The sequence below is a fragment of the Mauremys reevesii genome, linkage group 22 (genome assembly GCF_016161935.1).
Source record: "Mauremys reevesii isolate NIE-2019 linkage group 22, ASM1616193v1, whole genome shotgun sequence".
In the NCBI taxonomy this organism is placed as follows: Eukaryota; Metazoa; Chordata; order Testudines; family Geoemydidae; genus Mauremys; species Mauremys reevesii.
Window position 1 is genome coordinate 8210994 of NC_052644.1, and position 144179 is coordinate 8355172.

Sequence of the window (144179 nt, forward strand, 5' to 3'; positions counted from 1 at the left end):
TTAGCCCCTGGAAATAGAACCCAGGAGTCCTGATTCCCCATTTTGCACAAGTCACATCTCTGCTCTGTACCTCAGTTTCCTCAGCTGAACAAATGGGGATGACATTTGCCTTTTTCCAGGGGCGGGACTGTGAAACAGGCTTTAAGGAGTTGGAGGCTATTTTATCCTCTGCCACCAGGAGGCGCCAGCTGTGGGGAGATCGGAATACCTTGCCTGCTTTGAGCAGCCCCCCAGCCAGGGTGCACCTTCAGGCCAGTCCCAATTAACCCTGCCCCCACCATACACCAACGCCCCTCCCCTGCGTGACCCCTGTTCCCTGCAGGGCCCAGCACCCTGCACAAACTGCAGGGCAGGCTGGGGAGTTGGCCAAGGGAGCTGCCTGTAAAACCAAGGTTTGCCTGCACAAGCATGTGCACACCTGTGTGAGTGCACACAAATATGACATGTACGCGCATGTGAGTGCACGCAGGTGCATGTGCTGAGTGTGCACAGGTGCATGAACACGCACACGCCTGTGCATGACTGTTTCTGTGTTCGTGCGTCTGGAGCCACCAAGGTGAGCCCCAGCGACTGGTAGCCCATTGTGCTGCAGCCAGACACCATCTGCCTTCGCTTGCTAACTTCCAGCCTGGCACGTGTCCCCCACTCTGCCCTGCATGACTGCATGCTGCTGAAGCCAGGCAAGGCCCGGGGGTGAGTGGGGGGGATGCTCCACCCGGTGCTGCCAGGGGAAGGTGGGGTGTGAGGAATAGTGAATAACTCACCAATATTTGGAGAGCTTCACACGCTGCTGGGGGACAGGGCCAGCTCAGACAGCCAGGGGGATCCCAGGGCCTGGGGTACGGAAGCACAGAGTTTATATTATTAGTGATTCTATTATACCAACCCCTCCCAGCCCCAGAGGGCTCAGGGCCCTGTTGTGCCAGGCATGGCTCAGAGCTAACTCAAATGAGAGGCCCTGAGCCAACAGGGCATCCTCCCTAGCTACACCCCTCCCCACGCCCTTGGCTGGTCCCTGTCACCCAAGGTCCTCAAAACTTTGCACAGGTACCATCACCTCCATTATAGAGACAGGGAAACTGAGGCACAGGGGCATACCTAGGGTCCTACAATGAGAGAGACAGGGATAGAACCCAGGAGTCCTGACTCCCAGCCCCCTTCTCTAACCACTTGATCCTCCAGGAGAAAGGCTCCATGTCCTATTCCCAACCGTCCAATTTATCTGGACTCTCCTGCCTTGCGTGGAAGTGACCACTGGGCAACTGCTCCAGGGGCTGCACCCCACTGCAGAGCTCACAGTGCAACACCTTGCAGCAGGTGTCAGCCAGAGCGTTTGGGAACAACTCACTCTCAGCACTTGTTATTCTGTTGTTGTTTGCATTGCACTAGCGCCTAGGAGCCCACTCATGGCCCAGACCCCTGCGCTAGGCACTGCACAGCACGTATTACGGGAGTGCCTAGGAGCGCCTATCATGGCCCAACTAAAAGTCAACTTCCAGTAAATGAAATAAGTAAGTTTGATAGAGCTTTATTGTCAATGATGGAGATTTCACATGTCCTGTTCTCTATGGCTGTGACTCTTCATCTGGGCAGCACCTAGCTTGACTAGGCCCTCCTGATCTCAGTGATGGTGTGTCTGGGTAGCGCCCGGCCTGATGGGGCCCCGATCTCAGTGACTCTGTGTCTGGGCAGAGCCCGACATGACGGGGCCCCAATCTTAGTGAGTCTGTGCTGGGCAGCACCCAGTGTAAAGGACCCCAGTGTGACGTTGCACTCCATAATGTTTTATGGAAATATGTTCATGAGTGTAAGTATGCTTTATGCAAAAGGTCTCTTGTAAGGTATCTTTATAAAGCTTATAATCTACTGAGAGTGTTCATCCTATTTGTGTTAATTCATCATTCTTGTATCTGAAACTAGGAATATGTAAAAAGAACGAGCAGTACTTGTGGCATCTTAGAGATTAACAAATTTATTTAAGCATAAGCTTTCGTGGGCTAAAGCCCACTTCATCAGATGCATGTATGTATGTATGCAGCATAACTCTGATGTCCTATTGTAATTATGCAAACTGTGAGCCATTTATGGTGGTTTAGTATCTTCATGGCTCCCATTGAGTAGGACAATTGACTGTAGATGTCTCTGTTTACCTGCAAGCCTCCACTGCATACGTGCGGGCCAGTCCTGGAAGAATGGTGGGGGGCTCACAGGACATGTGAACATGTCACATGATACTGGAATCCATCTTTAACCTGGTGATTTTCCGTTTAGAAGGAGGGGTGGGAACCCAGAGAGAGACAAAGGATTCCCACCTTGTGCTAAAGCTATAAAAGGGAGTGGAACAGAACAAAGGGGGCTGCCACTCATGGGAAATCCCCTAGTTACCACCTGAGCTGGAACTAACAAGGACAGTACCATGGGAAAGGATTGGGCCCAGACTAGGAAGGAGTCTAGTCTGTGAAAGAAGCTTATTGGAACATCTCTAATGGCGAGATTTCTCTGTATTCAGTTTTTTAATGTATTAGGCTTAGACTTGCATGTTTTGTTTTATTTTGCTTGGTAACTTACTTTGTTCTGCCTGTTATTACTTGGAACCACTTAAATCCTACTTTTTATACTTAATAAAAGCACTTTTCTTTATTAATTAACCCAGAAGAAGTGATAGCAAATGGGGCAGGGGACCAGCTTGGCTTAACAGTGAAATCGTCGGTGAGCTTAAACTCAAAAAGGAAGCTTACAAGATGTGGAAATTTGGACAGATGACTAGGGAGGGGTATAAAAATATTGCTAGAGCATGAAGGGGTGTAATCAGGAAGGCCAAGGCACAACTGGAATTGCAGCTAGCAAGGGATGTGAAGGGTAACAAGAAGAGTTTCTACAGGTATGATAGCAACAAGAAGAAAGTCAAGGAAAGTGTGGGCACCTTATTGAATGAGGTAGGCAACCCAGTGGCAGAGGATGTGGAAACAGTGAACGTACTCGATGCTTTTTTTGCCTCAGTCTTCACAGACAAGGTCAGCCCCCAAACTGCTGCACTGGGCAGCACAGTATGGGGAGGGGGTGAGCAGCCCTCAGTGGTGAAAGAACAGGTTAAGGACTATTTAGAAAAACTGGACATGCACAAGTCCATGGGTCCAGATCTAATTCATCCAAAGGTGCTGAGGGAGTTGGCTGATGTGATTGCAGAGCCATTAGCCATTATCTTTGAAAAATTGTGGTTACTGGGGGAGGTCCCAGACAATTGGAAAAAGGCAAATATAGCGCCCATCTTTAAAACAGGGAAGAAAGAGAACCCGGGGAACTACAGACCGGTCAGCCTCACTTCAGTCCCAGCAAAATCATGGAACCCTTGGAGGAGAGGAGGATGATCAGGAACAGTCAAAATGGATTCACCAACTGACCAACCTGATTGCCTTCTATGATGAGATAAATGGCTCTGTGGATATGGGGAAAGCGGTGGATGTGGTATAGCTTGACTTTAGCAAAGCCTTTGAAACTGTCTCCCACAGTATTCTTGCCAGCAACTTAAAGAAGTATGGATTGGATGAATGGACTATAAGGTAGATAGAAAGCTGGCTAGATTGTCAGGCTCAATGGGTAGTGATCAATGGCTCGATGTCTAGTTGGCAGCCGGTATCAAGCAGAGTGCCCCAAGGGTCAGTCCTGAGGCCGATTTTGTTCAACATCTTTATTAATGATCTGGATGATGGGATGAATTGCACCCTCAGCAAGTTCGCAGATGACACTAAGCTGGGGGGAAAGGTAGATACGCTGAAGGGTAGGAATAGGGTCCAGAGTGACTTAGACAAATTGGAGGATTGGGCCAAAAGAAATCCAATGAGGTTCAACAAGGACAAGTGCACTTAGGAAGGAAGAATCCTATGTACCGCTACAGGCTGGGGACCAAATGGCTAAACAGCAGTTCTGCAGAAAAGGACCTGGTGATTACAATGGATGAAAAGTTGGATATGAGTCAGCAGTGTGCCCTTGTTGCCAAGAAGGCCAATGGCATATTGGGCTGTATTAGTAGGTGCATTGCCAGCAGATTGAGAGACATGATTATTCCCCTCTATTCGGCACGGGTGAGGCCATACCTGGAGTAGTGTGTCCAGTTTTGGTCCCCCCACTACAAAAGGGATGTAGACAAATTGGAGAGAGTCCAACGGAGGGCAATGAAAATGATTAGGGGGCACATGACTTACGAGGAGAGGCTGAGGGAACTGGATTTATTTAGTCTGCAAAAGAGAAGAGTAAGGGGGGGATTTGATAGTAGCCTTCAACTACCTGAAGAGGGGTTCCAAAGAGGATGGAAATAGGCTGTTCTCAGTGATAGCAGATGACAGAACAAGGAGCAATGGTCTCAAGTTGCAGTGTGGGAGGTCTAGGTTGGATATTAGGAAAAACTATTTCACTAAGAAGGTGAAAGCTAAGAAGCACTAGAATGGGTTAACTAGGGAGGTGATGGAATCTCCATCCTTAGAGGTATTTAAGGCCTGGCTTGACAAAGCCCTGGCTTGGATGATTTAGTTGGGGGTTGGTCCTGCTTTGAGCAGGGGGTTGGACTAGATACCTCCTGAGGTCCCTTCCTACCCTGATATTCTATAATTCTATGATTAATAGCTGGGGGAGCAAACAGCTGTGCATATCTCTCTATCAGCGTTATAGAGGGCAGACAATTTATGGAGTTTACCCTGTATAAGTTTTATACAACATAAAATGGATTTATTTGGGGTTTGGATCCCATTGGGTGCTGGGTGTCTGGGTGCTGGAGACAGGAGTACATGCCGAGCTGTTTTTAATTAAGTCTGCAGCTTTGGGGATGTGGTTCAGACCCTAGGTCTGTGTTGCAGCAGGGTAGTGTGTCTGGGTCAACAAGGCAGGGTTCCGGAGTCCCAAGCTGGGGAAACTGGCTCAGAGGTAGTTTCAGCACATCAGGTGACAGCCCCAAGGGGGTCTCTGTGACCCACCCTGTCACACCCAGATCTCAGTGACTGCTCCTATCACGTGTTCACATTCACACTTTACAAAGCTTATATTAAAAGAGCTCCTTACAGCTAACGTCAATTTCCAAGTTTTGTTTGTCTGGTTTTTGGACTCTGGTCAAGTCGTTTGGGCAAAACTCTGAAAAGCAAACTAGCACGTTTTGAAGGAACTCCTTTAAACATGTCTTTTTATGTTTTATTTTATTTTTGTCAAATCCTTTCCTTGCCCATGCTGGTGTGTCTTAATTTTCACTAGGAAGCACCTCTGGTCACTGTTTTTTTCATGTAAGCAAAGAAAAAAATAAATTCCCAGGCTGGAGGTGGAAGTCTCTCTTAATTTACAGCATATCAGTTATGGCTTGTGGTCTGACTGAGGTTTTGTATTTTTAACCCTGCTGTGTCACCCTTTATCTTCATGTTAGAACAGGTGCCTCTCGCTGTAAAAGTTGTATAATTTCTTTACAGAATTTTTTCATGTTAGCAAACTGTGATGAATTGGGACTGGTTTTAATGTTCCCTCTGAATACTGTGTGGAGGCCTCAGCTCTGGCTGACCCTCTGTCGCCTAGCAACTAATGGCTGGGCCCTTTCCCCCTGCAAGGGGATGCTAAAGGTGTTGGAGACAGAGAGATCAGGTGACCTCCTGGCCCTGGGAAAGAGACAAAGCCCGGATTAGAGGGGCTGGAGAGGGTTGGTCGTTTTTTGGAAGCTGGCTGGGAAATGGAGGGGAGCCTCGAGGAGGCTCGGGCCTCCCCATGGGGCGGTGGCCTCCCCGGGGCCCCAGACAGACCTAACTAAGGGAGGTCTTGTTGTCTGTACTGGCAAGACCTGTTTTGGACTGTGTTCCTGTCATCTAAATAAACCTCTGTTTTGCTGGCTGAGAGTCACGTCTGACTGCAAGGTGGGGGTGCAGGACCCTCTGGCTTCCCCAGGACCCCGCCTGGGTGGACTCGCCGTGGGAAGCGCATGGAGGGGCATATGCTGAATGCTACGGGTGAGCTTCCGGCCCTGAAGACAGTCTGCTTCAAGGGAGAGGAGGCTCCCCAAAGTCCTGACTGGCTCTGTGGGGAGCTGTTCCAGAGCATCGCCCGGGGATTCCGTGACACAAACAAATTAAGAAAAGTCTCTGTTCCCTCAGGACCAGGGTTTATCTTACATCTTCACACTGTGTGAAAGGGGTGGGGCCTGGGGGTGGGGGGCTCTTGTTCTAAAATGTAAAATGCCAGAGCACAGCGATAGCCGATGAAGGTTGGCAAAGGACAGAGCCCCCCCCCCCTGCATCCTCCCAACCCCCGCACCCCAGCACTGCTCCGAGAACCCCCCAAATTCCCCCTCACTGCTCCAACCTCAACCCGTTGCCCAGCTCCGAGTCTGGGCTGGTTGCCACCAGCGGGGCCGTGGCCCAGTGAGTGGGTCAATGGGGCACAAGCTGGAGCAGGGCAGTTTATCAAAGGCATAAGCAGGCGCCAGCCTCAGGGTCGGGAGAAGAGGATTTGCCTGTCCCCGCACATCCGGGTACATGGAACACAAACAATGGGCAGCCGGGCAGCTGTGAAATCCCCTTGTTGACAGGCGGCTCTGCAAGGCGGCCCACCGGGCAGTTCCATAAGGGCAGAGCGACTCCAAGGGACGCCCAGCACAAGCCAGGGAGATGCCGTCCAGCGGGAGGCTCCTGGCTTGGGGCTCAGTCATCCTGGCCCTGTGCATAGCAGCTGCAGGTACTGATGGCAGTATTGATGGGCCACGGGAGAAAAATCTGGTACAAACCAGTCTAATTTAACTACAGCAATCATTCCCCCCACCTTTGCCCACGCGAGCCAAATAGGGCAAAAGCACCTGGGCACAACCAAGCGGTCATCTGGGAAGCACCAAAGGCGAGCAGGATATAAACTGTACCCAGCAACACTCCAAGAAAATTGTTTGGCTTTTTAGTTGGTATCAGCTTTTTCTATTTTTACCCCCTTGGGGTTGGCTGATTATTGCTTAAAGTGTGTGTGTGTGTGTGTGTGTGTGTGTGTGTGTGTGTGTGTGTGTGTATCACACACACACACAATTACAAATACCCTTGTTGATTGCAAGCAAAACTGAGGAATAACTTATAATAAATAAAATAAATAAAATAAAATAATATTTTCCTGTATTTGTTTTAAAGATAGAAGCCATTGAAACCTGACCTATCTTTATCATTTAGGTGATTTGCATTAAAACAGACATTTTCGGCTTGTTTTTGGATTGAAAGTTATCAGCCGCTTAGAGACTCTGTCTCAAAAGGACACAATTAACTTCTAACTCCTGCTTTCAAACACACATTGATTTGAAAAGGAAAACACAACCCATTTTGGCTCCCCTTTGGCAAAGTGACCTTTGATTACACAGAGCCACCTTAAGGCTTAGAAGCTGTAGTCAGTACCCCACACTATCTACTATTTATCAGAGGGGTAGCCGTGTTAGACTGGATCTGTAACAGCAGCAGAGAGTCCTGTGGCACCTTATAGACTAACAGACGTATTGGAGCGTGACTGCATCTGACGAAGTGGGTATTCACCCACGAAAGCTCATGCTCCAATACATCTGTTAGTCTATAAGGTGCCACAGTGTATAAGGTGCCACAGGACTCTTTGCTGCTATCTACTATTTGTTACCAAAACAGATTTAAAATCTTTTCCCATTCTCCTGGCTTTGACTGCCCTGCTGCAGCCACAACTTTGGTCTTTATTTAAAACAATTTAAATCTTGTAAAGCATTAAGTTACCTTAAGGGTTAAATGCTAAATACCAAAATTAAACAACACTAGTTTCTTTTGTTTGGCAAAAGTGTTTTAAGGTTCTAAAACCAAAAAACAACAATTCGTCTTAAACTTATAAAACAAAGATTATACACACCAGGAGTGTTCTTTAGCAAATTTGACTAATTTGTTCATAGTTAAATAATTCCACTTAAATAATCTCTTGCCTGGATTATTGATAGACATTCCTCCGGAGAAATGGGCCCTTTCCCCAAAGGAATGGCTGCAAAAACCCCAGGAATTTCTCTTTTCATAACAGCGTCTTTTAACATTTGTACAAAGTTTCACTGATTAATTCCCTCCAGTAACTACAGAGTTAACTTTCACTCTGTTTCTTTCAACTTCCTCAAACTGTGGTTGCCTGCTTGTCTGGGTCCGATCCTTTTTGTCTCACTGCATTATTCCTTTCCATGGGCACAGGCATTGTTTCACTACCAATTTAGCAAAGAGGGTGGGCTTTTTGACTAACCTCCACCCCTCCTGGTCCTTTTCCTTAAGGATATTACGCACAAGGTGTAATGATGCTGTTCTGGCGGGACCCAACTGAGAGTGCCAATTCAGTACAAATTGCTTAAAACAGGGCAGTTACAGCCCTAGGCTGGGGTTTTTCCACCTCTAAGGCAAACCAAACAGGCCAGCCAAAGAGGACTTTGGTCTCACCCCACTGGCTAACCACAAGTCACACAATCAATTCCCTCAGACACTCCAGTTTCTCAGTATCACCACCAGTGCCATTCGTCCTGGGGACAAATGGTTATGAAAACCAATATCCCAATAAAGAAAAAAAGGGTTCTCTCGATCCCAAAGAATCAAGCCCCAGACCCAGGTCAATATACAAATCAGATCTTACCCACAAATCACGCTGTCACCAATCCTTAAGAATCTAAAATCTAAAGGTTTATTCATAAAAAGGAAAAAGATATAGATGAGAGCTCAAATTGGTTAAATGGAATCAATTACATACAGTAATGGCAAAGTTCTTGGTTCAGGCTTGTAGCGGTGATAGAATAAACTGCAGGTTCAAATCAAGTCTCTGGAGTACATCCCCCACTGGGATGGGTCATTCACTCCTTCGTGTAGAGCTTCCATTTGTAGCAAAGTCCCTCCAGAGGTAAGAAGCAGGACTGAAGACAAGATGGAGATGAGGCATCAGCCTTTTATAGTCTTTTCCAGGTGTAAGAACACCTCTTTGTTCTTACTGTGGAAAATTAGAGCAAAATGGAGTCTGGAGTCACATGGGCAAGTTCTTGCCTACTTTGCTGAGTTATAAGGCATATCTGCCTTCTCTCAATGGGTCAATTGTATAGCTGATGGTCCTTAATGGGCCATCAAGCAGGCTAGGCAGAGCTAACACCAACTTGTCTGGGATGTCTCCCAGAAGCACAGCATAAGTTTGAAGTACAGACAGTACAGAGCCAATATTCATAACTTCAACTACAAAAATGATACATGCATACCGACAGCATAACCATAATCAGCAACCCATAACCCGGTTTTAGACACTTCATTTGACCCCCTTCATACAAGATTTGGTGCCACTACAGGCAGGGCCAGCTCCAGACCCCAGCGCGTCAAACGCACGCTTGGGGCGGCGTCCTGCGGGAGGGCAGCAGGCGGCTCCGGTGGACCTCCCGCAGGCATGCCTGCGGAGCGTCCGCTGGTCCCACGGCTCCAGTGGACCTCCTGCAGATGTGCCTGCGGAGGGTTCACCGGAGCTGCGGGACCAGGGGACCCTCCACAGGCACATCTGCAGGAGGTCCACCAGAGCCACGGGACCGGCGACCGCCATAGCACCCTCCGCGGAATGCCGCCCTGCTTGGGGCGGCGCAAATCCTAGAGCCGGTTTTAGAGCCTGACTACAGGACTTTTGTTTCAACCATGTTCTATATGGTCCCAGATTATGTCAATAACATCACACAAGGGTCACCCGAATCATCCCCCATGAGGCTTGCCACCTGGACAGAATGCACATGTAATACGCAGGGGTGCCCTCCTGTGGTGAGGGGGGGAACTCTCAGACTGTCTCCCACCCATCTTCCAGTCACACACACCGGGAGCGGGGCGCCCTGTCTGCTAGGGGCTCATAAGCTAAAGAAAGGTCTCACACTCTCCGGGGAGGGCTCAGCAGCATTAACAGCATGGTAAAATGGGGAAGTTACACTCACTGACCACAGGAATAATGACTCTCTGATGAATTAAGGAGGTGATTACTGGTTAAATGCCTTTCTTGGCCTGTTTCGATAGAGGGTATTGGTGCACCTTGGGAAGGGTCTTGCTGGGGTTCAGGCAAACCTTACCAGGTTGTGTGGACCCAATGTTCCCAACCTGGTTGGCATGATCAGCCCACACGGAGGAGGGGGACCTTAGCCAGCAATTCCTGTTACAACGAGGAAGGGCTGGGGTCAGTTTCCCTCTGGAGCGTCCGCTTGTAAGATTGCCAGGACCTTATTGGGACTGGGACCAGGCACACTCAAATACATGCCGCCTGGGGTACAATTTAATTTACACAGCAAGTCTCTTCCCAAAAGGTTAACCAGCAAATAAGGACTGAGGAGGAAAACATGATAGTTAGACAGAGGACCGACAGAAGTGGTCAGAGGTGAAGAGACCGGGTGGGGCACAAGAACGTTGCGCACCCCTACTGCAGTTTAAATACAAGTTTATAGGATCTTCAGATGGAGCTGAGGGGGTACCCCAAAGAGGCCTTAAAGTAGAGAGAGAGGTCTGCTGGCCAGCAGGGGCTTAGAAATTTCTCTTTTGTCTCCTTTAATTGTGTATTAAGTTTGTCCTGGGAGTCCTTGAGACTCCGCCTTTGAGATTCACGGCGCCGTTTTTCCGTTTCTTCACGCCAATAGAAATATGCCTCACACTGACATTGGCCAGAAGTGCACCTCTGAGGTACACAATCTTGTTAAGGTCGAAACTTTCCCTCTAAGGGAAACCATAATTTTAAATCCTCCCTATTCCTGGTATACCAATTCCATTTTTTCCAGTAACTTGCAAGTAGAAGGACCGTAACTCGAGTACATGTACGCAGCCAGTGTGCCCTTTGGTGGGATGACAATTCCTTTCGACTTACCACCCCCCATTTCCCAGACCAGATCACTTTCACTCGGGTCTTTCACACAGGGAAGGCTAATGTAGGGTGTCCACAGCTGTCTACACCCTCTTCCAGCAAAGAGCATCGGCCAGTTTCAGAGAGAATGGTGCCACTTACTCTGTTGCTTCCGGTAGGGCGTTTGGACCCCTTAGTGGCTCGTCAGAGGAGGAGGGGAACCAGAGGGAAAGAGGGTGAGGAAACCAGACCGTTCACAGATGGTAGGGGATGGGGTCATACAATCCTAGACCCAGACAGACCCCTTGCCAGTCATGCCTTGCAGAGGGAAACTGTCTTGGTTGGGGCTCTCGTCGTAGCCCACTAGTTGGAGCCACAGGGCTTGCTTTAGAGACACCTCTGGTCACGAGCCGGCGGCTTCACAGAGAGCTTTGGGTGTCTTCCTGTGACCCTTTCTCTCACTCAAACATTCACACTGGCACACAAAACAGAGGTCCATCCATAGACCTATCCAGCCACTCCCAGTGGCTCTTCCCAGGGAAACCAGAACAGAAGCAGAAGGGCATCAGGCATGTCTGGCAGCAAAAAGTCCGAATAGAGCATGCAACTTACCCGAACCCAGAGCCTACGGGCAGTCCTCCTCCAGAAACCCACAACAGAGATTTCAAAAGGTCTCTTAACTTTCAGATGGGCCCTGGGTCTGGTGGGGAACGGCTCACGGTCCTCCGGTCCTGGGGGTCAGCTGTCTATCCGAGTCTCTTCTCCTGCCCCTTGTACAGTTATTTTAATTAAAGTTATCTTGGTCAAAGTTTGGGCCTACTCAATTTTCCCTTACACCCTCAAGCCCCCTTCAGGGCTGGATTAACCGTTTGTGGGCCTGGCTCCAAATATATTTATGGACCCCCATGGAGGCAATGGTGCATGGCACGGGCGGACCCCAGAGTGAGGGGCCAGCCAGGGGCAAAAGGGCACGGCCTGGCAGGGGTGGTCCCTCTCTGCTGAGCCCAGTGCGAGGGCACTATTTACAAACCAGCAGTTGCTCGATCAGGGGTCGGCAACCTTTCAGAAGTGCTGTGCCGAGTCTTCATTTATTCACTCTAATTTAAGGTTTCATGTGCCAGTAATACATTTTAACGTTTTTAGAAGGTCTCTTTCTATAAGTCTATAATATATAACTAACCTATTGTTGTATGTAAAGTAAAGAAGGTTTTTAAAATGTTTAAGAAGCTTAATTTAAAATTAAATTAAAATGCAGAGGCCCCTCTGGACCCAGGCAAGGACCTGGGCAGTGTGAGTGCCAGTGAAAATCAGCTCGTGTGCCGCCTTCGGCACACGTGCCATAGGTTGCCTACCCCTGTGCTAGATGCACACTGGCCCACCCGACCCTGTGCTGCCAGTGTGCCCCTTCCCCTCGGGGATGGGCCCATGCTGAGACATGCAGCCCCACCACCCAGCACAAACACCCTCCAACTCTGTATGGCCAGAAGCCCGCCAGACCCGCTACACCCAACAGCCCCCCAGACCCTGCCACAAATGTACAGCCCCATGCACACCATCCCTGCCGAGCATCCCCCTGCCCACAGCCCCACCACAACTGCCCAGCACCCCAAACAGAACCTCCACTCCCTAGTGCCCCAACACACATCTACCCCACCCCTCACAGCCCAGCACCCCCCCAGACACCCCAGAGATTCCCTCTCCCATGCCCTGCATCCCGGCCACAGTCACTGGCCCTCCTGGGAGGCAACTGTGTCTGGTGGGCTGAGCCAGGGCTGGTCCCAGGGCCAGGAATTGCTCCGTTCCCTCGGGAGTGGCGTCATCAGCCAGGCCAGGGTCTGCCCCAGCTGGGCTCCCTCAGGACCCACTTGCCTGGAAGGGCCCAGCCGAGCCCAGCCCCCCAATCCCTCCACACTTGGCTGAAGCTGGCCAGGCTTCTGCACCAGTCCCAGGCAGGTCAGCTCCGGGGAGACAGGCGGGGCCCCACAGGTGGTGGGAAGCAGAGACTGCCCAGAGCCGGAGGTGCACTGGGGTCCGGCCAGGGGGCAGAGAGGAGCCGGTGGGTGGGGCCAGGGGGTGGAGAGGAGCCCTTGGCCAGCTGGCGGGCAGGCATAGAGGAGCAAGTGGGGGAAGCCAGGAGGCTGGCAGGGCCTCAGGGCACAGTGCAAGTGGAACAGGCCAGGGCCCCTTCTGAACATGGGCCCTGCTCCATGGCGCCACTGGCACCATTGTAGACCCGAGACTGGCCCCCTTAACCTCTCAAGCACTTACCCTTCTCCTCTCAGTACAGACTCTTCCTCACTGTGTGTAATCAGGGCTGGATTAACCCTTTGTGGGCCTGGCGCCAAACATATCTGTGGGCCCCCATGGAGCCAATGGAGCATGGCACGGGGGGTGGGGGGCCAGTCCCCAGAGCAAGAGGCCAGCCAGGGGCAATGGGGCATAGAACAGCTGGGCCAGCCCTGCTCCACTCAGCCCTGTGCAAGGGCACTATTTACAAACTGGCAGGTGCCAGACACAAGTGCCATGCCCGGCCCTGTGGTGCGAGGCCCATGCCACACCACACAGCCCCCCTACCAAACATGAACACCCCCCTGACTCTCTATGGACAGAGCCCCCACAGACCTGCTATGCCCAGCATTCCCCACCAGACCCCCCTCCACAAATGCACAACACTCCTAGTACCCCCCTGCCCACAGCCCCACCACAACTGCCCAGCACCCCACACAGAACCCCCACTCCCTAGTGCCCCAACACACACAGTGTGAAGATTGTGACAAAGCTCTGTCCTTGTCTTCGTGGGTCCCATGTTTCCTGGCAGATTTCGCTAGCCTCAGAGGCTCACTGTGGCCCTCCACAGAGCCCTTCTCTCTCTGGAGGCAATGGTCACAGCCTACTGAGCCATTTTCATCATAAGCCAGTGAGGGAGCTGAGGAGAAACTATCCTTCCTTGTACCGTCTCAGTTGGCTCCCAGTCTCAGTGATTAATCGGGGGGCAAAAGGGGGAGCCTGGGCCCACCCTCTATTCTGGGCTCCAGCCCAGGGACCTTAATAGTATCAGCTATAGCAGCTGACTTTTTAGAAATAGGATGTGTGTAGAATTCCCTGGGCTACTTCCCCACAGCAGCCCCCACTTCCTCAAGATCCACTTCACCCTCACCACAGGGCTTCCTTCCTTGTGCCTGATATGGTGTGTACTGCTCAGTCTCCCCAACAGCACAACTTCCTCCTACAGCTCCTGACATCCATCCCCACCCGACTAACTTTTAACTACTTTCAGCCAGCCTCTGATTGGCTTCAGGTGTCCCAATCAACCTAGCTGTCCTCCCTGCCTTCTGGAAAGATCTTATTGGCTCCAGGTAGCTTAATTGACCTGGAGCAGCTGCCATTTGCTTATTCTGGTCATAGGGATTTGTTTAGCCTGTGACTAATATATCTGTCTCCCATTACTTGACTATAGCCATCTGGCCTTGCCCTGTCACATGATATTAAGAAATCAGGCTATTTAATACTAGCAGACAGGGCAGAACCACAAGTAAATACCTGCCCTCAGTATCTTGGGCAGTGTCCTTTGCCTCAGTGTCCCACCTTGCAGTGTGAAACTCTAGTAGATGAATATTCCTTTAACACACCACTCCCCTTTTCCCTCTGCTGCACCACACTCAGAGCTGCTTGTGTGAAGCCAGCAAGGTCCCTGAATTCAGGGGTGCATGCCTAATCATAGGCTCATAGATTATTAGGGTTGGAAGAGACCTTAGGAAGTCATCTAGTCCACCCCCCTGCTCAAAGCAGGACCAATCTCCCAACTAAATCCCCAAATGGCCCCCTCAAGGGCAGAACTCACAACCCTGGGTTTAGCAGGCCAATGCTCAAACCATTGAGCTATCCTTCCCCCTCCCCTTCATGTGGGTTCTTGCCCCACCCCTAAAAGGGAGGGTTGTGCAATGCCACCGGTGCTGCTGTAATTGCTGCTGCCACTTGCCACTCACTGGGGCCTTTGCTGCTGATCTCTGCCACCTTTCCCCCTGCTCACCACTGTCATCGCTGCCGCTGCTGGCTGCCATCTCTAAAATAGCACCTCCTGAGGGTTCCCCCCTTAGCCCAGCTGTGAGTGATTTCATGAGGCCGTGATTTCACCTCACTGCTGCTGTAGCCTCCTCCTTATCTGTCACTGCACCCTATCCCTGCAGGGGGCCTAAGTCTCAGCCCAGAAACCTGCTTTTAAAGGCCACTCATCATAGGCAAGGGGGTTCGGACCTGCTGCCTTCCTCTGCCTCCCAGTACCTCCATGGGCCTTGGACCAGGCCCTGCAGCCTGGGGAGTTGCCAGCCTGGAGCTCCCCTGCTCCTCTGGCTCTCCCCAGCCCTGCTTCACTCCCAGTACCCAGCCTGGACAGCGACTCCTCTTGGGCCTCTGGCTCACAGCCGTCTTAGAAGGGCCAGCTGGGCCCACATTAAGCCATTCACAGCTGTGGCTGTTTTCCAATCAGCCCAGCCTTTCCCCTGCCACAGCCCTCTCTCAGGGCAGTTTTAAGCCCTTTAGGGCGGGTGCAGGGTAACCACCCTGCTATTCTGCTCACCAGCCATTGCAGCTCTAGGGATCACTGAGCAGAAACAAAGACCCTCCTCCAAGTCTGATGGACTGCGACTCTAAATGAGCCAGTAGAACAGAACATGCTTAAAACAGAGCCAAAAATATCAACCCCCCACAGCTCTGGCTCTCACATGGACTTGGCAATACTACTCCCTGCTTAGCTAGCGATGCTATACTTAGGCCTGGTCTACACTACGAGTTTATCTCAAATTTAGCAGCGTTAAACCAAATTAACCCTGCACCCGTGCACACAACGAAGCCCTTTATTTCAATATAAAGGGCTCTTAATACCGATATCTGTACTCCTCCCTGACAAGGGGAGTAGCGCTGAAATCGGTATTGCCATTTCAAGTTAGAGTTAGTGTGGCCACAATTCGACGTTATTGACCTCCGGGACCTATCCCACAGTGCAGCATTGTGACTGCTCTGGACAGCAATCTGAACTTGGATGCACTGGCCAGGTAGACAGGAAAAGCCCCGTGAACTTTTGAATTTCATTTCCTGTTTGCCCAGTGTGGAGAGCTGATCAGCACAGGTGACCATGCAGTCCCAGAATCAAAAAAGAGCTCCAGCATGGACCATCCGGGAGATGCTGAATCTGTTCTATCAGATCTCCGTTCCAATAGACAAAATGCCAAAACATTTGAAAAAAATCTCCAAGGCTATGATGGACAGAGGCCACAACAGGGACTCAACACAGTGCTGCGTGAAACTTAAGGAGCTGAGACAAGCGTATCAGAAAGCCAAAGAATCAAATGGACACTCACGGAGGGAGGGGCGACTGATGATCTTGAGGTCCCTTCCAACCCTAATAATCTGTGATTCTGTGATGACTGTAGCTATCCCACAGTTCCCGCACTCTCTGAAAACCATTTGAATTCTTGGCTGAGCTCCCAAAGCTGGAAGGGTCAAAAACATTGTTGCTGGTGGTTCAGGGTATATGTTGTCAGCCCCTCCCTCCCTCCCTGTTAAAACAAAGGGGAAAAAATCATTTCTCGCCTTTTTTCAATGTCACCATATGTCTACTGGATGCTGCTGGTAGATGCGGTGCTGCAGTGCTACACAGCAGCATCCCCTTCCCTTCCCTTCCCTGATGGCAGATGGTACAGTAGGACTGGTATCCATCATCATTGTCCTATGAGTGCTCCTGGCTGGCCTCAGTGAGGTCGGCTGGGGGCACATGGGCAAAAATGGGAATGACTCCAGGTCATTCTCTTCTTTAAGTTTTGTCTAATGGAGATTCAGTCCTGCCTGGAATATCATGCCAGCTGGAGGCTTCTGCCTCAGGCTGCTCTCCCCAGTCAGCAGCACCACACGGTCATGCCTACCCCTTGCTACCAGGGATCACAATCAGATATTTATCCCTCTACATTTTGCTGCAAATAAAAAAAATTAAGCTGCCCTTTAGAACTGTCCCCCAACATACATATCTTGGGACATTTTGTATTTTACCAGTGTCAGCCAAAGGCCCACACACAAATGGAGATTCAGTCCTGCCTGTGCTTCTATCCTAGTGCTTGTCACAGATTCCCATTTTCAGCTATAGGCTGAGTAAGTGCAGCATGCTGGTTCACTCTACTTTGCTGTAAGCCAACCGCCCTTCCCTCCCCCCTTTTATCTCTGCTTGCAGAGGCAATAAAGTCAGTGTTGTTTCTTATTCATGCATTCTTTATTACTTCATCACACATATGGGGGGATAACTGCCATGGTAGCCCAGGAGGGGTGGGGGAGGAGGGAAGCAATGGGTGGCGTTGTTTCATGGGCATCCCATAGAATGGCATGCAGCTCATCATTTGTGCAGGGTGTCTGGAGCGCAGACCCAGAGTGGCTGTTTGCCTCTCTGGTTCTTTAGTAGGCTTGCCTGATATTCTAGGCAGGGCTGACTCTCCATTAGACAAAACTTAAAGAAGAGAATGATCTGGGGAGTCATTCCCATTTTTGTCCAGGTGCCCCTGACCGACCTCACCGAGGCCGGCCAGGAGCACCCATGACAGCAACAGATGTTATAGTAGAGCTGAAAACCATCTTTGTCAACTTGCAAAAGGCAAGGGAATGCTGCTGCGTAGCACTGCAGTACCACGTCTGTTAGCAACATGGGGCAGGGGTCGCTTGCTGGTGGATTATCTGCTACTTGAAGTCTTTAAATCATGATTTGGAGCATTCAACAGCAGAGTCAAGGGAGAGAATTAGTTCAGGAGTGGGTGGATCGGCTTATGTGGCCTGCATCTTGCAGGAGGTCAGACTAGATGATCATAATGGTCCCTTCTGATCTTGAATTCTATGATTCTATGATTAACATCCAGTAGAGATACGCTGACAGTGAAAAAAAGTCTGAATGGGCTCCATGGTTGCTGTGCTATGGCGTCTGCCCGGGCAATCCGGGAAAAGGGCGTGAAATGATTGTCTGCTGTTGCTTTCATGGAGGGAGGATTGACTGACGACATTTACCCATAACCACCCATGACAAATTTTTGGCTCCATCAAGCATTGGGATCTCAACCCAGAATTCCAATGGGCGGGGAGACTGCGGGAACTATGGGATAGCTATGGGATAGCTACCCACAGTGCAGTGCTCCAGAAGTTGACACTAGCCTTGGTACATGGACGCACCCTGCCAAATTAACGTGCTTAGTGTGGCCGCGTGCATTCGATTTTATACAATCTGTTTCCAAAAATCGGTTTCTGTAAAATCAGAATACTCCCATAGTGTAGACATACCCTTAGGGTGACTCCCGCAGTCAGCAGCTGTTTCTGTGATCACCGAGGCTGAGTGGACGTGTCTATGCAAATACGGTCTGCTCCGGAGGTCTTTTCCCCTGCTTCATCACTAGATGTTAGGGGAGAGCTCATTCAGACCCTGCTTATTGCTATTTTTGAAGAAGAGCAATTAGCCAGTGAAAGAACTTGCCACATGATGGAGAATCCAACACAGTCCTAGGTGTCTATATAGGCCCAGTCATGGCCTAGGACCCATGGCATGAGGCTCTGCACAGCACGTATTACGGGAGTGCCTAGGAGCGCCTATCATGGCCCAACTAAGAGTCAATTTCCAGTAAATGAAATAAGAAAGTTTGACAGAACTTTTATTGTCAATGGTGGGGATTCCACATGTCCTGTTCTCTATGGCTGTGAATCTGCGTCTGGGCAGCACCCGAAGTGACTAGGCCCTCCTGATCCTGGTGACTCTTTGCCTAGGCAGCGCCCTACATGATGGGGCACCAATCTCAGTGACGTTGTGTCTGGGCAGCACCCTGCGTGATGGGGCCCCAGTCTTCATGATTCTGGGCAGTGCCTGGCACCATGTGGCCCCGATCTCAGTGACTCTGTGTCTGGGCAGTGTCTGACGTGACGGGGCACCAATCTTAGTGAGTCTGTGTCTGGGCAGTGGCCAATATGAAGGAGCCCAGATCTCAGTGACTGCTCCTATCATGTGTTCACATTCACACTTTACAAAGCTTAAAGAACTCCTTACAGCTAAGGTCAATTTCCAAGTTTTGTTTGTCTGGTTTTTGGACTCTGGTCAAGACATTTGGGCAAAACTCTGAAAAGCAAACTAGCACGTTTTGAAGGAATTCCTTTAAATGTGTCTTTTTATGTTTTATTTTATTATCGTAAAACCCTTTCCTCGCCCATGCTGGTGTGGCTTAATTTTCACTAGGAAGCACCTCTGGTCACTGTTGTTTTTCCATGTTAGCAAAAAAAAAAAAAAAAAAATCCCGGACTGGAGGCAGAAGACTTTCTCTTAATTTACAGCATATCCCTTAGGGCTTGTGGTCTGACTGAGGGTTTGTGTTTTTAACCCTGCTGTGTCAGCGTTTATCTTTATGTTAGAACAGGTGCCTCTCGCTTGTAAAAGTTGTATAATTTCTTTACAGAATTTTTTCCTGTTAGCAAACGAATTAAGAAAAGTCTCTGTTCCTTCAGGGCCAGTGTTTCTCTTACATCTGTGTGAAGGGGGTTCCTTGTTCTCATGCTGTTTCACTTTCAGGCTGAATTACTTCCCCTTTATTTACAAGGGAAGATCACAGTGATCATGCACCGGGGAAGGACGCACCGACTGGGGGGAGCTCTGGTTCATGGCCACCAGCAAAGGGAAGTGGTGTGATCTGAAGCAGGTGTCCCGGCAGTCTCCACCTCTCACTCCGGTCTTGTGGACTGCACAGTGGTCACCCAGCTCGGCCCCAGTCGCTGCAAGGAAATGGCCCCTGCTCCGAATCATAGACTCGTAGGACTGGAAGGTGCATTGAGAGGTCAGCTAGTCCATTCCCCTGCACTCGTGGCAGCACGAAATATTATCTAGACCATCTCTGACATTCTCTAACCTGCTCTTAAAAATCTCCAGTGACAGAAATTCCACAACCCTTGTCCCTCGTCCAAACTTCTCTGGGACCCTAGTTCATTGTTGCCGAGGAATGTTTGATTTAGCGATTGCTCTTTCTCTCGCTTCCCGCTCCCAAGAACAGCTCTCGCTCCTTCTCCAGCAAAAAGCACCGCCCTGGTCACAATGGAACAACGGTGTGCCCACGATCCCACGCATGCACAGAAGGAAAGCGAGCGAGCGAGGGAATGCGTGAGAGCGCTGTGTGGCATAAGACAGTATTAAGATATTAAGAAATCAGGCTATTTAATACTAGCAGACAGAGCAGAACTAGATCCAGTGGCTGGAAGTTGAAGGGACACAAATTCAGACTGGAAAAATGAGGCCTGGTAACTGTGTAATCCTTATGCAGCAACAAGGGCCGGGGTCAATATTTAGGGGTTCCTCTGAACATGACAAAACAGAACCGGCTCAAACCCCCACCCAGTAATCTGGGGAAACTAAACCCCACCCCGGGGCACCTGGAAGAGGCAATAATTCCCCACTTGCAGCCCAGAGTCTGTGTGTAACAAAAAAATTTGTATAGAAAGCGTGCGGGACCTCAGGATTAGTTTGGGAAAACACTGCAATCAGGGGCGGCTCTAGGTATTTTACCGCCCCAAGCACGGCAGGCAGGCTGCCTTTGGCGGCATGCCTGTGGGAGGTCCCTGGTCCCGCGGATTCAGCAGCACGCCTGCAGGAGGTCCGCCGAAGCCGCGGGACCAGCGGACCCTCCACAGGCATGCCGCCGAAGGCAACCTGCCTGCTGCCCTCGCGGCGACCGGCAGAGCACCCCCCGTGGCTTGCTGCTCCAGGCACGCACTTGGTGTGCTGGTGCCTGGAGCGGCCCCTGACTGCAGTCACAATTCAAAAGCCTGCAAACCACAAGTAAATACCTGGCCATAGGGGTGCATTCATGTGGGTTCTTGCCCCACCCCTAAAAGGGAGGGTTGTGCAATGCCACCGGTGCCACTTGCCACTCACTGGGGCCTTTGCTGCTGATCTCTGCCACCTTTCTCCCTGCTCACCACTGTCATCTCTGCTGCTGTTGGGTGCCATCTGTAGAATGCCACCTCCTGAGGGTTCCCCCCTTAGCCCAGCTGTGAGTGATTTCACCAGGCCGTGATTTCACCTCGCTGCTGCTGAAGCCTCCGTGTTATCTGCCATTGCACCCCATCCCTGCAGGGGGCCTAAATCTCAGCCCATAAACCAGCTCACCAGCCATTTCAGCTCTAGGAATCACTGAGCAGAAACAAAGACCCGCCACCAAGTCTGATGGACTCCAACTCTAAACACTAAAGAGGCAAGTAGGACAGAAAATGCTTAAAACAGAGCCAAAAACATCAACCTCCTACAGCTCTGACTGTCTCATGGATTTGGCATCACTATTCCCTGCTTAGCTAGCGATGTTACACTTAGGGTGACTCCCGCAGTCAGCAGCTGTTTCTGGGATCACCTAGGCCGAGTGGACGTGTCAATGCAAATACAGTCTGCTCCGGAGGTCTTTTTCCCTGATTCATCACTAGATGTTAGGGAAGAGCTCATTCAGATCCTGGTTACTGCTGTTTTCCAGGAAGCGCAATTACCAGTGGAACAACTTTCCACATGATGGAGAATCCAACACAGTCCTGGGTGTCTGTAAAGGCCCAGTCATGGCCAAGGACCCATGGGGCAAGGCGCTGGAGAGCACGTATTACAAGAGTGTCTAGGAGCCCAGGCCCCATGGTGCTTGGCGCTGAACAGCACGTATTACGAGAGTGTCTAGGAGCCCAGTGATGGCCAAGGACCCATTGCACCAGGCGCTGCACAAGACACATTAGGGACATGCCTAGGAGCCCAGTGATGGCCAAGGACCCATGGCTCTAGGCACTGCTGAGGGGCAATGGGAACCTACTTACCTGGGAGTGTAGCAAATCAACAGTCTCATTCTTGTGAGTTACTTGGGGGTTTCCAGATTCTTTCTGTGCCTCAGAGGTTGTGGCTGTTGCTGTTTTTATTGGAAGGCAGAGCCCAGCCCTGGTGTTTAATCAGCTCTAGGCCTATCTCTCCAAATCACAAGAGAAAGGGAGGAACCTGGGCCAGCATTTATGGGAAATAAGCGGGTGGGAGAGGTGCAGGATACATTGATGTTATCCTGGTGTGACCTTGGCTGTGCTGACCAGCCTCATGAAGGTTCCACAGCTGAATGGGAAAGGGGCAGCAACCTTTAAACTGGGCCACTCGAGGAGAATGCCAGATTGTTAATTGAGGAGAGGTCGTCGTCTAACAGGGTAAATACAGCAGTGATGATAATGATGATGATGAACAAAGGCTGAAGAGTTCAATAGGGCTTTTCAGGTGAAAGGATGCCAGCGCATTTATAAATGTAACAAACGGAAATAGAAAATATCCTCAGCTATAATGTTGTCCAGTAGGGAGTGCAGCCACCTCTGGGGTGACACATGGACACAGGGCCATGGAGACTCATGAGTCTAGAACCAGGAGACTTTCTAGAGTCTGCCATGTCTTTTGAGAACTTTCTAGATTATGTCAGGCTGATAGGGAGCTTTATAAAGCCCATGAGAACTTCAGGAAGAGTCACCAGAGCTGGTGTGTGTGCAAAAGGGAAGCTTGAGTTTCTCCATTAGTCATTGTAAGGGTTATAATGAATATAAATATAAACATTGAAAATACAAGCATTTTCTTTACTGATCTGATATTAGAAAATTGATGCAAGGGTTATTTCAGGGCCGACACCAACCACCTTCCCATAGCCACAGTGCTAGGAACATATCCTGAGGTGTCTGAAGTTAGAGACAGGCATCTGCTTAGAACCGTCATGGTGGCACCCCCAAAAATGCAATTTATCGCTTTGACTGCAAAAACACATACTGTCTCCAAAACCGGAACAAAAGACTGAAGAGAAATGGACGTGCTACCTGTATCGGATGAATAACTGACCCACCTGAGAAAACATGGGCCACGTGGGATGAACTGATATTTAAAAATCCATCAACAGAACTTTTAGAAACTCAGTACGAATCCCTCCTGGGATGCATAACCTACAATGTGTTGGCTTTGCTGGGCTCCCTATCTTCTGTGTTTGATCCCTCTTATCTAACCCTTACATAAGGATATCAACAATTCTGTTACTCTTTTATTAACAACTCTAATACTTGCGTTCGAACAACAAACATGCAAAAAAAAACTTATAGAAATCCCTGCCTGCAGCAGCGGGCAGCCCAGAGCCCTCTGATTCCCGGCCGCGGCTGGGATTTAAAGGGCTCTGGGCTCCCCACGGTTGCAGGCAGCTCAGAGCCCTCTGATTCCCAAGTCATCAGGATCACCACCAGGGCTGGGATTTAAAAGGGCTGCTGAGAGTTGCTCAGATACATGATGCAGACAGCTTACCAGAGCCCTCTGATTCCCAGCCGTGGCTGTGATTTAAAGGTCTCTGGGGTGCAACATTGCAGGCAGCCCAGAGCCCTCTGATTCCCAGCCGCGGCTGAGATTCTAAGAAGCATCTGGTCAGCTTCCGAGAAAGGATTTTGCAGGCAACCCAGAGCCCTCTGATTCCCAGCCGCGGCTGGGATTGGAAGAACTCTGGGCTCATGCATGGACATGCAGCCCAGAGCCCTCTGATTCCCAGCCGCGGCTGGGATTTAAAGGCTCTGGGCTCCCGGCGGCAGGCAGCCCAGAGCCCTCTGATTCCCGCGGGGATTTAAAGGCAAAAAAACCTAGCTATTTGGTGAGGGAGCAGAGCCCCTGATTTTGAATATTCCTGGGGCTTTAGCTCCACGAGCCCATATAAGTTGTAGCCCATGTTCAGGGGTGAAAGTAACTTACAGGACTTACTGGTACTGACTGGTATTGACTGGGAACATGTCACTTCAGGATGAAATGCAGAGATAAAATTTCTTGATACTTTAAATGACTGCTTCATGGAGCAGCTGGTACGGGAGCCCACAAGGCAGGGCCGCCCAGGGGGAGGGCAAGAGGGGCAATTTGCCCCAGGCCCCGGGCCCCACAGGGGCCCCCACGAGAGTTTTTTGGGGCCCTTGGAGCGGGGTCCTTCACTCACTCCGGGCGGCCCGGAAAACTCTTGCGGGGCCGGGCCCAGGAGCTTCTTCTGCTCCTGGTCTTCGCCGGCGGGGGGTCCTTCTGCTCCGGGGCGGAAGGGCCCCCCACTGGCGAATTACTGCCGAAGCGGGACCCACCGCCGAAGTTCAGCTCAGTCTTCGGCGGTAATTCGGTGGCGGGGGGCCCTTCCGTTCCGGGACCTGCCGCCAACGGGCCCTGACGACCCGCGGTGGGGGCCCCCCGCCGCTGAATTACCGCCGAAGACCGGGCTGCACTTCGGCAGCGGGTCCCGCTTCGGCGGTAATTCGGCGGTAATTCGTCGGCGGGGGGGCCCCGCCGCGGGTCTTCGGGTACTTTGGCGGCGGGTCCCGGAACGGAAGGGCCCCCCACCGCCGAAGACCCCAGACCCCCGGAATCCTCTGGGTGGCCCTGCCACAAGGGGAGAGGCAACTCTAGATTTAATCCTGAGTGGAGCGCAGGAGCTGGTCCAAGAGGTAACTATAACAGGACCGCTTGGAAATAGTGACCATAATATAATAACATTTAACATTCCTGTGGTGGGAAGAACATCTCAACAGCCCAACACTGTGGCATTTAATTTCAAAAGGGGGAACTATGCAAAACTGAGGGGGTTAGTTAAACAAAACATAAAAGGTACAGTGACTAAAGTGAAATCCCTGCAAGCTGCATGGGCGCTTTTTAAAGACACCATAATAGAGGCCCAACTTCAATGTATACCCCAAATTAAGAAATAGAGTAAAAGAACTAAAAAAGAGCCACCGTGGCTTAACAACCATGTAAAAGAAGCAGTGAGAGATAAAAAGACTTCTTTTAAAAAGTGGAAGTCAAATCCTAGTGAGGCAAATAGAAAGGAGCATAAACACTGCCAAAGTAAGTGCAAGAATATAATAAGAAAAGCCAAAGAGGAGTTTGAAGAACAGCTAGCCAAAAACTCCAAAGGTAATAACAACATGGTTTTTAAGTAAATCAGAAGCAGGAAGCCTGCTAAACAACCAGTGAGGCCCCTTGATGATCGAGATACAAAAGGAGCACTTAAAGACGATAAAGTCATTGCGGAGAAACTAAATGGATTCTTTGCTTCAGACTTCACGGCTGAGGATGTTAGGGGGATTCCCAAACCTGAGCTGGCTTTTGTAGGTGACAAATCTGAGGAACTGTCACAGATTGAGGTGTCACTAGAGGAGGTTTTGGAATTAATTGATAAACTCAACATTAACAAGTCACCGGGACCAGATGGCATTCACCCAAGAGTTCTGAAAGAGCTCAAATGTGAAGTTGCGGAACTATTAACTAAGGTTTGTAACCTGTCCTTTAAATTGGCTTCTGTACCCAATGACTGGAAATTAGCTAATGTAACGCCAGTATTTAAAAAGGGCTCTAGAGGTGATCCTGGCAATTACAGCCCGGTAAGTCTAACCTTGGTACTGGGCAAATTAGTCGAAACAATAGTTAAGAATAAAATTATAAGATGGTTCTCTGGGCTGCCCGCAGCGACGGGAAGCTCTGAGCCCTTTAAATCCCCGCCGTGGAAGCCGGTGCGGTCCGGCACGGCATACTGGCTCTTGCCAGTGCGCCGTACTGGATCGGACCGGCTTACTTTCACCTCTGGATGTACTGGAGCATAAGCTTTTGTGGGTGACGAAGTGGGTATTCACCCACGAAAGCTTATGCTCCAATATATCTGTTAGTCTTTAAGGTGCCACAGCACTCATTGATGCATGGATATGTGACTTGCCCATGTGACTCCAAACTCCATTTTCCTGTAATTTTCCACAATAAGAACACAGAGGTGTCCTTACACCTGGAAGAGACTATAAAAGGCAGTAACATAGGGAAAAGTAGGAGAGAAGTCCTAGAGGCCAAATTTAGGCTGCTAAGTGAGTCCTGTAGCAGGGTTTTTTTCCTTCCTGCACCTGCTTTTTATGCATTATGATTTTTAACACTGTGACTTGCTAGTACAGCAGACTATTTACACTTAAAGGATAGTTTCTGTCACCATCCTCCCTCTTTTGCACATTCGGTTTTGCAAAAGAATTGACATTTATTTTTTAGATCAAAGGAAGGGGTAGAGAAAAAGAAACATTTAGATATAGATTGTTATGAGTAAGACACATTTATACTTGAAATATAGCTAGCCAAATTAACAGTTATTTTAGTCTTTGAAGTGACAATCACATTATTGAACATAGTATAATGTTACATAAAAAAGGCCCTTTTTCATTTCAGGTGGTGATTTTCACTCAGAGGGACAATTCAACTACAGGAACTAAGTGTGTAACACGCACAGAGTAGATTTAACATAATTGTTATTTGAAGTAGCATGTAAATTTAAATAACAGAACAAGGTTTACCATTACATAATAAATTTTCACAGAGCTTTAACAGTGCACAATACAATTCCACATTTTGAAAAATACACTACAAGATCATTATAACCCTAAGGCTAGTTCCTTTTAGAAAACAGCAGAATAGTTTTAGTAGCTGGTAATTGCTAAATTAGTCTTAATACACAAAAATCCAAAATTACAGTGGTCTCTAAGTAAAAATAAATGACTGAATTTAGACACAGATACATAATAATGAGGTGTTAGACTGAAATCCTATTACTTAGTCCAATTATAAATTTTAGGAAAAAAAGTTTGTGCTTATGTCTGCTTTGCACATGCAGAATTAAAGAAAAGAAAGAAAAGAAGCAAGTACCCAGTAAGGAACTGTCAAAAATGAAGGAATTCATAAAAATAGAAAGAGAAAAAGCAATACATTTTAATATACTACATACAGCAGCATGATATTTCAGTTGTTTTCATAAGCGGTTACCTGTCCACATTTTGCATAATTTGTGGAAGGTTCCTGCTTTACCACAGCTGTTTATTTCATAACTGTCCCAACCTCTCTTTGACCTTGTAACGTCCTACTGGGTTTTCTGAGAATGTTGTAGCTGAAATTTTTACTGATCTTATCTCTTGCGTTTTATAAACTGCAAGAGAGGAAGCTTTTTCTGTTTCTAGAACCATCAAGCAGCTGCTTGAATGCTTTTCTTTTCCTGTTTACTTTTGCCCTCTGCCTCTGAGTTATACAAAGAACAAGCAGAATCCCAGAAGCATTTCTCAGACTTTGTGTCCCATGCAAATAAAATGCTCCTATGGTCAAAGGAGCAAATACTTACTTACTGCAAAGGATCCATCATCCCATTCTCACTGGCCAAGTTTATTTCTATTTCTCTATAATCAGGTGTTCTGGTACTTCCCATTTCTTAGCATTCCACTATCAGTACAGTTTTGAATCTCATCTATTTCTTATGTAGATATATTTCCCCCAAAAGCGCCTGCTGACACATGTGCTGGGTGTGTTGCAAGATCCACTTATGTCTGTAAGCAGCTAGAATAAGCCTCTGCTTTGCCACTGCTTTACTTGTGTTTTGTGATTTCACATTATCAGCCCAACCTGCTCTGCTTTTTTTATTGTTTTCCCCCTTTTTGCAATGTTTTTATAATGTCATGGTACATACTAGGTACCAGTAACATAGGGAAAAGTAGGAGAGAGGTCCTGGAGGCCAAATTTAGGCTGCTAGGTGAGAGATTAAAATTCAGGACTTCCATGGTTGCATTCTCTGAAATGCTTCCAATTCCACATGCAGGGCCAGTTAGATGGGCAGATCTGCAGGGTATCAAAGCATGGATGAGACAATGGCATAGGGAGGAGGGATTGAGGTTTATTAGGAACTAGGGAACCTTTTTGGAAAAGGAGGAGCCTGTACAGGAAGGATGGGCTACACTTAAACCAAAGTGGAACAAGACTCTTGGTATGTAACATTAAAAAGGTCATAGAAGAGCTTTTACATTAAGGGCTGGGGGAAAGCAGACAAGTGCAGAGAAGCACATGGTTTGGACAGAGACATCCCTTAGGGGAGGATTTATTAAAGGGACTTTTTATATCCTAGTAAAGCGGAGAGGATAGAAATTGACAAAGTACTGGCAGTAACTGAAGAAAAACAAGTCAAATGAAGAATACCTCAATACGTCAGTAAGGATGAGTAATCTGTCCTGTAACTGTATAAAAGTAGGTCCCAGAGTGCCCATCTTTGTCTGGCCTAGGGGGCAGTGGAAAGTCCCACCACTGACTGAGCCAGTCCACTGCCAGGTGGCACAAATTCTTAGTATGTCTTGTAGAGTCTACGGGAAACTATTACTGTGCTTCATTTGACAGTAAACCTGACTTGGGTTCCTTTGTATCTTACTAGAGTCTGTGGTCATTGGGGGTTCTCTCGGGGTTTGCTGTGTCAGCGATATGCGCAGAGCCGGGGCAGCACCCAGAGGGAACATGCACGCAGCCGACTGTTATCATCATCGAACAAGAGCAGAGCACCACACTGGTAGCTACTGACAACAGGTTCCTCCAAGGGACGGTTCCAAAGCTGGGGACGAAGCCCTGATCCTGGGACTCTGTGACAGCTGTTTCCATTCCCTTTGCTCCCCCCGCCTACCTGGCCAAGTTTCCAGATCACCGGCAGAAACATGGGGCATTGCCCAGGAACAAGGAGAAGGCCGGCCCTGTGTGGGAAAGTGAGAAGGGGGCCTCAGGCTCCCCCATATGGGCAGGCAGAAGAGGGGCTCAGGCCGGCCCTGTGCAGGGTGAGAGGGGAACCTCAGGTGGCCTCACGTGGGTGGGTGGCAGGGGGGCTCAGGCCGGCCCTGCACAGGGTGGGCAGAGGGGAACCTCAGGCTGGCACAGGAGGGAGGCAGGGAGGGCTCCGGCAGGCCCTGTGGGGTGTCCCATTTTCCCTTAGGGAAACTATGGTCATGCTAGTAGCAGGGCACAACCCAGAAGTAGTGAGACTAGCCAACAAGTGAGGAAAAGAGACATAGTCACTGATAGTGACCCCCATGGGGGGGAAGTGGGGGCGGAAGTCAGGACTCCTGTGTTCTAGCCCCACTCTGGGAGGGGAGTGGTGTCTAGTGGTTAGAGCAGCGAGGAGGGGAGGAGGGTCTACTCCCTGCTCTGCAGAAGGCTCACTGTGTGACCTGGGGTAAGTCGCGTCCTGTTGTTGTGCCTCAGTTTCTCCTCTGTAAAGCAGGTGCACTGATGCTGCGCCATTTCTTGGGGCTCAGTGACCTGTCTGTGCAGCATGTGGCGGGAGGGAGGTGTGGGAGAAGGGCCCAGGGTTAGTGTGGCAGGAAAGCCCATTCTACCCTGTTCTGCACTCGCTGGCAATGCCTTGCGCTGAGCTGGGCCTACAGTCCCTGCAGGCCCTGGGGTCTCCCTGCGCAGCCCCAGAGCAGGCGTCTCAGCAGCTGCGTTTCCTTTACCAGAGGTGAGGCCGGTAGGCGACCCCACTGCTGCGCCGGGCGGGTGGAGGTGCGTCTGGACTGGCTCTGGGGCACTGTGTATGATGATGGCTGGGACCTGGGTGATGTGGCCATGGTATGCAGACAACTGGGCTGTGGGAAGGCTATGGACGCGTTGAGTGGCAGGGTGTTCGGCCCGGGCCCCAAGTCAGACCCTGTTCTGATGATGGACGTGCAATGCCAAGGGAGAGAGGTGGAGCTGGGGAGCTGCCAGCCCAGGAGAGGGGGACAAGCAGGGCCTGGGCTCTGCTCCCTGTCACACACCAAGGGGCAGGGTTGTGAAGGGAAAATGTCCTCACACAGCAGGGTCAGTGTCCACACACACATTGTCCGTTACTGATAGCCCACGGGTGGCTCCTGCTCCCTGAGAGCGCAAAGGCTGATGGGGCTCGGGCAGGGAGGCAGGGGCAGGTCTGCCTGTGGGGGAGCTGTTACTGCCTCCGGCTCCTATGGGGTGCAGGTCTGCAGGGTTCACAGGCCTAGGCATTGGCTGCCCCCTGTTCCATCCTCCCTCGAGCTAGAAGGGATGGGCAGGGGGTAAGGTCTATATGGCTGTGCTGGAAATGGGGAGGGGGCTCCCAGACACTGATACTGTGTTTGTGTTGGGTGGTGGGGCTGTGTGGCACAGCATAGGCCCACCCCTGAGGGTGTCCATGTCCCAGCAGGCTCCCCGCTCCTGGCCACAGAGGGCACCCTTCCTTCTGTGTATTTCCCCCTTTTCCTCTTGTGACGTTGCACTCCATATGCTTTATAAAACATGCTTATGAATGTGAATATGGTGTAACTGGAATATGCTTTATGGAAAAGGTCTCTTGTAAGGTATCATTACAGAGCTTATGATCTACTCTACTCAATGTGTTCATCCTATTTGCATGTATTATTTCTATGTCTGGAGTTAGGAGAATAAGATATAAACTTGTATCACTGATGTAAACATATTAAGTGGAAAGTATCAGAGAGGTAGCCGTGTTAGTCTGGTTCTATGCAAACAAAGTGGAAGACATTAAGGGTGCTTCAGAATCAATGACCTGTAAATGGCTCTGTTTACTTGCAAACCTTCCTGGGTACTTTGGGCCAGCCCTGGAAGAATGGAGGCTGGGGTCTCACAGGACATGTGACCATGTCACCTGATACTGGAATCCATCTGAAACCCGGTGCTTTTCCATTTAGAAGGAGGGGTGGGGACCCGGAGAGACAAAGGATTCCTGCCTTTGCCAAAGCTGTAAAAGGGGGTGGAGCAGGACAAGGGAGGTCCCAGTTATGAGAAAGCTCCTGTTTATGACCCAAGATGGCTGCTGGAACTAACAAGGACTGTACCAGGGGAAAGGATTGGGCCCAGACTAGGAAGGGTCTAGTCTGTGAAAGAAGCTTATTGGAACATCTCTGAGGGTGAGATTTACCTGTAATCAGTCTCTTCATGTATTAGGCTTAGACTTGCATGTTTTTGCTTTATTTAGCTTGGTGACTCACTTTGTTCTGTCTGTTGAAACCACTTGAAACCACTTAAATCCTATTTTTTATACTTAATAAAATCACTTTTGTTTATTAATATACCCAGAGTAAGTGATTAATACCTGGGGGAGCAAACAGCTGTGCATCTCTCTCTATCAGTGTTATAGAGGGCAGACAATTTATGAGTTTACCCTGTATAAGATTTATATAGAGTAAAACAGATTTATTTGGGGTTTGGATCCCATTGGGAGCTGGGTGTCCGGGTGCTGGAGATAGGTAATCTGCTGAACAGTTTATACTTAAAGCTTGCAGCTTTGAGGACATGGTTCAGACCCTGAGTCTGTGTTGCAACAGGTTTGCGTGTCTGGCTCAGCAAGGCAGAACATAAGAACATAAGAACGGCCGTACCGGGTCAGACCAAAGGTCCATCTAGCCCAGTATCTGTCTACCAACAGTGGCCAATGCCAGGTGCCCCAGAGGGAGTCAACCTAACAGGCAATGATCAAGTGATCTCTCTCCTGCCATCCATCTCCATCCTCTGACGAACAGAGGCTAGGGACACCATTCTTTACCCATCCTGGCTAACAGCCATTTATGGACTTAGCCACCATGAATTTATTCAGTTCCCTTTTAAACATTGTTATAGTCCTAGCCTTCACAACTTCCTCAGTAAGGCGTTCCACAAGTTGACTGTGCGCTGCGTGAAGAAGAACTTCCTTTTATTTGTTTTAAACCTGCTGCCTGCAGGGTTCTGGAGTCCCAAGCTGGCAGGGAAAAGTGGCTTAGAGGTAATTTCAGCACATCAGGTGGCAATCTCAAGGGGGTCTCAGTGACCGAACCCATCACACCTCTGTTTTAGCATTTTATAAACCTAAGCAATCCAGTGCCTTTGGCAGGTTACCGATTTTCTGCGATGCCTGAAGCTGTCACCAGGTACTAGCATTAATTGGTGGTAGGGCATAGGAATATACAGAATTCTCGTAAGTTAAAAACATAGTGTTGGGCCTGTTTGAACAGATGAGGAAGTGGGCATCTGACATTCTGTTGTACACAACAGAAGGGGTCCCTTCTGGGGGTCAGGTCTGATTTCAACCTGCCAAGGAACAAACATGACAATGGCAACTTCTGAACAAATGGACGTCTCAGGGTCCAACAGGCTATAGATTCTGACAGATCTGGCCTTTCTTAGGGTCCAGTTTCTGTTTTCAGTGAGCTCAGCAGTGATCTACTTGTGGCCACGTCGAAGGAATCGCTAGAATACGTCACTGTGCAATACGTAACACTGGCCCTAGCTGAGTACAAGGGCAAATTGGTGTCCAACGTGCCATCGAATACAATGGAAGCAGCCCTAAACCAAGAGCTGACTGTAACCTGAGACACAATCCTAACCCGAACCCAAGCCCTGTAGTAATAATTGAGTGGCACAGTCCAGGACAACTGCACCTGTATTCCCCTCTATGATGCCTCAAGGGCATCCCCTGTAGGCCCCTGGCTCCTCACATGTCTCCACTATTGGGTCGAGACCCACGTCTTGCTCCCTCCTGCCATTGGGTTTTCCAGGCTGCAGCTACCTGCCTACACTGTGATATCCCGAACAAGCCAAACTGCCTGAGCCGGCCAGCATCTGTGCTTTGCTTTCTCTTTAGAGACAATAAACAGTGTAACTGCTGCAGTAATAAGGTACCACCCAGCACGTGTCAAGCTAACAAGCTCACCAGAAATCAGCCCCTGCTGCAGCAGGAGTGTGGGAGGAGTCAGTCCTTCTAACCGCACAAAGGGGTTTTCCTGTGGTTATAAGTTCATAACAGCCTCAGTTCAGAACAAAGATCTCCATGAATGGGTCACTCTGTCCTTGGGCTTGGGCTTCTGACCTCCAGACTCCAGGGACAGGTGATCAGCAGACAATGGGGCCCTGGCTGGGTTTTAGCATAAGTTGGGGTAAAGGAATTTGCTTTTGCCTCCCTGTAGATATTTCCCAGGAAATCCACTTCACATGTATTGTCCCAACTGACCATTCTTGTCTGTCACATAATTCAATTTGTCCTTTAATCATCCAGGCCCACAACACTTTGTAACCTTTGCATTTCATACAATGGACTCCAAAGATACTTAATGAAGTAATTGCTACGCTAGGCTGAGAGCTTCCTAAGGAGGCTCTCACCTGCATGGCCAGATCCCAAGTGACAGAGGCACTAGTGAACAGTCGCAGCAAACAGGGGAGTTTTGTGAGGGAGTTCTCCGGGGCAAGGAGAGACTGTGTGATCCTTGGGGAGAGTTTGGTGTGTGTGTGTGTGTGTGTGTGTTTGCTTGCCCTGTGCTTGCTTGTAGTTTCTAGTGTGGGCTGTTTTGGAGGCTGGGTGCTGAGCAGCGAATAGGAGTTTAGAGAGGGCGTGTGAGAGGCAGATACACCCAATAAACATATTCTACACTTGGGCCAATAACCCCCCACCCCCAAAAACCTAACAAACAAACCCTTCAAGACTAAAAATAATGCAGGGAGAAGTCCAGCAGCAGAATGGAAGCTCCCCAGTTTATTGCCAGAACGCATCATGTATAGTTACCTGCCTCGTGGGGCAGATGGCATCTGCATGTATTTGGTGCAAGCCAGTCATGGCCCTCAGAGACTAAGTACGGGATCTTGAGACCAGACTGGCTGAACTGGTGGAGATAAGGGAGACAGAGAGGCACACAGAGGAGACTTTGAGGGACACAGTAGAATGGTCCCACGCCCAGTGTGACACTCTGCTGTTGAGGAGGATGAAAGTCTCAGGGAAGGAGAGCATCAAACTGGACCAGAGGGAAACAATCCCATAGTTGGGACCCTGCTTCTAGATGATGTTTCAGTGTCCTCCTGCACAAAGGTTACTGCTCTGGGAGTGGGGACCCCAATTATTAGGAAGAAACAGGTAGTAGTGATGGGGGTTTCACTTATCAGAGATTATTAGAAATACAGATGCAGATGTGTTGGGTTTGAGATGATTGAGGGATCCAGATGGTGAATTGTCTGCTGGATATGAAGTTAGCAGATCTCTCAAGACGTGCACATAGACTGGGGAGTAGCTGGTTGTTGTAGTACGTGTAACAGCAATTTTTTTAAAGTACATCAGAAGCAGGAAGCCTGCCAAACAAACACTGCAACTACTGGACGATGTTAGGAACCATTAGGAAAGGGATTAATAATAAGACAGAAAATATCATAATGCCACTATAAAAATCCATGGTACGCCCACACCTTGAATACTGTGTGCAGTTCTAGTTGCCCCATCTCAAAAAAGATATATTAGAATTGGAAAAGGTGCAGAGAAGGGCAACAAAAATGATGAGGGGCATGGAACAGCTTCCATAGGAAGAGAGATTAAAAAGGCTGGGACTGTTCATCTTAGAAAAAAGACAGCCAAGGGGGGATATGATAAAGGTCTATAAAATCATGATTGGTCTGGAGAAAGTGAGTAAGGAATTGTTATTTACCCCTTTGCATAACACGAGAATCAAGGGGGTTACCCAATTAAATTGATAGGCAGCAGGTTTAAAACGAACAAAAGAAAATACTTCTTCACACAATGTACAGTCAACCTGTGGGACTCATTGCCAGGGGATGCTGTGAAGGCCAAAAGTATAAGTGGGTTAAAAAAGAATTAGAGCAGTTCATGGAGGATAGGTCCATGAATGGCTATTGGCCAAGATGGTCCAGGATGCAGCTCCATGCTCTGGGTTCCCTAAACCGCTGTCTGCCAGAAGCTGGGCCGGGACAACAGGGGATGGATCACTCAATAAATTGCCGTGTTCTGTTCATTCCCTCTGAAGCACCTGGTACGAGCCACTGTCAGAAGACAGGATACTGGGCTAGACGGACCATTGGTCTGACCCAGTATGGCCGTTCTTATGGTCTTAAATATATTGCAGGGATTTACCTTATCTATCACATTGGGAACTACAGATTTACCCTGCTTGTGAGCTTAACTGTGGGAAGTAGGTGAATGTTCCTAAACTGTTACAATAACCTGTAACAATGAAAGTTGATAGAAGGGGTATGAAAAGGAGACAAAGACGGGATTAGTTCAAACAAAAGGGCTACAGATGCCATGGAAGAACTGCGTTAGCACCGTCACTGATGAATAAGGGAAAGGTAGGGACTGGAAATCAATGGACCAAAGTTGGTGTATGAGAAACTAGGCCTAATTGGTGAACAAAATAATGACTAGATGGGCTTGTAACAAAGAAGAATATTCTGGATAAACCTGCCTGAAGTAAGTTAAACCTTATTGAAAGAATTTGAATACCTTTGGGGTCCATTGTATTCCAATGCAATTGTTGTGTGTTGGTGTAGAATTGTACAACTTTTCGAGGAGCTGTGACTAATGTAAACCTTGGGGGAATGTTAAGCACTTCAAATAACTGGCTGGGACAATACACATGAAGTGGGTTTCCTGGGAGGCACATGCAGGGGTGGTGGGTGAACATGTCCTTGGGGGAGGCTAACCCCCGGCCCCACCCCCATGCCCAAGGCTCCGCCCTGCCCCTTCTGTCTCTTTCCCCTGCCAGAGCCTGGAATACGCACATGACCCCCCCCCGAGGCTGCCGCCCCCCCCACACCCTCAGCCCCAGCCCTGGTACCAGTGCCCCCAGCGTCGGGCGGCATGGCGTGGCCCCAGCCCCAGGGTCTTGTGCGCAGTGGCCCCAGCCTGTCTGCCCCAGCCTCTTGGCCACAGAAGAGTGGGAAGGGAACAGGAAGCAGGTAGGAGGGGGTCTGGGGGTGGAGCATGGGTGGGGCCATGCCAGGCGGTTTGGGGAGACACAGCCTTCCCCTGCCGATACTACCTGCCACCCATGGGCACATGGGAGGCCTTTTGAAGCTATGCCCTGGAGAGAAAAGCCCTTCTCTGCTGATTACCTGCACCTGGAACCCCAGAGCCAAGACCCCTGAACTGTATAAAGGATGGACAAATCTAGCTAAGGCTGTTAGGAACTTGTGACCACAGAAGCGATTCCTTGGTGGGTTTGAAGGACTAATCACCAGCTGGAGCCCACTCTGGAGTTGGGGTGATCTCAGGGAAGATTACTGTCATGCGTGTATGTTCTGTTAGTGCTTTAACATGTTTTCTCTGTAATGCTTTTACCCTGTGAGTTAATGTGCTTGCTTAGAAAGAGCTGGGTGCTAACTTATCAGTGTGCAATGATTAGTCTCTGAAGAGAAGGCAAAAAGCAGCAAAGGCAGCCTGGAAACACCCCAGTCCGGAGGGAGGGAGACAAGGGAGATCACAGCTGGGGAGCTGGAGCCTTGATTGGGTGCCCTTGCTGGACAATAGAGAGGGGAACACAGGTGCAGTTGCCCTGAATTGTGACAGGGCAATTCCACCGCTACCTACCTCTGACTGTTTGGAGCTTTAAAAAGGAGACTTTGGGGACTGAACTGGCAGAGCAGAGCACTGGGATTCCCTGGGAAAAGGCTGACAGCTTCTGCTTCGCTCCAGAGCTTCAGTCACTGGGATGTCCAGGCCAGCATGTCAGTGAGGGCGCCTGGCCATCAGCACTGGACCATCAAGGACCCAGCCTCATGTACATGAGATCCTGCCCTGTCTTCCCTTCTCTCCTGTGCTCCTTTCCACCCTCACTATCTTCCTCCCATCCTCCCCCTCTCTTTCTGCTTTTTTCCTGAGCCATTTTGCAAGAGTCACATTCCTAGACTGCAAGGCCAGCAGGGACTCTTGTGACCATCCAGTCTGACCTCCTGCATAGCACAGGCCAGAGACCCTCCCCCGGCAAGCCCTGCATCTAACCCCTAGCTTGTGGCTGGGCTGGAGCATGTCATAGAAAGACAGCCAAGATTATCCGGTCCCCTGCAGGCAGCCCCCTCCCCACCTCCCTGCACGGCCCTTCCTCAGCCTCCTCCCGCCAGGGACCCTCCATCACCTGTGTGACCCCAAATTGATACTGGCCATTCCTGGCGTGACCGACCCCAAAGAGCCAATCCCATCCCCTCAGCTCCCAAAGAGCCAATCCCATCTCCTCAGCTCCCAAACAGCCAATCACATTCTGGACACACCCACAGCTCCGGGAATGGGCGGGGCAGGATACACGCTGTGAATGGGGGGCACTAAGCAGAGCTGGGCGGCATGGGGATGAGCCCCTCCCCTTCGTGCAGGACGGAGCGGCAGGGCCTTGCTCCCCATGCCGGCTCCATTCTCTTCCCTGTGGACACAGGCTCCGGCTCCAGCCCACTCTGCCCCGCTCCAGTTAGCGCCTCCCATTGCTGGATGCAGCCCAGCCGCCATCATGGCTGAGCTTGGGGGGATGCCCAGACTGGGGCTGGCTCCCAGCTCCAAACACTCAGCCCGTGGGGAGGCGTAACCGGAGCGGGGATCACAGGGAGCTGGAGCCTGTGTCAATGGGGCGGCGGAGCCTGGGGAGCCCTACGAGGCAGCAGCTCTGCTAGCAGCCTGCACCCCTCAGTGACCCAGCTCAGGGTTCCTAGGGATTTCCCTGGCTCTGTGACCCCCTCTCCCATGATTCCCCCCCACACTGTGATCGCTGAGCAGCGCGGTTATAGCTGGGGTCACTGGGCCTGGCACAGAGGAGAAAAGGCCCTCAGTGAGGGGCTGGCCCAGCCGAACCATCCCGGCTCAGTGTCACAGGAACGGGGAGTGGCACACCAGAGTGGCTCCCCCGGGACTGGGGGATTAACCACCACCAGGAGCCTGTCAGTTCGGTGTGTGTGTGTGGGGGGGTTACAATCTGGCCCAGCCCCCTCCAGCACTCACCAGTCTGCTCTTCCTCAGCCTCCACCTCAGAGCCTGCATCTCCAGCTGGAGCCCTCATCCCCCACCTCCTGCAGCCCAACAGCCCACCCCAGCCCTGATCCCCCTCCTGCCCTTTGAACCCCTCGATCCCAGCCCAGATCACCCTCCTGCACCCCAAACCCCTCAACCCCAGCCCCAGCCGTATCCCAGAGCCTGCACCCCCAGCCAGAGCCCTCACACCCCTCTGTACTCCAACCTCCTGCCCCAGCCCAGCGCCCCCTCCTGAACTCTGAATCCCTCAACCCTGGTCCCACAATGGAGCCTGCACCCCCAACCAGAGCCCTGCCCCTCCCCACACACCCTAACCCCCAGCCTGGTGAAAATGAGCGAGTGAGTGAGGGTGGGGAGAGTAAGCGACAAAGGAGGGGGGGTGCAGTGAGCGGGGGTGGGGCTTCAGAAAAGGGGCGGGGGAAGGGTGGGGCCTCAGAGGGTGGGAGGGCAGGGGGTGGGCCAAGGGTGTTTGGTTTTGGATGAGTAGAAAGTTGGTAACCCCAGGAGAGTCTCCTTCTGCCCCATCAGTAAGAGCTCAGCCTCTGCACTGGAGCAGGGTATCAGAGCCACCCAAACTTGGAGTGATTTTTAATGTTCGCGGTTGTGACTCTGGGTGTTCTTGTTATTCAAACACCCAGCCCTGCTATGAGCCCTTCCCAGCCCTGGCCCAGTGTTGCCTTGTGGCAACGAGTTCCCCAGGCCCATACCACCGTGGAGAGGGATTTCCTGGGGTCAGTGTGAATTTTCCCTTCTTTGTCTCATTACTCATCCCTCTGGTTCCTGCCCTGTGAGAATCACCCGATCTCCCATTTCTGTCCCAGTCAATGTTGTGGGTCCTTCTTTCCCATCCCCCATATCTCTCCTCCCTCAATAAACCAGCCCCAGATGTTCAGTCCCCCCACAGAGGAGCCCTCCCCACCCCAGCTCTAACCATCCTCACCCCCTGGCCCTGACCCCTCAGCTCTGCTGGAGACTATTGCAGATGGGAGCTCGGCACTGGTGGGGAGAGGGGGGCACTGTTCACCGTCTCCAGGGGGTGCCCCATGGCTCTATCCAAAGGCAGGTCAGGTTCTCACGGGGCCCCAGCCCGGCCCTCGTGCACCCAGCACTGTGCCAGTGACCCTGCTACGCACTGAGCCCTGGTTTCCATGGAGTTGCCCATGGGCCTGTCCCTGTGCTGTGACAGTTCGTGCAGACTCAGGGGATGAGGGTGAGGGGTTCGCATGGCTCCCCCCAGCCTCAGGGCAACTGACCATTTTCCAGCCTCCTTTGGAACGGGCTGGGTGGGGTTTCAGAACGAACACCTGTGAACAGCCGCAAGCCCTGGCAGCTGCACGCCTCAGCTACACAGACGGGCACCAGCTCCATTCAGATTGGGGGTAAAGCTCATATTAGCCCTTGTCCCATGGGAATGGTCTCAGTTCTAGTCACCTTTGTCAGCTGCTCTGTGTGCAGGGGCAAGACCATATCAGCAGTGAGGACCTTGGAAGCTGAACCCAGCGCCCCCCTCCATCAGCTCTTGGTTCAGTTTCAGCAGCTCTCTTGGGACAGGAGACCAGTGAATTATGAAGCATGTTTACCAATGAAAGCTGCTAGGCAGACAGCGATCACGTAGGTAACAAACACTTCCCTGTTCCACTGAGATCGCCAAGGATGGGCATAGACCAAACATCCACCCCAAAACTTCAGGAGCTGGCCAGAGACTGAGCTGCGTGATGCTCGATCTGCAAGGAGACCATGTCCTTTTGGGATTTGCTGAGATGATAACATGGGAATGTGGCTTGGGCGTAAGCTCAGGTGCGAATGGACCTGCTTTAGGTACATGGGGGTGTCCCCACGTGGTGAGGCCAGTGCAGTGATGCCCCTTTCCAGGGCAGACAAGGGCTGTGTGTACACCACAACCGCAGCAGTGTCACAGCTCAGTGCTACGCAGCTGTGGTGTTGTGATGCAGATTCTACAACAATGAAAGAAGCTTTGCTGTCACCATAGTTAATACACCCCTCAAAGCAGCAGTAGCCAGGCCAATGGGAGAGTTCTTTGTTCCAGGGGTCTGAATTTTTCACCCCCTGAGTGATGTACTTGGGTTAACCTAACCTTTAGGTGTAGATCAGGCCAAGCCTCAGCCTTGTTCAACTGGAGTAAGGGTGTCCTCTGTGGCGCTTTAACTGCATGGGCTGATCCTCGCACCCGCAGTCCAACCCATGCACCTGTCCTGTGTCCACCAGGCCTCCGTGGACCAGTTCTGCTGACTCCCTGTGAACCAGCCCCAGGAACAGCCCCTGCACCCCATGTGTACCAGAACCAGCAGTTGCAAGAGGGGTTTGTTTGCTCAGCATGTTTCAGGAACACGTATTTCACAATCCCGTGATAGAAATAAAGCCACCGTGCAGGGCATGAGGGTCACTTCTCCTCTGTGGGTTCAGTTGCACACGCATTGGATCACTTCGGGGGGGGGCGGCGGAGGGAGGGGTCTCTACAGTGAGATGCCTGTCACACCCCCCCTGACCTCTTGGGTCCCTGCCCTCTTGGGTGCCTTCCCCATCTCTTCAGCCTCCCAGCCTGTGACCATCACATAGAGCTCAGCCTGCCTCTCTCACAAGGACGATCGCCTGCCCTAACCCCTGGCCACGCTGCCCCACAAGGACTGTGCGATGAACATGGGGTTTCCTGGGTGCCTCCTGCTCCCAGCTGGGCACCCCCTTGGCAGGAGCTCGGCTGCCTGCGCTGGAGCCGGGAACACAAGGATCCCCATCCTCCTGGCCTGGCTTTGGGGTGAGTGGCCTTTTCCCTTTGCTCTGGCTTTGAATAGCCCTGGGGGCAACCTGTGATTCTCCAGCCCCACCTGTCAGACACAGCATAGCTGTGTCCTGGGAGCCAGGACTCCTGGGGTCTATTCCTGCCTTGGGAAGGGGAGTGGAGTCTAGCAGTTAGAATAGTGGGTGGTACCAGGATCTATCTAGCTGCACATACGATTTTACAATACAATTAGTTAAACTTTTGTTAAGTGTTAAAAGAGTAAAAAGAAACCGGCATGTCTCTGACTCCTGGAGGTGTTTCCCAGCCGCCCTCGGCTGGTCTCTTTAGGAACCTGGGACACAGGGCTGGAAGGGCGTGTTATAGAATCCCAGTCACACACTTATCAAGCGCCATCTTCACGTGAGTTAGCGCGTTCTCCCCTCACCCATTAGGAGGCTGTTCCCGAGCCACCTTCTCATTTCCAGCCTGTCATGACTCCTGGACAGTTTATCCCCATTTTTTCTTGTGCCAGCACTGTCCTTTGGCTTCAGTAGCTCTTCTCACTCTCCGGGGTTCCCCCGATGAATTCATACAGAGCAACCAGATCCCTGCTCAGCCTCTGCTGTGCCAGACAAACCAGCCAAGCTCTTCCAGGCTCCTCTCATACGACCAGCCTCCATCCCCCAACCACCCTAGCAGCTCTTCTCTGCATCTGGTCCCACCTCAATCCATCTGTCCTGCATGCGGGTGACCAGAACTGCACACAGGATTCCCCGAATGACATAACTCCTGTCTTGCTCTTATTGTGTTTGTTCAGTGTTTGAGGCTCCATTTCTTAACTATTATTAACTATTATTTATTATGCAAACAGAAGAATTCATGTTACGGCAGCACTGTAGGCCGAGCTCAGGGCCCTGTGGTGCTGGGCTCTGCACTGGCAGGCGACAGGCAGTCTCTACCGCCAAGAGCTGAGTCTAAATGGAGAGGATAGAGAGAGGCAATAGGGGCACAGAGAGGGGATGTGATAGCAGCTGTTGGGAACAGAGCCCTGGTCTCATCACTCCCAGCCCGGTGCCCCTCAGCACTGCCGCTGTGCTTGGTGCTGTACAACACACAACCAGAGACAGTCACTGGGGCCACAGTCAGCCATGAAATGTGCTGTCCCCAGACACAGCCCGTCTCAGACTCAGGTAGGCACTGACAGAACTTGGAGAACAAAGACAAGTTAATAGTAAAATCTCAGCTCCCTCTCAGCATCCACCAGCATTTCCAGAGGGCCAGCAATCCACTTTGTAAGCCCCAATATAGAGATGATGGCTCTTTCACTAGATGCTAAAAGAAGAGTTCATCACTGAGAAAGTTTGCAGATGACACAGTTGGGGAGTGTAAATAATGAAGAGGACAGGTTGAGAGATCTGGATGCTTGGTAAACTGGGTGCAAGCAAACAACATGCATTTTAATACAGCGGCACGCAAATGTATAAATCTGGGGACCAAGACCATTGGCCATACTTACATGGTGAACTCTCTCCTAGGAAGCAGTGCCCCTGAAAAAGATTTGGGGGTCACGATGGATAATCAGCTGGTCATAGGTTTATTCCCCACTTTGAACTTTAGCGTTCATAAGATGGGGACCTGCATGGACTCCTCTAAACTAAAATCCTAGTTTAGATCTGGTTCTTGCTGCCACCAGTCAAGTTTTAAGTGTCTGACACACTCCCTGTTCCCCCAAAAACTTCCCCTGGGGAACACAGATCCAAACACCTTGAATCTCAACACAAAGGGAAATAATTTATTTCCCCCACCTTCTTCCCCCTCCCCTTGTCCTTGGGAGAGATACCTTGATTCAAACTCCTTGAATCAAACAAAGAGGGATTCACTTTTCTCCCTCCCCTTCCCTTGAAAATCCAAACAAGGGAAGAAATCACTCAGGTTCTAAAAGAAAAGATTTTATTAAAGAAAAAAAAAGTACACTCTCTCTGTATTACCAGGATGAAAAAATACAGGGTCTAGCTTATAAGAACTGGAGAGACTTCCCCTCCCTCCTCCTCAGAATAATCAAAGTAACAACAAACAGAAATAAAGAATTTATCCAGCAACACACAATTGCAAATGCAGAAATAAAATTATAAGACTAATCCGCCTTTCTAATACTTACTATACTGAATAGAAGAAGATACTTAAGAAAACCTGGAGAGATGGAAAATATGTCTGGTCACCCTTAAATCCAAAGAGAGACAAAGACCCAAACAAAGAAACACAGACAACGACTTCCCTCCACAGAGATTTGAAATTATCTTGTCCCTTGATTGGTCCTCTGGTCAGGTGTTCATCAGGTTACTGAGCTTGTTAACCCTTTCCAGGTAAAAGAGATCTTAACTCTGATCTGTTTATTTATGACACAGCTGAACACAAGCTCCCAGTGAGACACTGTGGCCAAAAGAGCTGCTGTGATCCTGCGATGCACAAACGGGGGAATCTCTAGTAGGAGCAGAGAGTTTATTTTACCTCCGCACTTGGCACCAGTGTGATCAATGCTGTAATTCTGTGTCCAGTTCTGGTGTCCCCAATTCAAGAAAGATGTTGATGAGCTGGAGAGGGCTCAGAGAAGAGCCGTGAGAACGAGTAAGGGACTAGAAAACCTATTTAATCTGTTTAGCTTAACAAAGAGAAAGTTAAGGGGTGACTTGATCACAGTCTGTAAGTATCTACATGGGCCCGGGGAACAAGTATTTCATAATGGGCTCTTCAGTCTAGCAGAGAAAGGGGGAACAGGAGCCAATGGCTGGAGTTGAAGCCAGACAAACTCAGACTGGAATGAGGCATTTACCAAGGGTTGTGGTGGATTCTTCATGATTTTTGACAACTTTTAACTCAAGATTGGATATTTTTCTAAACATTCTAGGAGTTATTTCAGGGCAGGTCTCTATACAGGACTCAGGCTAGATGACCACAGTGGTCCCTTTTGACCTATGAATCTATGAATCTGTAAAACCCTCGAGTCAGACTGAAACTTTCTATCATCCCATGAGACGGTGCTGGGTGTGCGGGGCTGGGGCAGGTTTGTGGAGCCCCTGGACTCTCACACAGTTGCAGAAACACTGCATTCAAAGTTTCTCCCTTGATCTGAGAGCAGCACTGCTGGGCCCCCAGGTCTGGTGAAGAATTAATTCACTAGAATGAATGTATTACATTGATTCATTGTGTACTTATTAGCCTCAGTGAAATCCAAACCGATTATCAGCTCACCCACGATCCTGGCTTCTTGCTCGAATTCCAGTGCTCCTGTTTTCAAACCCAATTTCCCCCATTTTTGGAAGGACACAACTCCCCAGTCACAGGTCATGTCTACACTGCGCACAGAGCCAGCTGTGGGGGTGTGAATTGCAGAGTGCACCAAAGAGCTGCACTTGGATGGAGCTGTGTGGATGCTGCTGGCGCGAACTGAAGGTTCCTATTTTGAGTTAATGCCCTGTGAAAGAGGACTACGGTAACTATGTAAGACCCCCCCCACCCCCGTACCCTGGGCGGGCAGGGGGAGTTCACACACTGTAACTGCCCCCCCATACACACGCACACTGGGGAGGCAGGGGGAGGTCATGCACCGTAATTGTTCCTCCCACCAACTGAGGAGAGTGCTAGGCCTGGCCAGATCTCGGGGGAGCAGGGTGTATCATGCATCTGTCCCAAGTGTGGTCTGGCTACAGAATTTGCTGGTCCACCTCTGCTGTGTTCATCCTTAGATCCTTTAATGCCCTGCCAGGGACGGCTGAGGTTCGGCTCCCTAAGGGATGTTACACACAGCGCCACCCAGTGGCTGAGCAGAGCACTACAGGTTAACATCCCAGTCCATCTCCCCCATTAAGTTCCATGTTCCTGCCATTTATTCACACTGTCACGCTGGCTGTGAAGTTCAGGACGGATCAGTCTGTTCAGTGTCTCTGAACCACCCTGGGTTCCTAACTGCAAAATGCCAACATGTAGCAGCTTGGCCATCTGGCTGGCTGCTAGTTACAATGACTGACTGGGGTTGTTCTGGAATCCTTGAGTCGTCTTCTCGTTCAGCATCCGCCGTCTGTCGGGTTTGCTCTGTGCAGGGCCGGCTCTAGGCACCAGTGCTACAAGCATGTGCTTGGGACGGCACTTTCCAAGGGGCGGCACTCCCACCCCCCCACCTTTTTTCTTGGGGAGCAAAAAGCCGGGAGCCGGCCCTGAACCAACATGTTCCCTTTCAGCGGAGGCTTTCAGGCTGAGCTGGAACTGACACTGCAGTTCTGTCTGCAGTGGCTACATGGTGCTCATGGCAGCCTGAGTTGCACAGGCTGGACTGCAGTTCAGGCTGCCTGCCGCTGGGAAGCTCGAGCATCATCCCCCGGAGCTGGGCCCGGGCTGCGGCGGTGAGAGGGGCTCAGCTCCGGGGGATGATGCTCTGACTCCCCAGCGGCAGGGCAGCCTGAACTGCAGGCCAGCCTGGGTGGGTGTGAGGAGCCGGGGAGGGAGGGAAGCAGGGCCCGGGATGCAGGGATAGGGTCCTGCTGCCGCCACCGCTGCTGCTCCGAGTCTCCCCAGGCAGCGTGGTGTTTCCCCGCCCAGGTGGGCTGTGTAGGGCGCCACTGGGCTGGGCAGGGGGAGCGGATCCCGGCTCGTGCGCTGACAGGGCGAGTGGCTGGGCAGCCCGAGCTGCCAGGGAGCTGCCCCCTCCTGCCCCTGGACCCAGCTCGCTGCACACCTCTCCTGCCTCAGCCTCGCACTGCCTGCCCTGGGCGGGGAGAGGCAGAGCCCGGCTCCGAGCGGGGCAGCAGAGGATACTGCCCCGCCAGGGGACCCCCGCGGCTCGGGCACCTGGGGGGTCAGTGTCTGTCCTCTCAGCTCTGCCTGTAGGGGGCTGGGGAAGCAGCTGTCAGCACCTGCCCCTCTCAGCCCTGGCACCCCCCATCCTGCTCGCAGCCCCTCCACTTGTCCCTCCCCCCATCGCTCCTTCGCCGCACCCCTTCCCCTTGTACTCTCCCTTCACCCACACCTCTCCCCTTGTACCCTCCCCCAGTCCTCTCCTCCCGCACCTCCTCCTTCCCCTGCACCTCCTCTCTTCTCCCGCAACCCTCCTGATAACCCCTCTCCTCCTCCGTGAGTACATCACACCCCGCTTCTCTGCCAGTGTAGAGCCCCCAAGCACCCCCACACCCGCTCTGCTGCCTGAACCCTCTTTACTAGATCCCCATCCCTTTCCGGGTACAAGGTTTGAGGGTTACTCCATGTGCATTTGGAGCACTAAAGATGGGGTTGCAGGGGGTGGGGGGAGATTTATACTAAAGTGAAATAAAAATAGGAGAAATGGTTTGATCCCCACTGCAAGTGTAAACGGGGATTGCTGTGGTGAACGAGGAGGTCACGTTTGTTGGGGGGAGCCCAGGGCTAGGGCGGCAGGGGGTGGGGGAGGGCATTGGTGGGGAGGGGAGAGCCCAGGGCTGAGGTGGGGGGCAGCCAAACTTTTTTTTGCTTGGGGCGGCAAAAAGCCTAGAGCCGGCCCTGGCTCTGTGGATGGTTTCTGTTGAACACAGTTCCAGACCCGGCAGGCCTCAAGCTGAGTGATGGCTCTTGTAAACGTGTCTGTTGTGTAGGGGCCAGCTGCCCTCACTGGCACTGGGTGGGTTGTTTGGCTGCCCTCGCCCCATGCCAGGAGAGGGGGGAGGGGTCAAGGAGCAGTTGGGACCCTGGGACTCTGGCCAATCAGAGAACTCCAGACTAGGGCCAATGGATAGTAGCCAGTGCCCCAAGTCAGTCTGATTGACCAGGCAGCCTGATTGGCCCACAATCAGGGAGCCCGGCTAAGGTCCCAGCCTCTGTGCATGCTGGGGAAGGAGACAGCGAGAGCAGCCCCAGGGGAGGAGCTGGGGCGGAGCCAGGGGGACAAAAGCCGTGTGAGAGGGTGGGAGGGGCTGAGTAAAGACCCAGCCACATATGTGGGGGCTGGTGAGGGGGGCAGGGCTGGGGCCAGCAAGTGGGAGGAGGGTCAGTAAGAGGCTGGGGCCAGGGTTGGTGAGAGTCTGGGGCAGGGCCCAGGGGGAGAGTTGTGGGGGGCTGGGCCAGGATTGGTGAGGGGGTGGGGCCGGGGTGGGTCGGAGGGCAGGGCGATTGTTATATCCTTGGGGCAGCCGGTGTAGGAAGCAATCACTTGAGGCCAGAGAGCAGGCAGCTAACCAAAACCTCCATTTTATTTACATATATACAGAGAGCTCCTCAACCGGTTGGAACCGGTTGAGCTAACCCATAATAATCTAACTCAGTTGCCATAGCAACAAAACCATGACAACCAAATACACAACATATTCCTCCCCCCCTAATAAGAACATCCCCTAAATAAAACACACACTAGACTAGAGAAGGAGGGTAGACTGCCTCCATTCCCGGCTAAACCCTGGGGATTATTTTGCCCCATAACCGTGGGTTCGCCCTAGCTAAAGATCCAGCCGATGAGGAGGTCTTCTGTCTCTAGGTGGATTACGGCGAACTACTGGTGTTGTTGCACCCGAAAGCACTAGGGGCTCAGGGTCCGCAGCACGAACAGGTGAGGAGGGGGTATCAGCTCGTGCTGGGCAAAGGGGTATCTCAGCCGCCGGCAGTAATGGAGGAGAACAGTCAGAAACAGGTGACTCGTGATGCGATCCTCACCAGAAGAGGTGAAGTCAGACCCTCAACTGCAGATGGGTCCTGAGGACTGGCATGACCTGGCAACAGCTGATCTACATGTCGCGCCAGGTAAGATTCTCTGCAGTCCGGACTGTGTAGGAAACAGGTCCTGTTTGAGTGATGACTGTGGCCAGAACCCATTTAGCTCTGGAAGTATAATTCCGAGCCAAAACTGGCTGTCCCGGGCTAAAGGTTCGGTCTTTTGCTCTGGGTGCCCGTCTGATGACTTGATATTGCTGCTGATGTTGCACAATTTGTCGGGGTTCAGAAGGTTTCAGCAGATCAAAGCAAGTGCGCAGCTGTCGTCCCATCATTAGAAAGGCCGGAGATGCGTGGGTCGTAGCATGAGGTGTGTTTCTGTAGGAAAGTAAAAGGTATCCAGACGCTTTTGAATGGAGTGATGTCCTTGCTGATTTCAAAGCGTTTTTCATTGTCTGCACAAATCTTTCAGATAATCCGTTGGTGGACGGATGATATGGTGCTGACGTGATGTGGTGTATCCCATTTGCTTTCATAAAATTTTGAAACTCCTGAGAAACGAACTGCGGTCCGTTGTCGCTCACAAGTTGTTCTGGCAGACCAAAACGACTAAAGAGTCCTCGTAGTTTTGGATAGTACTCTGCAGAAGTGGACTGCATTATAGAGACTTCTGGCCATTTAGAATGGGCATCTATTGCCACCAAGAACATGCTTCCTTCAAGGGGGCAGCAAAGTCAACGTGAATACGTTGCCACGGGTTTTCAGGCCAGTCCCATGGGTGTAGGGGTGCCCACTGGGGTGCATTCCTCACACCCTGACATGACATACAAGCTTTTGCCTTCTCTTCAATAGCGCTGTCCAGTCCAGGCCACCAAAAATAGCTTCGTGCAATTTCCTTCATGCGCACTATTCCACAGTGACCGGAATGTAGCTGTTCTAACATCTGTGATCTCAGTGGTGGTGGAATAATGACACGTCTCCCCCACAACAAACAACCAGATTGGACCGATAACTCCGTCCGCTTGGACATGTAGGGAACAAGGTCGGATGAGACCGGAGAGGTTTGTCGAGATGTTCCATGCATCACCAGGTCCATAACGTGGGACAATACTGGGTCAACGCGAGTTGCCTTCTTTATCTGAGTAGCAGTGATGGGTGTATTCTCTACCTGTTCAAAGTAGAAGATTTCCTTGTGGGCACTATCGTGGTGTTTGACCGGCAAAGGCAACCTTGAGAGGCCATCTGCATTGCCGTGTAGAGTGGATTTCGATATTTGATTTCATATGTGTGTGCTGAAAGTAACAATGCCCAACGTTGCATACGACTAGCAGCTAATGGGGAATGCCTGTGTAAGGTCCAAAATTGATGTCAGAGGTCGATGGTCTGTGAGAAGAGTAAATTTTCGCCCAAACAGGTACTGATGAAACTTCCGAATTCCAAAAACAATTCCTAATGCCTCACGTTCGATTTGGGCGTAGTTAGTTTCTGCTTTGCTTAGAGTCGTGAAGCAAAAGCAATAGGTCTCTCTTCTCCTGAAGGCATAATATGTGACACGACTGCTCCCACTCCATAAGGGAGGCATCGCAGGCCAATTGCAGTGGTAAGGATGGATCAAAGTGCGTTAGAACTTCAGAATTTAGCAATGCATCCTTAGCTTTGTTAAACGCAACATCACAGGCTTCAGTCCACTTCCAGGCCTTGTTCTGCCCAAGGAGCTCATGAAGTGGTTTTAGCAGTGTGGCTAACTGTGAGATGAACTTTCCATAATAGTTCAGGAGTCCTAGAAACGAGCGCAGCTGGCTTACATTTCGAGGTGGGAGCCTCCACAATAGCTTTAACTTTTGCAGGGGCCTTATGAAGACCTGCAGAATCAATGATGTGTCCCAAATATTCAACAGAGGGCTTGAAGAATTCACACTTGTCTTTGCGAACTCGTAGGCCATACTCTTCCAGTCTTTGTAGGGTAACCTCTAAATTCTTTAAGTGATCCTCTTCATTTCTTCCAGTGACCAGGATATCATCCAGATAGCACTGAACTCCTGACAAGCCACACAAGATCTGGTCCATAGCCGTCTGGAACAGGCGGGAGCAGATGTTATTCGAAGGGTAGACGACAGTATCGATAAAGCCCCTTATGAGTCACAATAGTCAACAGCTCTTGGGACTTTTCATCGACGTGCATCTGTAAATATGCTTGACTCAGATCAATCTTACTGAACTTTTGTCCCCCAGCCAGGCCTGCGAAGAGGTCATCGATGCGGGGAAGTGGGTATTGCTCTGCACACAACACTGGGTTGACAGTGACTTTAAAATCACCGCAAATCCGGAGAGAGCCATCTTTCTTCACGATTGGAACGATAGGAGTGGCCCATGAGCTATGGGTAACTGGTATTAGGACTCCATTGGTGACCAGGCGCTCCAGGTCTGCTTCAACTTTTGGCCTGATGGCATATGGCACAGTTCGGGCTTTCAGATATTTTGGTGGACTGCCAGGTTTAATGTTCAATGTCACAGTGATTCCCTTCATACTTCCCAAATCATCTCCAAAAACAGCAGCATGTTTCCTTAGTATAGGGGTTAGACTGGTTTCTTCTTTAGTCATCCGGTGCACTTCTGCCCAGTTCAGTTGAATCTTCCCAAGCCAAGACCTACCCATTAAGGCTGGGTAGTTACCTCTCACCACAAACAGTGGCAATTTAGCCACCTGTCCATTGAGCTCCACCTTAACATCAATAGTGCCCAGCATAGGCACAGCTTCTCCCGTATACGTCTTCAGAACAGTTTTTGTTGCCTTAAGCGGAAGATGCTGTAGCTTTTCTTTATACACAGTCTCGGAGATCAGTGAGACGGCTGCACCGGTGTCCAGTTCCATGCGTATACGTTTGCCATCCAATAACGGGGTTACCCAGTATTCATGTGAGCCCATTGCCAAAGACAAAACATGCAGTGGCACTTCCTCTTGCGATGAGGTGTCACCTTGATCATCCTGGGTCTGCTCTAGGGTATGCAGGGTTCCTCTTTTTGTCGGACAGACCACAGGCCTCTTTTTCTTTTGTTTACAGGCACACTCAATGTGTCCCTTTTTGCCACAATGTCGACACACCAGGTCCTTACACCAGCATTCTGATGCCTGGTGACCCAGCTTACCACACCGGTAACATTCTTGACTCTGCACAGTTTTGTAGGTCGGTTCTTGTGACACTTTTTGCACCCTAGGGGGTGCACCGATGTATTGTGCCTCCCTTGTAGCCAGTTCCATGGAGACAGCAATATCAACAGCCTTCTGTAAGGTAAGCTGAGCCTCTGTCAGTAGGCGCTTCCGTATAGCTTCACTGTACAGGCCACACACTAACCTGTCACGCAGGGCATCATGTAACATTTCTTTAAATTCACAGTGTTCTGCTAGCTTTTTTAAAATGGCTACAAATTGTACAACTGTTTCATCTTCCTTTTGGTCTCTTTGGTGGAACCTATATCTTTCAGCAATTACCAGTGGTTTTGGGGAGAAATGAGACCCCAGGATTTCCACAATGTCACTGTAAGATTTAGTCTCAGGCTTAACAGGGTGTAGTAAGCTGCGTAGCAGAGAGTAGGTTTTAGCCCCTACAACAGTTAAGAATATTGGCACCTTCTTCGCTTCTGTAATGTCATTTGCAATACCAAAAGCTCAAAACGCTCAGTATACACATGCCACTGCTCTGTATTCTCATCAAAAGGCTCCAGGGGCCTGGTCAGAGTAGCCATGATTTTTAGTTTCACTTTCACAGTCAGTGCAAAGAAGCAGCTTTTTTCCTTTGTTTGGTCTTTACCTTGACTTCTACTTCCTTCTGTTACTGGAGCAGCACCGGAATCCCATCCTCGTCGCCAGTGTTATATCCTTGGGGCAGCCGGTGTAGGAAGCAATCACTTGAGGCCAGAGAGCAGGCAGCTAACCAAAACCTCCATTTTATTTACATATATACAGAGAGCTCCTCAACCGGTTGGAACCGGTTGAGCTAACCCATAATAATCTAACTCAGTTGCCATAGCAACAAAACCATGACAACCAAATACACAACAGCGATGGTCAGTGCAAGGGGGCAGGGTCAGCTAGGGAGGTGGGGCTGGGGTCAGTGACGGGAGCAGGGCCAGCGAATGTGACCAGGAACAGTGCGGGGACAGGGCCAGGATTGCTGAGGGGGGTGGGTCACAGGTCAGTGAGGGGCCGGGTCCAGGACATTGAGAGGGTGAGACCAGCAAGGGGGTGGGGTGAGGATTGATGAGAGGCTGGGGCGGGGCAGGGAGTGGGGCCAGTGAGCAGGGTGAGGGTTGGTGCGGGGGGCAGGGTGAGAGCCCGTGGGGGGACAGGCCAGGGTCAGTGGGGAAAGGGTCGGGGGGGGCAGGGCCTGTGAGTGGGGTAAGTGTTGGCAAGTGGGGTCAGAGGCAGGGGGTGGCAGGGCCAGGATCCGTCAGGAGGCAGGGTGAGGAGTGGTGAGGGGCGAGGTTCAGTGAGGAAGGTGGGACGAGGGTTTCTGAGAGGGGTGGGACGACGGTTTGTGAAGGGGGTGGGACCCTGCCGTGAGATGGTGACAGGCCTAGCCTGGCAGAGCCCCACGGAGGGGAGCGAACCCAGCAGCAGAGACAGGGGCTGCAGAAGGGACTTGGGGGTTCAGGACCTTGCTGTGAGGGAGCAGGAGACAGGCAGAGACCCAGCGAGGGAGAGTGAGTGGGCAGCTGGGACGGCCCAGAAACAGTCCCCCACTCCTGAGACCTGCCATGCAGGGAGCCATGACTACCCTGGCCTGGGGCATTTCCAGCAGCCCCTGAGCCAGGCAGATGACTGCAGCTGGCTCTGCACAGGCTTGTCTGATCTGGTCCTGAGGCAACGCCCCTGCATTAGTGGAGCACGGCCTGGACAAAGGCGACCCCACCTCACAGCAGGCTGAGGAGTCCATGGCTCAGAGGACGAGTTTTTCTTTTCTCAATTTCTCTCCTTTTCAGTTGACTTTTGGCTACAGGGACTGAGCAGCCTGCTGCCCCGGTGAGTACTCGGCCGGGGCATTCACTGGTGTGGGAGGTGGGTCTTCGTCACGGACGAAAGCTACTGCGGTAGAACATCTAGTGACCCACCATTCTCTCTCAGGGGAGAAGACGTGGGGCTAGCGCAAAAGGAGAAAAAAGGGGGGAAGTCTGGACACTGCTGTGATAATTTGTGTGGAACGTCGAGGGAAGCCATAACCCAGGGGATGGAACATCGCTCTCATCACACCCCCTTCTGGTGCTTGCAAACCGAAGAGCCAAATTTCAGCACCCAGAGAAGAGACTGTTACTGCTGAATGTGTGTTGGTTTGTATGTGTACACACAGAGTAAATAGTTCAGTGTGCTTCCCATCTGGGTGTAGGCTGCAGTGTGATGATTTGTTTAGTATGTTTTAAAATCTCTCAGCTGCTTAGTGTATTCTGTAGCCTGCTAACAAGTTTCCTCCCAGTTTCGGGCTGTTCCTGAGAGAAATAAATCTGTTGTATTTGAGTTGGCATTTTGTGTGTGCCCCTTTTAACAGCTCAGGTGTGGATACAGCTATTACCCCAGTTAGGGGAATGTTACTCATTGGGAATCTATTTAGTAGCCAGGCAGGAGCAATCCAGCTCGCAGATGGACCCGATGTGGATAAGAGGAGAAGCTGGGGAGGAGGTACTGTGGTGAGGGGACAAGGCAATGTGGAAGCCCCTTTGCCATAGTTTCCAGTGTTCAGATTCAGTCCTGGGGTCTCACGAGCAGCTGTGAGGTCCCACAAGAGGCAGGATGTCACGGACTCCCAGGACTTGTGCTCTCTCTTGGCTCTGGAAGGTTCCTAGGAGGAACCTCCTTCAGTGCGACAGCCCTGCTCAGGGGTCCACTCTCCTTCAGGGGTTAAGCCATTGTGCATGTAGGCTGGGATTTGTCCCTCTTAGCCTGGGTGTTCTCCCTCCTGGCTTCAGGGGTATTATGATAATTAGCTTTAACACTCTAGCATCTGTTTAAATGTTCTAACACTACAGCTACACTAGAGAGTTTACAGCAGTGGAGCTGCAGCGATGCAGTGGTGCTGATGTAAGCTCGCTAATGTAACCACTCTGAGCTGACGGGAGAGCTCTCCAGTCGTCTTAACTACTCCAGCCCCATGAGCGGCAGTAGTCATGTTAGTGGGAGAGCTTCTTCCACCCACATAGTGCTGTCCATACTGGTGCTTAGGTCAGTGTAACTTACATCGCTCACGTGGAGTGGTGGGGTGGCTTTTTCATACTCCTGAGCAACATAAGTTATACTGCAGCAAGTGCTAGTGTAGACATTGCCTAAGCTAGTTTCATGTTTTTCAAGTTGTCCTGCCTTTTGTTCTGTTGTTTGACTAATTCAGACTGGTTTGCTGTTTGAACAGCTGGGGCTAGAGTTAAATCTCTCTTCAGTTGTAGCTGCTGTGAAAGGATTTTATCTGTTAACCCAATAACCAGCTTGTCTGTGATATTTTCAAGCTTTGCATTCCCAAAATCACAGTTTTCAACCTATCTATGCGGAGCTCTTATAAAACATTCCAAACTTTCCCCGGGATCTTGAGTTCTCTGGTTCTTCCATAAGCCGCATTTCTCTGAGATATAAAGTATGCATCAAACATAGGCAGACTCCTTTCATAGTCACCTTTGTGACTCTCTTTAGTAACGTGAAAGGATTTAAAGATATGCTCTGCCAGCTTCCTGTAGCCGACATTAAAGAAGATACCCGCATCTCTCCAGTGTCTTTGTGCAGCTTGGCAGCAATGTGAAATCTTGTTTCCAGTGTGTCCATGGTGAAGTTTGTGAAAGCTGAAGTTCTCTGGGGCACTGAAGAGTGGCGTGGTGACGAGATCCTGCAACCTTTGTAGCTTTGTTCTATTTCTGTTCTTAGTTTACTCCAGACACCGTCGTGTTCTTCTGTACCAGACATGGACTGGTCACAGAGCTTGCTTTTACAGACCACAATCCTTTAATGCTCTGCCAGATATGGCTGAGATTAGCTTTAAAAAAGGTACAGTAACTCCCCATTTAACGTCCTCTCGCTTAACATTGTTTTGATCTTACGTCCCTGCTTCATTACAGAACATGCTACTTTAAAGTGGTGCAACGCTCTGCTATAATGTCATTTGGCCGCCTGCTTTGCCCACGGCTGGCAGCCCCGCTATCAGCTCCCCTACACACCCACCAGTGCCTCCCGCCCACTGGCGGACCCCACGGATTAGCGCCTTCCCCCCGCTCCCCCTGTCTCCTACCTACAGCAATCAGGAGACTGGGGGCGGGGGGAGGAGAAAGGATGTGGCATGCAGCTTCCCTGCTCCCTCCCCTGTCTCCTGAATGCTGCAAACCAGCTGATTGCTTCAGGCAGGAGACGGGAGGGAGCAGTGATTTCCCTACACCCACCCTGAATTTCCCCAACCCTCCCCCCCAGTTTTGTGAACTAGTTACATGCCAATTGAATAACTGTTTGGAAATCTGAATTGAAATTGAAACATTAATACACACTTTAAAAGCATATACAGTGTATGATAAAATACATGTATCTGAAAAAGTATAATAGATTTGAAAAGTATGAACATAGACTAGCTTCCTTGCTTCCTTCTACAGCTGTTGTTTTTTATGATGTCAGTACATTCATTTTGGTGATGTTGGCCAACCTAATAATTTCAAATGATGATTTGTAAGCAAAGTCTAAATGAGCTCTCCCTGACAGCTAGTGATGAGCTGGGGGGAAAGGCTTCAGGATCAGATTGTATTTACAGTCACACCTAATCTACCTAGGGATCCAGCAAACAGAGCTGTGTTGTCCAAGTGGTAGATTTTGGCTGGGGTTGGGTTACAAACCACTTGAATGTTGAGGGATGGGAGGGATGAAATGTTGTTCTTATTGTATGAGTGAAGGGCAGTAGAACTGTACTTAGCCTGTGCTTACTGAGCGCATCAAAAGAGAGAGGGTGGGGGCCTGTCCCTCTCCACTGTTTAAAGACAGAGCTGATTAGGCTCCATAGATAGTCTTTTGTTCTGTTAAATGACCACTGAAGCTGAAATAACTGATAATCAGGTCTAAGGCTTTGGCTACACTTGCATTTCAAAGCGCTGCTGCGGCAGCGCTTTGAAGCGCTAAGTGTAGTCAAAGCGCCAGCGCTGGGAGAAAACTCTCCCAGCGCTGTCCGTACTCCACTTCCCTGTGGGGAATAACGGACAGCGCTGGGAGCGCGGCTCCCAGCGCTGGGGCTTTGACTACACTGGCGCTTTGTAGCGCCGCAATTTGCAGCGCTGCAGAGGGTGTGTTTTCACACCCTGCTGCAGCGCTGCAAATTTGTAAGTGTAGCCAAGCCCTAAGTGCTTAGTCCTGCTGTGGGGACAGTGTTCATGTGGAAGAGACAGCCCAGCCTGCACTAGCAGTGAGGTTTCCCCCACTGAGAGCTCAGCTGAAATCACTTAGAGTTGGTGGAACCTCAAGAGACCAACTCGCAGAGGTCACAGTGGCAGGTGGCAGCAGAAGGTGACGGTGCAGGGCCATTGGCAACAGAGTGGTGGAGTGAACGGTGGCACAATGACCAGCAGTGGCCAGAGTGAACAGTGAGCTGCTGGAGGAACAAGCAAGGTGCCTTCTTGCCCTGCACCTGGCAGATGAACTCACGTGAAAGCACCTCTGAGCTCTGAGTCTCCACTGACCAAGGACAACACCAGTGAGTGGGGTGCAGTGGTGGGAAAAGTGAGGGGCCCGTTAAATAAACATTTGTTGGATTATATTTTAGCTCAATTTAGGGGAGGGAGGGATAGCTGAATGGTTTGAGCCTTGCCCTGCTAAATCTAGGGTTGAGTTCAATGCTAGAAGGGGCTATTTGGGGATCTGGGGCAAAACTCTGTCTGGGGGTGAGACTAGATTCCCTTCCAACCTCAATATTCTATGACTTTGCTCCAGAATGCTAGATTTGTAAATGGGAATAGCAACTTATATAAATGTTTCCTAGTAGGCCAAGATTTTTAAAATGCATTATTTGCCAAGGTTGTTATCTCACATCATTGCTATCTTGAGAGGTCATTATGTTGGTGAGTTTCTGTACTAAACATTTTTATTATTATAATTAATGTTTACATAAGAAGGGTCATACTAGTTCAGACCAATGGTCCATATAGCCCAGTATCCTGTCTTCCAACAGTGGTCAAGGCCAGGTACTTCAGAGGGAATGAACAGAACAGGTAATCAAGTGATCCATCCCCTGTTGCCCATCCCCAGCTTCTGACAAACAGGCTAGAGACACTCAGAGCATAGTGTTGCATCCCTCCCCATCCTGGCTAATAGCCACTGATGGACCTATTCTCCAGGAATTTATCTAGTTCTTTTTTTAATCCTGTTATAGTTTTGGTCTTCACAGCATCCCCTGGCAAATAGTTCCATAGGTTGACTGTATGTTGTGTGAAGAAGTACTTCCTTTTGTTTTTGTAAAAACTTGCTGCCTATTAATTTCATTGGGTGACTGCTAGTTCTTGTGTTATGTGAAGTACTAAATAAAATTTCCTTATTTACTTTCTTTACACCAGTCAATATTTTACAGCCCTCTATCATATCCCCCCTTAGTCATCTCTTTTCTAAGTTGAAAATTCCCAGTCATTTTAATCTCTCCTCCTGTTTCATACCCCTAATCATTTTAGTGCCCCATCTCTGTACATTTTCCAATTCCACTATATTTTTTGGGGGGATGGAGTGACCAGATCTGCACACAGTATTCAAGGTGTGCACATACCATGGATTTATATAGAGGCAATATGATATTTTCTGTCTTATTATCTATCCCTTTATTAATGATTCCCGACATTCCATTTGCTTTTTTGACTGCCACTGCACATTGAGTGGATGTTTTCAGAAAACTATCCACAATAATTCCAAGATCTCTTTCTTGAGTGTTAACAGCTAATTCAGACTCCATCATTTTGTATGTATAGTTGAGATTGTTTTCCAATATGCACTACTTTGCGTTTATCAACATTGAATTTCATCTGCCATTTTGTTGCCCTGTCACCCAGTTTTGTGAGATCCCTTTGTAACTTTTCGCAGTCTGCCTGGGACTTAGAATCATAGAATCATAGAATATCAGGGTTGGAAGGGACTTCAGGAGGTCATCTAGTCCAACCCCCTGCTCAAAGCAGGACCAAGTCCCAACTAAATCATCCCAGCCAGGGCTTTGTCAAGCCTGACCTTAAAAACCTCTAAGGAAGGAGATTGCACCACCTTCCTAGGTAACCCATTCCAGTGCTTCACCACCCTTCTAGTAAAAAAGTTTTTCCTAATATCCAACCTAAACCTCCCCCACTGCAACTTGAGACCATTACTCCTTGTTCTGTCATCTGCTACCACTGAGAACTGTCTAGATCCATCCTCTTTGGAACCCCCTTTCAGGTAGTTGAAAGCAACTATCAAATCCCCCCTCATTCTTCTCTTCTGCAGACTAAACAATCCCAGTTCCCTCAGCCTCTCCTCATAAGTCATGTGCTCCAGTCCCCTAATCATTTTTGTTGCCCTCCGCTGCATTCTTTCTAATTTTTCCACAGCCTTCTTGTAGTGTGGGGCCCAAAACTGGACACAGTACTCCAGATGAGGCCTCACCAGTGCTGAATAGAGGGGAATGATCACGTCCCTTGCTCTGCTGGCAGTGCCCCTACTTATACAGCCCAAAATGCCGTTTGCCTCCTTAGCTACAAGGGCACACTGTTGACTCATATCCAGCTTCTTGTGCACTGTAACCCCTAGGTCCTTTTCTGCAGAACTGCTTCCTAGACATTTGGTCTCTAGTCTGTAACAATGAATGGGATTCTTCCATCCTTAACTATCTTGAATAGTTTTGTATCATCTGCAAATTTTGCCACCTCACTGTTTACCCATTTTTCTTGAACATTTATGAATATGTTGAACAGTAATGGTCCCAACACCAACCCCTCAGGGATATCACCGTTTATCTCTCTCCATTCTGAAAAACTGATAATTTATTCCTACTTTTTATTTCCCATCTTTTAACCAGTTACTGACCCATGAGAGGACTTCCATCTTATCCCATGATGCTTACTTTTCAAAAGTCAATTTAAATTAAATACATTTTTTTTTAAAAATTATATTTTGTTAGAAATCTAGACCTGTTATGTGCTTTGGTGTAACTTGCATTATCCTTATGTTAAATTTGCATTATCCTAACAAAACATTTAGTTTATTCATATCTCTTTTATATATCTCATCGGCGCTGACACCCGCCCTGTAACTTTGAACACCTCCCCCAATTTCAGTTCCTGGGGAAACCACTGGGAGGGAGGGAGGAAGGGAGGAAGGGGAGAGGCTGTGCGCCACATCCTCACTGCTCCCCACAGCCTCCTGAACGCCGCAAGACAGCTGATTTCCACAGGCAGGAGGCGGGGGGATTAGGGGGAAGGCGCTGATCCCTGGGGGCTGCCGGCGGATGGGAGGCACTGGGGGGCAGGGGGCTGATGGGGGGCTGCCAGCCTGTTTAATACCTGTATTAAATTGCTTGTTTAAAATTGTTTAAAATGTATATAATGCCTTTTGTCTGGCAAAAAGAAAAATTCCCTGGAACCTAATCCCCCCTATTTACATTAATGCTTATGGGGTAATTGGATTCGCTTAACACTGTTTTGCTTAAAGTCGCATTTTTCAGGACCATAATTACAACATTAAGTGACAGAGGGGTAGCCGTGTTAGTCCGGATCTGTAAAAGCAGCAAAGAATCCTGTGGCACCTTATAGACTAACAGACGTTCTGCAGCATGAGCTTTCGTGGGTCAATACCCACTTCGTCGGATGCAATACCCACTTGGTATTAGTATTCACCCACGAAAGCTCATGCTACAAAACACCTGTTAGTCTATAAGGTGCCACAGGATTCTTTGCTGCTTTTGAGTAATTACTTTTATTTACACACATCGCCACCTAGTGGCTGATCAGTATAATGCAGTTTAGCACTCCCATTACACAGAGTGTGGGGCTGTCACACTCCAGGTCGGGGGGAAGCCAGGCCTGAGGGGAGCAGGGTGTGGGGGTCCTTCAGAGGTGCAGGCAGTGTGAAAGCTGGTGGCTTGGTTTGGAAGGGCTGGTGCAGCGTCACTGGTTCTGACGTCGCTCACCAGGTCTTGTCTTTTGCCGGCTACTTAGGGCTCTTCTGCACTGGAAACATTACGGTGGCAGCTCTGCAGCTACAGCACTTCTGTGTAGATGCGACTGATGCTGACAGGAGGGGCAGGAGGGTCAATCCACCTCTCTGAGAGGCAGTAGATAGGTCACTGAAATACAACATGCAGCTGAGTCTTTTCTCTCAGTGCATCAAGAGAGGCAGAGGAGAGCTGACTCAGGCCACTGCTTACATCAGCCAATGTTTGGAGATCCCTGAAGTGTCCAGTCATAGAGAAAGAGACTTACCTCATCTCTTTGCTTTCTTTCAGCTTCCATGACAGGATTCTCCATGGCAGGTAAATACAAACATAGGCAGAGGGTGCGGGGTCTGTCTGTATGTGTGGGGTGCATGCTGCAGGGTGCAGCTATCTCATAAATTGGGGTGAGGAAGGGCAGAGTTAAGGTTATTTAATCTAGTCGTTCAAGTGTAGGACTGGAGACCTGGGTTCAAATCCTGCCTCTGCCAGACTCGCTCCATGGTCTCAGCCCATTGCTTCCTCACTATGTGTCCTAGTTTCCCCACCAGTGAATTGTTAACAAGGCAGGCTGTGTGGCAGAGTGAAGGGCATCCTGGCTGTTGGATACCAGTGGAAATCCACATCCATCCAGCATCTGAAGGGCTCACCCTTGCCCAGTAAGGCCAATTGAAATTTGGGCTCTGGCAGTGGCTGTCTGAGCTGCATTAGCCTGGGATAGGATCTGCCCCAACAGATATTTTGCCTTTAGTTATTGTTAGAGCTGTTTCAGCTCAGCTCTGGCTGTGGCTGGTGAGTGGCCCCACCCCTGCACAGGGCCAGTGGAGATGCTGTGTACTGACACTGGGGCGCTGCGATGCTAGCTGGGCCTGTCAGAGGTGTGGGTGGGGTACCAGGAGATGGGCTGCCGAGGTGCCATCACCACAGGAGGGTGCTCAGTTCAGCATACGAGCGGCCCTGTCTGTCTGGACACTGTGGAATATAGAGGAGCCGAGTTAGCCCCAGTGGAGGCTTTGGGGGAGCAGAACTACAGCCCTGCGAGGCTGCTGCTGTTGGCTCTGGCCAGGCAGGGTCATCGGGGTGCAGACGGGGAGGGAGCCCAGGCAGGGGCAAAGGGCAGTTCAGTCTCCTGACTAGTTTTGCCCTTTGCCCCTCGGCTGGGAGCCGCTCAGACTGAGGGCTGGCCTGGCCTGCACACACCTGTCCTGTCATGGAGGGGAATTAACCCCAGCAGCTCATTTCACATTTTGGGCATCAGAGAGCTGCTATGGCTGCAACTTCCACTCACTACTAGCTTGGACCCAAGGCCCCAGATGTGAAAGCCCAGTGCCTGTTACCCCACGCCAGCCACTGCCCCGGCCTGAGCTGGGGTCAAATGGGAACTGGTGCCCTCCAGGGGAAAAGCCCTAGGTCTCCTTCTACCAATGTACTGCATCAGTTCATCCCCCTCGCACAGACTGTGCTGCAGCCAGTGTCCCCTGGAGAGAAAGACCCTGTGTCGCATTCTCCATCCCACGAGTCAGCCATTCCCCCATGCCTAGGGCTTGATCAGACCTGGTGACCTCCAGAGAGGAACCCCGCAGTGTCCTATTCTCAGCCTCCCTAAGCCAGCCAGTCTGCCACACTGGGACTGAATGGGAGCCAGAGCAAACTATAGGGAACAAGCCCCATATTCCTTTCCTCTAGCCCGTCCCTGAGTGTTTATTCCCTTGGGTGTTTGCAGACTCAGGTTTCTCAGAACTGGATCAGCTCCGACTGGTGAACGGCCCGAGTCGCTGTGCTGGGAGAGTTGAGGTGTTTCACGACCAGCAGTGGGGAACCGTGTGTGATGACGGCTGGGACTTAAAGGATGCTGGAGTCGTGTGCAGGCAGCTGGGCTGTGGGACAGCGTTATCAGCCCCAGATGGGGCTCACTTTGGGCTAGGATCTGACCCCGTCTGGCTGTCTCAAGTCAACTGCGCAGGAACAGAAGCTGCCCTCTCCGATTGCTGGTCTCTGTCTTGGGAAGAGGATTACTGTAACCACGGAGGAGATGCCGGTGTTGTGTGCTCAGGTAACCTTCATCTACCACCCTGCCTGTTGCAGGGAGCAGGGTGGGAAGCTCATTACGGGGCATTGTCCCCTCACAGCCAGTGCTGACCCCAGCATGGTGCTTAGGGCCTGTGCTTCAGGGAGCAATATGGCAGTTCCTGTAGGGAGCGCTCTCCTCTCAGTCTGAGCTGACCCTAATTCGCCTGTGCTGCAGTGAACAGTGTGGGGGCTCAGTAGGGGACGCTCACACTCTCCCCTTGATGTCAGTGCTGGCCCCAAAGGTCTTCACCCCTCGGCCCTCCGAGAGTCCCTCTGCAGCATCCAGTCCCTGTCTTCTGCTCCCAAAGGAACAGGGTCCCGAGGTGACCGGCTCTACCTCCCATCTCTGCCCCGATCAACACAGAGCTCTAGATCCCTTCATAGTCATAGAATCATAGAATAGCAGGGTTGGAAGGGACCTCAGGAAGTGTCTAGTCCAACCCCCTGCTCAAAGCAGGACCAGTCCCCAGACAGATTTTTACCCCAGGGGATAAGTCCTGAAGTTGTAACTTCCCCAAGAGCTGGGCACAGGAGACGCAATTCTTCCTCACTTCCTGTCCTATTACATATTCCCTGTTCTGTTTCTCAGCTGCCCTGTCCTACCCCAGAAGTGGCTGTATGTCAGGGGAGGGAGTCTTTCTGGGTACGTCGCAAGTCGATATCCATGTAACCCTGTGTATCTATGAATACCAGCACCAGGAATGAGCATATAATCTGTTTCCCAGAAGGTTCCTGCCAGCAGTGCGGGGGCTGACCTTTCTAAGTGCTCTAGTGGGAGCAGTGGGTCAGACTGCCGTCCAGTCTGCCTAACTAGGTGAGAGCTGGCTGGGTGGGGAGTGGACAAACCTCAACATTGCCCAAGTGATTAGCATGGTTAGTGGTGGGGAGCCCTTGACAGGCAGTTGCTGTGTGCAGAGACCGGTCAGATCTATCGGTGGGAGGCGCTACGTTCCCCAGTGACACGAGAGATCAGATGCACAGGAACCTCCCAGAGTGTTTTTTCCCTTGGGTGTTTGCAGAAGTGGCTCAGCTCCAACTGGTGAACGGCCCGAGTCGCTGTGCTGGGAGAGTCGAGGTATTTCACAACCAGCTCTGGGGAACCGTGTGTGATGACAGCTGGGACATGACTGATGCTGGAGTCGTGTGCAGGCAACTGGGCTGTGGGATGGCGTTATCAGCCCCAGGAGGGGCTCACTTTGGGCAAGGATCTGATCCCATCTGGCTGGATGAGGTCAACTGCGCAGGGACAGAAGCTGCCCTCGCCGATTGTGAGGCTCGGCCTTCGAGAGAGAATTACTGTAACCACGGAGAAGATGCCGGTGTTGTCTGCTCAGGTAACCTTCATCTACCACCCTGCCTGTTGCAGGGAGCAGGGTGGGAAGCTCATTACAGGCCATTGTCTCACAGCCAGTGCTGACCCCAGCGTGGTGCTTGGGGTCTGTGCTTCAGGGAGCAATATGGTGGTTCCAGTAAGGAGCCCTCTCCTCTCAGTCTGTGCTGACCCTAATTCCCCTGTGCGGTTCTATGGGCCTGTGCTGCAGTGAGCGGTGTGGGGGCTCAATAGGGGACACTCACGCTCTCCCCTTGATGTCAGGGCTGGCCCCAAAGGGGGCCTTGGCTGCAGGTAGAGGGGTGTCAGAAGGGGACTCTCTCCCTTTTCAGTTGTGCTGGCCCTAATGCCCTAGTGTGGTGTCATGGGTCCCTAGCACGAGGAAGCCTTGTCGGTGCCCAATGCGGGGCAGCTCCCTGACTTCCTCAGCCACAAGCCAAAACAGCTGTGCACTCTAGGACTTGTGAAGGGCTGACCTCTCTCCAGGTTGGCAATAGGGACACTTCACCCTTCAGCTGTCCAAGCATCCCACTGCAGCACCCAGTCCCTGTCCCGCTGGGCATTCACAGCAGTCACAGATCTGCTGCTTCCAAAGGAATAGGGTCCCAAGGTGACCAGCTCCACCTCCCAGCTCCACCTCCCAGCTCTGCCCTGTTCAACACACAGATCTAGATCCCTTCACAGTCATACCAAGGACAAGTGATTTCACAGAGTGTAGAGATTTGAGGCATAGCAAGGAGAAGGGTTGGAAAGAGATGGTTCCATGGCCAATAAAATCATACCACGCTGACTAGAGCCTGGACTCATTGAACGAGATACTTTTCTGCCTGGTAGAGCAACGCTCACCCCACAGTCCTTCCAGGGTTTTACTCCAGGCCTGGCTGTGATCTCCTGTTCCTGAGACAAAGTCTGTCAGCCGCCACCTGGGTGAAAGGGAGCTCTTGTCCCCTTGCCTCTTTCTTTGGGCATAACTTTCATGGGCTAAAACCACTTCAGATGCATGAAGTGAAAAATACACTAGACAGTATATATATTACAGCATATGAAAAGATTAGGAGTTGCCTTTCTAAATGGGGGATTAGTGCTAACGAGGTCAATTCAATCAAAGTGGAAGTGGCCAGTTCCCAACAATTGGTTAAAAAAGGTGAATATCAACAGAGGGAAAATTACTTTTTGCAGTGCTAACAGGGCTAATTCAATCAAAGTGGACCTCGCCCATTCCCAGCAATGACCCTCTGCCATGTACATTGGCCATACTGAACAGTCTCTACGCTAAAGAATAAACGGACACAAATCAGACATCAAAAATTGTAACATTGAAAGCCAGTAGGAGAGCACTTCAGTCTCCCTGGACACTCAATAACAGACTTAAAAGTAGCCATTCTTTAATTAAAAAACTTCAAAAACAGACTGGAATGAGAAACTGCAGAACTGGAATTAATTTGCAAACCGGACACCATCAAATTAGGCCTGAATAAAGACTGGGAGTGTCTGGGTCACTACAAAAGGTAATGTTTCCTCTCTTGATACTCAGACCTTCTTGTCAGCTGTTGGGAATGGGTGATGTCCACCCTGATTGAATTGGCCTTGTTAGCACTACAAAAAGTAATTTTCTCTCTGTTGATATTCACCCCTTCTTGTCAACTGTTGGGAATTGGCCTCTTCCACCGTGATTGAATTGGCCTCATTAGCACTGATCCCGCACTTGGGGTATGGCTACACTTAAGAGTTGCAGCGCTGGTGGAGGCTTTACAGTGCTGCAATTAGTAACTGTCCACACCTGCAGGGCACATCCAGTGCTGCAACTCCCTGGCTGCAGCGCTGGCCGTACACCTGTGTCTGCTTGGGGTATAAGCATTGCAGCGCTGGTGCTGCAGCGCTGGTTGTCAAGTGTGGCCACACACCAGCACTGTTATTGGCCTCCAGGGTATAAGGATGTATCCCAGAATGCTTTTAACTAAATTACTCCCTTTGTTTTGTTATGCAGCCTTTCTTTGTTTTGTTGTGAACTCGGGGCTCCGGGAGCTGCTTATCTAAAAAAAAAACACAGCTCCTGTTTGCTGTGATCAATCTCTAACTGTGAACAATCAAATGAGATAACCCCTGTGAATCAGGCAGGCAGGGGGATGAGTGTTTGCTTTTTGCTTGACGAGAGAAACAGCGGCGACAAAGGGAGTCCGTTGGAGCAGCTGCTTATCTGGTCTGCAGGCCGTTTGCAGTTAAGAGTAAGGGGTCGGGGAAATTTTCTGATTTTGCAAGGCAGGGAGCCGATACACAGTGTCGGCTCCAAAAATCCACTCTTTCTCTCTCTCTCTCTCTCTCTCTCCCCCGGTCCCTGTCACACTGCACCCCACCCCCCTCTTTTGAAAAGCACGTTGCTGCCACTTGAACGCTGGGACAGCTGCCCATAATGCATCACTCCCAACAGCGCTGCAAATGTGGCCACACTGCAGCGCTGGTAGGTGTGAGTGTGGCCACACACCAGCGCTTTCCCTACACAGCTGTACGACCAGCGCTGTAACTCTCAAGTGTAGCCATACCCTTGGTAAGGCAACTCTCATCTTTTAATGTGCTGTAATATATATACTGCCTAATGTATTTTTCACTGCATGCATGTGATGAAGTGAGTTTTAGCCCACAAAAGCTTATGTCCAAATAAAATTGTTAGTCTCTAAGGTGCCACAAGGACTCCTCCTTGTTTTTGCTGATATAGACTAACACGCCTACCACTCTGAAACCTTTAATAAAAGGAGGGAAGCCCCCGGCATTAACTTGGGAAAATGCCAGAAACAGGATTTATAAACATGAATAAAACACCTCCCCCAGAGTACGTTGGGCAGTGTCTTTTGCCTCAGGTTCTTGAGTCCAGCAACCATGAGTTCCTTTAAGGTGCCCCCTTCTCCCTCCACTGCACCTCACTCGGAGTGGCTGTCCTTGGTTAGTGAAAAGCCAGAGTTGCACCTGTGTCAGTTCAGCTCTCACCATGGGGGCAGAGAGGAGAGCCCCTGTCTCACTCTGCTGTCTGGGTGCTGTCTCTTCAGGTCGCTCTCTTGACTCTCCACCCAGCTCTCAGTGACTGTCAGCTCCTAGTGGGGAAACCTCAATGCTGAAGCAGGCTGGGCAGAATATCATAGAATACCAGGGACCTCAGGAGGTCATCTAATCCAACCCCCCCGCTCAGAGCAAGGCCAATCCCCAGACAGATTTTTACTCCAGTTCCCTAAATGGCCCCCTCAAGGATTGAACTCATAATCCTGGGTTTAGGAGGCCAATGCTCAAACCACTGAGCTATCCCTCCCCCTAAGGTTTCACAGCCTCATAACTATATACATGAAATTATAACCTATAACATCACTATAACAACAATGCTCAGTGCATCATGAGCCTTCCGAAGACACCCAACATGACAAATTTTGCATTGGAAACCACACAGTCCTTTTATAAGGATGAACGTAGGGGTGCTGGGTGATCCCCCGAGGTACAGAGCCTCACACCTCCCTTAGTTTACTGCAGGAGGGTTAGTCACTGACTAGCTCGAAAGCAGTTTTTGTTATAGTTCTCTTGGCATCCAGCCATTAAGGCCATGAGGCAGTGTGCCTCAGTTTCCCCATTCACACACAGCAAGCCAGTTTTTTATGGTTTCGATGCTATGATAAGATTTAAACCTGCTTACAGGTATTAACTGAAAAGTAGCATTATCATAAAGTTTAATGTCCGTGTCAAAATTCTTATCCCCAAAACTTAACATTAATACCAACATTTTTATCACAGATGGGTGTTTACAAGTATCTTTATGATACTGCGCCCTCTGTTCACATAGTGTAGTTTGAGGTTAGTTTGTTCATTACCCATGATGTCCTTTGACTCTCTGCCATGTAATCAGTCACTGGCTTTTCTTTCCTTCCAGTGTTCCCCGCTGTGGGGGCTCTTAATTTAATCATATTTCTGGAATTTTGGTGCCTCAGGGTCTGGCAAGACAGGTGTTCAGGGGGATCCTGCACATTGGCTGGCCCTTTGGGGAGCAGTGTCCCAACCCCAGGGCTGTACATATGCAAAAAATCCAGCTCCCCTTTTGGGGTTACCCTGTGTTTCCCTCTCCCACCACTGAGTCCTTCTCTGCCCCCTAGAGGGCTGTGATCTGTGCTCTCTGGGCTAGGTGTGTTTACCCTTTGATCAGATTCACATTTCCCCAGCAACTTTCCCATAACTGTTCTCTGTGTCTCACCAGCCTGGGGGAAAACACCCCCTTCTCTGTCAGTTTGGTCATTTGTGTTCTCACAGACTTCTACCTGGCAATTTCCTGGTCTCAACTCCTCTGCCGTCACAGGCCTTGGAGCTGCGTTGTGATGTAAAGAGACACAGTTACTTTCCACAAACTTATCAGAACTAGCATCCTGAAAAACTGAGACCTGGATCGAGGTACCCTCTGCCACCCCTTTCTCTGTCCCTGAGAAATCAGTTCTGTGACTGCTCCCCTCCAGGAGGTCAGTTACCCAGTTCCTTCTCAAAACCTGAGTCACGGGCTGAGTGCCTGGGTGCACAGAGGCTGACCCAGTCATCCTCCTGGTCTCCTGGGCATCCTGCCCCAAATGACTAGTGAGGAGACATTCCTGTACTCCCACTATTCCTTCCCCAGTTTCCTCCTCTGGGCCCCCTCCTAAGACAGTTCTCTGTGCTTCCTAGGAACGGTTCAGTTGCAATAATCTGCCAGCTAACAACTAGAACAGTTTCCTTAATCACTGACAACACCTCTCCTGCCCCTGTGCTTGAGGGCATGTTGCCTTCTGCTGGAAAGGAGCTAGTCTCAGCCCCTCCCCTACTTTGAAGCACCCTGCTTCCCTGTGTTACAGAGTCACAGGAATCCTCACCCCCCTCAGTGGTTTCTGAGATCCCCTGCTCCTTCTCTGGGCTCTCCTCTGGGACACATTGCTCTCTGCTCCCTGGAGCTGGCTTTGCCTCTGGTTCAGCTGTGACCTGCTGGCAGCCTGGACAGTTCTCTCCCTGGCAAGCATCCCTTCCTGATGTGGTGCTGCCTCTAGCTGCAGTGCAGGAGTTGGTCTCAACCAGTCTCCACCTGGAAGCACATGGCTTCCCCCGGCGGTAGAAGAATCAAGGAGACTCTCTCCCATTCTCTCAGCAGTTCCTGAGACCTTACCCTTTCCCTCGGGGGTCCCAGCATAAAATTCCCGCCTGCTGCAGGCAAATACTTTAACCTGAGCTACACGGAAAAAATCATTACCAAGAAGCAGATCGACTGAGAGGTGTTCTATTACCCCCACACAGTCAAAATCCTTTCCAAACCTTCCCAAACCACATGGATTCTAGCTAGTGGTACAAGGAATCTGCTTTCACCCACCCCCACAATCTCTGCCATTTGGGACCACACTCTGCTTAACCAGAGAGATCTGGGCCCCTGTATCCCTCTGCCCCAAGTATTCCCTGCCATCAATTTGGACAGCCTTAACGTGCTCCATATCTGGTTCTGCAGATGCTAAGCTCACAAAACCAATATGATAGGTTTTCAATTGCTTGGGGGGGTGGGGGACAGCAGAACTAACATGAGCTATTGGTTGCCTGCTTCCCCCCAGCACAGGGCATTTATTCCTCAGGTGGTCAGTGGAATTACACTGATGGCACCTTCTGGGCTCTTCTGCTTTTACAGGAGATTTGGGATGAGGGTCAGAGGAATGTTTCTGGGTAAGAAAATGTTTAGGCTCCAAACTCCCTTCTCTCTCCCCAGGGGCAAAATGGGATCCTCCCTTCCCACCAGTTTTAAACCCCTCTGTCTGCGGCCTGCCCTCAATAGACGCCTGATTCTGTTCAAAGGCATCAGCAAAAAAAGCCACCTCATCCACAGACTTTACATCTTTGTCCCACAGACACTGCTTCACATCAGCCTTACACATGCTTAGGAAATGCTCTTGAGCAACAAGATCCAACATTCCCTCACAACTCGCCACCTCTTTGCCCCTCACCCATTGTCCCAACAAATCTTTCATTTTGTTTGCACATTCCCCATGACTCATCCCAATATCCCCCTTAAAATTCCTAAATGTAACTCGACATGTTTCAGGGGTTATCTGAAACCTTCGCAAAACAGAATCTTTAAATTTACAGTAGTCTTCTAAAGCATCTTCAATAGGCATTCCACTGAGTACATTTCGAGCTTTTCCAGTTAATTTCATAATCAGAGTAGGAACGCTCTTTGAAAGATAGTCAGATATTCAGCAATATCATCGTCCTCACTGTATGCAGGACATAAGTGGTGTTCCCACTTGTGGATTTTTGGAGTGATGGGGGTCGTTGGCGTCAGGGGGTGGTGGTTCTGGTTCTGCTTCTCTAGTAAGTCCAGTTGGTGTTTTTGCTCTCTTGCTTTTTCTCTCTCTCTTTTTCTTCCATGACCCTTCTGTGTGAAGCTTCCTCTCTGGCTGCCTCTCTCTCCATAGTTTCCCTGGCCGTAGCTGCTTCTTTGAGCCTCATTTCTGCCTGCCACATTTGAAACTCGTGGTCCTTTTCCTTCTCTGCAGCTTCCAGTCTGGCCACCTCTAGTTTTGTAGCTGCCTCACTGGTAGTCGTTTTTCTGCTTTCTTGTGCTTATTCCCCTCACCCCAAATAAACAAACAAAAAATAACAAAACTGTGACATCCTCCTGACTGTTCGTAGCCACTGCACTTAGGACTCACTTAAAATCACAAATATCAGTGCTTGAAGTGTGAACTTCACTTGGAGTAATAAGCTGTACATACACCCTGATCACTGCGCCACTGTGATGTTCCCCTCTGGTGTTTTCTGGACCAGTGATCTGCTATGTCATTCAAATCCTTGATTCTGGTAGCCAGCCTTACCCCCAGTCCTGGGCTGTTCACGCACAGCCTCTGGCATGTAAGCTGCTCCTTGGACTGTGCAACTGAATGACACTAGCCAATATCTCTGGTCCCAGACACAATCTTAGGAACCTCCATCTTGCAGTGTCCAGTTATGCCCGCTGGACACTGGGAGCTTATATGAGTGTGTCAATTTAACAAAGAAATTGGTATGTACCAGGCTTGTTATCCCAAGGGAAATCTCTGACACACTTCAAACCAAAAGCTCTGCTTCAGGTAGAATAAACAAACCAATTTATTAACTATAAAGATAGATTTTAAGTGATTATAACTTAAAGCATAACAAGTCGGATTTGATCAAATGAAATAAAAGGAAAACCCATTCTAAGCTGATCTGAACACTTTCAATGCCCTTCCAATCTTAGATGCTTCTCACCACAGGCCGGCTGGTTGCCCTTCAGCCAGGCTCTCCCCTGTGATCAGCGCTTCAGTCGCTTGCTGGTGGTGGTGTCTGTAGATGTAGGTGGAAGAGAGAAGAAGAGCCTGGCAAACATCTCTCTCTTTTATCATGTTCTTTCTTCCCTCTTGGCTTTGCCCCGCCCCCGCTTCAGAGTCAGGTGAGCATTACCTCATGGGAGTCCCAAACTGACCAAAGGAAGGGGGGTGACTCACTCGAGAGTCCAACACATCCTTTTGTTGCTGCCTAGGCCAGCATCCTTTGTTCCCATGAGGCTGGGCTGGGTTTGTCCCATGCATGCCTTGATGAGGTGTGAACTGCCCTTCTGCTCTTAGAGAGTTTTTGCCTGGGCTTATTTTAAGCCATGAGGATACATTTTCAGCCTCATAATTATATACATGAAATTATAACCTATAACATTACTGTAACAACAATTACTATAACATCACTATAACAAAAATCCTCTGTGCATCATGAGCCTTCCAAAGACACCCAACATGACAAACTTTGCACTAGATACCACACAATCCTTTTATAAGGATGAACACGGGGGTGCTGGGTGATCCCCCGAGGTACAGAGTGTCACAGGTACCTTCTTTGCATTTTGTCAAATCTGCAGTGAAGGTGTTCTTAAAATGAGCAACATTTGCTGAGTCATCATCCGAGACTACTGTAACATGAAAGATATGGCAGAATGCAGGTAAAATACGTAGCAGGAGATACACAATTCTCCCCTAAGAATGCCAGTCACAAATTACATTAACACCTTACTTTTTTAACGAGCATCATGAATATGTTAGTATGTCGTCTGGAATGGTGGCCAAAGCATGAAGGAGCATGTGAATGTTTAGCATATCTAGCACATAAATACCTTGGAATGCCACCTGCAAAAGTGTCATGCGAACGCCTCGTCTCACTTTCGGGTGACACTGCAAATAAGAAGCAGGCAGCATTATCTCCCATAAATGTAACAAACTTGTTTGTCGGAGTGATTGGCTGAACAAGAAGTAAGACTGAGAGGATGTGTAGGCTCTAAGTTTTCCATTGGTTGTTTTTTTTTTTTTGAGTGCAGTTATGTAACAAAAAAATTCTACATTTGTAAATTGCACTTTCACAATAAAGAGCTGGCACTGCAGTACTTGTATGAGGTGAATTGCAAATACAAGTATGAGGTGAATTGCAAAATACTATTTCTTCCACCATTTTTACAGTGCAAATATTTGTAATCCAAAATACAGTAAAAGCTGTTTTTTCCAGCACTTCACCAACCGGAAAGCTCTATATATTGACATTTCTGATCTTCACTGAAATACCGGTTTATAGTTTGGGTTGGCGCAGGCAGGGCCGCCCAGAGGATTCAGGGGGCCTGAGGCAAAGCAATTTCGGGGTCCCCTTCCATAAAAACAATGGCAATACTATACAGTACTATATTCTCATGGGGGCCCCTGCGGGGCCTGGGGCAAATTGCTCCACTTGCTCCCCCCCCTCCCCACGGGCGGCCCTGGGAAAAATAAACCTTCCACATGACGGGGAAAGGAGTCGAGGAAAGCTGGCGGTATTTTAAAGAATCCTAATTGAGGTTGCAGGAACAAACCATCCTGATATGTAGGAAGAAAAGTAAATATGGCAGGCGACCAGCTTGGCTTAACAGTGAAATCCTTGCTCGTCTTAAACACAAAAAAGCAGCTTACAAGAAGTGGAAGATTGGACAAATAACCAGGGAGGAGTATAAAAGTATTGCTCAGGCATGCAGGAGTGAAATTAGGAAGGCCAAATCACACTTGGAGTTGCAGCTAGCCGGAGATGTTAGGAGTAACAAGAAGGGTTTCTTCAGGTATGTTAACAACAAGAAGAAAGTCAAGGAATGTGTGGGCCCCTTGCTGAATGAGGGAAGGAACCTAGTGACAGAGGATGTGGAGAAAGCTAGTGTACTCAATGCTTTTTTTGCCTCTGTCTTCACGGACAAGGTCAGCTCCCAGACAGCTGCACTCTGCAGCACGGTATGGGGAGGAGGTGACCAGCTCTCTGTGGAGAAAGAAGTAGTTCGGGACTATTTAGAAAAGCTGGACGAGCACAAGTCCATGGGGCCTGATGCGTTGCATCCGAGGGTGCTAAAGGAGTTGGCTGATGAGATTGCAGAGCCATTGGCCATTATCTTTGAAAAATCATGGCGATCGGGGGAGGTCCCGGATGACTGGAAAAAAGCTAATGTAGTGCCCATCTTTAAAAAAGGGAAGAAGGAAGATCCAGGGAACTACAGGCCAGTCCATCTCACCTCAGTCCCTGGAAAAATCATGGAACAGGTCCTCAAGGAATCCATTCTGAACCACTTAAAGGAGGGGAAAGTGATCAGGAACAGTCAGCATGGATTCACCAAGGGCAAGTCATGCCTGACTAACCTAATTGCCTTCTATGACGAGTTAACCGGCTCTGTGGATGAGGGGAAAGCAGTGGATGTGCTATTTCTGGACTTTAGCAAAGCTTTTGATACAGTCTCCCACAGTATTCTTGCCAGCAAGTTAAAGAAGTCTGGGCTGGATGAATGGATGGTAAGGTGGATAGAAAACAGGCTAGATGGTCAGGCTCAACGGGTAGTGATCAATGGTTCCATGTCTAGTTGGCAGCCGGTATCAAGTGGAGTGCCCCAAGGGTCGGTGCTGGGGCCGGTTTTGTTCAATATCTTCATTAACGATCTGGAGGATGGTGTGGACTGCACCCTTAGCAAGTTTGCAGATGACACTAAACTGGGAGGAGTGGTTGATATGCTGGAGGGTAGGGATAGGATACAGAGGGACCTAGACAAACTAGAGGATTGGGCCAAAAGAAATATGATGAGGTTCAACAAGGACAATAGCAGAGTCCTGCATTTAGGACGGAAGAATCCCATGCACTGCTATAGACTAGGGACCGAATGGCTGGGAAGCAGTTCTGCAGAAAGGGACCTAGGGGTTACGGTGGACGAAAAGCTGAATATGAGTCAACAGTGTGCCCTTGTTGCCAAGAAGGCTAATGGCATTTTGGGTTGTATAAGTAGGGGCATTTCCAGCAGATTGAAGGATGTGATCATTCCCCTCTATTCAGCACTGGTGAGGCCTCATTTGGAGTACTATGTCCAGTTTTGGGCCCCACACTACAAGAAGGATGTGGATAAATTGGAGAGAGTCCAGCGGAGGGCCACAAAAATGATTAGGGGGCTGGAGCACATGACTTACGAGGAGAGGCTGAGGGAACGGGGATTGTTTAGTCTGCAGAAGAGAAGAATAAGGGGGGATTTGATAGCTGCTTTCAACTACCTGAAAGGGGGTTCCAAAGAGGATGGATCTAGACTGTTCTCAGTGGTAGAAGATGACAGAACAAGGAGTAATGGTCTCAAGTTGCAGTGGGGGAGGTTTAGGTTGGATATTAGGAAAAACTTTTTCACTAGTAGGGTGGTGAAGCACTGGAATGGGTTACCTAGGGAGGTGGTGGAATCTCCTTCCTTAGAGGTTTTTAAGGTCAGGCTTGACAAAGCCCTAGCTGGGATGATTTAGTTGGGTTTGGTCCTGCTTTGAGCAGGGGGTTGGACTAGATGACCTGCTGAGGTCCCTTCCAACCCTGAGATTCTATGATTCTATGATCTTGGCACAAACCCAGTTTTGAGAAAACTTCTTTACAAGGTATCACTGGTTCTCAGCATCAGCTAGTGCTAAAAGGCACTAAAGCTCATTAAAAGGGTTGGACAAATATTTTCCATCAAAACTTTTTTTGGTTCGGAAACGGGGTTTTTTAAAAAGCAAAAAAAAAAAAAAAAATCACAGACAATGTCTGTTTTCCTTCAAAATTTGTTGTAGTTTTTTTAATTGAAAAGCTGAAATTAGTCTTCCAAAACCTGAACATGGTTTGGGGTTTCAGAAATGTGTGGCCAAATATTTGCTGTTTGATTTGTTTGATTGTTTAAAGAAACAATAAAAAATTCTGCTTAGAAAAAATCCAAAACTTTTGAACCACCTCAGCTTGTGACCAAACGCCTGAGCTCATCCAGTCAGAGATTTTTTTCAGGTTTCTGATACTCTGCTGGCTTCCTTGACTCATATCTGTCTCCGTAACTTTGGGTTCATTTAGCTTAGAGCAAAAGAATGTCCATACTGGTTTATACCAAAGGTCCATCCAGCCCAGTATCCTGTCTACTGACAATGGCCAATGCCAAGTGCCCCAGATGGAGAGAATCTAACAGGTAATGATCAAGTGATCTCTCTCCTGCCATCCATCTCCACCCTCTGACAAACAGAGGCTAGGGACACCATTCCTTACCCATCCTGGCTAATAGCCATTAATGGACTTAACCTCCATGCATCTATCTGTTTCCTAGAGACTGGCTCCATGGGGTCCCTCACAAACTGGAGACTGTTACTGTGGGTTTGTCTTTAGTATAGCTTATGTACATACTCCACGAACTTAGCATTTGATCTTTTTTTTTTTTTTTTTGCGAACAGGGGCTGCTAACGAGGAGTTTCGCAAGGGAGTTCTCCAGGTGACGGAGGAGCAAACACAGCATCCTTGGGGTAAGTGACTGTCTGTAGTGCATGTTTGCTTGTGTTTGGGGGTTACTTGCTGTTTGCTGAGCTTGTGTTTGTCAGTCTGTTTGATTGGTTGGTTGGTTGAAGGACCGTGCGCTGTGGCTGGCAGTTGGAGGCTGTGAGCTTCAAAGGAAGGTCTGAAAGCTAGAAGCCTCTGGTAATTGGCTGAGCCTTAATCAGTGGGTGGGGCATCCACACAGGCCAGGGCTTTATAAGGCCACACAAAAGCAACCACGGAGCTTTGTGAACAGGGGCTGCTAACAGGGAGTTTCACAAGGGAGCTGGGAAGGGGAGTGGGAAGGGAGCAGGGCTCCCGTGCTGGTGCTATCTGTTTCCCTTTATTCCTCTTAAAACCTATAAACCAAACTACATTCCAAACTTCATGCTTTAAACAACCCTTTCAGTAACCAGGAGAAAATGTGGGCAGAAGCCCAGCTGCAGAGTGGGGGCTATCCAGTTTATTGCATTGAGTGTAGCATGTATGATTACCTGCCCTGTGGGTGGGTGGCGTGTGTGTGCAGTCGGTGCAAGGAACTCCTAGCCCTCAGAGACCATGTACGGAGTTTGGAGGCCAGGGTGGTGGAACTGGAGGAGCTAAGAAAGGCAGAGAGGTATGTTGATGAGGCTTTCCGGGACACTGTAGAATTGTCCCACCTCCAGTCAGACAGCCCCTGTTCTGTTGAGGAGGATGAAAGGCCCAGGGAAGCAGAGCAGTCAATGGGAGCAGAGGGAAACCTTCCCATAATTGGGACCCTCCTTCCAGATGGTGCTGGGGTTGCTCTCGCACTGAGGTTGCCACTCCGGGGGAGGGAACTCCAGTTGGTAGGAAAAGGTAGGTGTTAGTAATGGGAGATTCGATCATTAGAAACGTAGATAGCTGGGTTTGTGATGACCAGGAGAACCGTATGGTGACTTGCCTGCCTGGTGCGAAGGTTGCGGATCTCTCAAGGCATCTAGACAGACTTATGTGTACTGCTGGGGAGGAGCCAGTGGTCGTGGTACATGTAGGTACCCATGACATAGGAAAGGGTAGGAGAGATGTCCTGGAGGCCAAATTTAGGCTGCTAGGGAAGAGATTGAAATCCAGGACCTCTATGGTGGCATTCTCAGAAATGCTGCCAGTTCCACGCGCAGGTCCAGGTAGGCAGGCAGAGCTTCAGAGTCTCAATGCGTGGATGAGAAGATGATGTAGAGAGGAGGGGTTTACATTCATTAGGAACTGGGGAAACTTTTGGGATGGGGGGAGCCTATACAGGAGAGATGGGCTCCACCTAAACCAAAATGGAACCAGACTGCTGGCATTAAACATTAAAAAAGTTGTAGAACAGTTTTTAAACTAGGAGATGGGAGAAAGCCAGCTGCTGCAGAGGAGCATGTGGATCAGACACAGACTACTCTTAGAGGAGAGTCTATTGATAGAGAATCTCCAGGTTATAGTCAGGAGCAGAGGATGGAAGAGGATAATGTAAGGGCCAGATCAGATGATAAACAGTCACATAAAAAAGAATCTGGCACATCAGAAAAGGGCAGACAAATAAACAGGGACACGTTTTTAAAGTGCTTGTATACAAATGCTAGAAGTCTAAATAATAAGATGGGTGAAGTAGAGTGCCTTGTGATAAAGGAGGATATTGATATAATAGGCATCACAGAAACCTGGTGGACTGAGAGCAATCAATGGGACACAATCATTCCGGGTTACAACATATATCGGAAGGACAGAACAGGTCATGCGGGGGGGGGGGGGGCGGTGGAGTGGCACTATACGTGAAAGAAAATGTAGAATCAAATGAAGTAAAAATCTTAAGTGAATCCACATGTTCCATAGAATCTCTATGGATAGAAATTTCATGCTCTAATAAGAATATAACATTAGGGATCTATTATCGACCACCTGACCAGGACAGTGATAGTGATGATGAAATGCTAAGGGAAATTAGAGAGGCTATGAAAATTAAGAACTCATTAATAGTGGGGGATTTCAATTATCCCCATATTGACTGGGGCATTTCACTTCAGGACGAAATGCAGAGATAAAATTTTCTCGATACTTTAAATGACTGCTTCATGGAGCAGCTGGTACGGGAACTCACAACGGGGGAGGCAACAGTAGATTTAATCCTGAGTGGAGCGCAGGAGCTGGTCCAAGAGGTAACTATAGCAGGAAATAGTGACCATAGTACAATAGCATTCAACATCCCTGTGGTGGGAAGAACATCTCAACAGCCCAACACTGTGGCATTTAATTTCATAAGGGGGAACTATGCAAAAATGAGGGGGTTAGTTAAACAAAAGTTAAAAGGTACAGTGACTAAAGTGAAATCCCTGCAAGCTGCATGGGCGCTTTTTAAAGACACCATAATAGAGGCCCAACTTCAATGTATACCTCAAATTAAGAAACACAGTAAAAGAACTAAAAAGGAGCCACTGTGGCTTAACAACCCTGTAAAAGAAGCAGTGAGAGATAAAAAGACTTCCTTTTAAAAGTGGAAGTAAAATCCTAGTGAGGCAAATAGAAAGGAGCATAAACACTGCCAAAGTAAGTGCAAGAGTGTAATAAAAAAAGCCAAAGAGGAGTTTGAAGAACGGCTAGCCAAAAACTCCAAAGGTAATAACAAAATGTTTTTTAAGTACATCAGAAGCAGGAAGCCTGCTAAACAACCAGTGGGGCCCCTTGATGATCGAAATAAAAAAGGAGAACTTCAAGACGATAAAGTCATTGCGGATAAACGAAATGGATTCTTTGCTTCAGACTTCACGGCTGAGGATGTTAGGGAGATTCCCAAACCTGAGCCGGCTTTTGTAGGTGACAAATCTGAGGAACTGTCGAAGATTGAAGTGTCACTAGACGAGGTTTTGGAATTAATTGATCAACATTAACAAGTCACTAGGACCTGATGGCATTCACCCAAGAGTTCTGAAAGAACTCAAATGTGAAGTTGCGGAACTATTAACTAAGGTTTGTAACCTGTCCTTTAAATCAGTTTCTGTACCCAATGACTGGAAGTTAGCTAATGTAACATCAATATTTAAAAAGGGCTCTAGAGGTGATCCCGGCAATTACAGACCGGTAGGTTTAATGTCGGTACCAGGCAAATTAGTTGAAACAGTAGTTAAGAATAAAATTGTCAGACACATAGAAAAACATCAACTGTTGAGCAATAGTCAACATGGTTTCTGTAAAGGGAAATCGTGTCTTACTAATCTATTAGAGTTCTTTGAAGGGGTCAACAAATGTGGACAAGGGGGATCCAGTGTACTTAGATTTCCAGAAAGCCTTTGACAAGGTCCCTCACCAAAGGTTGTTACGTAAATTAAGCTGTCATGGGATAAAAGGGAAGGTCCTTTCATGGATTGAGAACTGGTTAAAAGACAGAGAACAAAGGGTAGGAATTAATGGTAAATTTTCAGAATGGAGAGGGGTAACTAGTGGTGTTCTCCAAGAGTCAGTCCTCAGACCAATCCTATTCAATGTATTCATAAATGATCTGGAGAAAGGGGTAAACAGTGAGGTGGCAAAGTTTACAGATGATACTAAACTGCTCAAGATAGTTAAGACCAAAGCAGGCTGTGAAGAACTTCAAAAAGATCTCACAAAACTAAGTGATTGGGCAACAAAATGGAAAATGAAATTTAATGTGGATAAATGTAAAATAATACACATTGGAAAAAATAACCCCAACTATACATACAACATGATGGGAGCTAACTTAGCTACAAGTCAGGAAAAAGATCTTGGAGTCATCATAGATAGTTCTCTGAAGATGTCCACGCTGTGTGCAGAGGTGGTCAAAAAAGGAAACAGAATATTAGGAATCATTGAAAAGGGGATAGAGAATAAGACTGTGAATATATTATTATATAAATCGATGGTACGCCCACATCTCGAATACTGCATACAGATGTGGTCTCCTCATCTCAAAAAAGCTATACTGGCACTAGAAAAGGTTTAGAAAAGGGCAATTAAAATGATTAGGAGTTTGGAGAGGGTCCCATATGAGGAAAGATTAAAGAGTCTAGGACTCTTCAGCTTGGAAAAGAGGAGACTATGGGGGGATATGATAGAGGTATATAAAATTATGAGTGATGTGGAGAAAGTGGATAAGGAAAAGTTATTTACTTATTCCCATAATACAAGAACTAGGGGTCACCAAATGAAATTAATAGGCAGCAGGTTTAAAACAAATAAAAGGAAGTTCTTCTTCACGCAGCACACAGTCAACTCGTGGAACTCCTTACCTGAGGAGGTTGTGAAGGCGAGGACTATAACAGCGTTTAAAAGAGAACTGTATAAATTCATGGTGGTTAAGTCCATAAATGGCTATTAGCCAGGATGGGTAAGGAATGGTGTCCCTTGCCTCTGTTTGTCAGGGGATGGAGATGGATGGCAGGAGAGAGATCACTTGATCATTACCTGTTAGGTTCACTCCCTCTGTGGCATCTGGCATTGGCCACTGTCGGTAGACAGATACTGGGCTAGATGGACCTTTGGTCTGACCTGGTACGGCTGTTCTCATATTTTTATGTTAATCTGGGATGAGCCTATGTTGTGAAAACTGAAATGCTCAAAATAGCACATGCATGTGAATGGACAAAGGGTGCGAAAATTAAATTAACCCAGGGGGTCTCAAACTGGGGGTCCGGACTCCTGAGGGGGTCCCGAGGTTATTACTGGGGGTCGTGAGCTCTCAGCCTCCACCTCAAACCCAGCTTTGCCTCCAGCATTTATAATAGTGTTAAATATATAAAAAAATGTTTTCAAATTATGGGGGGGGGGGGGTGTCGCACTCAGAGGTTTGCTATGTGAAAGGGGTCACAAGTACAAAAGTTTGAGAACCACTGAATTAACCCCTTTGAAGCCTCAGGGAATGCAGGGGACGGGGGTCTCCCTTGGTAGGGTTGGGAAGGAGGTAGGTGGTGTAGGATATTGCTCTTCTCATGTGATCCCTCCCCCAGTGGCTAATTTTAAATGAAGCTACCCTCCCCTGACATGAATCTCCCTTTGGCACTGAAATTAAATATAGACTATAAGTTGGCATTTGAGAAGTGAAAGGGATGGTAGCCCTAATGGAAAAGCTAACAGCTTGGGTCCTCTGCAAGCCTCAAACTGCTGAACGAGCTTTAGGGTAGGGAAAGCTGTGCCCCCCAAACAGCCTGGCCCTGCCCCCTATCCGACCCCACCCACTTTCTGCCCCCCAACTGCCTGGCCTCCCTCAGAATCCCCAACCCATCCTGCTCCTTGCCCCCTCACCATCCCCCAGAATCCTCCCCAACCACCACCCAGGGACCCCACCCCTGCTCCCTGTCCCCTGACCCCTTTCCACCCCCCTGCTGAGTCCTGAAGGACCCCCCGGAACGCCCAGAATGCAACCCCCCCATTCCCTGTCCCTTTACTTCCCCCCAACCTCTGCTCCCCCGTCCCTTGACTGTCCCCGGGACTCCCTGCCCCTTATCCAACCCCCCCGGTCCCTTACCCCCAGCTCTCCCCTCACCCGGAGCCTCAGTGCATCTGTCATAGCTTTATTCCCCACTTTGAACTTTGAACTTTAGCGTTCACAAGATGGGGACCTGCATGGACTCCTCTAAACTAAAATCCTAGTTTAGATCTGGTTCTTGCTGCCACCAGTCAAGTTTTAAGTGTCTGACACACTCCCTGTTCCCCCAAAACTTTCCCTGGGGAACACAGATTCAAACTTGAATCTCAACACAAAGGGAAACAACCCATTTCCCCCCCTCCCCTCTCCTAGTGCTTAGGAGAGATACCTGGATTCAAACTCCTTGAATCAAACAAAGAGGGATTCACTTTTCCCCTTCCCCTTCCCCTCAGAATATCCAAACAAGGGAAGAAATCAATCAAGTTCTAAAAAGAAAAGGATTTTGTTAAAAGAAAGAAAGAAAGTACACTATCTCTGTAATACCAGGATGGAAAAATTTACAGGGTCTAACTTATAAAAACTGGAGAGACTTCCCCTCCCTCCTCAGAATAATCAAAGTAACAGCAAACAGAAATAAAGATATTCCTTCAGCAAACACACAATTGCAAATGTAGAAATCAAATTATAAGACTAGTCCGCCTTTCTAATACTCACTAGACTGAATAGAAGAAAATACTTCAGGAAACTTGGAGAACTTGAAGAATATGTCTGGCCTCTCTTAGATCCAAAAAGAGAATGAACCCTCAAACAAAGAACACAGACAAAGACTTCCCTCCACAGAGATTTGAAATTATCTTGTCCCTTGATTGGTCCTTTGGTCAGGTGTTCATCAGGTTACTGAGCTTGTTAACCCTTCACAGGTAAAAGAGACTTTAACCCTTAACTATCTGTTTATGACAGCATCGCATCCAGGAGCGTTTCTGGACAGCGGTGCAGTGTGGCTCCAGCGGGGCTCCTGAGCTGCTCCCCGCTCAGAGCCACGTGGTCAGGGGGTGGGGTTGCGAGCTCCAGCGGGTCCTGAGCTCCCTCCGCTCGGCGTGGAGCTCTCAGCCCCACTCCCTTACCACGCAGCTCTGAGCGGGGGGGAGCTCAGGAGCCCCGCTGGAGACATGCTGCAGCTGTTCAAGGACGCTCCTGGATGTGCTGAGGCTCCAGGAGAGGGGCGGAGGCGGTGTCAGGCCTGACCCAGGGAGGGAGCCTTGGCCATTCTCATGGGGGCCCCTGCGGAGCCCGGGACCTGGGGCAAATTGCCCCACTTGCCCCCCCCCCTCTGGGCGGCCCTGGGTGCAGGGCTGGCACGGGGTTGGGGTGCAGGAGGGGGTGTGGAGCATGGGCTCTGGGAGGGACTTTGGTGTGGGAGGGGGTCTTAGTAGGCGGGAGGGGGTGCGGGGTGTAAGATCTTGGGGCTGCTCACCTCGGATGGGTCCCCGCAAGCAGCGACCTGTCCCGGGCTCTGGCTACTCAGGTGGCTCTGCGTTATGCCACACCCCCCATTCTGGCTGCACAGCTCCCATTGGCTGGGAACCACAACTAATGGGAGGTGCGGGGGAGGCACCTGTGGGCAGAGGAAGTGCACTAAGCCGCCTGCTGTGCCTCCACCTAGGAGCAGCCGGGATAAGTTGCCGCTTGCAGGGAGCCACTTAAGGTGAGTGCCCCTGGATCCAGCACCCCGCACCCAATACCGTGCTCCTACTGCCTGCCCTGAGCTTCCTCCCACACCCAAACTTCCTCCCAGAGCCCGTACTCCACATCCCCTCCCGAGCTCCAGCCCCCAACCCCGCACTCCCTCCCGCACCCAAACTCCCTCCCTCTTAGTTAACCAGCATTTTTCATTTACCAGCACCCCCCATTCACAGAACATGCCGGATAAAACAATCTTATCTGTAATAATATAAAGTAAGAACTAAACACATTGTATTCTGTGTTGTAATTGAAATCAATATATTTGAAAACATAGAAAAAATCCAAAATATTTAATACATTTTGGTATTCTATTGTTTAGCAGTGCAATTAAAACTGCGATTTAATTTTTTTAATCATGATTAATTTTTTCAGTTATTGGCGTGAGTTAACTGTGATTAGTTGACAGGGAGTGAACCCCAAACAGGTTGTTGCAGAGGCTGTTCAGACCCGTCAGTGGGAGGCGCTATGTTCTTCTTTGAGTGATTGCTCATGTGCATTCCAATAGGTGTGTGCGTGCTGCGTTAACCATTGTCAGAAGGTTTTTCCCTAGCAGTACCCGTCAGCTGTGGAGACCCCTGGAGTGGCGCCTTCATAGTGATGTATATAGGTCCCTGCTGACCCACCGCCTGCTCAGTTCCTTCTTACCACCAGTGACGGTCGTTGGAGCAGCTCAGTCTCTTGCATTCACAAGTGCCTACCTAGTGGCACTTAGTGGTTCCCTTTTCTTAGTTGTAGATCGTTAATAGTTAGTTATATAGTAGTTTCTAGTAAGTTGGGCTGACTTTGGGGGGCTTTCCCCCTGCCCCAGTTTCCCCAGGCACCTGGGCATGCCCCGGTCACAGGGGTTTAAGGCGTGCGAGAGGTGTGCCAAACCTATGCCCACAGGCGATCCACAAGCTCCTTGTCTCAAGTGTCTAGGAGATGGTACCAGACAGACAAGTGCCTAATTTGCAAGAGCTTTAGACCCAGGACTAAGAAAGAGCGGGATTATCACTGATGGAGTCGGCCCTCCGCCCCTAGCTGGCACCAGAAATGGCACCGGAATCATCAGTGCGTAGCTCCTCGGCCTTGGTGACGGATGTCCTGGCACCAAGGAAGGACTGCTCTAAGGGTGCTACCAGGTGGCAATGCTCACAGTCCCCGGTACAGCATAAGACAAAGAAGGGGGACAGGGGCCGTTCCTCCGTCAAGAAGCTGTGAGGGGATTCCAGCGGTGTGTGTCCTGCGTCGGGACACTCCTGGTCTGCACCTCAAGACCCGGCACTGTTGACTATGGCCCCAACTGGAGGCCCATCAAGTCTGGTGCTGGTGGACTCCCCAACTCAGGAGGTTTTGGAGGAAGAGCTTGACCTCCCCTCCATGCTGGATACCTACGAGGCAGCGTGGGACCTTACTGCCATGATAGTACAGCCCCTGGCCCCACAGGTGTGAGCTCTGGCTCCGCAAGCTCAGGCTCCATCAGCGGCACTGACGACGGCACCGGCTGCAGCATCTATGGCAGTGGAGCATAGAGCTCTGGCACCATTTGCGGCACCATTGGCGGCACCACCACTGGTTCATCATCGTGGGAAGCCCATGATGTTACAGCACCGCTCACCATCATCCCGGTACTGCTACCCGGCACCGTTAGGCTCCGCCCTCCTGTGGTATGGCACAGAGTACTCGTCTGAGACAGACACTGAGTCTTCTGTCTGTCAAAGCAGTCAGTACTGCTCCCGCTCCTGGCACCAGTCCTGGCACCACAAAGCTGTGGACTCATTGGTACCGGTGGTCTCTTGGCCACGCGAATGGCAGGGCCCAGTACAGTGTCCCTTTTGGACTCCTTCAATCTATCATCAGACTCAGCGTCAGGGCTCCAGGGCCGCACTGGTGGCATCTGCACCCCATTCCCTCCCCCAGAAATGTTGGTGGCTCGCCACACCTGCAGGGCTCCCGAGGACCGCCAGTGAGACAGGGACTCTGGGCCATCACGCTCAGGCACAGCGCCGGAATCAGTGCCACCAGTTGTACTGGAGCCACTTCCAGTCACGGGGGGACCAAGGCACCCGATCCAGCCTCTGGAGAGTGAGAAAGGCAAGAAGACCCAGTCCCATGGGCCTCCTCCTCACTGGATGAGGCAGTGGCGGGCACCACCATCACCCTTCCAGCGATGGACACCGGGGGACACCAGAACCTTCTCGGGAGGGTGGCCCTAAACCTGAATCTCCAGGCAGAGGAGGTCACGGAGGAGTCGGACCCAACGGTGGACATCCTTGCCCCGGAGGGTCCATCTAGGGTGGCCTTACCCCTGATAAGAACGATCCAGAACTCTCCTAGGGTGCTCTGGCAGACTCCTGCCTCAATACTAGCTACCACTAAAGGGGTGGAGAGAAGCTATTTTTTGCCGCAGAAAGAGTACGAACACCTTTTCACCCAGCCCCAACCGGGGACTCTGGTGCTCGACACGGCAAATCATAAGCAGCAACAGGGGCAGCCAGGTCCCGCCCCAAAGTCACAGGATGCTAAGAAGCTGGAACTTTTAGTCCGACAGCTCTACTCGACCGGGGGACTCCAGCTTTGAGCGGCAGACCAGCAAGTGCTACTCAGCCGCTTTCAGTTCCTGGAGCTTGTTAGCAAAATTCCAGGAGTTGCTCCTGGCAAGGAGTTTAGTGCGCTCCTTGAGGAGGGCAAAGTGGTCTCGAGAACCTCCATCCAGGTTGTGTTAGAAGCGGCACACTCGGCAGCTTGGACTATGGCCACTGCCATTACAATGAGGCACAGGACGTGGCTGCAGGTGTCGGGGATACCACTGAGATCCAGAACATGATCCAGGACCTCCCCTTTGACCAAGCAGGCCAGTTTGCCCAAAATACGGACTCTCGCCTGCACGGCCTTAAGGAATCGTGGGCGACTTTAAAGTCTTTGGGTAGCCACACCCCTGCACCCCAAAGAAAGTCATTTAAGCCTCAGCCCACAACTCACTTCTACTCTGGTCCTCCAAGGTGAGACTCGTCCAGGAGACAGGGCAAGAATAATAGGAGGCGCCTGCCACAGTCCTCCTCAGGCCAGTGTTCGGCCTAACAGCCCCCAGGCCCAAAGCCAAACTTTTGAAGATGCACCTGAGGATGGAGCATCAGTATCAAACTCGGATCCTTACCCTCCCTTTATGAATCATTGCTCCCGCTTCTACCGTGCTTGGTCCAAGATCACATCAGATTGCTGGGTCCTGAGCATGGTATGGGTGGGATATTTATCATAAACATACAGCTAAGGGTAGCATAAAATCCCTCCTTTGCCTTTAAGGGGTTAAGAAGCTCAAATAACCCGGTTCACACCTGACCAAAAGGACCAATAAGGGAAGAAGATCCTTTAAAATCTGTGGGGAGAGGTTTTGTTTTGTGCTCTCTTTGTTATTCTGTCTGGGACAGAGAGACCAGGGCAGGAAAAACACATCTCCTAAAGCCATAGCCACTGGTTACCCACAAAACCAACCTTCCCCCCATCTTATAAATTATAGAAGGCCAGAAAGGACCATTGTGATCATCTCATCTGACCTCCTGTTTAACACAGGCCATAGGACCTCCCTGAAATCATTCCTGTTTCAACTAGAGCAAATCTTTTAGGGAAGTGTCCAATCCTGACCTAAGAACTGTCAGTGATGGACAATCAAGGAGGGAGGGATAGCTCAGTGGTTTGAGCATTGGCCTGCTAAACCCAGGGCTGGGAGTTCAATCCTTGAGGAGGCTACTTAGGGATCTGGGGCAGAAGTTGGTCCTGCTAGTCAAGGCAGGGGGCTGGACTCAACTCAATGACCTCTCAAGGTCCCTTCCACTTCTAGGAGATTGGTATATCTCCTATTATTATTAATCCACCACAATCCTTGGCAAATTGTTCCAGTGGTTAATTACTCTGACTGTTAAAAATGTGCACCTCTTGATCAAGTTTTTCCAGCCTTTTTTCTCCCTTGTTGTCTAATGGAATGTGAGTATCCATGTTCTTTTCATTTCCTAGGACTGAAAAATAATACAATATTGGCAATTGCAATTCCTGTTTTGGTGGGTGTGATTTTGGCTCTTGTTCTGCCCCTGGTGTATTACCTTAAGAAGAAGAAGAAAGGTATGTAAACATGGAACCCTCACATTAGTCATAAATGAACAGGTATAGGAGGCAAACAAGGGACATAAAAAAGAGATTCCCACCTCACATGGTGTTCTCAGACATGGGAAACCTGAAGAGAATAACATTTTAAAATTTGCCATTTAGAAAATCTGAACCTGAAATGTGAAGCCTTTCAGATATTGAGAGTAAAGAGAGCAAAATGGGGGTTAAACCCCAGCTCTGAACTTAGAATCAAAGGTCTGGAGAGGACCTCAAAAGATCATCTAGTCCATCCGTGCGGAACCACGTAAACCTAGAGGATCCCTGGCAGATGTTATCTAACCTCTTCTTAAAATCCTCCAATGAAGGGGCTTCCGCTACTTACCTAGGTAACCTATTCCAATGCTTGACTATCCTTAGAGTTAGAAAGTTTTCCTAATACCTAACCTTAGACTGCCCTTGCTGCAGATTAAGAACATTACTTCATGTTTTACTTAACAGACCTAGAGAACAATTTATCACCCCCTCTTCATAACTTGCACCTACAGTTTTGGTTTGAGATGTATTTTCTGGATCTGATTTGGATTTGGCTTGACATGGAAGACATCTTACAAGAACAGCTGATTGTGTGTGACTTGCACGATTTGAGACCAAAATCATATGACCCACAGCTTGTCATATTTCACCATTGACCCTGAGCCAATACACTAGCCCAGGACTGACCTTGAGTCTGAACTTAAGAGCTGGTCAATATTTTTCAAATTTCAAAAATTGGATGAAAATCCACCTTTTGATATTTGAAACATAAACTAGAAAAACATTCACAAAACTTTTTTCTTGTTTTTTTTTTAATCAACTCTAAGGCCAGATGAAAGTATATGAATTTCAAAATTTGATATTTCAAAAAATCAGGAAAAAATCTAAAAGAGTTTGTGGATTGTTCTCCACTTTTTTGTCATAAGCTCTGATGAACTCTTCGCCTAGCCCCAACCCTACCCTAAATCTTAACAGAACTCCAGAAACAACCCCCTGGCTCCTTATCCCTGAAGTATTTTGTTTAACTTCCTCTCCCTCTCATTGATATTCTGGGGAGAGGCACAGAATTTTTCTCTAAACCTTTCTAATTTGTTTTTTTTTCCAGTTGTAACTAATAGGAGAAAAGAAAGGTAAGAATGGGGTAATTCCATCATACCTCTCATGTTACAGACAGAAGGAGATCACTCCCATGTAATATATCAACTTGTGTCCAAGTCAGAAGGTTTGGTACCTACAGCAGCCCCCTCTAAATGGTGATGCTGTTGTGGGATATATGGGGTACTTCAGCTGTCTACCTGGATTATGTTATGGCTCCCCGTCATCACTATAGTATCCGAGGTAATGATGCTTGATAGCTAGTGACTTCATTCATGAAATCAGGGTCCCTTTGTGTTGGTCACTGAACACACAGGTAACAGAGAAGACTGTCCCTGCTCCAGACAGTTAAAAGTCTACATATTGTTATTAATCATTAATTATATGGTTGTTCTTGCTATTGTTATGATTAATCATTGCTATTGCAACAGTGTCTAGAGGCCTCAAACAGGCTGGGTCCCGTTGTGCTTGGTGCTGAACAAACACAAAGTATGTAAGAGTTGCAGTATAGAGGGGTGTGAACAAAGACAGAGATTAGCTCCATTAGTGATCTGGTGGCTGTGTCCATCTGTGAGAGTCTTTCCCCACCAAGAAAACTCCAGCTAGCCTGGGGCAAAATCCACTGTCAAGTGGAAAGCTTTGCCCATGCAGTTCTGCACTAGTTGTTACGTGCAGGTTGTCAGGGCAGGGTTAAAATATCAGTTTCCAGCAGAGGCATGACCCCAGGATGATGTGGCTATGAGCTTCCTCCCACTCCAACCCCCCTTCTGGTCAGAGGGAACAAGATAAGATGCTTTCTCTTAATCCAGCAATACTGGGTTGCAAACCACTCATCAGAAAACAGAATTTCCATGCACAGGAAAATCCAGTATTTCAACATTTTTTTTCATGCCAAATAGGAATGAAAAATCAAAATGTTGACGTTTTCTGCAAAACCAAAATTCCCACAAAATCATTTTGGAAACATCAAAAGGTTTTGTTTTCATAACATCGAAACATTATACTATGCTATGACATATTAACTGTATGATTTGTAAATATAGCATATATAAAATACCATTAAACTTAACATTTTAACAATCTAAATGTCACAATGAAATGAATCGAAACAATGTTGAAATGAAACATGTTGGCGTTATTGAAGCGAAACTTTTGAAGTTATTGAAACAAAAAGTTTTAACAGTATTGAAATACTATGAGAAAGTTGGAGTAATTCATTTTGACTTCCTCCAGTCAAAAATTTTGTCAAATCCACATGTTCCCATGAAACCCTTTCTAGTTCAACATAACTGAATTTTCCAACCAAGTAATTGCTAAGGCTGCGTGTGGCTCCATAGCAGTCTGTGTCACTTTTCTTGCATATACTTCTTAAAGAGAGAGGCCTTTAACTTCAAAATTCAGATGTGCAGCTGAAAGACTCCATTGTTTGGGACTGAGGTGCTTGGACTGCTTGGATGCAGGGTTTCATTCAGCATCCTGATGAGACAGGGACTACTTGTGCAGTTCAGATGTGGATGCAGCTTTGGATTCTCACTCTCCACAGCCTCTATGTTCAGTCTGCATGAATTTCAGGATTTTGAGCCAGGTCCATCTCTTATTTTAGACTATAAATATGACTCACATCCCCTGTTCACTTGTGCAACTTTTCTCTTGTTTTTATTAGGGTGCAAAACCTCTATGGGAAGAACAATAATCCAACTGAAGATCAGTACACAGGTATGAAAATCAGACACATTAATCACTTATTGCTCTGAGCTACAGATGCATTTGCTGTTTGGTTTTTGAAGGAATAGTGAAGTTTATGTAGTAATTCAGTGGCCAGGATCTCTGAAAAGTCAGTTAAGGGCACATATTGGAATAAGTACAGAAATTATTTCTACCAGCAACAATTTTTAACTACCAATGGTTCTGTCTATCTTGGTCCTTAATTTATAGCATGGTACCTAATGCCTTCCTCAGTGATTAGAAAACATAACATCCTATTTTGCTCTCTATTAGCAGCTGAGTGGAGGAACTAGAAATAATCCCAGGTCTCTTGACTTTAACTGCAGTGACCAGTTCTCTGGGCCACATTGTCATTTTAAAGCTATGTTGATTATAACTGATTTCAGAAGCAGCTCTGCATGAATGTGCATCTGGCACAAATCAGGTCTGGAGTACAAATCCATCCCAAATTACCTCTTCTGGATGTATAGATCAACAGGTTGATTTCAATAATCAGCCCTGAGTTTAAATATTTAAAAAAATCTTTTTGGGAACTATGTTCTGCCTATTACATTTGAGGGGACAAATTCACTTTGTAAAGCTCCTTACAGCAAAATCTTACCAGAAACCGTGTTATTAAAAAAAATTGTTATAAATGTGACTTTTTCTTTACAGATAACAAAGGGGTTGCATATTCCCATGGCATGGTGAGTGGTTATGCTGTGCTGTTAAGCCATAATAATACACTGAAAGTCTGACATATTCCACAGCAATGATTTCCTGTTTAGATGTATTTTCCTTTAAAAATTATAATAAATTATAATTTCTATTATGATAGTGCTTCAAGGTCCCAGCTGTGATCAGAGCCATTAGGCACTGTACAGATACATAATTAGAAACAGTAAGTTTGTGAAACAGCTTTTTCATTTGAGAAATTATACACAAAATTAAAAATCTAAAAATGGTCAAAATTGAAACAAAGTGTTTCAAATTTATTGAAAGAGAACATTTTGTTTGCCCCAAACCAATGTTTTCCCAGGTTTGTGTGTCCCAAAAAAACGGCAAAACTTTTGTTTTTCGTCTTGATTCTGTATGAAAAAAAATTGAAGTCTCAAATTTTTCCATAGGACAGAAAACCTGTTTTCTGGTCAGCTCTATTTACCAGTAAGGTTTTCATATCTGGGGGAAGTCAGTTCCACTGGGATATCATGTGTTCAGAGGAATTAAGCAGTTTAGAGTGATATCTCTTGGTATTTAGATATGTAAAAATGATCCTACTGAAATAGCAAGAAAATAGCACTCTGCTATAATTCCTCAAGCTACCAATAAATGTATTAGTCTATTACCCAGGTTTCCATAACGAATACAAAAAGACTTATGTGTAGTGCTGGGGAGGAGCCAGTGGTCTTGGTACCTGTAGGTACCCATGACATAGGGAAGGGTAGGAGAGATGTCCTGGAGGCCAAATTTAGGCTGCTAGGGAAGAGACTGAAATCCAGGACCTCTATGGTGGCATTCTCAGAAATGCTCCCAGTTCCACGCACAGGGCCAGGTAGGCAGGCAGAGCTTCAGAGTCTCAATGCGTGGATGAGATGATGATGTAGAGAGGAGGGGTTTATATTCATTAGGAACTGGGGAAACTTTTGGGATGGGGGGAGACTATACAGGAGAGATGGGCTCCACCTAAACCAAAGTGGAACCAGACTGCTGGCATTAAACATTAGAAAGGTTGTAGAGCAGTTTTTAAACTAGGAGATGGGAGAAAGCCGGCTGCTGCAGAAGAGCATGTGGATCAGACACAGACTTCTCTTAGAGGAGAGTCTATTGATAGAGAATCTCCAGGTTATAATCATGAGCAGAGGATGGAAGAGGATAATGTAAGGGCCAGATCAGATGATAAACAGTCACATAAAAAAGAATCTGGCACATCAGAAAAGGGCAGGCAAATAAACAGTGACAAGTTTTTAAAGTGCTTGTACACAAATGCTAGAAGTCTAAATAATAAGATGGGTGAACTAGAGTGCCTTGTGATAAAGGAAGATATTGATATAATAGGCATCACAGAAACGTGGTGAACTGAGAGCAATCAATGGGACACAATCATTCCGGGATACAAAATATATCAGAAGGACAGAACAGGTCATGCAGGGGTGGGAGTGGCACTATATGTGAAAGAATGTAGAATCAAATGAAGTAAAAATCTTAAGTGAATCCACATATTCTATAAAATCTCTATGGATAGAAATTTCATGCTCTAATAAGAATATAACATTAGGGATCTATTATCGACCACCTGACCAGGACAGTGATAGTGATGATGAAATGCTAAGGGAAATTAGAGAGGCTATCAAAATTAAGAACTCATTAATAGTGGGGGATTTCAATTATCCCCATATTGACTGGGGCATTTCACTTCAGGACAAAATGCAGAGATAAAATTTTCTCGATACTTTAAATGACTGCTTCATGGAGCAACTGGTACGGGAACCCATAAGGGGACAGGCAACACTAGATTTAATCCTGTGGAGTGCAGGAGCTGGTCTAAGAGGTAACTATAGCAGCACCGCTTGGAAATAGTGACCATAATACAATAGCATTCAGCATCCCTGTGGTGGGAAGAACATATCAACAGCCCAACACTGTGGCATTTAATTTCATAAGGGGGAACTATGCAAAAATGAGGGGGTTAGTTAAACAAAAGTTAAAAGGTACAGTGACTAAAGTGAAATCCCTGCAAGCTGAATGGGCGCTTTTTAAAGACACCATAATAGAGGCCCAACTTCAATGTATACCTCAAATTAAGAAACACAGTAAAAGAACAAAAAAGGAGCCACCGTGGCTTAACAACCCTGTAAAAGAAGCAGTGAGAGATAAAAAGACTTCCTTTAAAAAGTGGAAGTCAAATCCTAGTGAGGCAAATAGAAAGGAGCATAAACACTGCCAAATTAAATGCAAGAGTGTAATAAGAAAAGCCAAAAAGGAGTTTGAAGAACGGCTTGCCAAAACGCCGAAGGTAATAACAAAATGTTTTTTAAGTACGTCAGAAGCAGGAAGCCTGCTAAACAACCAGTGGGGCCCCTTGATGATTGAGATACAAAATGAGCGCTTAAAGACGATAAAGTCATTGCGAAAAAACTAAATGGATTCTTTGCTTCAGACTTCATGGCTGAGGATGTTAGGGAAATTCCCAAATCTGAGCCGGCTTTTGTAGGTGACAAATCTGAGGAACTGTTATAGATTGAAGTGTCACTAGAGGAGGTTTTGGAATTAATTGATAAACTCAACATTAACAAGTCACCGGGACCAGATGGCATTCACCCACGAGTTGCAGAACTATTAACTAAGGTTTGTGTCCTTTAAATCAGCTTCTGTACCCAATGACTGGAAGTTAGCTAATGTAACACCAATATTTAAAAAGGGCTCTAGAGGTGATCTCGGTAATTACAGACTGTTAAGTCTAACGTCGGTACCGGGCAAATTAGTCGAAACAATAGTTAAGAATGAAATTGTCAGACACATAGAAAAAAATAAACTGTTTAGCAATAGTCAACATGGACCCAACGGTGGACATCCTTGCCCCGGAGGGTCCATCTAGGGTGGCCTTACCCCTGATAAGAACGATCCAGAACTCTCCTAGGGTGCTCTGGCAGACTCCGGCCTCAATACTAGCTACCACTAAAGGGGTGGAGAGAAGCTATTTTTTGCTGCAGAAAGAGTATGAACACCTTTTCATGCACCCCCAACCGGGGACTCTGGTGCTCGACATGGCAAATCATAAGGAGTGACAGGGGCAGCCAGGTCCCGCCCCAAAGTCACAGGATGCTAAGAAGCTGGAACTTTTCGTCCAATAACTAGTACTTATCCACAGAGATTTTTTCACTTACAATCCACGGCAGGGCTATGTATTCTTATTTCATTTTTCAAGCCAGAAAGCTACAATCTGTACAGAGAAGCATCTCCTTTTGTGCTGAATTCAGCTGGATTCATCAAAGGATTGGCTATTTATCTGGCTAATGAGGGATTAACCTAGAATTACAGTACTCACGTTTACAAATGACCAAAACTTTTGGAAGAAATATAACTGCCTGCTTCAGAGCATCAACCATCCTGGAATAACTGGGGGTTAGAAGAGACTTTCCCTATGGGTAGATTATTTCCTAGCTCCTTCTTGCGGGATTTCATTGTTATTATTATTGTAGCTGGTTGAAAATTTGTGACAGGACAGTTTTCCCATCAGAAACTGCTGATTCAATCAAATAAAAATATTTCATGGGAATGAATAGATTTTGTTGAAATTTTTGAGAGAATACTATCAAAATGTTTCATTTCAATATAGTCAAAAATGTGCTTCAACTTTATGGTTTCAACATTTATGTTAGAATAGAATAGTCTAGGCATTTAGACATATTATATTATATTATATTATATTATATTATATTATATTATATTATATGTAAGAGTCAAAATGATAATGTCACAATGAAACTTTCCAGCCTTTCAGAAATGAACCATTTTGATAAGGCCATTTCAGTATTTCTGGAATAAAAAATTCAGATATTTAGTGTCTTAGTCAATTTTCCCATTTTGACTTTTCATTCCAATTTCGAACAAAAAGAAATTTCAAAATGTCTCGATTTGCCAAGGAACAGAAATCCAGTTTTCTGGCCAGTTCAGTGATGCAGTAATGCCTGGAAGCTCTGGGCATTGCTCAACATCCTATTGCACTACACTCTGTACACACACACACACACATAACCAGGGGCGGCTCTAGGCATTTTGCCGCCCCAAGCACGGCAGGCAGGCTGCCTTTGGCGGCTTGCCTGTGGAGGGTCCGCTGGTCCTGTGGCTTCGGTGGACCTCCCGCAGGCATGCCTGTGGGAGGTCCGCCGAAGCCGCGGGACCAGCGGACCCTCCACAGACACGCCTGCGGGAGGTCTACCGAAGCTGCGGGACCAACGGACCCTTCTCAGGCAAGCCGCCAAAGGCAGCCTGCCTGCCGTGCTCGCGGTGACTGGCAGAGCGCCCCCAGTGGCTTGCCGCCCCAAGCACGCGCTTGGCATGCTGGGGCCTGGAGCCACCCCTGAGCATAACAAACAGATGGCCACTGAGCTGAGGAGCTTACACTCTAAGGCCTCCATCCTGCAAATTCTTATGCACATGCCTAACTTGATGCTGTGTGTGCAGTGCTATTGAACTCAATGGAGATGCTTGCAATGTCTAATGTAAAACAATACATTCATCTTTGCAGACTGTGTGATAGCCATTTCCCTCTGAAGCATCTGCTGCCAGTGTCAGATTTGACTAGTTATAAAGTACACATGGGGATGTTGGGGCTGATTAGCTATAGTTTGTACAGTATTCTGAGATCCTCAAGTGAAAGTCACAATGCGGTTTTGTCATTGACTTCAGTGGAACCAGTATTTCACCCAGTATGTTCATTATTTAGTTATTATCAATGAACAAAATTCCCCCTTCACATTTAATTATGGGCATGTTTGATCACGCTCTGAGAGGCTACTTTGGCTGTGCCTTTAAATCTCAGCTTTCTGACAGCATTTCAGCCAGAAAATAGCACCTTTGCACCCAGTTTAACATTCCCCCATTGATTTAAAGGGCGAAGAAGCCCCGGAGCCGATCTATGAAAATTTTGTTCTAGAGGATGTGCCTTGTTCTACACATCACTCCGAACAGAAGTGTGAATCTGCCTTTCCACTATATGTGAACGGTAAGTGATCCACTCCACTCATGGCCTCGTCCCGGACTTAGCAAGGATCTTAAACTTTTGTATACATTTTACCAGGTATGTAATTAGTGGGATTGTTCATGTGCTTCAAATTATGCATGTGCTTAATTACCAGGGCCTGGATCCTTGTCACGTATTCATACTGATGTAGAGCTTTCTCCACCAGGAGAACTGGGGTGAACTTGACCCCTTCTGTCCTAAGCTTGAGGAATCTGATTTTCCATAGAAGTGGGGCAGGAAATAGAACGAGAACAATCAGAGGCAGATCCAGGTCTCACTCCCTGGCCCATTCATTGCATTGTAACATTCAGAAGGGTAAACTAGTGGGGAAAATGTTTCCTGTAGGCCGACTCCGACCAATGAGAGATTTTGAAATCTCTGATTAAATGCAAGCTGGAAATAAGGTTCTCATTGTGGCAGTGAGAATGACTCACCCTTAGAACAAACTTCCCAGGGAAGTGGTGGATTCTCCGTCACTTGATATCTTCAGATCAAGACCGGACACCTATCTGGAAGATGCTTTAGCAAACGAAAGTTATTGGGCTCAACTGAGAGGTAACGGTGAAATTCATGGGTCTGTGCTATACAGAAGGTCAGATCAGATGATCTAATGGTTCCTTCTGGCCTTAAACTCTGTGAATCAAGGAAACGTTGACCCAAGAAAGAGAAGAGAGACTATAAATGTCAGACTGAATGGGTTTTGCTTCCAGGCACTTGAAGTCTTTTGGTCCTGATCAACGGAAAGCCTAGCAATAATTTGAATGAGTTCTGGGTAATAAAATAATATAACAGTAGGGATCTATTATCGACCACCTGACCAGGACAGTAATAGTGATAATGAAATGCTAAGGGAAATTAGAGAGGCTATCAAAATTAAGAACCCAATAATAGTGGGGGATTTCAATTATCCCCATATTGACTGGGAATATTTCACTTCAGGACAAAATGCAGAGATAAAATTTCTTGACACTTTAAATGACTGCTTCATGGAGCAGCTGGTATGGGAACCCACAAGGGGAGAGGCAACTCTAGATTTAACCCTGAGTGGAGCGCAGGAGCTGGTCCAAGAGGTAACTATAACTGGACCGCTTGGAAATAGTGACCATAATACAATAGCATTCAACATCCCTGTGCTGGGAAGAACATCTCAACAGCCCAACACTGTGGCATTTAATTTCAAAAGGGGGAACTATGCAAAAATGAGGGGGTTAGTTAAACAAAAGTTAAAAGTACAGTGACTAAAGTGACATCCCTGCAAGCTGCATGGCACTTTTTAAAGACACCATAATAGAGGCCCACCTTCAGTGTATACCTCAAATTAAGAAAAACAGTAAAAGAACTAAAAAGGAGCCACTGTGGCTTAACAACCCTGTAAAAGAAGCAGTGAGAGCTAAAAAGACTTCCTTTAAAAAGTGGAAGTCAAATCCTAGGAAGGCAAATAGAAAGGAGCATAAACCCTGCCAAATTAAGTGCAAGCGTGTAATAAGAAAAGCCAAAGAGGAGTTTGAAGAACGGCTAGCCAAAAACTCCAAAGGTAATAACAAAATGTTTTTTAAGTACATCAGAAGCAGGAAGCCTGCTAAACAACCGGTGGGGCCCCTTTATGTTCGAGATACAAAAGGAGCACTTCAAGATGATAAAGTCATTGCGGAGAATCTAAATGGATTCTTTGCTTCAGACTTCATGACTGAGGATGTTAGGGAGATTCCCAAACCTGAGCCGGCTTTTGTAGGTAACAAATCTGAGGAACTGTCACAGTTTGAAGTGTCACTAGAGGAGGTTTTGGAATTAATTGATAAACAATTGATAAATCATTAACAAGTCACCAGGACAAGATGGCATTCACCCAAGAGTTCTGAAAGAACTCAAATGTGAAGTTGCAGAACTATTAACTAAGGTTTGTAACCTGTCCTTTAAATCGGTTCGGTGTCCAGTGACTGGAAGTTAGCTAATGTAACACTAATATTTAAAAAGGGCTCTAGAGGTGATCCCGGCAATTACAGACCGGTAAGTCTAACGTCAGTACGGGCAAATTAGTCGAAACAATAGTTAAGAATAAAATTGTCAGACACATAGAAAAACATAAACTGCTGAAGCAGCAAAGAATCCTGTGGCACCTTATAGACTAACAGACGTTTTGCAGCATGAGCTTTCGTGGGTGAATACCCACTTCATTGGATGCAAGAGTTCACCCACGAAAGCTCATGCTGCAAAACGTCTGTTAGTCTATAAGGTGCCACAGGATTCTTTGCTGCTTTTACAGATCCAGACTAACACAGCTACCCCGCTGATACATAAACTGTTGAGTAATAGTCAACATGGTTTCTGTAAAGGGAAATCGTGTCTTACTAATCTATTAGAGTTCTTTGAAGGGGTCAACAAACATGTGGACAAGGGGGATCCAGTGGATGCAGTGTACTTAGATTTCCAGAAAGCCTTTGACAAGGTCCCTCACCAAAGGCTGTTATGTAAATTAAGTTGTCATGGGATAAAAGGGAAGGTCCTTTCATGGACTGAGAACTGGTTAAAAGACAGGGAACAAAGGATAGGAATGAATGGTAAATTTTCAGAATGGAGAGGGGTAACTAGTGGTGTTCCCCAAGGGTCAATCCTAGGACCAATCCTATTCAGTTTATTCATAAATGATCTGGAGAAAGGGGTAAACAGTGAGGTGGCAAAGTTTGCAGATGACACAAAACTGCTCAAGATAGTTAAGACCAAAGCAGACTGTGAAGAACTTCAAAAAGATCTCACAAAACTAAGTGATTGGGCAACAAAATGGCAAATGAAATTGAATGTGGATAAATGTAAAGTTATGCAGATTGGAAAAAATAACCCCAACTATACATACAATATGATGGGGGCTAATTTAGCTACAGCGAGCCAGGAAAACGATTTTGGCGTCATCGTGGATAGTTCTCTGAAGATGGCCACGCAGTGTGCAGATGCGGTCAAAAAAGCAAACAGGATGTTAGGAATCATTAAAAATGGGATAGAGAATAAGACTGAGAATATATTATTGCCCTTATATAAATCCATGGTACGCCCACATCTCGAATACTGCGTACAGATGTGGTCTCCTCATCTCAAAAAAGATATACTGGCACTAGAAAAGGTTCAGAAAAGGGCAACTAAAATGATTAGGGGTTTGGAGAGGGTCCCATATGAGGAAAGATTAAAGAGGCTAGGACTCTTCAGCTTGGAAAAGAGGAGACTAAGGGGGGACATGATAGAGGTATATAAAATCATGAGTGATGTGGAGAAAGTGGATAAGGAAAAGTTATTTACTTATTCCCATAATACAAGAACTAGGGGTCACCAAATGAAATTAATAAGCAGCAGGTTTAAAACAAATAAAAGGAAGTTCTTCTTCACGCAGCGCACAGTCAACTTGTGGAACTCCTTACCTGAGGAGTTTGTGAAGGCGAGGACTATAACAGCGTTTAAAAGAGAACTGGATAAATTCATGGTGGTTAAGTCCATAAATGGCTATTAGCCAGGCTGGGTAAGGAATGGTGTCCCTAGCCTCTGTTTGTCAGAGGGTGGAGATGGATGGCAGAAGAGAGGTCATTTGATCATTGCCTGTTAGGTTCACTCCCTCTGTGGCACCTGGCATTGACCACTGTCGGTAGACAGGATACTGGGCTAGATGGACCTTTGGTCTGACCCGGTACAGCCATTCTTATGTTCTTATGGGTCAGGCCCGTTACCACTAAAAGTGTTGCAATTTCAGATTAAGTTGAATTATGGATACCCTGGAATTTCATAATACAAAAACCAGCCTCGAGATCACATATATGAATCTGTAATTACTCTAATACCATAAAGTTTGTTCTCTTGCCTTTGTGAAACTGGCTGGGATTCCCACGCCTTTTTTAGGGGCGGGTAAGTGGCAAAATAAGACCTGAGCAAATATCTGAAAATGGTGGGTTTTTTTTCCCAAATATTTGCTCAGAAAGAAACTCTGGATTTTCCTTGATGGCGTTTTCATCCATCATACGTTTGTTTCTTGCACCACTCCATTGATCAGTTTGCTTCAGTACGGTCATGGAGTCAGAAAATCAGAAGTAAATGTTAGATCAAGAGTCACAGAGAGAGAATTTTTAATTCAGCTATGAGTGTTAACACTGCAAACCTGACTGTTACCCTCAGCCAACCACTGAAGAGATTAAAATAACCTGTTAGATGTATGTTATCAAATGCAATTAACTTAATGTAAATGGGCTATGCACCAAGAATATGTTGTTGAAATTGTTTAGTTATTAATAAATTTGAGATAATCACAATCTGTTTAGCCAATTTGTAAAGAGAAAAAAATTGTCTAACAAGTTAAGACTAATTTTTTAAAAGTGGATCACGATTTTGGGCACCTACAGTGATGCATCTTAGAAAAATCTGATTGTCACAAAATCAGGCCCTTTTAAGGTGTCTTAACATGTGCTTCTAAAATCACTAGTCACTTCTGAAAAATTAGGCCCAATGTTCTATAAATACCTGCCCAAGATTTAGCCATAAATCAGGAGTCCCACCTCCACATTTGGCATGACCGTTCGTAGTCTCAACAGAGAGTTCACACTTGGAACGGGCAAATGCACTGAAACAGGGCTAGATTCTGCCCTTTTACTTATGGGGAGCACTCGTGTGCTATGCGCATCACTGACTAGTAGAGCAAGGTACTTTTCAAAGTGACTAAGAGTGGCAGAACCAGGCCTGTAATCTCAGAGAATCATAGAACCATGGGGTCAGAAGGGACTGCAGGGGTCACCTAATCTAACCCCTGCCAAGATGCAGGATTTGTTATGTCTAAATCATCCAAGACAGATGGCTACTCAGCCTCGTTTTGAAAACCTCCAGTGAAGGAGATGCCACAACTTCCCTAGGCAGCCTGTTCCAGTATCCTACTGTTTTTACCGTTAGGAAGTTGTTCCTGAGATTTAATCTATATCTTCTGTATCTATATCTATCTATCTCAGCTGGTGGCCTCTGTGGGGGAAGGTTGAAGATAGACAGATTAATAGATAGTGGGTTTGTAAAGGAAATTGCATTGCTTCTGTGTTTCTTATGCACAGAGGGAATTTCATTCTTGAGGGACTGCACCATGCACCAATTTTACATTCACCTCAATAAACCAATTGCCACACTAAAATTTGCAAACACTGGGGTTTGGCTCTTAGACCAGAATTGATTGCAGAGGTGGCTGATTTGATGTGCACATGGGGTGAATAAGGACAGACATGGGGATGGATTTTGCATGGCAGGCTGCAACTTTATTAAAACTGTGTTATTTGCCATGTCGTCCATACTCTCACCCACCAGGCATTTTAAGGGGTTACAGTGCAATGGTTACAGGCTCCTACCATGTAACCCATAACTCGGGGTAGACTCTCCCCAGCCGATCTCTAAGATTCAGGTTTCTCCTCTGAGTCATACCACCACCACCCTGGTGAGGGGGACCTCAGTCCACAAAGGCCAAAAGATCCTCTCTCATGAACCCAAGGCCCCTCAGCAAATTCCCAGGTCTTTTACTTCTAGGAACCTTCCCTTGTAGCCTGTTAACCCCACTGGAAACTGGCTTCAAGTTGCAATGAACTAATATCCCTGACAAATACTAGCACAAATTACTAAATCCCATTCCTAATTAACCTAACGGTGCCTCCCCGGTGCTGAGAGGAAGGCAACAATCCCACCAGGCCTCTGCTAATTTGGCCTGACGGGAAGAAAAATTCCTTCCTGACCCCCAAACAGGCCATCGGTCAGACCCACAGCACTGGCAAGACACAGCTCCGAAACTACCATTAGTGGGGTGGGGCTGGGGCTGCTGATATGGAGTAAAAAGAGGCTCCACATGGCCCAGGCTAGGGCTTAAATTAACTAAGGGCAACAGCCAGGGACCAATCAACTTTCCTGTGTCCCTGGCTGGCCAAGAGGTAGATAGAATCTCTGAAGTGAGTGCTTTCCTCCCGCTTTCTACCGGGGCTGTCCCAGTCACCCCTGGCCCCATCAAGTTTTCCACCCAGTGAGGCAGGTAGGTGGCACCATCGCTCTCTTTCTCATTTTTGCATGGCTGGAACCAGTGTCCAGATAGCCATTGCAGGGGTCTGAGAGTCCATCTCGTCCCCATTCCAGTGTCTAGTCCAAGTCACAATTTAGCCTGTAACATTTACATTCTGTCTCCGGAATACAGGTTGTACAAATCATATCTCTCTCAGCAACCTTCACTTAAATCTTGTTTTGTTTGGGATAGGGTGAAATTCCCTGGGGATCGGTGGTATGAGATCTGCGGGTGGCTAATATGTTTTCCATGTTTCCTTCTCATTTTCCTGTAGACGTGTACAGGCCATGAGAGGTGCATGATGTTGGAAGATAAGCGTCTCAGTTTAGCTTTTTCAAAGATTGATTTCAATGTGCCAGCAGAAGAGGGAAGAAGAGGACACTCAGGCACTGAAGGAACATTTCAGAAATTTGGAAATATGAAGAAATTTTGGTTTTTGAAGAGAGAAATAAAGAGCAACATGAGTTTAACCTACCTGATTTCTTAACTGGGAATGAGGATGTGTGTCAATTTCAGACTAGTTCCCCCTGGTCAAAGGGAAAATGTGAGTTTGATGTAAAGAGATGATGCTGTATTATAAATTATAATTTTATTTCTGTTACATGTATGTTGGGCTATAATGTATGAGAGGGCTCACTTTCTATTTCATCACATGAGTCAGAATTTTCTTTTTGTTATCTTTATACAACTATTAATTTCAATTTCCTTTTTTTTCAATATATTCAAAATAAAATAAAATTTAAAAATGAAAAACAAGTATTGTGCAGTAATGTGTACAGAACTGAGTAAATAATTGATTTTTTTCGGCTCAGGAACCAAACTAAAAATTTAGTTATTTCAAACCAAAACTGATTCTTTTTTGTTTTTTTTTCACCAAAGCAAAAAAAAAAAAAGTTGTTGGATTCAGTTTTTTTCCATTTTGGCTAGAAAACACCCAAAACTCTATTAAATGAAAATTTCTGAAACTAAATTAACTTGGGTGAGGGTTATTGGGGCGGGGGGTTGTTTTTTTGTTTTAATTCTGAAGTGTTTTTTATTGGAGATGAAACTTTTTTTTTGGTTTTTCAATTAATTTAGTTTTCAAGTGTTTTTTCCACTTCTTAAAAAATAAATATACCTAAAGTTCAAAATTAAAACATCCTTTTGAAAAGAAAAGACACAATGTTTCATTTTGAAATGGTTGAAACAAACTGTTTTGACTTTTAAAAAAAATTTCATTTTTTCGGCCAAAAGTATTTTCCACATTCAATCCAAATTCATGAATAGTTTCAGTGTCCCCCCAATGCATTTTTTTAGGTTATGTACTATCCCCCCACAAAAACCTTTCACCCAGCTCTGAACACATTCGCATATTCATAGTTCCTCTGCTATATAAAAAACATGTAGTTCTATTGATTTAACTGGCGTGTCAATACTTTGGCCTTTTGAGTATTTTCTCCTTCACCAATTTCTTCCATTTGAGCATGTGGCCCTTAGAGGGTAAAACACTAGATTAATTCTTAGCTTGCACTCCCTTCTGCTGTGACAAAACATGCACCCTTCTGCTGAGGGGAGGGTTATACTGCTCAGCACTGGGAAGACACCCACTCATTTCAGGTACCACAGTGAAGACGAGGCAGCATCAGACCTGGAGGGGTCAAAAGAGGAGTTTCTGGAGCAAGCTGATAAACTAGGGCCTTATCTAAAGCTTACTGAATTCAATGGAAAGACTCAACTGCCTTCAGTGGGTTTAGGATCAGGTCTTCGAAGAGCAGCAAATTACTGCGCCTGGGCAGGACACGACAGAGACCTGAAAGGACCATTGTGATCATAGATTCCTAGATTCCAAGGCCTGAAGGGGCCACTGTATTAATCTAGTGTGACCTCCCGTAGAACACAGGCCAGAGAACTTCCCCACAGTAATTCTGAGAGCAGATCTTTCAGAAAAGCATCCAATCTGGATTTAAAAATCCACCACAAACCTTGGTAAATTGTTTCAATGGTTAATTACTTTCACTGTTAAACATTTACACCTTATTTCCTGTCTGAATTAGTCTAGCTTTAACTCCCAGCCATTGGATTGTGTTAGTTCTCTGCTAGATTGAAGAGCCCATTAGTAAATATTTGTTCCCCAGGCAGGTACTTATCAATTGTAATCGAGTCACCCCTTAACCTTCTCTTTGTTAAACTAAAGAGACTGAGCTCCTGGAGTCTCTCAATATCAGGCATGTTTTCTAATCCTTTAATCATTCTCAGAACTCTTCTCTGACCCCTCTCCAATTTATCAACATTCTTCTTAAATTGTGGATACCAGAACTGGGCACAGTATTCCAGCAGCAGTCACACTGCCACCAAATATAGAGGTATATTAACCTCTTTGTTTCTATTCAAGATTCCCCTTTTTATGCATCCAAGGTTCACGTTAGCCCTATTGGCCATAGCATTGCACTGGGAGCTCACGTTCAGTTGATTATTGGTCCTGCTTGTGTTGGTGTTGGTCCTGCTTTGAGCAGAGGATTGGACTAGATGACCTCCTGAGGTCTCTTCCAACCCTAATATTCTATGAAGGGGGAGAAATTGATGGCCAGCAGAGAAAAACACATTTTCGAAGGCAAGAAAACATTTGAGGAACCATTAGAAAAGCGTATATTTGGTGAAAGGGAGGGCAAGTTAGTTTAGTGCTATTGAAAGAAGAATAGAACTAGATAAAACATGGTGTTATCTGGGAACGGGACTTTTGCAAGTTTCTTCCACACAGCTCAGCCAATCCAATAGCACCCTTACTATTCCAGTCTTGGATGTCTCCTAAAGAGAGAAGGCAGCAGCTGGGAGAAGGCAGTAGCGGCTGTTCTCAGTGGTGGCAGATAACAGAACAAGGAGCAATGGTCTCAAGTTGCAGTGGGGGAGGGCTAGGTTGGATATTAGGAAACATTATTTCACTAGGAGGGTGGCGAAGCACTGGAATGGGTTACCTCGGGAGGTGGTGGAATCTCCTTCCTTAGAGGTTTTTAAGGCCTGGCTTCACAAAGCCCTGGCTGGGATGATTTAGTTGGTGATGGTCCTTCCTTGAGTAGGGGTTGGACTAGATGACCTCCTGAGGTCTCTCCCAACCCTAATCTTCTATGATTCTATGATTATCCACCATGATCCTGAAATCTTTTTTAGTCACTGCTTCCCAGGAAGGAGCCCCCTACATCCTATAAGTATGGCCGACATTCTTTGTTCCTAGATGTAGACATTTATATTTAGATGATCTGGGTGTAATAGACCAGTGAGCCTTACTTTCTTACCTGGTTACACAGGCAGAAATTATAATTAGAAATAGAATTGTAGGCCACCTTCATGATCATGACATGGTAGGGATTAGCCAGCACGGCTTCTGCAATGGAAAAGCATGTCTTTCTAATCCACTAGATCAGGGGTCGGCAACCTTTCAGAAGTGCTGTGCCAAGTCTTCATTTATTCACTGTAATTTAAGGTTTCACGTGCCAGTAATACATTTTAACGTTTTTAGAAGGTCTCTTTCTATAAGTCTATAATTTATAACTAAACTATTGTTGTATGTAAAATAAATAAGGTTTTAAAAATGTTTAAGCAGCTCATTTAAAATTAAATTAAAATGCAGAGCCCCTCGGACCAGTGGCCAGGACCCAGGCAGTGTGAGTGCCACTGAAAATCAGCTTGTGTGTCGCCTTCAGCACCCGTGCCATAGATTGCCAACCCCTGCACTAGATAGTGGATAAAGGAGAACAAAATTAATATAATTTATTTGGCCTTTCAGTAGCCTTTGACAAAGTCCCTTTTAGGTGGTTAGTACAGAAACTAAGTAGGGCTATCGATTAATCACAGTTAACATAATGTGATTAATTAAAAAAATTCAATCTCAAAAAAATTAATCGCAATTAATCGCAGTTTTAATTGCACTGTTAAAAATAGAATACCAATTGAAATGTATTAAATACCGGTATTTTGAATGATTTTCTTCATTTTCATATAGATTGTATTGTGTGTTGAAATTGAAATCAAAGTGTATATTATTTTTATTACAAATATTTTCACAGTAAAAATGATAAGCATATTTTTCAAGTCACTTCATACAAGTAATGTAGTGCAATCTTTTTGTCGTGAAAGCGCAGCTTAGAAATGCAGATTTTTTTTTGTTACATAACTGCACTCAAACAGAAAACAATGTAAAACTTCAGAGCCTACAAGTCCATTCAATCCTAATTCTTGTTCAATCACTTAGACAAACATGTTTGTTTACATTTACAGGAGATAATGCTGCTCTCTTCTTATTTACAATGTCACCAGAAAGTGAGAACAGGCATTTGCATGGCACCTTTGTAGCTGGCATTGCAAGGTATTTACGTGTCAGATATGCAAAACAATCATATGGAGCTTTATGCTTCGGCCACCATTCCAGAGGACATGCTTCCATGCTGATGATGCTCTTTAAAAAAATAATGCATTAATTAAACTTGTGACTGAACTCCTTGGGGGAGAATTGTATGTCCCCTGCTCTGTTTTACCTGCATGCTGCCATATATTTCATGTTATAGCAGTCTCAGATGATGACCAAGCACGTGTTTGTTTTAAGAATACTTTCATTGTAGATTTCACAAAACACAAGGTACCAATGTGAGATTTCTAACCAACCCAAGGTTTAAGAATCTGAAGTACCTTCCAAAATCTGAGAGGGACGAGGCGTGGAACATGCTTTCAGAAGTCTTAAAAGAGCAACACTCCGATGTAGAAACTACAGAACCTGAACCACCAAAAAAGAAAATCAACCAACTGCTGTTGGGATCTGACTCAGATGATGAAAATGAAAATGCATTGGTTTGCACTGCTTTGGATTGTTATTGAGCAGGACTCATCATCAGCATGGACTCATGTCTGCTGTAATGGTGGTCGAAGCATGAAGGGACATATGAATCTTTAGCGCATCTATCATGTAAATATCTTGCGACACCGGCTACATTAGTGCCATGCGAACACCTGTTCTCACTTTCAGGTGACACTGTAAACAAGAAGCCGACAGCATTATCTCCTGCAAATGTAAACTAATTTGTTTGTCTTAGCAATTGGCTGAATAAGAAGTAGGACTGAGTGGACTTGCAGGCTCTAAAATTTTACATTGTTTTATTTTTGAATGCATTTTTGTACATTATTCTACATTTGTAAGTTCAACTTTCATGATAAAAAAATTGCACTACAGTACTTGTATTCGGTGAATTGAAAAATACTATTTCTTTTGGATTTTTTACAGTGAAAATACTTCTAATAAAAATAAATATAAAGTGAGTACTGTACACTTTTTATTCTGTGTTGTAACTTAAATCAATATATTTGAAAATGTAGAAAACATCCAAAAATATTTAAATAAATGGTATTCTATTGTTTTTAACAGAGCAATTAATTGTGCGCTTAATCATGATTACGTTTTTTTAATTGCACAATTAATAGTGATTATTCTTTTTAATCTCTTGACAGCCCTAAAACTAAGTAATCATTGGGTGAGAATCAAAGTTCTGTCACGGGGCAGAAATTGGCTCAAAGATAGAAAGAATAGGAATAAATGATCAATTAAGGAGAATGGAGGGTGCCTAAAGGGTCTGTACTGGGCCCTCTGTTGTTTCATATGTTTATTTATTGTCTGGAAAGGGAAGTGAAGAGTGAAGTAGCAAAATCTGCAGATGGCACAATATGCTCAGGGTCTAGCAGGTTGCCATGTATGGGGTCAGGAAGGAATTTTCCCTAGGTCAGATTGCCAGGGATTTGGGGGTGGTTTTTTCAATGTTTTTTTTGCATTCCTCTGCAGTGTTTGGTGAGCGTTGCTTGCTGAGATTATCTGGGTATTTCTCACCTAATAAATTCCCAGCCATTGCAGGAGACTTGGGCGCTAATGCACTCCTATCCTTCCTATTCGCTGCCGGTGGCACACAATTTTCTAAGTCTCTTGCAGACTGTAATATTGTTGCCTGATTTTGTTTGTTGGGTTTAGTGTGCTGGTGCTGGGTGGAGCTGGTGGCCTGTGATATACAGGAGGTCAAACTGGATAATCTGGTGACTCCGTTTGGCCTGAACCTCTGTGACTCTTCTCAGAATAGCCAAGCCCAGAGAAGATTGTGTCAGAGCTGAGGGAATGGGCGGCTCAATGGGAAATAAATTCCATGTTGAGGTCGTGCCCAGCAATGCTTGAGGGGAAACACGGCAGCGCACATTGGAGAGAATAGCTGGACCCACTTATACCCTTGCAGGGAGCAAGAGTCGCTGTTACCAGAGCCCTGGGCGAAGCCCTTGTTCAACATGCACTCACAAAACAGAAGCAAATGTTACATTGTGTAAGTAAGATGCTAGAAGAGAATGGTGAGAATACTAGAGTGTCACTATGAACCAATGAGATGCCCCCACCTCGACAGCTGTGCCCCAGGCCGGCAGGTCATGAGCATGGCATCTAAGTGGTGCCTGGGCTTGGGTTCGGGGAATTTGATCCCTAGTGCATGGACCCTGTCTCAGACTCTGATGGTGAAAAGCTCTTTTCTATTCTCATCCCAAGACAGCGGCGTCCCTTTCTGGCTCACACAGACAGCAGAGAAGCGGAGACGCTAGAGCACAGCGACTGTGGCTTTCTGTCTATTTTAGCGCAAAGGAACAGAAACAACCACTCAGCTGAGGTCACTGGAGACAGCATCTAAACCTCAAGGAGCAAAGCAGAACACAGCAGCGACCAGCTGTGGCTTCCCATCGGCCTGAATCCTGCAGACAAGAATGTGACCCGCAGCACCAAGTCACTGCAGCTCCTGGGCTGTGAGGAGCAGCAGACAGAGAGGAGACTGGAGAACAGAGCTAGTCCTTTGTCTGAGACCCAAGGACTTGGAGGAGATTCAGAGAAGATCCCTTTGCTCTTGGGGAGCAGAAGCCACTGCAGAATTTGAAGGCAGTTGAATAAATTCTGATTCCACCAATGATTCTCGCACTGTGCCTGTGGCTTGTTTGTGAGTACCGGGCTTTGTTTCCCCCTTAAGAAAAGTATGAGTAAAATTGTCCTGTCGTAGGCAGAGCTGTTATATGCTATTGCAGAGCTGAGTGCTTGCCTCAAAAACTGTTCTGTGCCATTAAGGCACGAACAAGGCCCCGCTCTCCTTATCTATCATGCTGTGTGCTGGGATGGCTATCTTGTGTTTCTGTAGCTTAACTCTTTTATGAGGCTAGGTTGGCTTCTTGCTCAACCACCAAGGTGGAGGACCAGTGCGCTACTTTTTGTCTGATTCCTAGTGTGGCATATTGAAAATTCTGCTAAAATTGTGGCTGTCATTAAAATGTCAGGGGTTTTTCCTGGTCCTGATTGCAGGCAGGGGGATCTGTAGGGAAGTGTGCAATCTGGGTCCAGCAGCAATCAGCCTGCAAAGAGGCAGCCTAGAGCAAGGTAGGGTGAGTTGGGCCTTTTCGCCTCGGCGAGCAGCCTGCTTTTTCTCTCTCTGTTTTTGATTTTTGTGTATTAAGGCTCTGGATTCTAAGAAATAAATGGTATAACATTGCAACCTTCCAACAAGAGTATTATGCCTTTATCTAGTTTCTCTGTTTGTATGTCATGAAACAGGACACACAAGCTTTCCCATCACATCTAAATGTTGTCCCCAGGGAGACAGTTCCTGGAATGCCACAGCAAGGATTCTCCAGCCTCATTCACCACCCTAACTGAATTAGCACCTTATGGAAATTCTGCAGCTATGAATCATTTTCAGATGAAAGGGAAAATGATGCTGTTTTTCCCTAAAGTAACTTTATTTTTTCTCCCAAAGCTTTGAGTTTTACATCCCAGCAGCAGCCGGCCTCCAACTGCATTTCCTCATCAGGTGAGCACTGACTTGAGTTGACTATGAAAACAGGGCTGCCTCTTGTATTCGTGCCATCCTTTTCTGACCACAGCTACATCTGTGTAATTGTAGGGTGGCCCAATGACAGCCACTGGCCCTGCTTAACCCTGAGAAAAGTGATTGTAAAATTCTGCCTTTCTGATCTGATAGAGCTTCATACGTACATTGTACTTGTGTGAATAGCTATACGAGAGACCTGGAAACGGAGAACTTACTTCAGCTGAGCTACAGCAGATTTAAACAATGTTAACTGGGTTGTCCCGGAAAATCACAAAAAAGAATCTCAGCTTTTGTAAATTTCACAATGGTAATTGTGCAGTCTTGACCAGCTATTCTAGTCTAGTCTTTATAGGCTATTATACCATTCTCCTCACCATAGTTTGTAAATCCCTTTTCTGATCATCACACTAATGAAACTCTGTTTTTCAAATGGGCTGAGTGTCCACAACTCTAAATGCAATCCTTTCATATTTAACATTATATCAAACTATTTAATGCAGTGGAGCCTGGACTTGGAGCTGGGCTCTAATTCTGGCTCTGCAGTCGGGGTGACCTTGGACAAGTCACAGTCCCACTCTGTGACTTGGTTTCCCCATCTTTAAGCTGTGGAGAATGACATGTAAATAAGGGCTGAACCATCCACCCTGTAGTCTCTCTCTCCAGTACACAGTAGCTTGCAAACATGTGCTTTCATGTCCCTTCAGAGTTGATGATTTGGCCACTTTCCTTCTTTGAAGGAGGCTGCTCTCTTTGGGCTAATATAGATGTGATGCTACATGTTACAAACTGCCATGCATTGTGTGATGCTGGAGACATGTCTTCACAGACAGGGCATGCCCACAACATTTTGGCACCTGAGGTGGGGAGCTCAAATGACATCCCCATTCCCCCTCGCTTGGGTTAAAACTTTGAAAGGTCTCAATTCTGCCTTCTTCCTGTTCTGCTCCTATCATGGTACTGCTCTGCTACCTACCCCAATAAAGGAGAACAAACAACTTAAAGTGCCTTGTTCAAAAATTTTAAGTAACACTTAACTTTCAGACACCTGAACAGCAAACGCAGCAAAAAGTCCTGTGGCACCTTATAGACTAACAGACATTTTGGAGCATGAGCTTTCGTGGGTGAATACCCACTTTGTCGGATGCACTTTTTGCTGCTTTTACAGATCCAGACTAACACGGCTAACCCTCTGATACTGAACAGCAAATGTAACTTTTCTTGTCTGCATAGTAAACACTGGCATTTTTATCTCTGTAAGCAGAGTCAGGATGAGCTCTACCCTGACATCTGGTGGTAAATTATGAGGAGTGGGCAAAGGAATTTCAAAAATGTGCATTTGAGTGGGGAAAGGAATTTTAGGAATGTGCATTTGCATTGGCAAACCCACTCCACTTACCATAGGTCACAGCAGCCTGGGATGGTTATTTTCACAGCTGTGGGATTCCCCAATTTCTTTGTTATTGGGGCAGGAGGAATAAAATGTTGTCACCCTGATTAAGTAAATAAGGAATTACAAAACTGTCTTATGATAAAGGATTTCATTATCAACTAAATAGCACTTGCTAGACAAGGGACATGGGTTCCAAAACCCAGTGAATTAAGAGAGGCTGGGGACAGGTATCTGTACCTGGTGGTGCAGGCTCCTTGTGTGAGCTGGCAGCATGAGCCTCACCTATGCCTCTCTCTATTGTGGAATATCAGAGTTGATTTTTGATTCCCTTAAGAATCTAGATACAGGTTACTGAGCTCACTTTGGGCTGATGCTGCACTAGCACTGGGGCTCCCCTACCTGTGAGCTAAAATCACTAAAGAGCTGGAATTGCTGAGCTGTGAGTACTGTGCTAACTAGTGTGGGAGCCTGAAGCTATACTGCAGAGTGGAGTGGAGCAGTTTGTGGAGCCATGGAGTGAGTGGAGCTGAGCAGTTTGTGGGGATGGCTGGTGGACCGGAGCAGCTGTGGGATGGGTGGAGCGGCCCGCGGAGCCGAGCAGTTTGTGGGGACGGCTGGAGCGGATCACGGGACGGCTGGTGGAGCAGAGCAGCTGGCGTAGTGGAGCAGTTTGTGAGGACGGCTGCAGGAGCGGCACAGCTGGTGGAGTGAAGCCAGTCGTGGTGAAGGCTGCAGCAAAACTCCATGAAGAGGCAGAGCAGTCGGCTCTGGCACACGTAAGGTGTCCCTTAACACCCTGTGTGTGCCCCCGCATTTCCACCCAGGCTGGGGGGGGGGGTAAAACTCTGCAGATAAACTTTTGAACTCTGGGGCAGTGCTGACCAGAGACAGAGACTTTTGGGTTGTTGGACTTTGGGGCGATTGGACTTAAGACCCTAAGTGGGAAAGGACAGTGCCAAATGTACTTGGAGGTGGGTTTTTTGCTTATGGTTTGTGTATAGTCCTGTTTGTGGTGTCTCTCCAACATGAGGCCACATTGTTTCCCTCCTTTATTAAAAGGATTTTGCTACACTCGGACTCTGTGCTTGTGAGTGGGGAAGTATTGCCTCCTAGAGGCGCCCGGGGGGGGGGTGGTAGGTAATTGTCCCAGGTCACTGGGTGGGGGCTCGAGCCGGTTTTGCATTGTGTTATTAAAACGGAACCCCTGGATACTGAACCCGGCCCTTGTTGCTGCCATCTCAGAGGGGCAGAAGGGTTACATCTGTTTGAATAATCAAAGTGGTGCTTTCCGTGCCTTCTTGGTTGCAAAGATTTAAACTGCTTCTTGAAGATCCACAGTCTGGGCCAGCTCATGCTCTATTGAGATGGTTGCAAGGCTGACCAGCCTCTTCTGTGTCATTGTGGAGCGTAGATGTGTTTTTATTAACTTCAGTGTGGAGAAGCTGCGTTCTCCACTGGCAACTGTTACAGGAAGTGTTAGAAGTATGCACAGAGCAACAAAAGCATTTGGAAAGAGGGTGGTCATCGTATTTGTGCACATGTATTCCAGAACTGCCTTTGGAGTTGATCCTGCTGAAACGTATCTTGAAAGGGCTTCCAGTTCATCACCTAAATCACTCGCATCAATATCGCGCATGTCATCATGTGTCAACACTGTCTCTAGTGCCCTGCATTGCTGGTGTAGGTCTTCTTCAGGCATAGTGAAGAGTTTTGGAATATCATACAACATCCCAAATATACCGCTGTGTTCCTTGAGCTGCATGAAATGTTCTTCAACTGAGTGTATTGCACAATCTAGCACTAGGTTTAATAATTCAACTTTGATTTGTTTTTTGGGGTGTTTTATGGGATTATCCCGTGCCTCATAATCAAAATGTTTTCTTCTTCAGTGACTCTTTTATTCTTGAAAGGGTGGGAAAATAGCTTCAGTGTGAGGTTCCTCTTCTAACTTTTGTGCACTCTTCAGAACATTTTGAAATCCATCATCCGACCAGTAAGATTGTGGGTCCAGTTGTTCCATTGCTTCAGATATATCAAGGTCAACACCTTGGAGTCTCTTGCTTACAACATTTTTTTCAAACAGTATGTCATGTCGTACCACTAAGCCACACAGAAATTTGAAGCTATGTATGTTTCTGGTGATTCCATTTCTCTCTGTCACTCAGGGCCAGTGCAAGGATATTTTGCGTCCTAGGCGAAACTTCCACCTTGCGCCCCCCGGGGCATCGTTTATTATAAACGTTCAGAAATGAATCCTGCATAATGTGGCACTGTTCATTAGAATTAATACAAGGGGGTCAGAAGAGATGATCACAATGGTCCCTTCTGGCCCAGGGGAACCTATGAGCAAGGAGGAGGCTGAGAATGCCCCCAGCTCGCCAGGTCTCTACATTTTCCCTGGCTCTGAGTACTTTGCCCTTCGGGGGGGACCCAGGGGCAAGGAGGGCAGAGCCGGGCTCTCCCAGGAAGCAGGTGAGGATCTCCCTGGGGATCAGGGCCGGCTCCCCGCATTGGCACAGTGCCACCACGGGGGTCGGTGTTTGGAAACGGCACCTGCGCCAGCCCTTTCCCCTCTGTTGCGTTGTGGGGTTTAGTTTCACTTTCCTTTGCTCCAGGAGGCAGTTGCGCCCAGCCCCAGGCACGGCTCGTTGGAGGGCGAAGCTCACCTGAGCTCAGGACCGTGTCCTGCCTCCCCTAGCGGCTCCGTCCCTCAGCCGTGCTGGTCACCGCACCTGGCCGGTTGTCTCCTCCTTGCTCCACCACAAGCTTCCACTGACCATCCTGTGCGGTGCCCCTCGCTGCGGGGGCAGGTTTGTATGGAGGCCTCAATCCCCGCCCTGCCCTGCCCAGCTGACTCCCGTGACGCCGGACACCGCTGTTTGGCGCCCCCAAATCTTGGCACCCTAGGCAGCCACCAAGTTCGCCTAGTGGTTACACTGGCCCTGCAGAGAACCAGAACCCCTGCTGGAAACGTTCCTGCTTTGGGATCAGCCAGCCAGCAGGTGTTCGCAGTGACCCAGGGCGGCCTTTCTACAAGCCAGCAATCTGGGTTTTCAGGACCCTCAGGTTAGGACTGGAAGCAAAGCTTGTCTGTCCGTCTGTGCTGGGGCATCACCTGCTCCTCTGCGCCAAACCTCGAAGAGTCCAGCTCTCACCCTGCACAGATCCTATCCCCACGTGCTCACACCCTGGGTGTTAATGCCTGAGCCCTTCACTGTATGTCCCACCTATCGCCATTCCTCTGGGGACACGTCATTCACACCAACCCAGGCCTGCATCCTGCCCGTCTGCCTCCTCTGCCCCAGGAAAGAATTTCAGCCCTTCACACCCAATACATTTCAATATGTATTGAGTGGGGAAAACTGAGTCAGGCATATTTTTGTCATAGAAACATTACAGAAATTCCTCACATTCTCCACAAGGGAGTCTTTGTGGCCGCAAGCACCGGAACTTGCTATTTCCAGTTTGCTTTTCAAAGAAAGGCAGCCGAGCGCCCAGGCTCAGTCCATTTTATTGGTCAAAGACAAGAGAGCACAACACAAAAAGGAGCTAGAGGTTACCGTTTTGGGAAGCAGTTTTGCAGTGTTACATTGCACGGCTGCTCCTGAAGTGTGCGTTCACGCCTAACCGTGTCTATATACGAGTTGTTTACAGCTGATGGACCTTCACACACCAGTTTTTTCCAAGTTTCTTACTTTGTTTTGTTCCAGAAGTCAGCAAAGCTTAGAGACATCTGCTGTAGCCGCACTGTGGTACACAGCGTGTGTCAGTGAAGCATCAACACAATAATTTATCTTGGCTGGTCTGTCTGGCATGTTTCTGCACCTAGCACCAAAATGACAACACTTCACATTTCCCTCAGTTAACCAACTTAGCTGAAACGACAAGCATGCTGGGGAAAGCTTAACACAGATACACGTCACGGTTACCGCAAAACAGAGGTGATGTTATACGTAACGCCAACAGAGCCCGGCCTATTAGCTGGGGCTGTAGAAAACTCATCAATCTCTAGATCAGCAGACCCCAAAATTTTGAGAGTTGTGTTCCTGCTTACCCGTGTCTGCACCCCCACAGAGCAGGGCCGCTGTGTGTGTGTGGGTTGGTGTGGGTGTGTGAGATAAATGAATGGTAGTTAGCTCCATCCAACTAGTTAGCTGTAAAATCCCTCTTGGTCGCTGTTCTCTGCTTGCTTTACCTGTAAAGGGTTAACAAAGTTCCCAGGTAAAGGAAAAGGAGTGGGCACCTCACCAAAAGAGCCAATGGGAGGCTACAACTTTTTAAAATGGGAACAAACCTTCCCCTTTGTCTGTTCTCTGGAGAAGGAGACACAGGGGAGCACCATTGCTATCAACAGGAAAGCTGTGTAAGGCTCGAACCAGGTATGACAATTCATCTTCCATACCTAGAAGGAATTATTGGACTGGAAATGTTTAAATAGACACGATCAGGTTTATTTCTTTAGTTTGGCTTGTGGATCTTCTCTTTGCTAACCCCAGATGCTTTTGTTTTGCTTGTAACCTTTAAGCTGAACCTCAAGAGAACTATCTTGGTGCTTAATTTTTTTAATTGTTTCTTTTAAGATCTAGCAAAAAGCCTAAGTTCCAAATGTATTTCCTTCCTTTTTGTTTAAATAACAAAACTGTCCCAAGGGCACCGGCAGCCTTTGCGAAACAGGGGAGCCAACAGGATCTGCAGACCACCCTGGCCAAGCCAGCGCCATGATGAGCCAGCCAAGCTGGGACAGCCTCCATCCCTGGCTCTCCCTCACTCTGCTTTGTCCTGCCAGGTGAGAGCGGCTCAGTCCCTCCCCATGGCCACCCAGCTTCTGGTCCCCGACACCTTGTCCCCTTTGTTCTCCACCTGCTTTCCTACATCTGCCTGCAGGGTGTCCTGCTGTTAGGTGCTGAGTCCTTGGGGCAGCTCTTTGTCCTGCTGGACCTGCTGTGTATCTGGGTCAGGTTCAGACAGCTCTTTAAAGACTCTGTCCATTCCCCCCCCCACACACACACCTCCTGTGCTGTTCCTGGAGCAGTGTTAACCCTTTGCACCCACTGGGTAGCAGTGCAATGTACAGAGGGAAACTGAGGCACACCTAGGCTTCACGAAAATTCCCACTTTGTCACAGGGGGAAATTGAGGTGTCCAGCAGGGATCGAATATGGAGCCAACAGCAGAGTCTGGAATAGAACCCAGGAATCCTGACTCCTCCCCCTACTCCCAGCTTTAACCATTAGCCCCTGGAAATAGAACCCAGGAGTCCTGATTCCCCATTTTGCACAAGTCACATCTCTGCTCTGTACCTCAGTTTCCCCAAATGGGAATGACATTTACCTTTTTCCAGGGGCAAGACTGTGAAACAGGCTTTAAGGAGTTGGAGGCTATTTTATCCTCTGCCACCAGGAGGAGCCAGCTGTGGGGAGATCGGAATACCTTGCCTGCTTTGAGCAGCCCCCCCAGCCAGGGTGCACCTTCAGGCCAGTCCCAACTAACCCTGCCCCCACCATACACCGACACCCCTCCCCTGCATGACTCCTGTTCCCTGCAGGGCCCAACACCCTGCACAAACTGCAGGGCAGGCTGGGGAGTTGGCCAAGGGAGCTGCCTGTAAAACCAAGGTTTGCCTACACAAGCATGTGCACACCTGTGTGAGTGCACACAAATATGACATGGACACGCATGTGAGTGCATGCAGGTGCATGTGCTGAGTGTGCACAGGTGCATGAACACGCACACGCCTGTGCATGACTGTTTCTGCATTCGTGAGTCTGGAGCCACCAAGGTGAGCCCCAGCGACTGGTAGCCCATTGTGCTGCAGCCAGACACCAGCTGCCTTCGCTTGCTAACTTCCAGCCTGGCATGTGTCCCCCACTCTGCCCTGCACGACTGCATGCTGCTGAAGCCAGGCAAGGCCCGGGGGTGAGTGGGGGGATGCTCCACCCGGTGCTGCCACGGGAAGGTGGGGTGTGAGGAATAGTGAATAACTCACCAATATTTGGAGAGTTTCACACGCTGCTGGGGGACAGGGCCAGCTCAGACAGCCAGGGGGATCCCAGGGGCTGGGGTACGGAAGCACAGAGTTTATATTATTAGTGGTTCTATTATACTAACCCCTCCCAGCCCCAGAGGGCTCAGGGCCCTGTTGTGCCAGGCATGGCTCAGAGCTAACTCAAATGAGAGGCCCTGAGCCAACAGGGCATCCTCCCTAGCTACACCCCTCCCCACGCCCTTGGCTGGTCCCTGTCACCCAAGGTCCTCAAAACTTTGCACAGGTACCATCACCTCCATTATAGAGACAGGGAAACTGAGGCACAGGGGCATACCTAGGGTCCTACGATGAGAGAGACGGGGATAGAACCCAGGACTCCTGACTCCCAGCCCCCTTCTCTAACCACTTGACCCTCCAGGAGAAAGGCTCCATGTCCTATTCCCAACCGTCCAATTTATCCGGACCCTCCTGCCTTGCATGGAAGTGACCACTGGGCAACTGCTCCAGGGGCTTTACCCCACTGCAGAGCTCACAGTGCAACACCTTGCAGCAGCTGTCAGCCGGAGCGTTTGGGAACGACTCACTCTCAGCACTTGTTATTCTGTTGTTGTTTGCATTGCACTAGCGCCTAGGAGCCCACTCGTGGCCCAGACCCCTGGCGCTAGGCACTGCACAGCACGTATTACGGGAGTGCCTAGGAGCACCTATCATGGCCCAACTAAAAGTCAACTTCCAGTAAATGAAATAAGGAAGTTTGATAGAACTTTATTGTCAATGATGGAGATTCCATATGTCCTGTTCTCTATGGCTGTGACTCTTCATCTGGGCAGCACCTCGCTTGACTAGGCCCTCCTGATCTCAGTGATTGTGTGTCTGGATAGCGCCCGGCCTGATGGGGCCCCGATCTCAGCAACTCTGTCTGGGCAGAGCCTGACATGACGGGGCCCCAATCTTAGTGAGTCTGTGCTGGGCAGCACCCAATGTGAAGGACCCAGTGTGACGTTGCACTCCATAACGTTTTATGGAAATATGTTCATGAGTGTAAGTATGCTTTATGCAAAAGGTCTCTTGTAAGGTACCTTTACAAAGCTTATAATCTACTGAGAGTGTTCATCCTATTTGTGTTAATGGATCATTCTTGTATCTGAAACTAGGAATATGTAAAAAGAATGAGCAGTACTTGTGGCATCTTAGAGACTAACAAATTTATTTGAGCATAAGCTTTCGTGGGCTAAAGCCCACTTCATCAGATGCATGTATGTATATATGCAGCATAACTCTGAGGTCCTATTGTAATTATGCAAACTGTGAGCCATTTATGGTGGTTTAGTATCTTCATGGCTCCCATTGAGTAGAACAATTGACTGTAGATGTCTCTGTTTACCTGCAAACCTCCACTGCATACGTGCGGGCCTGTCCTGGAAGAATGGAGGGGGGGCTCACCGGACATGTGAACATGTCACATGATACTGGAATCCATCTTTAACCTGGTGCTTTTCCATTTAGAAGGAGGGGTGGGGACCCAGAGAGAGACAAAGGATTCCCACCTTGTGCTGAAGCTATAAAAGGGGGTGGAACAGAACAAAGGGGGCTGCCACTCATGGGAAATCCTCTAGTTACCATCTGAGCTGGAACTAACAAGGACTGTACCATGGGAAAGGATTGGGCCCAGACTAGGAAGGGTCTAGTCTGTGAAAGAAGCTTATTGGAACATCTCTGAGGGTGAGATTTATCTGTATTCAGTTTCTTAATGTATTAGGCTTAGACTTGCATGTTTTGTTTTATTTTGCTTGGTAACTTACTTTGTTCTGCCTGTTATTACTTGGAACCACTTAAATCCTACTTTTTATACTTAATAAAAGCACTTTTCTTTATTAATTAACCCAGAAGAAGTGATAGCAAATGGGGCAGGTGACCAGCTTGGCTTAACAGTGAAATCGTCGGTGAGCTTAAACTCAAAAAGGAAGCTTACAAGAAGTGGAAATTTGGACAGATGCCTAGGGAGGGGTATAAAAATATTGCTAGAGCATGCAAGGGTGTAATCAGGAAGGCCAAGGCACAACTGGAGTTGCAGCTAGCAAGGGATGTGAAGGGTAACAAGAAGGGTTTCTACAGGTATGATAGCAACAAGAAGGTGGTCAGGGAAAGTGTGGGCCCCTTACTGAATGGGGGAGGCAACATAGTGACAGATGATGTGGAAAAAGCTGAAGTACTCAATGCTTTTTTTGCCTCAGTCTTCACAGACAAGGGGAGCTCCCAAACTGCTGCACTGGGCAGCACAGTATGGGGAGGAGGTGAGGAGCCCTCAGTGGTGAAAGAACAGATTAAGGACTATTTAGAAAAACTGGACATGCACAATTCCATGGGTCCAGATCTAATGCATCCAAAGGTGCTGAGGGAGTTGGCTGATGTGATTGCAGAGCCATTGGCCATTATCTTTGAAAAATTGTGGTTACTGGGGGAGGTCCCAGACAATTGGAAAAAGGCAAATATAGTGCCCATCTTTAAAAAAGGGAAGAAAGAGAACCCGGGGAACTACAGACCGGTCAGCCTCACTTCAGTCCCAGCAAAATCATGGAACCCTTGGAGGAGAGGAGGGTGATCAGGAACAGTCAAAATGGATTCACCAAGGGCAAGTCATGCCTGACCAACCTGATTGCCTTCTGTGATGAGGTAACTGGCTCTGTGGATATGGGGAAAGCGGTGGATGTGGTATAGCTTGACTTTAGCAAAGCTTTTGATACTGTCTCCCACAGTATTCTTGCCAGCAACTTAAAGAAGTATGGATTGGATGAATGGACTAATAATGTAGATAGAAAGCTGGCTAGATTGTCGGGCTCAACGGGTAGTGATCAATGGCTCAATGTCTAGTTGGCAGCCGGTATCAAGCGGAGTGCCCCAAGGGTCGGTCCTGAGGCCGATTTTGTTCAACATCTTTATTAATGATCTGGATGATGGGATGAATTGGACCCTCAGCAAGTTCGCAGATGACACTAAGCTGGGGGGAATGGTAGATACACTGGAGGGTAGGGATAGGGTCCAGAATGACTTAGACAAATTGGAGGATTGGGCCAAAAGAAATCCGACGAGGTTCAACAAGGACAAGTTCTCTTAGGAAGGAAGAATCCAATGTACTGCTACAGGCTGGGGACCAAATGGCTAAACAGCAGTTCTGCAGAAAAGGACCTGGTGATTACAATGGATGAAAAGTTGGATATGAGTCAGCAGTGTGCCCTTGTTGCCAAGAAGACCAATGGCATATTGGGCTGTATTAGTAGGTGCATTGCCAGCAGATTGAGAGACATGATTATTCCCCTCTATTCGGCACTGGTGAGGCCACACCTGGAGTACTGTGTCCAGTTTTGGTCTCCCCACTACAGAAGGGATGTAGACAAATTGGAGAGAGTCCAACGGAGGGCAATGAAAATGATTAGGGGGCACATGACTTACGAGGAGAGGCTGAGGGAACTGGGTTTATTTAGTCTGCAAAAGATAAGAGTAAGGGGGGGATTTGATAGTAGCCTTCAACTACCTGAAGAGGGGTTCCAAAGAGGATGGAAATAGGCTGTTCTCAGTGATAGCAGATGACAGAACAAGGAGCAATGGTCTCAAGTTGCAGTGAGGGAAGTCTAGGTTGGATATTAGGAAAAAGTATTTCACTAAGAGGGTGGTGAAGCACTAGAATGGGTTAACTAGGGAGGTGGTGGAATCTCCATTCTTAGAGGTATTTAAGGCCTGGCTTGACAAAGCCCTGGCTGGGATGATTTAGTTGAGGTTGGTCCTGCTTTGAGCAGGGGGTTGGACTAGATGACCTCCTGAGGTCCCTTCCTACCCTGATATTCTATGATTCTATGATTAATACCCGGGGGAGCAAACAGCTGTGCATCTCTCTCTATCAGTGTTATAGAGGGCAGACAATTTATGGAGCTTACCCTGTATAAGTTTTATACAACATAAAATGGATTTATTTGGGGTTTGGATCCCATTGGGAGCTGGGTGTCTGGGTGCTGGAGACAGGAGTACATGCCGAGCTGTTTTTAATTAAGTCTGCAGCTTTGGGGGATGTGGTTCAGACTCTAGGTCTGTGTTGCAGCAGGGTAGTGTGTCTGGGTCAACAAGGCAGGGTTCCGGAGTCCCAAGCTGGCAGGGGAAACTGGCTCAGAGGTAGTTTCAGCACATCAGGTGACAGCCCCAAGGGGGTCTCTGTGACCCAACCTGTCACACCCAGATCTCAGTGACTGCTCCTATCACGTGTTCACATTCACACTTTACAAAGCTTATATTAAAAGAGCTCCTTACAGCTAACGTCAATTTCCAAGTTTTGTTTGTCTGGTTTTTGTATTCTGGTCAAGTCGTTTGGGCAAAACTCTGAAAAGCAAACTAGCACGTTTTGAAGGAACTCCTTTAAACGTGTCTTTTTATGTTTTATTTTATTTTTGTAAAATCCTTTCCTTGCCCATGCGGGTGTGTCTTAATTTTCACTAGGAAGCACCTCTGGTCACTGTTTTTTTCATGTAAGCAAAGAAAAAAGTAAATTCCCAGGCTGGAGGCGGAAGTCTTTCTTAATTTCCAACATATCACTTATGGCTTGTGGTCTGACTGAGGGTTTGTGTTTTTAACCCTGCTGTGTCAGCCTTTATCTTCATGTTAGAAGAGGTGCCTCTCGCTGTAAAAGTTGTATAATTTCTTTACAGAATTTTTTCATGTTAGCAAACTGTGATGAATTGGGACTGGTTTTAATGTTCCCTCTGAATACTGTGTGGGGGCCTCAGCTCTGGCCGACCATCTGTCGCCTAGCAACTAATGGCCGGGCCCTTTCCCCCTGCATCATTCATTCATTCATGCCCGTCACCCCAACCGGGGTATGGGCCGCCAACAACAGATCTCCATAGTCTTCTATCCTGGGCCATTCGCTCTAGCTGGTTCCAGGTATAGCCCATTTTTTTGCTAGGGGATGCTAAAGGTGTTGGAGATAGAGAGATCAGGTGATCTCCTGGCCCTGGGAAAGAGACAAAGCCCGGAGAGGAGGGGCTGGAGAGGGTTGGTAGTTTTTTGGAAGCTGGCTGGGAAATGGAGAGGAGCCTCGAGGAGGCTCGGGCCTCCCAGTGGGGCGGTGGCCTCCCCGGGGCCCCAGACGGACCTAACTAAGGGGGGGTCTTGTTGTCTGTACTGGCAAGACTTGTTTTGGACTGTGTTCCTGTCATCTAAATAAACCTCTGTTTTACTGGCTGGCTGAGAGTCACGTCTGACTGCAAGGTGGGGGTGCAGGACCCTCTGGCTTCCCCAGGACCCCGCCTGGGTGGACTCGTTGTGGGAAGCGCATGGAGGGGCACATGCTGAATGCTACGGTTGAGCTTCCGGCCCTGAAGACAGTCGGCTCCAAGGGAGAGGAGGCTCCCCAAAGTCCTGACTGGCGCTATGGGGAGCAGTTCCAGAGCATCGCCCGGGGACTCCGTGACACAAACAAATTAAGAAAAGTCTCTGTTCCCTCAGGACCAGTGTTTATCTTACATCTTCACACTGTGTGAAGGGGGTGGGGTCTGGGGGGCTCTTGTTGTAAAATGCCAGAGCACAGCGATAGCCGATGAAGGTTGGCAAAGGACAGAGCCCCCCCTGCATCTTCCCACCCCCCACACCCCAGCACTGCTCTGAGAACCCCCCCCCCAATTCCCCCTCACTGCTCCAACCTCAACCCGTTGCCCAGCTCGGGAGAGGAGGATTTGCCTCTCCCCGCACATCCAGGTGCGTGGAACACAAACAACGTGTAGCCGGGCAGCTGTGAAATCCCCTTGTTGATAGGCGGCTCTGCAAGGCGACCCACCTGGCAATTCCCTAAGGGGAGAGCGACTCTGAGGGATGCCCAGCACAAGCCAGGGAGATGCCATCCAGCGGGAGGCTCCTGGCTTGGGACTCAGTCGTCCTGGCCCTGTGCGTGGCAGCCACAGGTACTGATGGCAGTATTGATGGGCCACGAGAGAAAAATCCGGTACAAACCAAGCTCATTTAACTACAGCAATCATTCCCCCCCACCCCTTTGCCCACGCGAGCCAAATAGGGCAAAAGCACCCTGGGCGCAACCAGGCAGTCATCTGGGAAGCACCAAAGGCGAGCAGGATATAAAGTGTACCCAGCAACACTCCAAGAACATTGCTTGGCTTTTTAGTTGGTATCAGCTTTTTCTATTTTTCAGAAAGACAGAGAGCATATTTTTACCCCCTTGGGGTTGGCTGATTATTGCTTAAAGTGTGTGTGTGTGTGTGTGTGTGTGTGTGTGTGTGTCACACACACACTTACAAATATCCTTGTTGATTGCAGGCAAAACTGAGGAATAACTTATAATAAATAAAATAATATTTTCCTGTATTTGTTTTAAAGATAGAAGCCATTGAAACCTGACCTATCTTTATCATTTAGGTGATTTGCATTAAAACATCCGACGAAGTGGGCATTCACCCACGAAAGCTCATGCTGCAAAACGTCTGTTAGTCTATAAGGTGCCACAGGATTCTTTGCTGCTTTTACAGAACCAGACTAACACGGCTACCTCTCTGATACTTGCATTAAAACAGACATTCTCGGTTTCTTTTTGGATTTAAAGTTATCAGCCGCTTAGAGACTCTGTCTCAAAAGGACACAATTAACTTCTAACTCCTGCTTTCAAACACACATTGATTTGAAAAGGAAAAGACAACCCATTTTGGCTCCCCTGTGGCAAAGTGACCTTTGATTACACAGAGCCACCTTAAGGCTTAGTGTGGGGGTACTGACAAAAGCTTCTATCAGAGGGGTAGCCCAGAGTCCTGTGGCACCTTATAGACTAACAGACGTATTGGAGCGTGAATGCATCCGACGAAGTGGGAATTCACCCACGAAAGCTCATGCTCCAATACACCTGTTAGTCTATAAGGTGCCACAGGACTCTCTGCTGCTATCTACTATTTGTTACCAAAACAGATTTAAAACCTTTTCCCATTCTCCTGGCTTTGACTGCCCTGCTGCAGCCACAACTTTGGTCTTTATTTAAAACAATTTTAATCTTGTAAAGCATTACGTTACCTTAAGGGTTAAATGCTAAATACCAAAATTAAACAACACTAGTTTCTTTTGTTTGGCAAAAGTGTTTTAAGGTTGTAAAACCAAAAAATAACAATTCATCTTAAACTTATAAAACAAAGATTATACACACCAGGAGTGTTCTTTAGCAAATTTGACTAACTTGTTCATAGTTAAATAATTCCACTTAAATAATCTCTTGCCTGGATTATTGACAGACATTCGGCTGGAGAAATGGGCCCTTTCTCCAAAGGAATGGCTGCAAAAACCCCAAGAATTTCTCTTTTCGTAACACCTTCTTTCAACATTTGTACAAAGTTTCACTGCTTAATTCCCTCCAGTAACTACAGAGTTAACTTTCAACTTCCTCAAACTGTGGTTGCCTGCTTGCATTGTTTCACTACCAATTTAGCAAAGAGGGTGGGCTTTTTGACTATCCCCCACCCCTCCTGGTCCTTTTCCTTAAGGATATTACTCGCAAGGTGTAACGATGCTGTTCTGGCAGGACCTAACTGACAGTGCCAATTCAGGACAAATCACTTAAAACAGGGCAGTTACAGCCCAAGGTTGGGGTTTTTCCACCTCTAAGGCAAACCAAACCAGCCAGACAGAGGATTTTGTTCTCACCCCACTGGCTAACCAGAAGTCACACAAGCAATTCCCTTAGACACTCCAGTTTCCCAGTATCACCACTAGTCCCACTCGTCCTGGGGACAAATGGTTATAAAAACCAATATCCCAATAAAGAAAAAAAGGGTTCTCTCGATCCCAAAGAATCAAGCCCCAGACCCAGGTCAATATACAAATCAGATCTTACCCACAAATCACACTGTCTCCAATCCTTTAGAATCTAAAGGTTTATTCATAAAAGGAAAAAAGATATAGATGAGAGTTAGAATTGGTTAAATGGAATCAATTACATACAGTAATGGCAAAGTTCTTGGTTCAGGCTTGTAGCGGTGATAGAATAAACTGCAGGTTCAAATCAAGTCTCTGGAGTACATCCCCCGCTGGAATGGGTCATTCAGTCCTTTGTGTAGAGCTTCCATTTGTAGCAAAGTCCCTCCAGAGGTAAGAAGCAGGACTGAAGACAAGATGGAGATGAGGTATCAGCCTTTTATAGTCTTTTCCAGGTGTAAGAACACCTCTTTGTTCTTATTGTGGAAAATTACAGCAAAATGGAGTCTGGAGTCACATGGGCAAGTTCTTGCCCACTTTGCTGAGTTACAAGGCGTATCTGCCTTCTCTCAATGGGTCAATTGTGTAGCTGATGGTCCTTAATGGGCCATCAAGCAGGCTAGGCAGAGCTAACACCAACTTGTCTGGGATGTCTCCCAGAAGCACAGCATAAGTTTGAAGTACAGACAGTACAGAGCCAATATTCATAATTTGAACTACAAAAATGATACATGCATACAGACAGCATAACCATAATCAGCAACCTATAACCTGGTTTTAGACACTTCATTTGACCCCCTTCATACAAGATTTGGTGCCACTACAGGACTTTTGTTTCAACCATGTTCTATATGGTCCCAGATTATGTCAATAACGTCACACAAGGGTGACCCAAATCATCCCCCATGAGGCTTGCCACCTGGACAGAATGCACATGTAATACGCAGGGGTGCCCTCCTGTGGTGAGGGGGGAACTCTCAGACTGTCCCCCACCCATCTTCCAGTCACACACACCGGGAGGGGGGTGCCCTGTCTGCTAGGAGCTCATAAGCTAAAGAAAGGTGTCTCACTCTCCGGGGAGGGCTCAGCAGCATTAACAGCATGGTAAAATGGGGAAGTTACACTCATTGACCATAGGAATAATGACTGCTGAATTAAGCAGGTGATTACTGGTTAAATTCCTTTCTCGGCCTGTTTCGATAGAGGGTATTGGTGCACCTTGCGAAGGGGTCTTGCTGGGGTTCAGGTGAACCTTACCAGGATGTGCAGACTCAATGTACCCAACCTGGTTGGCATGATCAGCCCACACGGAGTGAGGGGACCTTAGCCAGCCATTCCTGTTGCAATGAGGAAGGGCTGGGAGTGTCCACCTGTAAGATTGCCAGGACCTTATTGGGACTGGGACCAGGCACGCCCAAAGACACGCCACCTGGGGTACAATAGATAGTACAATTTAATTTACACAGCAAGTCTCTTCTCAAAAGGTTAACCGGCAAATAAGGACTGAGGAGGAAAACATGATAGTGAGACAAAGGACCGACAGAAATGGTCAGAGGTGAAGAGACCGGGTGGGGCACAAGAACGTTGCGCACCCCTACTGCAGTTTAAATATAAGTTTATAGGATCTTCAGAGGGAGCTGAGAGGGTACCCCGAAGAGGCCTTGAAGTAGAGAGAGAGGTCTGCTGGCCAGCAGGGGCTTAGACATTTCTCTTTTGTCTCCTTTAATTGTGTATTAAGTTTGTCCTGGGAGTCCTTGAGACTCCTCCTTTGAGATTCACGGCGCCGTTTTTCTGTTTCTTCACGCCAGTAGAAATATGCCTCACACTGACATTGGCCAGAAGTGCACCTCTGAGGTACACAATCTTGTCAAGGTTGAAACTTTCCCTCTAAGGGAAACCATAATTTTAAATCCTCCCTATTCCTGGTATACAAATTCCATTTTTTCCAGTAACTTGCAAGTAGAAGGACCGTAACTCGAGTACATGTACGCAGCCGGTGTGCCCTTTGGTGGGATGACAATTCCTTTCGACTTACCACCCCCCATTTCCCAGACCAGATCACTTTCACTCGGGTCTTTCACACAGGGAAGGCTAATGTAGGGTGTCCACAACTGTCGACACCCTCTTCCAGCAAAGAGCATCGGCCAGTCTCAGAGAGAATGGTGCCGCTTACTCTGTTGCTTCCGGTAGGGCGTTTGGACCCCTTAGTGGCTCGTCAGAGGAGGAGGGGAACCAGAGGGAAAGAGGGTGAGGAAACCAGACCGTTCACAGATGGTAGGGGATGGGGTCATACAATCCTAGACCCAGACAGACCCCTCGCCAGTCATGCCTTGCAGAGGGAAATTGTCTTGGTTGGGGCTCTCATCGTAGCCCACTAGTTGGAGCCACAGGGCTTCTTTAGAGACACCTCTGGTCACGAGCCGGCGGCTTCACAGAGAGCTTTGGGCGTCTTCCTGTGACCCTTTCTCTCACTCAAACATTCACACTGGCACACAAAACAGAGGTCCATCCATAGACCTACCCAGCCACTCCCAGTGGCTCTTCCCAGGGAAACCAGAACAGAAGCAGAAGGGCGTCAGGCATGTCTGGCAGCAAAAAGTCTGAATAGAGCGTGCAACTTACCCGAACCCAGAGCCTACGGGCAGTCCTCCTCCAGAAACCCACAACAGAGATTTCAAAAGGTCTCTTAACTTTCAGATGGGCCCTGGGTCTGGCGGGGAACGACTCGCGGTCCTCCGGTCCTGGGGGTCAGCTGTCTATCCGAGTCTCTTCTCCTGCCCCTTGTACACAGTTATTTTAATTAAAGTTATCTTGGTCAAAGTTTGGGCCTACTCAATTTTCCCTTACACCCACAAGCCCCCTTCAGGGCTGGATTAACTGTTTGTGGGCCTGGCTCCAAATATATTTATGGACCCCCATGGAGGCAATGGAACATGGCACGGGCGGACCCCAGAGCGAGGGGCCAGCCAGGGGCAAAAGGGCACGGCCTGGCAGGGGTGGTCCCTCTCTGCTGATCCCAGTGAGAGGGCACTATTTACAAACCAGCAGTTGCTCGATCAGGGGTCGGCAACCTTTCAGAAGTGCTGTGCTGAGTCTTCATTTATTCACTCTAATTTAAGGTTTCATGTGCCAGTCATACATTTTAACGTTTTTAGAAGGTCTCTTTCTATAAGTCTATAATATATAACTAACCTATTGTTGTATGTAAAGTAAATAAGGTTTTTAAAATGTTTAAGAAGCTTAATTTAAAATTAAATTAAAATGCAGAGGCCCCTCTGGACCCAGGCAAGGACCTGGGCAGTGTGAGTGCCACTGAAAATCAGCTCGCGTGCTGCCTTCGGCACACGTACCACAGGTTGCCTACCCCTGTGCTAGATGCACACTGGCCCACCCGACCCTGTGCTGCCAGTGTGCCCCTTCCCCTCGGGGATGGGCCCATGCTGAGACACACAGCCCCACCACCCAACACAAACACCCTCCGACTCCCTATGGCCAGAGGCCCGCCAGAACCACTATGCCCAACGGTCCCCCAGATCCTGCCATAAATGTACAGCATCATGCACACCATCCCTACTGAGCACCCCCTGCCCACAGCCCCACCACAACTGCCCAGCACCCCACACAGAACTCCCACTCTCTAGTCCCCCAACACACACATCTACCCCACCCCTGCACCGCCCAGCACCGCCTCCCCCAGACACCCCAGAGAGTCCCTCTTCCATGCCCTGCATCCAGGCCACAGTCACCAGCCTTCCTGGGAGGCAGCTGTGTCTGCTGGGCTGAGCCAGGGCTGGTCCCAGGGCCGGGAATTGCTCCGTTCCCTCGGGAGTGGTGTCATCAGCCAGGCCAGGGTCTGCCCCAGCCGGGCTCCCTCAGGACCCACTTGCCTGGAAGGGCCCAGCCCAGCCCCTCAGTCCCTCCACACTTGGCTGAAGCTGGCCAGGCTCCTGCACCAGTCCCAGGCAGCTCAGCTCTGGGGAGACGGGCGGGGCCCCACAGGTGGTGGGAAGCAGAGACTGCCCAGAGCCGGAGGTGCACTGGGGTCCGGCCAGGGGGCAGAGAGGAGCCGGTGGGTGGGGCCAGGGGGTGGAGAGGAGCCCTTGGCCAGCTGGCGGGCAGGCATAGAGGAGCAAGTGGGGGAGCCAGGAGGCTGGCAGGGCCTCAGGGCACAGTGCAAGTGGAACAGGCCAGGGCCCCTTCTGAGCATGGGCCCTGCTCCATGGCGCCACTGGCACCATTGTAGACCCGAGACTGGCCCCCTTAACCTCTCAAACACTTACCCCTTCTCCTCTCAGTGCAGACTCTTCCTCACTGTGTGTAATCAGGGCTGGATTAACCTTTTGTGGGCCCGGCACCAAACATATCTGTGGGCCCCCATGGAGCCAATGGAGCATGGCACAGGGGGTGGGGGGCCAGTCCCCGGAGCGAGAGGCCAGCCAGGGGCAATGGGGCATGGAACAGCTGGGCCAGCCCTGCTCCACTCAGCCCAGTGCAAGGGCACTATTTACAAACTGGCAGGTGCCAGACATAAGTGGCATGCCCGGCCCTGTGGTGCAAGGCCCATGCCACACCACACAGCCCCCCTAGCAAACATGAACACCCCCCTGACTCTCTATGGACAGAGCCCCCCCAGACCTGCTATTCCCAGCATCCCCCACCAGACCCCACTCCACAAATGCACAACACTCCTAGTGCCCCCCCTGCCCACAGCCCCACCACAGCTGCCCAGCACCCCACACAGAACCCCCACTCCCTAGTGCCCCAACACACACAGTGTTAAGATTGTGACAAAGCTCTGTCCTTGTCTCTGTGGGTCCCATGTTTCCTGGCAGATTTCACTAGCCTCAGAGGCTCACTGTGGCCCTCCACAGAGCCCTTCTCTCTCTGGAGGCAATGGTCACAGCCTACTGAGCCATTTGCATCATAAGCCAGTGAGGGAGCTGAGGAGAAACTATCCTTCCTTGTACCGTCTCTGTTGGCTCCCAGTCTCAGTGATTAATTGGGGGGCAAAGGGGGGGAGCCTGGGCCCACCCTCTATTCTGGGCTCCAGCCCAGGGACCTTAATAGTATCAGCTATAGCAGCTGACTTTTTAGAAACAGGATGTGTGTAGAATTCCCTGGGCCACTTCCCCACAGCAGCCCCCACTTCCTCAAGATCCACTTCACCCTCACCGCAGGGCTTCCTTCCTTGTGCCTGAGATGGTGGGTACTGCTCAGTTTCCCCAACAGCACAATTTCCTCCTACAGCTCCTGACATCAGCCCCCACCCAACTAACTTTTAACTACTTTCAGCCAGCCCCTGATTGGCTTCAGGTGTCCCAATCAACCTAGCTGTCCTCCCTGCCTGCTGGAAAGATCTTATTGGCCCCAGGTATCTTAACTGACCTGGAGCAGCTGCCATTTGCTTATTCTGGTCATAGGGATTTGTTTAGCCTGTGACTAATATATCTGTCTCCCATTACTTGACTATAGCCATCTGGCCTTGCCCTGTCACCAGATATTAAGAAATCAGCCTATTTAATACCAGCAGACAGGGCAGAACCACAAGTAAATACCTGCCCTCAGTATCTTGGGCAGTGTCCTTTGCCTCAGTGTCCCACCTTGCAGTGTGAAACTCTGGTAGATGAATATCCCTTTAACATGCCACTCCCCTTTTCCCTCTGCTGCACCACACTCAGGCCTGGTCTACACTAGGACTTTAATTCGAATTTAGCAGCGTTAATTCGAATTAACCGTGCGCCCGTCCACACCAGGAAGCCATTTAATTCGACACAGAGGGCTCTTTAGTTCGAATTCTGTACTCCTCCTGGACGAGGGGACTAGCGCTAAATTCGACATTGCTATGTCGAATTAGGCTATGTGTGGACGGAAATCGACCTTAGTAGCTCCGGGAGCTATCCCACAGTGCACCACTCTGTTGACGCTCTGGACAGCAGTCCGAGCTTGGATGTTCTGACCAGCCACACAGGAAATGCCCAGGGAAAATTTGACACGCTCCGTCGCCTTGTGGCTGTTCTGCAGGACCACAGGCAGGAGGACAGAGCCCCCCTGCACTGTATCTGCAACCGCCCTCCCTCGCCACAAAGTCCCAACCCCCCCCTCACCCAAAGTAACGAGAAGGAGGGGCGACAGGGGCCATGAAAACTTTCACTACACCCCTGCAGAGTGCACAAATACAAGAAGGCTCTCATTCCCTAAATGTTGAGAAGTCCTTCCCTTCCTGGCTAACCGAAGCCCCAATCCCAGTTTCATCCCCTAACTGTGTAGTTGATTATTAAAAGTAGTTTGCTGTTAATTACTATTTCCGTCAAGTTTTTCCACAGAAGACTGTCTGTGAAGGGGGGGGGGGAAGGGGGTTGGTAATTGGACAGGTCAGTCACCTTTACCAGGGTACAGACACGGGGGCAGGATCAGCAGCAGGTCACACACACAGTACAGTCAGTAGGCACCCTGGTCGGTCTGGGAGGTGTTTTCCATGTTCTGTGTGCGTGGGGGGTATGTGACTTTGTGGCATGGGAGGGCGGTTACAGAACTTATGCAGCGGTCCTTGTCCCGGACCACAGAGCCACGCAGCAGGGGAATCTGTAACTGTCCTCCCCCGCCACAAGGTCACGTAGCCCCCGCACACAAAGTCCCGAAAAGGAGGGATGGCAGGCTCCGTTGAAACAACCAGTCCGGCACTGCAGACCGCTCTAGGAGCAGGAGCCTATCATTCCTCGAGTGTAGAAGCGGTGTTAACATCTCTGCACACCCTACCCACCACAGTCTGCGTCCCTGTTTCAACCCTTTAACGCGAATTCATTAATAAAGAAAACGTTGTTAATTAACAATGTTCCATTAACTTTATTTTTAAACGTGTGTTGGAAGAGGGGAAACGTGGTGAACAGGGTATGTAACCGCAGAAGAAAGTCAACAGTAACTGAAGCAGGGGCAGGTTCAGCTTCTCTGTAAAGAAACTGAACAGTCACAGGTCACGCTGCTCGCTGAGGAACCTAGCTTTCAAAGCCTCCCGGATGCACAGCGCTTCCCGCTGGGCTCTTCTAATCGCACGGCTGTCTGGCTGAGCGTAATCAGCAGCCAGGCGATTTGCCTCAACTTCCCATCCCGCCATAAAGGTCTCCCCCTTGCTCTCACAGAGATTGTGGAGCACACAGCAAGCTGCAATAACAATGGGGATATTGGTTTCGCTGAGATCCGAGCAAGTCAGTAAGCTCCTCCATCTCCCCTTGAGATGTCAGAAAGCACATTGAATGATGACAGTTACCCAAGACCACCCTCGACACATTTTCCCCCCCAGCATGCATTGTGGGGAAATCCCAGAATTCAAATGGGCAGCGGGGACTGCGGGATAGCTTCCCACAGTGCACCGCTTCCAATGTCGACGCTTGCCCCGTTAGTGTGGACTCACAAAGTCGAATTAGCGTCATTAGTGTGGACACACAAATTTGACTTTGTAAGGTCGATTTCAAAAATTTGAATTAATTTAAAATGAGCTAATCTGGTAGTGTAGACATACCCTCAGAGCTGCTTGTGTGAAGCCAGCAAGGTCCCTAAATTCAGGGGTGCAAGCCTGATCATAGGCTCATAGATTATTAGGGTTGGAAGGGACCTCAGGAAATCATCTAGTCCAAGCCTCTGCTCAAAGCAGGACCAATCTCCCAACTAAATCCCCAAATGGCTCCCTTAAGGGCTGAACTCACAGCCCTGGGCGTAACAGGCCAATGCTCAAACCATTGAGCTATTCCTACCACTCATTTATGGGGGTTATCTCCCCACCCCTAAAGCAGTGGCATAGCCAGGTTCTAAGAGCAGGGGGAGCAAACATAAAAAAGGTGCCCCCCGCCTTGGCTCCTCCTCCGGCCACGCTGTGCTCCCTCCCCACCCTTGGCTGGCTCCTTCGGCCACACTGCGGCCATGCTGCGCCCCCCCCTCGCTCCTCCGGCCACACCGCCCCCCACATGGCTGTACAGGGAGGCTGGCAGAGGACAGGGGGGTTTATTCCGGTGAGCCGTGGGCGGCGCCGAGGCTCCTGCTGGGAGTGACTGGCTACAGGTCCGCCCAGTGTGGCTGCCCTGAGCAGCGCAGAGCCACGGCATCCGCTCCTCCAGCATGCACGGGCTCTGCCGCTGCCTCTGCTTTGCGGCCGTGATGACGGGCTCTTCTGGGCCAGCAGGAACTGCTGGCAGCGCCGGCCGGCAGGTGCCGCGTCCGTGCCAGGCTGCCGCTGCCGCCCCATGGCTCCTCCGGCCGTGCTGCTGGCAGCGCTGGCTGGCAGGTGCCGCTTCCGCGCCTGCCGCGGGTGCTTCCACTGAACCCTGCTAGCTACGCTACTGCCCTAAAGGGGAGGGGTGTGCAATGCCACCGGTGCTGCTGTAATTGCTGCTGCCACTTGCCACTCACTGGGACCTGTGCTGCTGATCTTTCATAGAATCATAGACTCTCAGGGTTGGAAGGGACCTCAGGAGGTATCTAGTCCAACCCCCTGCTCAAAGCAGGACCAAACCCAACTAAATCATCCCAGCCAGGGCTTTGTCAAACCTGACCTTAAAAACCTCTAAGGAAGGAGATTCCACCACCTCCCTAGGTAACCCATTCCAGTTCTTCACCACCCTACTAGTGAAAAAGTTTTTCCTAATGTCCAACCTAAACCTCCCCCTCTGCAACTTGAGACCATTACTCCTTGTTCTGTCATCTTCTACCACTGAGAACAGTCTAGATCCATCCTCTTTGGAACTCCCTTTCAGGTAGTTGAAAGCAGCTATCAAATCCCCCCTCATTCTTCTCTTCTGCAGACTAAACAATCCCAGTTCCCTCAGCCTCTCCTCATAAGTCATGTGCTCCAGCCCCCTAATCATTTTTGTTGCCCTCCACTGGACTCTCTCCAATTTATCCACATCCTTCTTGTAGTGTGGGGCCCAAAACTGGACACAGTACTCCAAATGAGGCCTCACCAGTGCTGAATAGAGGGGAATGATCACATCCCTCGATCTGCTGGAAATGCCCCTACTTATACAACCCAAAATGCCATTAGCCTTCTTGGCAACAAGGGCACACTGTTGACTCATATTCAACTTTTCGTCCACTGCAGAACTGCTGCCCAGCCATTTGGTCCCTAGTCTGTAGCAGTGCATGGGATTCTTCCGTCCTAAGTGCAGGACTCTGCACTTGTCCTTGTTGAACCTCATCATATTTCTTTTGGCTCAATCCTCTAATTTGTCTAGGTCCCTCTGTATCCTATCCCTACCCTTCAGCATATCAACCACTCCTCCCAGTTTAGTGTCATCTGCAAACTTGCTAAGGGTGCAGTCCACACCATCCTCCCGATCGTTAATGAAGATATTGAACAAAACTGGCCCCAACACCGACCCTTGGGGCACTCCACTTGACACCTGCTGCCAACTAGACATGGAACCATTGATCACTACCCGTTGAGCCCGACCATCTAGCCAGTTTTCTATCCACCTTACCGTCCATTCATCCAGCCCATACTTCTTTAACTTGTTGGCAAGAATACTGTGGGAGACCGTATCAAAAGCTTTGCTAAAGTCCACCTTTGTCACCTTTCTCCCTGCGCACCACTGTCATCTCTGCCGCTGCTTGCTGCCATCTCTAGAATGGCACCTCCTGCAGGTTCCCCCCTTAGCCCAGCTGTGAGTGATTTCACGAGGCTTTGATTTCACCTCACTGCTGCTGTAGCCTCCTCCTTATCGGTCACTGCACCTATCCCTGCAGGGGGCCTAAGTCTCAGCCCAGAAACCTGCTTGTAAAGGCCACTCATCATAGGCAAGGGGGTTCGGACCTGCTGCCTTCCTCTGCCTCCCAGTACCTCCATGGGCCTTGGACCAGGCCCTGCAGCCTGGGGAGTTGCCAGCCTGGAGCTCCCCTGCTCCTCTGGTTCTCCCCAGCCCTGCTTCACTCCCAGTACCCAGCCTGGAGAGAGACTCCTCTTGGGCCTCTGGCTCACAGCCGTCTTATAAGGGCCAGCTGGGCCCGCATTAAGCCATTCACAGCTGTGGCTGTTTTCCAATCAGCCCAGCCTTTCCCCTGCCACAGCCCGCTCTGAGGGCTGTTTCAAGCCCTTTAAGGCAGGTGCAGGGTAACCACCCTGCTACACTGCTCACCAGCCATTTCAGCTCTAGGGATCACTGAGCAGAAACAAAGACCCTCCTCCAAGTCTGATGGGCTGTGACTCTAAATGAGCCAGTAGAACAGAACATGCTTAAAACAGAGCCAAAAATATCAACCCCCCACAGCTCTGGCTCTCACATGGACTTGGCAACACTACTCCCTGCTTAGCTAGCGATGCTATACTTAGGCCTGGTCTACACTATGAGTTTATCTCGAATTTAGCAGCGTTAAACCGAATTAACCCTGCACCCGTCCACACAACGAAGCCCTTTATTTTGATATAAAGGGCTCTTAACCTAAGAACATAAGAGCGGCCGTACCGGGTCAGACCAAAGGTCCATCTAGCCCAGTATCTGTCTACCAACAGTAGCCAATGCCAGGTGCCCCAGAGGGAGTGAACCTAACAGGCAATGATCAAGTGATCTCTCTCCTGCCATCCATCTCCACCCTCTGACAAACAGAGGCTAGGGACACCATTTCTTACCCATCCTGGCTAATAGCCGTTAATGGACTAAACCACCATGAATTTATCCAGTTCTCTTTTAAATGTTGTTATAGTCCTAGCCTTCACAACCTCTTCAGGCAAGGAGTTCCACAAGTTGACTGTGCGCTGCGTGAAGAAGAACTTCCTTTTATTTGTTTTAAACCTGCTGCCTATTAATTTCATTTGGTGACCCCTAGCATTGGGTGAATGCCATCTGGTCCCGGTGACTTGTTAATGTTGAGTTTATCAATTAATTCCAAAACTTCCTCTAGTGACACTTCAATCTGTGACAGTTCCTCAGATTTGTCACCTACAAAAGCCAGCTCAGATTTGGGAATCTCCCTAACATCCTCAGCCATGAAGACTGAAGCAAAGAATCCATTTAGTTTCTCCACAATGACTTTATCGTCTTTAAGCACTCCTTTTGTATTTCCATCGTCAGGGGCCCCACTGGTTGTTTAGCAGGCTTCCTGTTTCTGATATACTTAAAAAACATTTTGTTATTACCTTTAGAGTTTTTGGCTAGCCATTCTTCAAACTCCTCTTTGGCTTTTCTTATTACACCCTTGCACTTAATTTGGCAGGGTTTATGCTCCTTTTTATTTGCCTCACTAGGATTTGACTTCCACTTTTTAAAGGAAGTCTTTTTATCTCTCACTGCTTCTTTTACATGGTTGTTAAGCCACAGTGGCTCTTTTTCAGTTCTTTTACTGTGTTTTTTAATTTGGGGTATACATTGAAGTTGGGCATCTATTATGGTGTCTTTAAAAAGGGCCCATGCAGCTTGCAGGGATTTCACTTTAGTCACTGTACCTTTTAACTTCTGTTTAACTAACCCCCTCAATTTTGCATAGTTCCCCCTTGTTGAAATTAAATGCCACAGTGTTGGGCTGTTGAGATGTTTTTCCCACCACAGGGATGTTGAGTGCTATTGTATTATGGTCACTATTTCCAAGCGGTCCTGCTATAGTTACCTCTTGGACCAGCTCCTAAGCTCCACTCAGGATTAAATGTAGAGTTGCCTCTCCCCTTATGGGTTCCCATACCAGCTGCTCCATGAAGCAGTCATTTAAAGTATCGAGAAATTTTATCTCTGCATTTCGTCCTGAAGTGAAATGTTCCCAGTCAATATGGGGATAATGAAATCCCCCACTGTTATTGGGTTCTTAATTTTGATAGCCTCTCTAATTTCCCTTAGCATTTCATCATCACTATTACTGTCCTGGTCAGGTGGTTGATAATAGATCCCTAATGTTATATTTTTATTAGAGCATGAAATTTCTATCCATAGAGATTCTATGGAACATGTGGCTTCGCTTAAGATTTTTACTTCATTTGAGTCTACATTTTCTTCCACATATAGTGCCACTCCCCTCCCTGCACGACCTGTTCTGTCCTTCCGATATATTTTGTACCCCGGAATGATTGTGTCCCATTGATTGCTCTCAGTCCACCAGGTTTCTGTGATGCCTATTGTTGTGTATTTGGTTGTCATGGTTTTTGTTGCTATGGCAACTGAGTTAGATTATTATGGGTTAGCTCAACCGGTTTCAACCGGCTGAGTGAGCTCTCTGTATATCTGTAAATAAAATGGAGGTTTTGGTTAGCTGCCTGCTCTCTGGCCTCAAGTGATTGCTTCCTACACCGGCTGCCCCAAGGATTTAACACTGGCGACGAGGATGGGATCCTGGTGCTGCTCCAGTAACAGAAGGAAGTAGAAGTCAAGGTAAAGAACAAACAAACAAACAAAAGCTGCTTGTTTGCACTGACTGTGAAAGTGAAACTAAAAATCATGGCTACTCTGACCAGGCCCCTGGAGCCTTTTGATGAGAATACAGAGCAGTGGCATGTGTATACTGAGCGTTTTGAGCTTTTTGGTATTGCAAATGACATTACAGAAGCGAAGAAGGTGCCAATATTCTTAACTGTTGTAGGGGCTAAAACCTACTCTCTGCTACGCAGCTTACTGCACCCTGTTAAGCCTGAGACTAAATCTTACAGTGACATTGTGGAAATCCTGGGGTCTCATTTCTCCCCAAAACCACTGGTAATTGCTGAAAGATATCGGTTCCACAAAAGAGACCAAAAGAAAGATGAAACAGTTGTACAATTTGTAGCCATTTTAAAAAAGCTAGCAGAACACTGTGAATTTAAAGAGATGTTAAATGATGCCCTGCGTGACAGGCTAGTGTGTGGCCTCTGCAGTGAAGCTATACGGAAGTGCCTACTGACAGAGGCTCAGCTTACATTACAGAAGGCTGTTGATATCGCTGTCTCCATGGAACTGGCTACAAGGGAGGCACAATACATCGGTGCATCCCCTAGGGTGCAAAAAGTGTCACAAGAACTGACCCACAAAACGCTGCAGAGTCAAGAATGTTACCGCTGTGGTAAGCTGGGTCACCAGGCATCAGAATGCTGGTGTAAGGACCTGGTGTGTCGACACTGTGGCAAAAAGGGACACATTGAGTATGCCTGTAAACAAAAGAAAAAGAGGCCTGTGGTCTGGCCGACAAAAAGAGGAACCTTGCATACCCTAGAGCAGACCCAGGATGATCAAGGTGACACCTCCTCACAAGAGGAAGTGCCACTGCATGTTTTGTCTTTGGCAGTGGGCTCACATGCATACTGGGTAACCCCTTTATTGGAGGGCAAACCTATACGCATGGAACTAGACACCGGTGCAGCTGTCTCGCTGGTTCCTGAGACTATGTATAAGGAAAAGCTACAGCATCTTCCGCTTAAGGCAACAAAAACTGTTCTGAAGACGTATACAGGTGAAGCTGTGCCCATGTTGGGCACTATTGATGTTAAGGTGGAGCTCAATGGACAGGCAGCTAAATTGCCACTGTTTGTGGTGAGAGGTGACTACCCAGCCTTAATGGGTAGGTCTTGGCTTGGGAAGATTCAACTGAACTGGGCAGAAGTGCACCGGATGACTAAAGAAGAAACCAGTCTAACCCCTATTCTAAGGAAACATGCTGCTGTTTTTGGAGATGATTTGGGAAGTATGAAGGGAATCACTGTGACATTGAACATTAAACCTGACAGTCCACCAAAATATCTGAAAGCCCGAACTGTGCCATATGCCATCAGGCCAAAAGTTGAAGCAGACCTGGAGCGCCTGGTCACCAATGGAGTCCTAATAGCAGTTACCCATAGCTCATGGGCCACTCCTATCGTTCCAATCATGAAGAAAGATGGCTCTCTCCGGATTTGCGGTGATTTTAAAGTCACTGTCAACCCAGTGTTGTGTGCAGAGCAATACCCGCTTCCCCGCATCGATGACCTCTTCGCAGGCCTGGCTGGGGGACAAAAGTTCAGTAAGATTGATCTGAGTCAAGCATATTTACAGATGCATGTCGATGAAAAGTCCCAAGAGCTGTTGACTATTGTGACTCATAAGGGGCTTTATCGATACTGTCGCCTACCCTTCGGAATAACATCTGCTCCCTCCCTGTTGCAGAGGGCTATGGACCAGATCTTGTGTGGCTTGTCAGGAGTTCAGTGCTATCTGGATGATATCCTGGTCACTGGAAGAAATGAAGAGGATCACTTAAAGAATTTAGAGGCTACCCTACAAAGACTGGAAGAGTATGGCCTACGAGTTCGCAAAGACAAGTGTGAATTCTTCAAGCCCTCTGTTGAATATTTGGGACACATCATTAATTCTGCAGGTCTTCATAAGGCCCCTGCAAAAGTTAAAGCTATTGTGGAGGCTCCCCCACCTCGAAATGTAAGCCAGCTGCGCTCGTTTCTAGGACTCCTGAACTATGATGGAAAGTTCATCTCACAGTTAGCCACACTGCTAAAACCACTTCATGAGCTCCTTGGGCAGAACAAGGCCTGGAAGTGGACTGAAGCCTGTGATGTTGCGTTTAACAAAGCTAAGGATGCATTGCTAAATTCTGAAGTTCTAACGCACTTTGATCCATCCTTACCACTGCAAATGGCCTGCGATGCCTCCCCATATGGAGTGGGAGCAGTCGTGTCACATATTATGCCTTCAGGAGAAGAGAGACCTATTGCTTTTGCTTCACGCACTCTAAGCAAAGCAGAAACTAACTACGCCCAAATCGAATGTGAGGCATTAGGAATTGTTTTTGGAATTCGGAAGTTTCATCAGTACCTGTTTGGGTGAAAATTTACTCTTCTCACAGACCATCGACCTCTGACATCAATTTTTGGACCCTACACAGGCATTCCCCCATTAGCTGCTAGTCGTATGCAACGTTGGGCATTGTTACTTTCAGCACACACATATGAAATCAAATATCGGAAATCCACTCTGCACGGCAATGCAGATGGCCTCTCAAGGTTGCCTTTGCCGGTCAAACACCAAGATAGTGCCCAAAAGGAAATCTTCTACTTTGAACAGGTAGAGAATACACCCATCACTGCTACTCAGATAAAGAAGGCAACTCGCGTTGACCCAGTATTGTCCCACGTTATGGACCTGGTGATGCATGGAAAATCTCGACAAACCTCTCCGGTCTCATCCGACCTTGTTCCCTACATGTCCAAGCGGACGGAGTTATCGGTCCAATCTGGTTGTTTGTTGTGGGGGAGACGTGTCATTATTCCACCACCACTGAGATCACAGATGTTAGAACAGTTACATTCCGGTCACTGTGGAATAGTGCGCATGAAGGAAATTGCACGAAGCTATTTTTGGTGGCCTGGACTGGACAGCGCTATTGAAGAGAAGGCAAAAGCTTGTATGTCATGTCAGGGTGTGAGGAATGCACCCCAGTGGGCACCCCTGCACCCATGGGACTGGCCTGAAAACCTGTGGCAACGTATTCACGTTGACTTTGCTGGCCCCCTTGAAGGAAGCATGTTCTTGGTGGCAATAGATGCCCATTCTAAATGGCCAGAAGTCTCTATAATGCAGTCCACTTCTGCAGAGAGTACTATCCAAAAACTACGAGGACTCTTTAGTCGTTTTGGTCTGCCAGAACAACTTGTGAGCGACAACGGACCGCAGTTCGTTTCTCAGGAGTTTCAAAATTTTATGAAGGCAAATGGGATACACCACATCATGTCAGCACCATATCATCCGTCCACCAACGGATTAGCTGAAAGATTTGTGCAGACAATGAAAAATGCTTTGAAATCAGCAAGGGGACAACACTCCATTCAAAAGCGTCTGGATACCTTTTTACTTTCCTACAGAAACACACCTCATGCTACGACCCACGCATCTCCGGCCTTTCTAATGATGGGACGACAGCTGCGCACTTGCTTTGATCTGCTGAAACCTTCTGAACCCCGACAAATTGTGCAACATCAGCAGCAATATCAAGTCATCAGACGGGCACCCAGAGCAAAAGACCGAACCTTTAGCCCGGGACAGCCAGTTTTGTCTCGGAATTATACTTCCAGAGCTAAATGGGTTCCGGCCACAGTCATCACTCAAACAGGATCTGTTTCCTACACAGTCCGGACTGCAGAGAATCTTACCTGGCGGCGACATGTAGATCAGCTGTTGCCAGGTCATGCCAGTCCTCAGGACCCATCTGCAGTTGAGGGTCTGACTTCACCTCTTCTGGTGAGGACCGAATCACGAGTCACCTGTTTCTGACTGTTCTCCTCCATTACTGCCGGCGGCTGAGATACCCCTTTGCCCAGCACGAGCTGATACCACCTCCTCACCTGTTCGTGCTGCGGACCCTGAGCCCCTAGTGCTTTCGGGTGCAATAACACCAGAAGTTCGCCGTAATCCACCTAGAGACAGAAGGCCTCCTCATCGGCTGGATCTTTAGCTAGGGCGAACCCACGGTTATGGGGCAAAATAATCCCCAGGGTTTAGCCGGGAATGGAGGCAGTCTACCCTCCTTCTCTAGTCTAGTGTGTGTTTTATTTAGGGGATGTTCTTATTAGGGGGGGAGGAATATGTTGTGTATTTGGTTGTCATGGTTTTTGTTGCTATGGCAACTGAGTTAGATTATTATGGGTTAGCTCAACCGGTTTCAACCGGCTGAGTGAGCTCTCTGTATATCTGTAAATAAAATGGAGGTTTTGGTTAGCTGCCTGCTCTCTGACCTCAAGTGATTGCTTCCTACACCAGCTGCCCCAAGGATTTAACACCTATTATATCAATATCCTCCTTTATCACAAGGCACTCTAGTTCACCCATCTTATTATTTAGACTTCTAGCATTTGTGTACAAGCACTTTAAAAACGTGTCCCTGTTTATGTGTCTGCCCTTTTCTGATGTGCCAGATTCTTTTTTATGTGACTGTTTATCATCTGATCTGGGCTCTTAATATCGATATCTGTACTCCTCCCTTACGAGGGGAGTAGTGCTGAAATCGGTATTGCCATTTCGAATTAGGGTTGGTGTGGCCACAATTCGATGGTATTGGCCTCCGGGCGCTATCCCACAGTGCACCATTGTGACTGCTCTGGACAGCATTCTGAACTTGGATGCACTGGCCAGGTAGACAGGAAAAGCCCCGCGAACTTTTGAATTTCATTTCCTGTTTGCCCAGTGTGGAGAGCTGATCAGCACAGGTGACCATGCAGTCCCAGAGTCAAAAAAGAGCTCCAGCATGGACCGTATGGGAGATACTGAAGCTGATTAATCTGTTCTATCACAACTCCATTCCAATAGACGAAATGCCAAAACATTTGAAAAAATCTCCAACGCTATGATGGACAGAGGCCACAACAGGGGCTCAACACAGTGCTGCATGAAACTTAAGGAGCTGAGACAATTGTACCAGAAAGCCAAAGAAATCAAATGGATGCTCACGGAGGGAGCGGTGACTGATGACTGTAGCTATCCCACAGTTCCCGCACTCTCCGAAAACCATTTGAATTCTTGACTGAGCTCCCAAAGCCGGAAGGGTCAAAAACATTGTCGCTGGTGGTTCAGGGTATATGTCGTCAGCCCCTGCCCCCCTTGTGAAAGCAAAGGGACAAAAATCGTTTCTCGCCTTTTTTCAATGTCACCGTATGTCTACATGCTTCAGAGGTCTTTTCCCCTGCTTCATCACTAGATGTTAGGGGAGAGCTCATTCAGACCCTGCTTACTGCTATTTTTCAAGAAGCGCAATTAGCCATGGAAGAACTTTCCACATGATGGAGAATCCAACACAGTCCTAGGTATCTATATAGGCCCAGTCATGGCCTAGGACCCATGGCATGAGGCTCCGCACAGCACGTATTACGGGAGTGCCTAGGAGCACCTATCATGGCCCAACTAAGAGTCAATTTCCAGTCAATGAAATAAGGAAGTTTGACAGAACTTTTATTGTCAATGGTGGGGATTCCACATGTCCTGTTCTCTATGGCTGTGAATCTGCATCTGGGCAGCACCCAAAGTGACTAGGCCCTCCTGATCTCGGTGACTGTGTGTCAGGGCAGCGCCCAGGGCTGGCTCCAGACCCCAGCGTGCCAAGCGCGCGTGTGGGGCGGCATTTTAACTGGAGTGCAGCAGGCGGGTCCGGCGGACTTTCCGCAGTCATGCCTGCGGGAGGTCCAACGGAGCCGCAGGACGACCGGACCTCCCGCAGGCATGACTGTGGCGGGTGCGCTGGTCCCTTGGCTCATGTGGACCTCCCGCAGGCATGACTGCGGAAGCTCCACCGTAGGTGCGGGACCAGCGGCACGTCTGCGGGAGGTCCCGCGGAGGCGCGGGATCGGTGCCCGGCAGCGCGAGCGGCGCGGTGCGCCGCCCTGTTTGGGGCAGTGGAATTCGTAGAGCCGCCCCTGGCAGCGCCCTACATGACGGGGCCCCAATCTCAGTGACGTTGTGTCTGGGCAGCGCCTGGCACTATGTGGCCCTGATCTCATTGACATTGTGTCGGGCAGTACCCAGCGTGACGGGGCCCCAATCCCAGCGACTTTTTGTCCGGGCAGCGCCCTGCGTGATGGGGCCCCAGTCTTCATGACTGTGATTCTGGGCAGTGCCTGGCACCATGTGGCCCCGATCTCAGTGACTCTGTGACTGAGCAGTGCTCTACGTGACAGGGCCCCAATCTTAGTGAGTCTGTGTCTGGGCAGTGGCCAATGTGAAGGAGCCCAGATCTCAGTGACTGCTCCTATCATGCAGTCACATTCACATTCACAAAGCTTATATTAAAAGAGCTCCTTACAGCTAACATCAATTTCCAAGTTTTGTTGGTCTGGTTTTTGTACTCTGGTCAAGTCATTGGGGCAAAACTCTGACAAGCAAACTAGCACGTTTTGCAGGAACTCCTTTAAACGTGTCTTTTTATGTTTATTTTATTATTGTAAAACCCCTTCCTTGCCCATGCTGGTGTGTCTTAATTTTCACTAGGAAGCACCTCTGGTCACTGTTTTTTCACGTTAGAAAAAAAAAAAATCCCGGACTGGAGGCGGAAGACTTTCTCTTAATTTACAGCATATCATTTATGGCTTGTGGTCTGACTGAGGGTTTGTGTTTTTAACCCTGCTGTGTCAGCAATTATCTTTATGTTAGAAGAGGTGCCTCTCGCTGTAAAAGTTGTATAATTTCTTTACAGAATTTTTTCCTGTTAGCAAACGAATTAAGAAAAGTCTCTGTTCCTTCAGGGCCAGTGTTTCTCTTACATCTTCTCACTGTGTGAAGGGGGTGGGGGTGAGGGGCTCTTGTTGTAAAATGTAAAATGCCAGAGCACAGCGATAGCCGATGAAGGTTGGCATAGGACAGAGGCCCCACCCTGCATCCTCCCAACCCCTGCACCCCAGCACTGCTCTGAGAACGCCCCCAAATTCCCCCTCACTGCCCCAACCCCAACCCGTTGCCCAGCTCCGAGTCTGGGCTGGTTGTCACCAGCTGGGCCCTGGCCCAGTGAATGGGTCAATGGGGCACAGCTGGAGCGGGGCAGTTTACCAAAGGCAGATGCAGGCACCAGCCAGGGCTGGGAGAAGAGGATTTGCCTCTCCCCGCACATCCAGGTATATGGAACACAAACAACGTGCAGCCGGTCAGCTGTGAAATCCCCTTGTTAACATGCGGCTCTGCAAGGCGCCCACCTGGCAATTCCCTAAGGGAAGAGCAACTCCGAGGGACGCCCAGCGCAAGCCAGGGAGATGCCATCCAGCGGGAGGCTCCTGGCTTGGGGCTCAGTCACCCTGGCCCTGTGCGTGGCAGCCCCAGGTAACACCTTCCCCCAGGTAGCCTCAGGCTGTGCTCCCCGGAGCTGGGGGAGAACCGAACACACAGGGAAACCCCCAGAATCTTTTCCTTCTTGTGGAAAAACTTCTGCTCTGATTTATTGATCTACTGCAAATAGCTGAGCATGTCTGAAAGGCAGCTGCAGAGGGCATCCAGGGGGCAGATACAGGGTCCCTGTGCAGAGCAGGGGAGTTCAGTGCAGAGTACGGGCATGGCAAGGGTAGTTCATTTGGTAAAATAGCTGCATCCGTATCTGACCCCCTCCATCTGTACACAGAAGGGGGAAGCAGAGAGTACTAATTCCTAGCTGCTATAGAGACATCGCCTCTGTGGGTTTCAAAGAGAGAGTAAATAACATTTCCCCCTTTTACAGATGGGGAAACTGAGGCAGAGCTTTGCCTGCAGAGCCAGGATTACAAGTCAGGTTACCAGTGTCCTACTGTAGCACCTTCCCCACAGGACCCCTTGACTGCTCAAGCACTTCCCCCTTCTCCTTTCAGTGCAGCCTCTTCCTCATTGTGTGTAATAACCATTCTGTTCCTAGTTCTCGCCCTGTTTCACTTTCAGGCTGAATCATTTCCCCTTTATTTACAAGGGAAGATCACACTGGTCATGCTCCAGAGAGCTCTGGTGCATGGCCACCAGCAAAGGGAAGTGCTGCGATCTGAAGCAGGAGTCTTGACAGTCTCCACCTCTCACTCCGCTCTCGTGGACTGCACAGTGGTCATCCAACTCGGCCCCACTCACTTCAAGGAAATGGCCCCTGCTCCAAATCATAGACTCATAGAACTGGAAGGTACATTGAGGGTCAGCTAATCCAGTCTCCTGCACTCATGGCAGCACTAAGTATTATCTAGACCATCTCTGACATTCTCTAACCTGCTCTTAAAAATCTCCAGTGACAGAAATTCCACAACCGTTGTCCCTCGTCCAAACTTCTCTGGGACCCTAGTTCATTCTTGCCGAGGAATGTTTGATTTAGCGATTGCTTGTTCTCTCGCTTACTCACTTCCCGCTCACAAGAACAGCTCTTGCTCCTTCTCCAGCAAAAGGCTGGTCAGCGCAATGGAACAACGGTGTGCCCACAATCGCACGCATGCACAGAAAGAAAGCGAGCGAGGGAATGCGTGAGAGTGCTGTGTGGCATAAGACAGTGTTAAGCTATTAAGAAATCAGGCTATTTAATACTAGCAGACAGAGCAGAACTAGATCAAGTGGCTGGAAGGTGAAGGGAGACAAATTCAGACTGGAAAAATTAGGTCTGGTAACTGCGTAATCCTTATGCAGCAACAAGAGCCGGGGTCGATATTTAGGGGTTCCTCTGAACATGACAAAACAGAACCGGCTCAAACCCCCATCCAGTAATCTGGGGAAACTAAACTCCACCCAGGACACCTGGAAGAGGCAATAATTCTCCAC

At 48.4% G+C, this 144179-nt stretch overlaps 1 protein-coding gene across 1 annotated transcript; it reads left to right on the forward strand.

The window, feature by feature from the left end:
• The first annotated feature begins 39995 nt into the window (after positions 1 to 39995).
• On the forward strand, positions 39996 to 100705 carry LOC120388105 (soluble scavenger receptor cysteine-rich domain-containing protein SSC5D-like). The gene is made up of 11 exons (XM_039509695.1): positions 39996 to 40206; positions 59289 to 59315; positions 60718 to 61047; positions 62084 to 62398; positions 74148 to 74216; positions 85340 to 85444; positions 86568 to 86592; positions 88221 to 88273; positions 88937 to 88968; positions 93875 to 93986; positions 100331 to 100705. The coding sequence occupies exons 1-11, from the start codon at positions 40086 to 40088 to the stop codon at positions 100345 to 100347; spliced, it is 1206 nt and encodes a 401-aa protein (XP_039365629.1). The 5' UTR covers positions 39996 to 40085; the 3' UTR covers positions 100348 to 100705.
• The last annotated feature ends 43474 nt before the right edge of the window (positions 100706 to 144179 follow it).

Coding starts and splice junctions, on each gene's coding strand:
- LOC120388105 (XM_039509695.1), top strand. CDS start 40,086: ATGAACATGGGGTTTCCTGGGTGCCTCCTGCTCCCAGCTGGGCACCCC. Junction 74,217..85,339: donor GCAAACACAGCATCCTTGGG/GTAAGTGACTGT, acceptor TTCATTTCCTAG/GACTGAAAAATAATACAATA. Junction 88,969..93,874: donor TTGCATATTCCCATGGCATG/GTGAGTGGTTAT, acceptor ATTGATTTAAAG/GGCGAAGAAGCCCCGGAGCC.